General features: G+C 40.0%; 2 protein-coding genes across 3 annotated transcripts; both read left to right on the top strand.

Annotated features, from left to right (window-relative positions):
- The first annotated feature begins 8774 nt into the window (after positions 1-8774).
- On the top strand, positions 8775-11416 carry LOC128744057 (carbohydrate sulfotransferase 11). Its single transcript, XM_053840812.1, has 4 exons — positions 8775-8900; positions 9438-9860; positions 10323-10580; positions 10649-11416. The coding sequence occupies exons 2-4, from the start codon at positions 9519-9521 to the stop codon at positions 11087-11089; spliced, it is 1041 nt and encodes a 346-aa protein (XP_053696787.1). The 5' UTR covers positions 8775-8900; positions 9438-9518; the 3' UTR covers positions 11090-11416.
- Positions 11417-57200: 45784 nt separating this feature from the next.
- Positions 57201-139369, top strand: LOC128744050 (uncharacterized). Of its 2 annotated transcripts, none has more exons than XM_053840803.1 (6): positions 57201-58504; positions 109104-109856; positions 123406-123548; positions 123632-124992; positions 125064-125772; positions 136597-139369. In XM_053840803.1, exons 2-6 carry the CDS (start codon positions 109142-109144, stop codon positions 138172-138174), a joined length of 4506 nt encoding a protein of 1501 aa, XP_053696778.1. In that variant the 5' UTR covers positions 57201-58504; positions 109104-109141; the 3' UTR covers positions 138175-139369. The 2 variants fall into 2 exon arrangements, with proteins under 2 accessions (XP_053696778.1, XP_053696777.1); XM_053840802.1 differs by having other exon boundaries at positions 57201-59134.
- Positions 139370-144179: the final 4810 nt, after the last annotated feature.

Genomic DNA, 144179 nt, shown 5'->3' with positions numbered 1-144179 from the left:
ATCTGTTTCACATTCCGCTTTTTCAACGATTCTGATGGAATACCGATTGGAGAATGAAATCGGTATCAACTTTTCAAAAGGACCCAATTGCAAAATGTAAAACGAACCGAGTGAGAGTCATTTTCTGCTGGACTAGAATGGAGAAAGAAACCCTCACTCGGATTGTTTCCATTTTGCAATCAGGCCCGTTTTGAAAACTGCCGAAATATTCGCTGCATTCAACTGCCAACAAAATCCAACCACCAAGCTGGTTACTGAGGAATCGTTCAAATTAGCGGGGGTCCACGGTACCAGATCAGGAATGGCATTCACATCCTGGATACGCGTCAGAATAGAGAAAGGTACAGGAAAACTTGAGCTGCGGAAAAAAGAACTCACCTTCTAAAAGGTGAACGAACACGAAGTGCACTTGCTCGTCGGCACAAAGAAACGGAATTAGCAATTTCTACAAACAGTGAAAAGCGGGCAGGTGAAAGGAGCACTTGCCGAATCTCTAAACACGGAGAACAGTGAGAACAAGATTAGAAGCGGTGGTAAAACTGGGGAGTCACCAACTTAGGAAGAGATTATGAAAGCAATTAAAGGCGAGGAGCAAGCGGCTTGAATAGCGATTCGATTGCAAACACGATCAAGGTACAAAATTGTTCAATTCTGTCTGTCCTGTCTATTCTGTCCCGTATCCTGTTCTGTAGATTAAGATCGTTAGCGGACACCTTCGTCGGCAAGTATAAAACTGGTTTTCGTGGGAGTCGCTTCACGACGGGTCAGAAGTTTAGCCTGCATCAGTCGCTAGACAAATTCTGAGAGTACTTGCTGACTCATCATCTGTTTGTTGACTTTAAGGTGGCGTACGATTCAATCAAACGGTATGAGCTATGGTAGGTAATACTAGAACATAGATCTCCAACGGAACTAATGAAGTGGATTCGTTTGATACTGAATGGTTCAAAATTACGCGTCAGAATAATGGGTGAGACCTCAACCGCTCGCTTGATGTTGGATGGACTCTAACTTGTGTTCTATATTGCATTGGAAGATACGATACGAAGAGTAAACGTGGAAATTAACGAGACTTTTACCACGACTTCTCATGATTCTAGCGTATCCAATAAGTTACATTTCCTCGCCTACGGCTCAATACAGGACATCAGTTCATGTGCTTCTTGCCAGGCCTCATTTCCGGATTTTTGCTCAGTAGATGCTCATTTAACTACAGCGCCTCGGCGAAACAGAATTCGAAAAACTAGTGTAAGTTATTGTAGAGTTAATCATTACCTAGAATATTGTAGAAGAAAGTATAGTTTTATCACCCCGTTGCGTCGTAAATACTAAAGACGAAACTATAGTTTCTTCAACAATACTCTGGGTAACAATTAACTCTACAATTGCCCTTCACACTATTTTTACGAATTCTATTTTACCGACGCGCTGTAGTCCAATGAGCTTTTACTAAGCAAAAAATCGAAAATGAAGCCTGCATCTTGCTTCTACGGATGTTGTCGATATTATCGAAATCAATCGCAGAGGAGTGGAAGAAGCGAGATTGGGAATTCATTATCAACACTGCCAAAACGAAATACATAGTTGCTGGCAGAGAACATGAGACTCCAAATAGTGTTGGTGCCAAGGTAAAATTGGATGGGGAATGATATGAAACATTGGATGAATTCATATACATATCTTGGTCAAGATAATGACATATGACAACGATATTAGCTGCAAAGTAAACCGACGAATTGCGGCCGCGAATTGAGCTTTCTACGCAATACGTAACCAGCTCAGGTCCCGTAGTTTGTCCTAATACTTCAACTAATCAATACTTGGCGGCAAAATGGAAAATGGATTATTGCACAGACCCAAGAACCTGGAGTTGTATCGAGTATCAACTACAAATATGCTGATATAGTGAAGGTAGCACAATATAAAAAATTAAAGCTGGGCACACGACCAAAATGTCTGGCAAAAAAGTAGCCAAAACTGTTTCTAATAGAGAGCCAGAAAGAGGCATTGGAGGACGGCAGCTTAAGGAGTGAGCTTAATTCGTTCGGCACAGGATCGATAACGAACCGTCACCACTAACGTACATGTAACTACCCATGAAGATTAATGCGCCCGTTTTAAAACTGATTTCTAAGTCACAATGATGTGGAAGGTGCATATTTATTACTATCAAAACGTAGCTAAAGTTTAATCCCAACCGGAAAGGTTAATTTCAGATTTCAGCTTTTTTAAATAGATTCTACGTGGGATTGCTCAATAGTCAAATTCTCCCCGAATGAATGAATTACTTTCGAATTACTCAGGAAAATAAATTACTTTTCTCCACTACATTGCTCTTGTTACCCCTTGCAGATTGGGATCTTCTGCTCTCATTCTCGACAGGTTTATAAATCGATCGAATGTGCTATTACAGCAGTCCCCCGAATAACGCGGTTTCGAATAAGGACGTTTCCATTAAGGACGGTCTCGAGTGATTCCATTAACGCGGTCGAACGTCCTTGTTGGAGTCTACGTAGCATATGGGAATTGACCTAATTGGTTCCAACATGGAATAACTCGTGATCCTGACCTAATAGACGGTTGGTGTCTTCGAAAAAGTTGTTCAGTACATCAACGGGTTTTCATTGGATTATAGTATTGTGGAATTGTCTCACTACGTGGCGCTAGCGTATATGTAATATTTTTGTATAGGCTGTATCTCGCGCTGCAGGCTATCTAGAAAGTTGCGGCCTTCGGGAAGGTTGCTCAAATGACTGCCACCTTCAAGATGTCATGGAAAAAAGCGCAGAACTGACTCACTACGTGGCGCTAGTGTATATGTAATCCTCCTAGGCAGGCTGTATCTCGCGCTGCTGACTATATAGCAAGTTGCAGTCTTCGAGAAGGTTATTCATATGACTGAGACCTTCAAGAAGGGATGGAAAATATTGCAGAATTGTCTCACTACGTTGTGCTAGTGTATATGTAACATTCTTGTACAGGCTGTATCTTGCGCTGTTGACTGTCTGGAAAGTTGCGATCTTCGGGAAGGTTATTCATATGACTGCCACCTTAAAGATGGTATGGAAAATATTGCAGAATTGTCTCACTACGTGGCGCTAGTGTATATGTAACATTCTTAGCCAGGTTGTCTTTTGCTCTGCAGGCTATCTAAAAAGTTGCGGTCTTCGGGAAGGGTATTCATATGACTGAGGCCTTCAAAAAGGGATGGAAAATATTACAGAATTGCCTCACTACGTGGCGCTAGCATATATGTAATCTTCTTTTGAAGGCTGTATCACGCGCTGCTGATTGTGTACCAAGTTGCGGTCTTCGAGAAGGTTATTCAAATGACGGTGGGATTTTTCTGGCCATTTAGGAAGAAGCATTTACGGATAGATGGTAGACTAACCCGATGGATTATTTTTGCAGGGAGTGACCGTTGCAAGAGAAAAAAATTGAGCGTTGTAATTATTTATTTCTTACAGTTTTGTATTTATTCATAACGTAAAACATGGTATAAATGGTTTTTATTTCGGCTTAAGAGCCAATCTGCCAGGCCCGCAGAAGTTGCTCGCAATCAGTCAACAAACCTAACGCTTGATCACGCCGCTGTTCGTTTTGGTCAAGCGTAAAGAAATGTTGTATTTGCTTTACTTCTTTAATTTTTTCTTCGAATTCGTCGTTTTCCGGTATAAGAAATTCGATGCTGTCTTCCATCTGTCCGTCGATCTCCTAAACAATTTCGTCCTCTATTCCCCCTATTAATTCCATCACTTCATTTTCCCAACGTAGAAATTGGAGCTTGAAATCAGATTTTTGGCTCCATTTACTTTAAATTTTCAGTAAGTGCGCAGTGAGTATTCTTCCAAACTTTTCTGGTACTTTCATATATTATGTTACTGTATGTAAATCGATAAATTAGCTTTAGTTATCAATCTTGCTGAACAATTTAAGCGTTGCCCATTTAGCGCTTACATGTATTTTACTTGCACGAACGTATTTTGGGAGATGATAAAAACATACGTAACGTAAGCAAGAAACAGTGGAGAGACGTACAACAAAGTCATCTTGATCCTGAAGTACTGATTACCAGAAGGCAGGGATAATTCGACCTCTTTGATTCAATTTTGATTCATTTGACAATACCATGTCAGCCAAGCAAAATTTGATATGTATGGAACATATGTAGAACTAGTTATCTACAAAATTGCCGAAAAAAAGTTTGCTGTATCTTTTATCTTTATGGTAGCCAAGTGAATGTTCATTTAGTAACCAACGTGGTAGCTGCCGTATAGCATTATGAATACAAAAGATACAGCCTAGCTTTATTCAGCAAAATAGTAAATAATAACTAATTCTACTAATGCCCTATATGTATACACAACTTTTTCAAATTTTGCATTGCTGAGACGGTACTGCCAAATGAATCGAAAACGTGTTAAGGTGATCGAGCCATTGCTGCCAGAAAGAATAAAAGATGAAATAGACTTGGGAGCTTTTTCAATTGTTAGAGTTGTTATCGAAATGGTTTACATCCTTAATGTATCCTATAAAGGTAAGCACGTTATAGTTGGAGAATCAGCATCAGCTGAGCAATGGCCTGATATTCATATGTCTAAAAGATTGACCAAGAAACAAGCGGTTTCAAACGTGAATAGTTTCAGGGATTTTTTCCTTAAAACATGCCGGTAGCACATGCACTGGCGTGCAATTCTACTACATATGTTGGGCTTAGAAAACCTCAAATATTTAAATAGGAATATACGAGTTTCTTCTAAGATAAAGCATGCTGAACATAATAGCACAAACATAAAGGTCAGCATTGATTTGCAATTGTGGAGCCCCACCTCTGGGCACGCCGGTGAGCAGATGCGTTCCATGTAAAAAAATTGTAGGGGCCTAAACTGCCATTTTCAAAAACTGATTAGATCACGATACTATTTCGTGGTTACCGTTGAACCACTATTATCAAACTGGTTCATCTCTACCAGGATGAGTCGAAAAATTTTGGTTTGTTAGGTTTCAACAAAAATTTAAGTACTGTACAAAATTTTTGTATTGAATTTTTAATATATGGAAAAATAAACACTGGTTTTTTTCTTTTTTGTTTAGTTATTGAAGGTCTGATCTTATTATCTTTTTCTTGCCCCCCTACTCAAAAAAATTTCCAGACCAGGAAATAAACTTTTTTACAAATTTGTATAAGCTTTATTAAACTTATTATTAGAATGTGAATTGGTTGCATGGTTTTAACAGATATTTTGTATTCACTGTAGCGCAATATAAAGCCTTCACAAGAAGGTTACATATACACTAGCGCCACGTAGTGAGACAATTCTGCAATAACTTTCTCGAAGGCCGCAACTTGCTAGATAGTCAGCAGCGCGAGATACAGCTTGGCTAAGCGGATTAAATGTACACTAGCGCCACGTAGTGAGACAATTCTGCAATATTTTCCATACAATCTTTAAGGTGGCAGTCATATGAATAACCTTCCCGAAGACCACAACTTTCCAGATAGTCATCAGCGCAAGATACAACCTGTACAAGCATGTGACATATATACTAGCGCCACGTAGTGAGCCAATTCTGCAATATTTTCCATCCCTTCTTGAAAGTCGCAGTACTCGAAGGCCGCAACTTGCTAGATAGTCAGCAGCGCGAGATACAGCCTGCCTACGCGGATTAAATGTACACTAGCGCCACGTAGTGAGACAATTCTGTAATATTTTCCATACCATCTTTAAGGTGGCAGTCATATGAATAACCTTCCCGAAGACCACAACTTTCCAGATAGCCATCAGCGCAAGATACAGCCTGTATAATAATGTTACATATACACTAGCGCCACGTAGTGAGACAATTCTGCAATATTTTCCATACCATCTTTAAGGTGGCAGTCATATGAATAACCTTCTCGAAGACTGCAACTTGCTAGATAGTCAGCAGCGCGAGATACAGCCTACCTAAGAGGATTACATATACACTAGCGCCACGTAGTGAGGCAATTCTGCGCTTTTTTCCATGCCATCTTGAAGGTGGCAGTCATTTGAGCAACCTTCCCGAAAGCCGCAACTTTCTAGATAGCCTGCAGCGCGAGATACAGCCTATACAAAAATATTACATATACGCTAGCGCCACGTAGTGAGACGATTCCGCAATACTATAACCTACTGAAAACCCGTTGATGTACTGAACAACTTTGCCGAAGACACCAACCGTCTATATGGTCAGGATCGCGAGTTATTCCATATTGGAACCAATTAAGTCAATTCCCATATGCTACATAGACTCCATTAACACGGTTTCCATTAACGCGGTCCCTATTAGCGTCCTTATTGGGGGGATTACTGTAATCGTTAAAAGTTTACTAAAAGCTTTGCTGGCTATCAAACGAACAACACTTGCTAATTGATCCTAAATTGCGTTATGAATCATTCAAAGAGTGATCCAGTGAAATGGGAATAACTACCTAAAAACGCAATAATTTGAGGCAAATGAGAGACGAACAACAAAAGTAACCAATTTGCATGTGCTGTCGCAACAGTTGTATGTGATGACTGGTCTTTTTTACTGCAGTGTTACAAAAAAATAAAACATCTATATTACTAGCCCTTGAATATAATTTCTCACTTTCCGAATTACTAAGGTACGATATCCAATAAGTTACATTGCGTCACCTACGGCTCAATACAGGACATCAGTTTTGAATAAATTCTAACAGCACAGAGCATTGATATTCGATACAGTTGATCGAAAGTGGGTTTTACCGTGCGCACTTCTTCCAGGCGTTTTACTTTCAAGACATCAACTTGGCCCACGTTTAAGTTCAATCGAACGAAAGTGTATTTTCGTCTCGTCCTGAAGATAAATGAACTCGAATTCAAGCTTTAGCGTCGAGTACCAAAAAATGTTTATTGTAACCTTACACACTTCTCAGCCAGCATATCAACTTCGTAAATTTGATCGGCTTCAAATATTTCTGCTCTACGAAAAATTAACTTTGGTCCTAGTGGTAGATTGCGTTTCTGGTAGCTGGAACCAATGTTTTCAATTGTTTTCTTTAATGTATATTTAATGTTTCTTGGTCTATTTGTATGTTTCGACGCAGTCGATGTAGTATTTACCCTTTGTTTGCTATTCTTCACTATTCTTTGAGAGAACTCATCACACTCAATTTTTGAAAAGTCTTGAGAGCCAACGCTCGAAATCTTATAAGTAGTAGCCTTTCTTTTTTCCTTGCCATGGTAGATAAGCTTTCTTATGTCGGGTTCTCCCTGGGTCTTCTAGAATTACCAGTCCAGCAGTATTACAACACAAAGGGACGGGAAGTCGATTAGTTTATAGTAGCAGTCCATTCCGTTTGTTTCTATACTTGTGCTGCAAATTAAGTTTATACTTCGGACTCACTAATTGTCGGTTTGCATCATGACCTTGCTGCTGCAATAGAAGACGAAACACTGTTCGTAATCCTACCCATTAATGTAGCAAATTGTTTTGCGTGTAAGTGTGTTACACACACTAACAATATACTTACAGTGAAATGAGATGAAGTTTCTATCAATTTTCCATCATTCATTGTCGTTTACAATCGTAAGTAGAAACAATCACCACCGTTACGTCAAAAAACGATATTTATATAAGATATCTTTGCCTTCTTCAGTTCTATTCAAGAGATTTTAGTAAATTTAGTGCAAATCTACTCTTGGTGAGGATGGGCGTTGCTGCTATTCGTCCACTTCTCGCCAATTTTGTTCTTTTCGTATGCAGAACTGTAAAAAATATATCTGCATTACTATAATATGAAGAAAATCAAATTGACTTCAATATTTACCTTTGATGCGGATAAATTTAAATTGCCATCACGAAACAATTCTGAAGATTTAGTTCCATTTTCGCTCCATCTCTCCTCTGTTGATGCGTACCTGGTTGTGGTTTTGTCCAACTGCACAAGAAAGAAGACGAAATTTTCATATTTTCTGAAAATCAACATTAAATTGTTGGTTTCTTAGCTGTTACATCTCACCTTTTTCATCAAGCAAAAATTAGTTGAGAAATAAAGTCCAGCGGAAAGTTCGTTCGGTCCAGATGCTGTTTAAAGTGCATATACTGGTGTACTGCCACGCACATAATTCTTATTGGATTTCTTTCTTTTAACTTTCACCAAATGTTTGATTGAGACAAACTTTACGTTTCTCGTTGGCTCAGTGTATAAGTTGAAGTTTCGACGCTTCAGCGACCTCTATTTTTCGTGACGTGAGTTATCATAAACATCAAAAACCACAGTTGACTGCTTTCTTCAAACTTTGTTTTCTTTCTTCACGCGCACGAATACAGTTAGTTATTGATTAGTAGCGTTCGAGCGAATTCCTTATTTCATTCCACTACTGGTTGAATCCCTTATTTTAAATACTGATTATAATTAAACATGGTATTTTAACAATTTATCATCTGAAAAAGTTAATAATAAACAATAAGCAGTAAAAAGTAACTCCAAATAACCATACTTAAGCAACGACCTACTGTGCTCATGCGGTCGCCTGCCTGTGGTGCTATCAACAGATGATGACGATGATGGATGATACACGCGATCACACAAACACACACCCGTACGTCGCATTCGATGATGCATCGAAGCATGCTTGCCTGCTGCCTGATGGTCCGATGACAGGAGAGGCAACTTTCAGTCAGCTAGCTTGCTAGCTGTAGCTCTTCCTTAGCTTAGCTTCAGGTTTCAGCGGTTTCAGTTTCAACCGAACTGCAGTCAGTCAGTCATATGCGGATCTTCGAGAAAGTTGGTGGTGATTTCGTTTCTGGCTGCTACCTTTACGAGTGCGAACACTGCTACAGCAATGGATTCGAGAGAAATTTGATAGAACTTTTCGGTTTTCGCACCTCACTGGAACCCCGTGGGTGATGTAAGTTTACTGTTAGAGCGGATTCGGTCCATCTCATGTAGGGAAAGCAAACAAACGATAGAGGAAAACTAAAATTGTACCACTCGATAAACCCGTAGGTACTAAATATAAACATAAACGGGAAGCGTGCTTTTGTTGTGATTAATTGCCGATGAAGCGTGTGAAAGATAATAACCATACCATTATGGATCTTTTTTAAGTGGATTAAGTGTCGTAAAATAAATAGGGAATCACGTTCGTTGCGCGTAGATTAGTTTCTCTTTGAGATTACTGCATATCAGCACTTTGAGTAGCATGTCAATGTATGGAGAATTACTTAGCTTGTTTTGCTAGCAGTTTGCGTTCCAGCGCAATAAACAGGTAGCGAACTGCAAGGTACGTAGTTTTACGTACATTTCTGCCCGCACAGCGAATGCTTGCTAGATATTGACCTTCGGGAGCGCGCTCAGTGATGACGAAACGTGTTACGTAAACTATGCTCGCTTCCTCGTCAGGCGCATAATAAAATGTAAATATTGTTTCTTACCATTATTGTAGACATGTAACAACTGTCGAGCGAGCGTATCTCTTCACGATAACCCATGACACTGAGTCGAGACAGCCGTGTACGCGTGAAAAATGATATCATCCCAACCGGACTCGGTCAGCGTGCTTCTGCTGACGATGGTGGCAATGTGTTTTCTCCTCCGATCGGCAGCCGGATTGCAGCAGAAGCATCATCGGGATGTGCCACCATCGCCGGCGTTGCTGATGACGAACGAAAATACTCTGCTCAACGATGTCCACGAGTACGAACTGACACAGGCGCAGAACTTCCAGCGGCAGGACACGCTGCAGCGAGCTTGTACGCAGCTTAGGGATCAACTGGAGTACAAATCACTGGACGAGTTGAACTCCTTCCAATCGAACCACCTGTTGATCGACGAGGGTCACAAGTTCCTGTACTGCTACGTTCCAAAGGTGATAACGCTGAAATTCAATGATATATAGAGTTATAGTCGGTACTGGGATTGTCTTAATTGTTACTTACCTTCTTTATCGCTACATTCCACCGGCGATTGTGATGTAATTGGAATTGATTCAATTGTTTAAAACCCTGTGAAGAATAGCAAGAATGAAAAATGACAGCTGGAGCAATTAGATTGCTTTGTTCACATTAAAACTACCGGTTTACTACGATTTCAAAATAACGCCACAGCGTTGCAAGCAACGCTATATTCAAATAACTTGCGTCATGGCTTGTTTCGACCTCGATTAATCAGTCCGATTAGACCGACAAATCCGATAGTGTAAGCCATTCTTCAGACAGCTTCGCATTCTTTCACTAATCCGTTTTGATGTTTATCTTCACTAAACCATAACTGAACTAAACCGCATAATTTTTGTTTAATTGCTAATCTCTGCTACTTTATTTCGCAACAGGTGGCCTGCACCAACTGGAAGCGCATTCTCATGATCATGACAAACAAATGGAACGGCTCGGACCCGCTCCAGATCCCGGCTGATACGGCACATTCGAACGGAATGTTCCGCACGTTCAGCTCACTCAACGCAACGGAACGGCAAGCCGTCCTGGCGGACTACAGTCGCTTCGTTCTGGTACGGCACCCATTCGAACGACTGCTGTCCGCCTTCCGCAACAAACTGGAAGGTAACTCCAAGAGTGCAAAATATTTTCAGGTAAGTTCCTTCCTGCTTGGCCCACATTTTAACCTCAAAATTAACACAATTCATCCCCCCCACAAAAGATGCGCGTTGGCAAGCTGATCGTGAAAACGTTCCGACCGAACGCGTCGAACAGTTCGCTGGAGTACGGTCACGACGTAACGTTCCGCGAGTTCATACAGTATCTTCTGCGGCCGGATTTGAGCCGCAATTCTAACCTATCGTTCAACGAGCACTGGGAACCGATCAGCAAGCTGTGTCACCCATGTTTGCTGCAGTACAACATCATCGGCAAGTACGAAACGTTGGTGGACGATTCGGCCCTGGCCCTGCATCTAGCCGGCGTCAGTGACGACATTAATTTTCCCATTGCATACAAAACGTCCGGTACCGGGGAACGGTTGCGGAAGTATTTCAGCGACATTCCGTTGCCGCTCATTCAGAGTCTGTACCGGTTGTACGAGGAAGACTTTCGGTTGTTCGATTATAACCTGGAGGAAATATTGGGCTTCGAGTTGGGATAACGACGGATGGTAGTATGGCAATTGGGGACTGGGAGACTTTCGTGGACAGGTTGTATTATTATGACAGAAAACAGAAATCAAAGATAAGGCTTAGCTTTAAATTAATGGCAATGACTAAAAACAAAACGAAGGCAATCGGTGTATACGCTTTAACACAGGCTCTTTGGAGAGGTGTATTAATGTTCAAAATTCTACGTTAAACTTGTACATGTACAACTATGACTAACATTCGCAACTTATACCATATTTTTAGATGTGATTTACGACTTCTGTTCCGTACTTATTAAAACTATATTTGTTGACGACTCTGTGATGGTAGCTCTTTATCATGAAATAAAATATATATTATAAATTGTGACTGGGCGTATATCCTCATTAAGGGGACATAAACGACTAAAAATTCTGGAAAAATCCGAATCCCTAGTTTCAATTATTCAAATTATTTACAGGCATGTTTTGGAACGGGCTCGAATGGGCCTGTGGTGAGTACCAAAACCTGCATTCATCGACCAATGAGAACAGTTTCAAGCATATAAAATTTGACGTTGCCAGAATGACCATCCAGCGACTGAAAGCTGATGACACAGCAGCAGATTACACCAGAAAGCTTATAGCATCACAGAACAACAGAAGGAACTGGTAAAATATGAATGGGCTGACGACGAATACTGATAATGCACGGGAACAAATTGAATCTCCATAAGGCGAAAAATGATTCATGATTTCTAGTGTATTTTCATGTTATGAATATACACCATGAATACTATTTATGATTTCATACTTTTCTTTGTCGTAATGCAAACTAGGCGTTACTATTTTGCACGCGAAATAGTGAAATCATGAATCGGCACGGTTGCACAAACATTTCCAGCTGCAGTAGCTTGTTGTCATCTCGTACAGGAACTCTAACGTTTTCTATTGGCGCATATGCCGACAAACCTCTTCGTAAAGACTGATTAAGATCCTCTGTCAACCGTTCATCAATGGAGGCATTCCCGTTTGTGCCTTCTCAGCTGCGTTGATGACGTCTGACGCAGGTTCTTCTTTCACTACAGCACTTGCGGTGCATTGCAGCCTCACCGGAGCTGCCGTCCTAAAACAAAAACCATCGATGGTCCAATTTCCATATTCAGAATATCGGATATCATAACGTCTTCTACTTTTATCGTAGTTATTATCACTATAATCGCATCGCATAACTATCGCTGATTTTTCACTTTTTTCACTTATCAGTGACGGAAACCATGTTGAATTAGCCTGGAACTTCAAATAACTATATTTACGTAGACGTATACATATTGCATGTAGAGGTTTTTGGGGCCAGGAAAGGTTTTAGCGATGGTTAGAGACTCCTCTCCCCTTTAAGAGGGGGGGCTTCCATACAAATGAAATACAAATTTTCTCATAACTCGAGAACTAATCAAGCAAATGGAACCAAATTTGGCATGTGAAGGTTTTTGAGGGCAGGGCAAGAATATTTTCTATGGTGAATTAGGATTCCTCCCCACTTTAAGAGGGGGGGCTCCTGTACCAATGAAATACAAATGGAACCAAATTTGGCTTGTAGGTGTTTTAAGAGGCAAGAATTTTTTCTATGATGAATTAGGACCCCTTCCCACTTTAAGAGGGGGAGCTCCCATACAAATGAAATACAAGTTTCCTCATAACTCGAGAACTAATCAAGCAAATGGAACAAAATTTGACATGTGAAGGTTTTTGGAGGCAAGAACTTTTTCTGTGGTGAATTAGGACCCCTCCCCACTTAAGGAGGGGAGCTCTTACTTACTTACTTATTCAGCCGAGAGCCGGGGTGGCACTTGCCGTATCGAGAATCTCTGGGCTACTCGTCGCCAATTCGTTGTGCGTCTCGACACACGCAAGTCGGCTTCAACCTGGGGTGACATTGCGCATCTCGTTTCGATTGATTTTGGTTCGTTTCGACCACGTTAAACAAATGGGCGTCTCCAACCAAAATCACTCGAAACGAGAATCGCAATGTCACCCCTGGTCGAGCCATCGTGCACTTGAAGAGAACGGATTACACTACACAGTCGTCCGGCATCCTTGCGACGTGGCCGGCCCGCCGTAGTCTCCCAACTTTCGCCAGGTGTACGATGGGAATCTCTTCAAGCAGTGCATGTAGCTCGTGATTCATATGTCTCCGGCACTCTCCGCTTTCCATTTGCACTCTGCGAAAAATAGCCCGCAACACCTTTCGTTCAAAAACGGCAAGTGCACGTATGTCTTCCGTAAGTAAAGTCTCAAGTCCGTAGAGGACTACCGGTCTGATTAGCGTTTTGTACATCGTCAGTTTTGTGCGGCGGCGTATGCTCCTTGGTCGAAACGTCTTGCGGAGGGAAAAGTAGGGTTTATTTCCAGCTTCAATGCGTCGTTGGATCTCCTTACTTGTATTATTGTCGGCGGTGACCAGAGATCCCAAATATACGAACTCATCAACCACTTTCAGTTCATCGCCGTCAATAGTCACTGTCCGTGGGAGGCAAACGTTACTTTCTCGGGAGCCTCTTCCTACCACGTATTTGGTTTTCGATGCATTAATTCCTCCTAGCCTCCGTTTTTAGTCTGGCGTAGATTGCCTCCGCCGCACCGTGGGATGAAGCCCAAATCTAGGTGGACAAAAGTAATTGCGCTAAAACCGTTAGTCCTAGGTACATAGTATGTACGGAATAAATTTGTTATTTTAACATCCGCATTTTTTGGTGTATATGACATTAGGGTGACCATCATAGTAAGCGAGTGCAAAATATAAACTTTTTTATGGCTTAAGTTAGCTGAATAAAATGTTCCGCAAAGTTAAAGAACAATAAATTTTAGGTAACTTTGCCAAAGAAATTAAAGTTCTATTTCTTATGGTTGATTGGCTGAAGCTATTTGAAGTTTTTTGGTCGGAATGGACCTAAAAAATCCGTTTGTTCTTTATATCTTCTTTCGTGTTTATTTCTCACAAATCATACCTTCTGAGTACTTTTACACGCATGGAAAACGCACATTTTGTTTGAAGGAATCAAGTTGTTATCTCCTTCGGTTCCGAAGCTACAGGCATTTTTTCAGCTTATGAAAGTGGCTCTGTTTTTTTTCGTGCTGAAAAACCTTTTATTTTAGGGGATGTGAATGCTGTAACTGTGGCCGCCGAAAATATAACAATTATTCTCATTGAAACCGGGCTACTACTGACACGTGGTCTTCAAACATTGAAACTTTTGTACTTGATTGGTTGAAAATTGTTGAAAAATGAGAACTACACTTTAAGTACCTCGAAACAATGGACCCCTCGGTCGTCAAGGCACAAAATATTGATGCATGGCTCCACTGTAGCTGATTCCAAGGCTGATTCTCTGATATTACCGATTGGGATGATGTCAGAAGAGGCACAGGAAGCAATTAACAAGATATATAGGCAAGTTAGAGAAAGACATACACGAAAGTTTTAGAGAGATAACAACTATTGATTTAGTGAGCATGACTACAGTACTCAGATTTGTTAATAGCAAACATTAGAGGTATTCCAGTTTTCAAAAAACTTAAATTGACCTGAGAAGTTATACCGTTATTAATTATACTTGATTAAGATAAATACAATCAATTAGACTTATTTTCGCTTTTTTAATCCATTCTATTTACGAAAAAATTGTGATTTACTAAACTAAAACTGGTAACTAAAACGGTAATTTTTACTTTAATATTCAATACGGTCTAGCAAAAAAGGGCCGACCTGGACCGATGTGATCTCTTTAAATTTCGGAAGCCAATATATTATTAAACATTTATACAAAATTGGATTTGCTGCTTTTGAGCAGTTTTTACGTTATTGACATTTAAAAAACCGTATATTTTTTAGAAAAAATACCTGTAGCTTCGGAACCGAAGGAGATAGCAACTTGATTCCTTCAAACAAAATGTGCGTTTTCCATGCGTGTGAAAGTACTCAGAAGGTATGATTTATGAGAAATAAATACGAAAAACGATATAAAGAAAAAACGGATTTTTTAGGTCCATTCCGACCAAAAAACTTTAAATAGCTTCAGCCAATCAACCATAAGAAATAGAACTTTAATTTCTTTGGTAATGTTACTTAAAATTTATTGTTCTTTAACTTTGCGGAACATTTTATTCAGCTAACTTAATCCATAAAAAAGTGCATATTTTGCACTCGCTTACTATGATGGTCACCCTGTCATATACACCAAAAAATGCGGAAGTTAAAATAACAAATTTACTCCGAGCATATTATATACCTGGGACTAACGGTTTAAGCGCAATTACTTTTGTCCACCTAGATTTGAGTTTCATCTCACGGTGCGCCGTTCCACGGCTGCAAAGAGTAGGAGTTGGCTACTCTTGCTGAAGATCGTTTCTCTCGTTTCGATGCCCGCTCGCCGGATCACACCTTCAATAGCGATATTGAATAACATACAGGACAGTCCATCCCCTTGCCGTAACCCTCTGCTCGATTCGAAAGGACTTGAGAGTGTCCCCGAAACGCGCACATCACTCGTTCCAGAGTAGCTTTGATCAGCCGCGTCAGTTTGTCCGGAAAACCGTACTCGTGCATTATCTGCCATAGCTGTTCGCGTTCAACGGTATCGTATGCTGCTCTGAAAACCAACAAAAAATATGATGCGTGGGCACGTTGTACTCTCGACATTTCTAGAGGATTTGTCAGAGAGTAAAAATATGATCCGTAGTAGCACGGGTCCCCATAAAGCCCGCCTGATACTGCCCTACGAATTCTCTTGCTATTGGGGATAGACGACGCAACAAAATCTGGAAGAGCACCTTATAGGCGGCGATGACCAGCGTAATGCCGCGGTAGTTACAGCAGTCTAGCCGGTCACCCTTTCTGTAGATGGTACAGACTACGCCTTCCATCCACTCCTCCGGTAGTTTCTCTTCTGCCCAAATCCTTGAAATCAGCCAGTAAAGTGCCGTTGCTAGCGGTCCTTGGCCATTTTTATAGAGTTCAGCCGGGAGTCGGTCCTTTCCGGCGGCTCTATTATTCTTCAGCAGACCGATTTCTCGTTGGATCTCTTCAATATCGGCAGCCGGTACGCTGTTGTCGTTTGTAGGTACTCCGAGGTTAACTTCCATTGCGTCTCCTGCTGCTATATCGCCGTTGCTTCCACCTGTCGACCACCTCACGCTCGTTTGTGATTAGATCCCCTCCCTCGTCCCTACACCTATACAAATTAAATACAAATTTCTTCTTAACTCGAGAAATAATCAACCAAATGGAACCAAATTTGGCATGTGGGTGTTTTTGTAGGCAATTTTTTTTTTCTATGGTGAATTGGGACCCCTCCCCTCTTTCGGAGGGGAATTACGACCCCCCGATGAGATCACCTATCTAGGTTTACTTATTTTTCTAGATCTACTGAGCTCTATTACTTTCCTTCAGTTGGGTCACCCCTGCGAAATGGTACTTTCTACGAAAAGATTTTCCGTGAAATTTTATTTCAATTTTACTGTGAGGAAAATTTGTATATTTAAACAGCCATGAAATCCTCAGAAACTTGCAAAACTCGAGATTGTGATAAAGGTCATCCGAGATTCAGGATTTATGTACAGCACAGTTTAATGTGTGGCAATACGAAGTTTGTCGGGTCAGCTAGTTACTAATAAATTTCAATGGCTACTGTGATTCCAAAGACCCGATTTGGCAGTTAGTGTAACGCTTGAAGCGATTATGACGAATATTCACAGAAATACTGGTGTGACAAATTACCGAAGAATCAACCGAGTACCGTACTCGAGGCATACTCGCCATTTCACTCAGTTCTCACTACTCAATTTTCAGCACTCACTTCTCTCTACTCCCCAATTCTTTCACACTCACTTCGTACTACTCACTTCTTCCCATTCCCCTCAGTACCTATTTATTCTTACTTCTCTCTCACTTCTCACATGCTCTCTTCTCACTGTTCGCATCTCATTATTTACTTCTTACTACTCACATCACACTTCTCACTTCTCAGTATTCACTACTCATTACTAACTTTTTACTTCTCACCACTCACTTTTTTCAATTCACTTCCTATTTCTCACATGCTCACTTCTCACTACTTAATTCTCTCCGCTTGCTTCTAACTAAGTGTCTTTATTTTATTTTATTTCGCCTTTGTATCCGAAAATGCCAGCACTTTCGCCTTAACCACACCCATGGGGCTTTGCACAACCACAAAATCGACATGTTATTGAATGTTTACCCATACTTTCTTCATTTCTTCAACTGTTTTGACTACTTTAGAACATTTGAGAAGATTCTGCTTCATAATATGCCACGATTTCTCGATTGGCCGCAGCTCCGGTATATTTAGGAGGTTGAGATCTTTTGGTACGAAATCGACATTATTTGCCTTAAACCACCCCATCACGTCCGTTACGTGATGACATGAAGCCAAATCCAGTCAGTAGATCGTAGGACAGTTGTGGGACTTTCGAAGAGGAAGAAGTCGCTTTTGGATACACTCTTTCAAATACACTTGTCCATGTTTTTGAGCGTATAACTTCCGGGCACTGCGTTTCGCGTGACCGTGTTCTGTTGGTGCCTTCTAAACCATGAACGGACGTAGTCCACCTTCTGCACAAAACTTTGGCTCTGGTTAAGTTTTTTGCCAGATCTCGAACGGAAGAGTTTAAAGCTACGCGTTTGTGATCCTTATAGATAGAACTCGGGATTGCTAACTTTTTACCGACGGAACTATGTTGTAGATTCTTATTTTTGATGGTACGAACGATGGTACGATGGTTCTTTCGACGTCAACGGCTCTAATGCACGGACCGAACGGGAGCAGAGGAATCACGTAACGCTGAGAAGTTCGGCTGAAGCCCGCAAAAGGGAGTTGCCAGCGGACGGCAACTGGATCGTGGCTTTTGTATTCAGGCAAGCAAGGCAATCGAACGTGGCGAAAAGTTCGCACCTCGAGCCGGTTTTTACCCAAGCAACAATTTGAGTTTTATTGCACTCTTATTGCGGTTTTTATGACCAATTTTGGTCACCAGAACCGTCATTAGTGTGTAATAAAACCAGCATTGTTATTTGGGTAGTTTTACATGCGGTTTCCACGTGACGGCAAAAGGTAGTTGAAGATCCCATCGGGTGTGAATCGAGAAGTGTATGCGTGGCCCGGGAAAAGTCCCCGCCACCTAATTATCCAAGAAGTGCCAAGAAAATCGTGTGAACGTGTTTAAACCCGATAGGATTATAATTCCGCCAATCCGTGCCACAATACCCGTCCGTGCAAGTGGGAGATTAATGTGCCAGAAAACCGCGCCGGGATACGCGGTTTTTAGCAGTGTCCTGTGAAGTGCTAAAAAAACCACCCTCCCGCCGTCGATCCTGGTCCGAGCGACCAGGAGCCGCCAAGCGTCCGGGGAAAGTTGCTCTGTTTGCATTCGATCAGTTAGGCAGCCCTCTGGGATATGGTAAGTCTGCAATGCGGTTTACTTTCAGGACATCATATTAGTCTAGGTTCAAGTGATAAACAAATGTCCAATCTGTTGAAATGTGGAAGCTCTGTCGCTTTTTTTTGCAGAAATTCTAGTAGCTGGAGCGTTAAAAATTGTTTCACTGAGAAATATAAGTTCCGAAATGATGACTTCAAAAGGCAAGAATTGTCAAATCCATCTCGAGTGAAAAACTTGAGTATGTTCGGATATAATTCTTTTTAAAAACTCGAAATCTGGAATGGAACTCGAACGACGTTAAAAATCTCGTACAAACACAAAAATTCAGAGTGGTTTGGATCAAAGTTGGCTAAAGTACTAAAAATGCCAAAATCAATAGTGTGTAATGTTCTGAAAGTCCTACGCCTAGGTTTGGAATAGCGGCAAAGAACTTTCATGAAAACCGGAGCTGTAAATCCAAAGCTAGAAGGTACGATGCCAACTATCAAACCACGCGGAATATCCTGGTTCAAGAAGACTGCAGGTCTTATAGTGCCAGTCAACTTCCGAATCGCTACTTGAAGCAGAATTTGGTAGCCAAGAAGCGTGCGAAGCGTTTGTACGGGCAAGTTTTGATAAAATTCAACGAATGTATTTCGATAACCGACGAAACCTACGTGAAAACGTATTTCAACGTACCTTCCCAATCAAAAATTACAATGGCTATGTGCCAGTCAAGTGTAAATTCGTGTTTGTTGATAAATACGCAAAGGAGGCCATGATCTGGCAAGTAATATGTGGCTGTGGACAAACGAATGAGCCTTTCATCAATTTCTCAATAATAACAACAAGTGGATACATGAAAAAATGCTTGAAGAAACGGGTTTTGCCATTCATTCGTAAATATAAATATATATATATATATATATATATATATATATATATATATATATATATATATATATATATATATATATATATATATATATATATATAAATTCTGGCTTGATTTAGCTAGCTGTCACAGTGGTATTCAGCTAAAAATGTCTATTTCGTGCCAAAAGAGATGAACCCTCCAAATTATCTGGAATCTCGACCGATTGAAAAGTTTTGGTCAATTCTCCAAATAATGGCTTCGACATAGCGAGGAGATAGTCAACAGCGCTAAATGAATACGTTCCAAGTGAAAAAATACATGTTGATTCAGTCGCAGCTTCACCTGTGCAGGATATGATAAGTTCTATCAACAAAAAAGTTCAAAATTTTATTAGAGCCGGATGTTTTTTTGCGACACTCCAGTCCCGAATAATAGGTCGTTCAATGCGTCCAGATTAACTTTTAGCCAGGGTTTATTACTAATTTCGTTATGGGTTATAATGATCAGTAGGCATTGCGACCTGCGGCTTTCATAGTGAGATATGATATGACCCGTATGGCACCACCTGGGAACCACTGATTTAAACCATCGTTCCATTTCAGGGGGTTTTGTGGGCTAATATTCGGATATGTCCGACAATATGAACACAACAAACAACCTAGTAACCCTTCGTTTGACCATTATAACATTACACTTCTAGTTGACAGTAATAACGGATAAAGCTTCTAACGAAAATTGATGACGCCAAAACAAAACAAAAAAAATAACATGAAGAAATGAGGTGGTGGCCCAACGTCTGTTCGTCTGTTCGCGGGATGGTGGTGGTTGGTTTCCCACTGGTTGCCCTATTTAATAAACCGGCTGTACTTTGTGATCGCACTCTTACCGCCAGCTTCTGCAATGATGAAAGTCGGAATAGAGAGGGTAAAAAACAGTGTTTTCAACTTTCAATGCACGCCGGAAACAACAGACCTATGACTCGTCGCAGAAGGTACAGGAAAAAAGCAACGATCAAATTGATGATGATCGCTTTCGTCGAAAAGGGTGCCGTTGGGTGGCGAATTACCTTACGATCTGGCCTATCCTTGACATGTTTCTCGTCCTTTTTCATCCTGCTGCTGCTGCTGCTCTCGGTGGAAATCGTTTTGTCGGCTGCTCTTGCTTTGACAATCGTCGTCGCTGACTCAGGGGGTGCCGATGGCAGCAACTCTGCTTCCTCGGCAATCCTTCGAAAAACTCGACGACGAGCAAAACGGTTACAACACCACCCAGCACCACCAAGCTAACGAACGAAGGAGGGATATTAGTGGCTGAGGTTATGCGTGTGGGTGTGCGTGTGTTTAAAGCCTCCCTTGATGCCGGAACCGCTACTAGGTCGGGTGGTGGTCTAGAAAAGTTCAACAAGTAGGCGCCGCTGAATGGCAAGCAGCATCGTGAACGTAGTGGGCCTGGTGATCCTAGGGATAAAGATAAAATGGTGATTAGATTGGGTTTGCTGGAATTCATGTCCTGTACTGAGGCCAACTGCCTTCAGGTTACAGGATATTTTCCATGATTGCAGAAAAAAAAATCTGCGGAAAATTTTAAATTTCTTTCTGTTTTGGATTGTCATATCCTGAATCATTATTTTTCCAGCTTACGCTGCGTCTTACTGAGGGAAGTTATTGCTGAAAAATAAAAATGAAAAAACGCGAGTATCCCAAAAAGTGCTTAGGTTTTGAACACTAGTTTATTACACATCAAATTCTAGAGATATTTGTACCAATAGATTACAATTTTTTCTAAAACTTGAATTATATAGATTCACATTTTTAGAACTAAGGAATTAGCCTTATTATAATAGGCTTATATATAAGCTACGACATGGACATGGAGTTGAACTTGGATTAGGATATGGATATGGACATATCATTTGACAATGAGCTGGACACGGATTGGGACATAGAATTAGACTTGTATATGAACTTGGACATGGATCTGGACTTGGACTTAGACTAGGCCTTGGATAACGATATGGAGTTGGACTTGACCTTGAACAAGAATATGGACATGGTTTATGCCGTTTACGACGAAGAGCTTATCTTAAGAGACCGTTCGTTGACCAAAATAGGAGCTCTTTGTGCGCTAATAGGGTTCGATGTACGTTGATTGGTCATCATCATAGGTAATCTTTCCTCAGAACAATTAAAATTCCGTGCTGTTATCAGTCCCTAACGCCCGTGAAAGCAGGATTTGTAGTGCAAATGCTTTATTTAGACTCTAAAAGTCTAAAGATGTAACCTGCTGTCACTGGAAATGAGAATGTAAAAGTGAGAATACCACCACCACTGAGATAGAATTTCGACCACATCTTTTAGAAAGAACTTCTTAAAGTAGCTCAAGCTACTATGTACGCGTAGCGAGCGACATCATACGGTGTACGAACAAGCTGAAACCTAATTGTTATGGAAAGTAACGAGTATCTGGACCTTCAGCGACGCAAAAAAACATCCACACCGCTGTGCGCAGTCCATTGCTTTCGCAGAGAAAACGGCCCTGCTTGTAAAAAGTCCTTCGTTGATAAATCTGGTAAAAACCATTGCCAGATCAATTTGCCATAGTGTGCCTCCTTCCTAGATGCAAATGGTGCGTAATCTACGTGCTGCTAACGAGCACGATTCCCTGCGAAACGAATTTATTTCAAGCAACACTGAGTATGTTTTATAGTCTTTCAAATCCTCTGTTACACCTCACATAGGTGGAGAGTGGGACCGTTTCATCCGGAGCGTGAAGGAGAACCGCGAAACAATTCAAGCTGGCATCCGGCTTACGTAGTTTTGGAAATCGATATTAATAGATATCGAGAACGTTGCCAACTACCGTCCCCCGACCAATCTTCTCGTCGATGGTGGCGATTCTTTGGCGTTGAAACCCAATCATTTTCTGATGGGCTAATAGTTAGCTAATAGTTTAATAGGAAAGGATTAATAGGGCAGCAACTGACGCGGCTGACCAAAGCTATCCTGGAGTGAGTGATGTGTAACCTGTGTATTTTGGAGGCGCTTTCGAATCACGCAGAGGGTTGCGGCAAGAGGATGGACTATCCTGTATGTTGTTCAATATCGCTATTGAAGGTGTGATCCGGCGAGCGGGCATCGAAACGGAGGAACGATCTCCAGCAAAAGTAGCCAACGCCTAGCCTTCGCAGACAACCTCGACATCATTACTAGAAACTTTAGGACGGTGGAGGTAATCTACGTATTTTAGGTCCAAAAAATCGCCATTTACGAGAAGAGACGATTTTCTTCTTTTGTTCAAAGAAAACGATGACTGAAGCGCATCGAGAGTTCCAAAAAGATTATGGATATGCTGCTCTGAATGAAATAATGGTACTATCGCTTCAAAACCGGTGATTTCGATGTGGACGACCGTCCGAGTGAGGGAAGGTTAAAAACCTTCGAAAACGCGAATTGGAAACACTGCTCGATGAGAATCTATGCCAAGCGCTTGCTTCAGCATTTAGAGTTACTCGCCACATTTATTTGATTTCATTATATATGATAAATTCAAGGGAAGAAATACAGGGACATCATATGGATGGAAAACTGGAGGATGGAGTGAGTAGTCAACCGGAATTTTAAGGAGGAAACTCCGAACGATCCTAATGCTGGACGGAGACTTTTACAATCCCGGAATGCACACAAGTGTTTCTTCTTACGGGTCCGCCTAACCTCTTTTGGTCCTTCTGCAACAGCATTAGTGTGAAATTCATTTGACAATCCAATTTGTATCTACTGTAAGCGGTGATGGTAAAAACTCAAAATCTCAAAACCCATCAAAAATCAAAATCAGCTGTGAATCGTGTCAGCTTGTTCCTATGCAGAAAAAAATCACGCGTGAGTTTTTCTGTTTTTATAACAAGAAGCTCAAAACTCACACATATTGCTTCCCGCTTGATCACATTCTGCTGCTTTGCTTCAATTACTACCCGAAGCTATGCACTTATACATACAAATTTCTTGTTGAACAGCATAGGCATGCTCTCGTGCGACACGTAGCTGTGAGTGAGTGTGAGGGAATGAATCTCTAAATAAATCGCAAAGTTAAACTAAAACGCACATTTAAGTTACATGTTTATCTACTTCTAATTGGCCTTGTTACTTTCTAGCTAAGAAAATGTCGATTCCCGCGAAGGAAAAAAACGTAAATTCCGCCAATATGTTTGCCATCTTAATTCATGAATGTGTGCTGCGTTTTTCACTGCTGATGTTTTCTCTGACGGTAGATTTTCTCTTTTGCTCTCTGGTTCGTTGTATGAAATGCCAGTTGTGAAAGCTATGAAGCAAAATGCTCACAGCTGAATTTGGTTCACATCGCATAGCAACAGAGACATCGCGTTCACCAGCGAGTGAAATTTATATATGAGTTTCGCGCTTGCGGTCAAGGTTGAAATTTCATGTGCTTTAAATCTCGTTGAGTTTTTGCTGCTATGAATTTTACAACACTGGTGACGAACGAGAAACGAGAAATGAGGCATCGGAAGTGAGATATAAGGAATAAGAAGTAAGAAGTAAAAAGCAAGAAGTACGAAATAAGAAGTAATAACTAAGAAGTAAGAGATAGGAATTGAGAAATAATTATTAAGAAGTCATAAATAAGGAGTAAGAAGTAATAAGTAAGAAATATGAAGTAACAAGTAATAATAGCTTTGACGCACATGGAGGTGTACTACTGCAGTCCGAAATCAGTGTCAAGTAAAAGACGTATAGAAAAACGGTCGGGGAGAGTTAACTACAATAATCGTGAGACTAACCTTCAAGCTGCTGGCAAATAAACGGTCGTGATTGCCTGAGAAATAAATTGATTTCATTCAACACTGACTGGTCTATTGTCTTTCAAGCCTCCTGTTACATCTCACATGGGTGGAACGTGGGAGTGTATGATCCGAAGCGTAAAAGAGAATATCGAAGTAATGCAGTCAAGCATACATACGACCCATGAAGTCCTGAAGATCACGTTAATAGATATTGAGAAAATAACCAACTGCTGTCCTCTGATCAACCTTCCCGTCGTTCGTTTCCTAATCGTTTTCCGATGGGATTTTGTGACTTTAATAAGGCGGTAGGGTGGTGCTGTGTGCCCACCGCTATATCTCAGTTGTCCATTTATCAATTAAGTTGATTTTTGGTAGGTAACTAGCTTATATCAGTTACTAACAATAAATTAAAAATCAATTTAATTGGTTAAGGTACAACTGAGATATCGCGATGGGCGTACAGAACCCCCATCGCCTAATTCGGGGGAATGCTGTATATAACTTTTGATTCATGTAAATGTCTAATTTCGTTCCAAATAATCGTCAATCGCGGGAAATGTGCCAGATGTATTGTTTCGGGTGGGCGGTTTGCGGTTTGCGCGGTTTTGTACAATGAATTCGTATAATATAATGAAGTTGGACATCAGTCCAAGTGAAAACTCAAAATATATTGGCGGAAAATGTTGATTTTCTTCTTTCATTCCATGAAAACGGCGATTGAGAGTTCCAGAAAGATTACGGAGATGCTGCTCTAAATGAAACGACGTACCGTGATTGGTTCCGTCGCTTAAAAACCGGCGATTTCGAAGTTGACGACCATTCGGGCAAAGAAAAAAGCTTTTGAAAACGCTGAATCGGTTATATTGCTCGATGTGGATCCGTGTCAAATGCTGGAAGCAATTGCTTTTGCATTTGGAGTTATCCACCAAGACATTTCGCTTCAATTAATACGATGGAGCCGAGCGCTGCGCGAAAAACGACTGCATCCCGAGCTGAGGTACAAAAATTTACTCTACTGCATGACAGCGCTCGGTATCACGTTGCGAAACCCATTAAAACTTACTAGGAAACACTCAATCATGTGAAATTTCATAAATTTGCAATGAAACAACTAACAAATTGCCGGGTTCTGTAAAGAAAAAGAACAGGGCTTTCAAAAGGAGTGAAATTTTTTTTTGGCAGCCATCTTGGATTTGGTCGCCATATTGGATTGTATCAATAAATCGCCCTTTTCGAGCTACCCAACCGATTTTCGTTTTAAGACCACCATTGGAAAGCTGAGACTACAAGAAACATTCATCAAATTAGATGTGTAGCGGCAAGTTATACTTAAGCTTGGACTTGTAATGGGAAGTAGATGAGAATTGAACTTGAAAAGGGACACAACATTAGACTTAAAATTGGATTCTCATTGACTGCAATATTGACTTGGAAAAGAAATTTAAATTTGATTATAATTGGTCGGTGTTAAGTCAGACCGAACCAAGTGACAAAACTCTGATTTCGAGAAAAACGCGTTCAAAGTTCAAGCTGCTCTGTATGGTTTATAGCTATCTCATCGTTCGAAATCATCTCATAACTCTGGCTGTTTGCAACATTTATGTAAGCTGATTAGAGTAAAATGCAGCTCAGAAAATGCTTGATCGTTTGCTGTCATTAACTCATTTTTTTTACATTTTGCGACTTGGTCCGGTCTGATTTAACATCGACCAATTGGAGATGAAGTTGTGCTTGAAATTGGACTTGAAATCGGAGTTGAAAGTGGATTTAAAATGTTACCTGATATGGGCACGAAATAGGACACGATAATAAAATTAAATTTCAATCGATTTACTTTGCTTGCTTTTTCATCAAATTGTATTCAAAATTGGACTCAAAATTGACATGAAATTGGAATTGTGGTTCTTGAAGTGGCAACTCCAGATTTTCAGGTTATACTTCTCATTAAGTTTTGTGGGATAATAGAGAAATCTTTTGTAGGGCGACTGGGCGTTCTTACCGTGACATAAGAATCAACAATCGCCTCGAGGTATTCTTTGCCAATCCCGAGATACAGCATTTTAAAGTAAGCGATACCTCATTTTTATGTAAAACTATAAGCAAAATAACTTTTTTTTTTGAAGCAGTGATTTTCTACGCAATGTAAAACTACTTTGCCATATCGGGAAAGCATTTATACAATATATAGCAAAGTTTTTCTTAACAGTATTGCCAGCTTTTCAGTTTTTCGTTTGATTTATAGCGCTAGATGAGGAAATGTTACTTCAAAAAGGCGTAAAATATACGTTAGTTGTTTGATCATAGCCTTGTAAACTGTTTTTCATCCTGCTAATTGACATAAGATCTTACTTTGTTTGTTTTTTGCGTTTATTGTTGCTAGGAGACTAATATTCCCTTAATTACTGTAACTAATCATGCGGGAAACTGAAAAGTTGGCAACACTGTTTAAAAAACCCTGTTATTCTTATATATAAAAATAGATTTCTGTCTGTCGGGATGTTCCTTATAGAATCAAAAACTACTGAACCAATCGGCGTGAAAATTTGCATGTAGAGGTTTTTGGGGCCAGGAAAGGTTTTAGTGATGGTTAGAGACCCCTCCCCCATTAAGAGGGGGGGGGACTCCCATACAGATGAAACACAAATTTCTGCATAACTCGAGAACTAATCAAGCAAATAGAACAAAATTTGGTATGTAGGTGTTTTTGATGACAAGAATTTATTCTATGGTAAATTGGGACCCCTCCCCTCTTTAGAAGGGGAATCATGACTCCTCTCCCCTTTAAGAGGAGGGCTTCCATACAAATGAAATACAAATTTCCTCATAACTCGAGAACTAATCAAGCAAATGGAACAAAATTTGGCATGTGAAAGTTTTCGAGGGCAAGAATATTTTCTATGGTGAATTAGGACCCCTCCCCACTTTAAGAGTGGGGGCTCCTATACAAACGAAATACAAATTTCCTCATAACTCGAGTACTAATCAAGCAAATGGAACCAAATTTGGCACGTGGGTGGTTTTGGAGACAAAATTTGTTTATATGATGAATTGGGACCCCTACCCACTTTAGGAGGGGGGCTGCTATACAAATGAAATACAAATTTCCTCATAACTCGAGAACTAATCAAGCAAATAGAACCAAATTTGGCATGTGGAGGTTTTTGGAGGCAAAAATATTTTCTATGGTGAATTAGGACCCCTCCCCACTTTAGGAGGGGGGCTCCTATACAAATGAAAAACAAATTTCCTCATAACTCGAGAAGTAATCAAGCAAATGGAACCAAATTTGACATGTAAGTGGTTTTGGAGGCAAGATTTTTTTCTATGGTGAATTGAGACCCCTCTCCTCTTTAGAAAGCGAGTAATGACCCATCTCATCTTTAAGAGGGTGGGCTTCCATACAAATGAAATGCAAATTTCCTCTTATCTCGAGAACTAATCAAGCAAATGGAACCAAATTTGGCATTTGGGAGTTTTAGATGGCAGAATTTTTTTCTATGGGGAATTGCGACCCCTTCCCCTTTTAGGAGGGTGGGCTCCCATACAAATGATATTCGAATTTCCTCATAACTTGAGAACTAATCAAGCAAATGGAACCAAATTTGGCATGTGGGAGATTTTGGAGTCTTGAATTTATTTTATGATAGTTAGAGACCTCTCACCCCTGTGCTAGGGGGATATGGACTCTCATGCAAATAATACAGAAATTTTTGCGAAACTCAAAAACTAATCGAACTCGAGAAATTCGAGACTCTTCCATAAAAAATTAGTCAATAACAAGACCACAAAAACTATCTACAGTAACACTAGATCATTCAGGACGAGACGGTCGCGAGTGTTGGCGGTGACCCGCCGTCGGAAGCGCCGCTCACTGGGGGGCTTGCCAAACTCGTGATTGTGACAAAGATCATCCGAGATTCATGATTTATGTACAACACAGGTTAATTTGTGACAATATGAAGTTTGCCGGGTCTGCTAGTATACTGTATAAATGCTTTTCCGATATGCCAAAGTATTTTTACATTGCGTAGAGAATTACTGCTTCAAAAAAAGTTATTTTGCTCTAAGTTTTACATTAAAAATGAGGAATTGCTTGCGTTAAAATGCTGTATCTCGGGATCGGCAAAGAATACCTCAGGGCGATGTGTGATTCTTATGTAAAAAGATCTGCGGAACACGATGAAGTTGAAATTTTTGAGATAAAATTGTCTTCATTGAGAGAAAAATGAAACTTTAGTTTTCAAATTGAGTTTAAAAATATTTGGCAGCACTGGTGCTCAAAAATAATATCTTTTTCGAATTCCTTGGATGATTTCCTTTGAAAATGTGAAAATAGTGTCTTTCTAAACTTAATATTTCCGGAGATATAAGCAAAAGAAAAAAAGAGGTTTTGACAAAATCGGGTATTTTCCTTAAAAATGGAGGCGCTCCCATTAATCGAGGGAATGTTCGATCCGTACCAAATCTTCGATTTTTACTTTCTGACCGAAAAGGAACAATCTGGCAAAATTTGGTTCAAATCCGTGAAGGTCGATTACACGTTTGAACTTTCTCTCGGTCACTTGGCATGGAATGACCCATGTAATATAGAAAGCTTATATGACCAACACAAGTTTATAAGGTAAAGTAGAAGCGATTGGCATCTTAATTACTGTTTAAAAGTGAGTATTTCGGGAAATATAACAGTGGCACATTTTGCCCCGACTGGGCATTTTACCACCAATTACCGATAATTTATTAAAATACGACATACTTGTTCTCAGGGCGAAAACTTTGAGCCAAATAGAAGAATGTCGATTCGGATCGATTTACGAATTCGATCCAAACTAATCGATCTGTTCGACCTTCCATGCGGGTTGTGCAATTGAAAGTCACTTGTTTTTCTATCTTCTTTTTTTTTTTGAAGACACTTCCCATCACGGGGGTGGCAGCGACTAAGTAGGCTGGCGCGTCGTACGTAACCTGCGGTTGTGCACCGACCGACGCGACGCCGCAGTCTACCGGAATGGTTCGACATTTTTGACAGGTTTCATTCACAGGTTTTTCTTTCACCCGGGACAGATATATTGAGCTGCCTTTCGCCAGCTTCTTGTTTGCCTGTTGTTGTTGCTGCTGATGTTGCCTGCTGTTGAAAGCATATTTGTACCAATTTGCCAACATATCGACAGCGTTATTTATAGAGCCGATGGCCGATGGATGATGGTTTGGGAAACCTAACCGTCAAAATAGTCAGTCCCCTCCGCGGATGTGGCAGAGTTGAAGGTTGTTGTCGTTGTTGGTTGAATTGTTTTAGTTCACCATGTTTTGAACGGAGATTTTGTCGGATCTTCTTCTGCTCTATTTATGCTTCGCAAAATATTATATTTTCAGAATTGCTTTACTGTGTTTTTTTGGGTGTAACCAATAATTATAAATGGAAGAGCAAAATGTTTTGTTTCTGACCCATTTTACACATCTCTAAGTTCAGTGTTTAACAAGTAAAATAAGCTATGTTGAACTGGAAAATAATCCAGTAATACAAAAAGAAAACACGCATATTTTTTGGTCCCCAATTTGGACCAAACCGGCCCCAAAAGCACCGGCTTTGTGCAATTTCGCTATTTAGCGCGTGGAACAGCACTTCAAACGGGGGTTTTTCACCCGCACGCTCGATCTAGAATCGTTTTTTGGCCCAGATCTTTCAATCAGCATTTCCATTCGACACGGGCGTGAGTGACGCACAGTTCCCTGAGTTGTTGGTGCTGCTGCTTAAGAACGACGATGCGCAAAATGCGCTGAACCAGCCACGCACCGTGCGTCTCCATTGCGCCCATCGTGATGGTTGGGTTGATGGTGCGCCCGGCCGCCCATAAAATTATGAATACATAAAATGCCGCCCTGCGCCGCCGCTGCTGGTTGCTGGCGTTTCGCAATTTTACAAGAGAATGTTCAACGAGCATTTTAACGACTTTTATAGCAAGCGTCAAATCTAAATTTAAGACTGATCGTTAGTTAACCGGGGCCAGCCCCGGTACACATCTGGTAAATTTTTGGTGAAAAGTCAAATCCTGATCTCAACCGAACCGAGCGTTCCGGTTGGCCGACCAAATGTCCAAGTCAGGCAGTAGGAAAAGGCCGATGGAACCTTCCATTCAAATGCCATCGCCAAAAGCAAGATCACGATCGATACTTTCTACGGGAATGTTTCCCTTCCCCAATCATTTATTATTATTACATTTTCCGCGGTGACAACTGTAGGAAAAAGATAAATTGCGATACTTACTCATCGTGATGACGGTGGTGAAGCTCGGTGCTACAATGTTGCTGGCATTGGTGCGAAAAGAGCACTCCGCGTGCACTGGACAGACGTGCCATGGCTGTGAATCTGTGTTTGTAGGCGTTTGTGTGCTTGCGTGCGTGCAATGAAGAAGAACCCAAGAAAATCAAGCTGGAATCCTAGTGAAATCTACGTGTGCATTTTTGGAAAAATGGTTAGATGAAATAGTAAAAGGCTGTATGCATTTTCTTTTATCCGCGTGGTGCATTTTGCTGCTGCGGCTGCTGGGTGCTGGTGCTGCTGCTGCTGCTGTAATCCTGATAATTAGCATTCTTTCATTATCCGCTCATACGACCTCTCTTTCTCTCGTGCGCTCTCTTTCTCTATACTTCACTAACGCTCCTCCTTTCACCCCTACGGTTAAGCTAGATAATTAGGCTATGGCATGGCCTAATTGAATCCTTCGTATATTAGCCACAGCAAAAACAGCAAACCGATCAGGATCAGGAACGTTGTCGCGAGATTCCTGGTTTCACTCATCTTGAACTAATTTGTTTTTTTTGTTTCTTTTTGTGCAGACTTTTCTGGGGGCTTGAGCGTGCGTTGAGGTGCGCCTTTTTCTACCGTGCAAAGTTACAACACTAGAAAAACGGAAATCGAAAGATATTAATCACCAAACTGCACTGACTGAAATTGACGATGTGGTAATTGCGTGGTACAATAGAACAATTGAAGCAAAGCTCAACGTTAGTCTAAACTGTAGCAATAAAGTTCGAATCGAAAAAGCTTACATTTATTACGATTCTTTCCCGGAGGGTCGCGCGATGTTTTCCAGCGGACAGTACGATCGATACTGACAGTCGGATGGAAAAAGATAATTTTTTCTAAAAATACCAATATTTTTCCGCTATATAGTGCACGTACCAGAAGAAGTTATATGCTAATGGTTCGGTATATAGCAAAAATGTGTGTTCTTGTTTTTGTTTTTTTTTTTTTCGCTCCGTCGACCAACGGGTGTGGCCTTTCTGCGTTTGTCCGTCCATCCGTCCGTCCGGTGACCGGACCGGAGTTGCGCGTGCTGCATGCTGCGGATTTTAAAAATACCGCCTGGTTTCGATCGAAAATAAACAAATAACATCGATTTTCAAGTAATGCCCAAGGCAAAACAAGGTTGTGCTTTTTTGTCGCACACCGATGGCGATGATGATGGTTCTGTAATGTGTTTTCATAATTCACGGTGCTGGCTGTGAAGTTTCAACCTTTCCTTTCTCTCTGGACTGACAGAATGGACAGTGTCTTTAGCACCCTGAACCATTTATGGGACATAAATCAATCGGCTGAAGGGTTTTCCAATTGGAAGCAATTGAATTTTGGATCAAGTTTAGCGAAACCGATTACGTCTCTTCGGTCAAAATGCGCAGATGTGCTCGCTTTTTGGCCATAAATTCCGAATAATCTGCCGTCCTTTTAGCACGAATTAGGGTCAGCGCTTTTTATGTCCTTTATGATTTATGGATCGGAAACACTTGACCAAGCAAAAAATGATTGAGCGGCAATAAAGTGACCGGAAAAATATAATTTAAGTTTACGGTTTGGATTTCCTGCTACTAAATGGAATGTAGTTTGTCTATTAAAATAGTAGGTATTAAAAACTGCAATTCACATGGATTGAAGTGCTTCAATCTTGGAATTAAATTCAGCCAAAATTAGAGCACTTTAGTTTTCGTTCGAGCTTGGACTCTAAAGCTTTTGTATTAAGTATTATTTAGTTTTCAGATAATTTATGGATTTAATATTGGACATTATTTTGATTTTATGTTACGGGTTGGGAAAGGGATGAAACTTTGGGTTTAAGTCTCCCCAGGGTGAATTTTATTCCACAATTTGAGACTAACATTTTGGCACAGACTTTGCTGAACAAATATCAAATGGACTTGGACTTGGACCTAGATCTGGACCTGACACTGGACCTAGACTTGGACTTAGATTAGGACATGGACCTGGACCAGGACCCGGAACTGAACCTGGATCTGAACTTGAACTTGGATTGGTCCCTGGACAGGGTGGCAACTGGATACAAAAAGCCAAATTCCCTGATTTTTCCAGGTTTTTCCCGGTGTTTAATAAAATTCTAGGTTTCATATTGCGATATAATTTTAACTGAAAATGTGTTTCGATCATTGATATTTGAATTGTTTATCAATCTACGAGGTATTGAGAAAAATTTCCCCACCTACTCTATTTCCCTAGGCGAATTCTTCAATCACTTTCTCTTATTCTGCCGACCAGCAAATTACACTCCTCCCGTGAGTTCATCTGTTCTTTTTCCCGCGCATGTTTATTCGCAAACTCAGGCGCAAGCGGAGTTTTAGTGGTCATTGCGGCTAGCTCTCGAACCCGTCGTGGTGCTTTTCCTGCCAGCCACGCGGAAATGTTCGTATGTTTATTTTCGTTCTTCAAGCCATAAGCCATGCAAAAAAGCAGTTTATTTGAGCTAATTTTTACTTTCGCTTTACCACTGGTGGCTGTTCTACTTTCTGACCAACGCGGCTTATTTCACTTTGCATGGATTGATCGGGATTTACTCTTCCGGGTCCAAGATAGAGCCAAAAATTCGTAACGTGGAAGGTAGGGTCGCTACACCCGCATTTCGGTTACAATTTGTTATAACAGTATGGCAAGTTTATGTACTGCCGTGAGTCAGTGGAATTTCTCCAACATTTTTCTCGAAAACCGAATTTCGCTGCGGTGCCACTGCACTGGCATTTACTTCGATGTTCTGCGAATTGTGTCACATGCCGCAAAATGTCCGTCCTGAAACTTCAAAGTCATTCGATTCGACTTGACTAACGCCAAACAAAACGCGCAAAGTGAGTGCAAACTAAATTTGTTATATCACTTCACTTGCCTCGCAGAATAAGGCCCTTTGCAAAACACTGAGCTAATTATCGATAACCCAATCTATCGCTTGTGCCGTACTTTTATATCTATTTCTAAGTGTTCTTGACTACTCAATGAATCGATCATTGGGGTTGTTTGAAAATTCCCTGCTTTTGTTAAAAATTCCCTGATTATTCCAGGTTTTTCCAGGTAATTTCAAATTCCCTGACAATTCCAGGTTTTCCAGGTTTTTCCAGGTAGTTGCCACCCTGACTGGACCTGGATCTGGACTCAGATTTCGACCTGGACCTGACCTTGGATCTGAACCTCGACTGAGAATTGGACTTGGATTTAGCCCTGAACCCGGACACCATGTTTTCCCTAAAAACAGTTATATCTTATTAATTAATGCAGAAAAAGCAAAATAGCCTTCAGCAAAAATATTCCTCTTTTATATGCAAAATGCTGTCTAGAACATCACATTGAGCTGTCTGTTGAAATAAACATGTTACAAGAAGAAATGTGATTTGAGGGGTCGTTTATAAACAAAGGTCTATTGCTGAAAATGGCTAAAAGGTAGAAGTTTGATATCTTCAAAAAAATACTTGAAATTGGTTTATCTTTAATATTTTGAAACCGAAAAGGTGAAAAAAAATTTACTCAAAAAGTTATTACTTAAATTGTTGTTGAAGTAACACCTAAATATTGGACGACCCCTTCAAAAGACGCATAATTTTTTCAATCAAAAAGTTGTCGAAGACCACATTGAGCTGAGACATGCCGTTTAACCGCAAATATATTTGTCCCGGCCCATAGTGCCGGACCTGGAGCCGGACCTGGACGTTGACCCGGAGCTGGACCAGGACTCGGATCTGAACCTGGACTTGGACTTGAATTTGGACCTGGATTTAGATTAAGACCTGGACCTTGACCCGGAACTGGACCTCGATCTGGACCTGGACTAGGACCTGCACTTGGATTTGGACTTGAACCTGAACCTCGACTTGTACTTGGATCTGGATCTGGACCTGGACTTGAATTTAAGCTTGGACTTTGATTGGAACCAGGACCTGGATATTGACTCAGATTTAGACCAGGATCAGGACCATATCTTAGACCTGGGTGGGGACTTGGATTTGGACCTGGATTTGGCCCTGGACTTGGAGCTGGACCAGGATCGGACCTGGACCTGGACCCGAACATGGACCTGCATCTGGATCGGATGATCTGTATCTGGACCTGGACTAGGACCTGGATCTTGACTCTGATTTGGACCTGGACCTGACCTTGAACCTGGACTTAGACTGGAATTTGGACCTGGATCTGACCCTGAACCCGAAGGTGGAATTAGATCCGACCTGGACCGGGACCTGAACCAGGGTCTGGGTTAGGACTTGGATTTGTACTTGAATCTTAACCTGGACTTGGATCTGAACCTGTACTTGAACTTGTACTTAGGCTTGGGTTAAGACCTGGTCCCGAACATGGACCCAGACCTGGATAGAATCTGTACCTGGACCTGGATTAGGATCTGGATTTCGACTCGAATTTGGACCTGGACCTGGACCTGAACCTGACCTTGAACCTGGACTTAGACTAGAACTTGGATCTGGATCTGACCTTGGACCCGAAGCTTGAATTAGATCGGACCTGGACCTGGATCTTTACCTGGACATGAACCAGGGTCTGGGCTAGGACTTGGACTTGGATTTGTACTTGAACGTTAACCTGGACTTGGATCTGGACCTGGACTTGAACTTGAGGTTGGACTTGGGTTGGGACCTGGACTTGGATCTTGATTTAGACTTAGACATGGACCTGGACCTCGACTAGGACCTGGATTTTAACTCGGATTTGGACCTGGACCTTAACCTGACCTTGAACCTTGACTTAGACTGGGATTTGAACCTGGATCTGACCCTGGACCCGAGACTGGATTTAAATAGGACCTGGACCTGGACCCGGATCGAATATGGGTCTGGATCTTGGCCTGGACCTGAACCAGGGTCTGGGCTAGGACTTGAACTTGGATTTGTAGTTGAACCTTAACCTGAACCTGGACTTGGACTTGAACTTGGACTTAGATTTGGACTTGAACCTGAACCAGGACTTGTACTTGGATCTTGACCTGGACCTGAACCTGGGTCTGGACTAGATTTGTACTTTAACCTTAACCTGCACTTGGATCTGGACCTGGACTTGAACTTGAGCTTGGACTTGGGATGGGACCTGGACCTAGACCTGGAACGGATCTGTACCTGGACCTGGGCTAGGACTTGAACTTAGACTTAGATTTGGATTTAAATATGAACCAGGACTTGTACTTGCATCTTAACCTGGATCTGAATCTGGGTCTGGACTAGGACTTGGACTTGAACCTGCACTAGAACTTGGACTTGGATTGGAACCTGGACTTGGATCTTGACTCGGACTTAGACCTGCACCTAGACCTAAACGTAGACTACGATTTGGACCTGGATCTGGCCCTGGACTCGAAGCTGGACCTGGGCCTGGGCCCGGACATGGATCTGATGAGGTTTGTCATAACCTCTACAGCTCGCGACAAAGTATTTGTCGCTTAAAAATAGTGGTGTCGATAAAGTATCTTTTTTCCATACCTGATTAAAAGTCAGTTTATAATATAATTAAATTTCATTTAAAGTTAATTTTAACCTTGATGTCAAATGTTTCTTGTCTCATTAATTTTATCTTACTTTGCTTGATTCTTAATGTACGATTCGTTTTATTCAAACAAAAAGGTTTATTAAAGATTTGAGTTTCATTTAGCTGTGACTTTTCCGTAATTTGGATCAATTTATTTTAACATATTCCTTCATTTGTTTTACTTTAATTTTGTTCCACTATAGGGTAAGGAACCGTCTTTTGAGTTTCTTGGTAAGAACATCATTTTTTGTTTGTTTGATTATAGTCACTTTAATAGCTTGGGTCATTCGTGACTTCTGCGGGGTTGCGAATTGAACCCAAGTTCTCGGCGTGAGAGGCGTGAATGCTAACCACTACACCGGGATTGACCCTGGAACATAATTTTGAATCACTCCAGGAAATCGCCACCTCGCAACATCACATCACATTTTTGAGCACTGGTTACAGCATTTCTAAAAGTGAAGCACTCAATTTGCACATACCATATTGTAGTGGATTGTATGAGCAATTGCGTCATTTGACAAAATGATCGCAAGCTTATAACAGTGACAATTTGAGACTAGTTTGCAATAGATTAGGACTACTTAAGAGAGCAGCTTGGTGAGTAAAATTCGTTCCGGCTGATTAAAAATAGTTCCAACGCCTAACGTAAAAAATCAGAAGTTTAGCTTAATAGTAGTGACTTTCAGTGATAAAAACTAGAAGAACGAAAGCTAACAAGAAGATTGGTATGCTGCTATCCCCCACTTAGTCAACATATATCGCTTATAAGCTGATCCACTTAAACTGCTTAAAATAGGTTCCCTATCCTACTTACTTTGTTTTACTCTGTTTATTTCCATTATTCCGCATATTATTTTATTCTTTTCATTTTATTACATTGTATTTTATATCATGTTATACACAGTTTTGTTATCTATTTATCTATTCAATTTATTTTATTCTATATTTCATATTGTTCATATAGTTTTACCTTAGTTTATTTTACTTCGTTTATTTTATTTATTCAGTTCAAGATTTTCAGCCGTGAGCCGTTTGTTTTGTTTTATTTTCTTTAAATAAAACATTTTATATTATTTTATTTAATAATTTATTTTCTTTCTTTTTTTTCTTGCTGCACCTTTCGTTTAGTTTCTTCTTTTCCTTTCTATTCGTTTTTTTGCCTTACAATTTCCTTCACTACTTTTCCTTATTTTTGTCCCTTGAATGGAACTTTTGTAGTATATCCCTATTTGCTATTCGTGTCAGGCAAACCAAACACCATTATGCAAATGATTGGCCATTTGCCGCGACACCTTCCCAGTCATTTTATGAAACCAATAACCTTCCCGCGAATAGCATACCAAATCTCACCAGGAGATAATTCCTTTCCTTATCTCTCGTTTCCATCTCCTACCTTTCCTTGCCTTCTTAGCTATGTTTAAATATTTAAATATTTATTATCTCCTTTCCTTGTTTTTGCTTTCCTTTCTTTTTAGTTTATTCCAGTGTCGGTTAATTATTTTATTTTTACAGAAAGGAATTCTTTTTTCTTTTCTGTTCGTCCCTTTAATTCTTTAAGTTTGTTTTCTTTTTCTTCTTTTCCCTTTCCTTTTCTATCTTTCTTCTCTAAACCTTTCCTTTCCTTTCTTTTCTTTGCTTGGCTATTCCTTTCCGTTCGTTCCCTTCCTTTCAGTCGTCCTTTCAACTCTTCTTTTTTCCCTTATTTTCTTCTTTCCTTGCCCTCCTAGGGCTGTCTAACCGATAGTACCGAAACCGGTAATACCGACCAGTTTTTGGATACCGAAATACCGGTTTTAGCAAGGCAAAAAACCGGTATTTCCGGTATGTTCTAACAGCTTAGTTTTTTTAAATTCCTTATTCGAAGAAGAACTAAGTTTTGTGTTAATGCTGACCACTGGTAATGAAGAGGGTTTTTTGGTCAAAAATTGTAGCTCTTAAGCCCGTTTAAGGCACAGTAGAACATCTTTGCTGTATGTTTCATGCAAATCGTGTTTCAATGTATTTTTGAACAACTTGATATTTAAACTACTAATATAATGTATATACTGGACACTACCTTTTATTTAAAAGCCACCAAATTATTCGAACCTTTCAAATTCAAACGAATTTAGTAAACAAGATCAGGACTCGGCAACGCCACTTACAATAGGAAAGCGTAACTCAACAATTAACCAATGAAGCTTCAGTTTCAACTGAAGCAGCGCCGCTTCGTTTCAAAACTGACTTCCATAAGCTTCATTGAAACGGTTTTCCCTTCATCATGACGACCGGTTTTAAAGTTTCATTTAGATTTTTCAATCAAATATTCACTAGAAGGCCAACTTTGAATGCAATTTAATTGAATTTGAGTAATCTATACCTATAAAGAAGGATTTCTGTCTGTCTGTCTGTCTGTCTGTCTGTCTGTCCGTATGTATCTTATAGAATCGAAAACTACTGAACCAATAGGCATGAAAATATGCATGTAGCGGTTTTTTGGGGCCAGGAAAGGTTTTAGTGATGGTTAGAAACCTCTCCCCCCACTAAGAGGGGGGGCTCCCATACAAATGAAACACAAATTTCTGCATAACTCGACAAATAATCAAGCAAATAGAACAAAATTTGGCATGTGGATGTTTTCGGTGACAAGAATTTATTCTATGGTAAATTGAGACCCCTCCCCTCTTCATAAGGGAAATTATAACTCCTCTCCTCTTTAAAAGGGGGGGCTTCCATACAAATTTCTTCATAACTCGAGAACTAATCAAGCAAATGGAACCAAATTTGGCATGCAAAGGTTTTCGAGGGCAAGAATATTTTCTACAGTAAATTAGGACCCCTCCCCACTTTAAGAGGGGGGGCTCCTGTACCAAAGAAACACAATTTTCCTCATAACTCGAGAAGTAATTAAGCAAATGGAACCAAATTTGGCATGTGGGTGTTTTTGGAGACAAAAATTTTTTCTATGATGAATTAGGACCCCTCCCCGTTTTAGGAGGGGGGGATCCTATACACATGAAATACAAATTTCCTCATAACTGAAGAACTAATCAAGCAAATGGAACAAAATTTGGCATGTGAAAGTTTTCGAGGGCAAGAATATTTTCTATGGTGAATAAGGACCCCTCCCCACTTTAAGAGGGAGGGGCTCCTATACAAACGAAATACAAATTTCCTCATAACTCGAGAACTAATCAAGCAGATGGAACCAAATTTGACACGTGGGTGTTTTTGGAGACAAAAATATTTTCTATGGTGAATTACGACCCCTTCCCCTTTTAAGAGGGGAGCTCCCATACAAATGAAATTCAAATTTCCTTATAACTTGAGAACTAATCAAGCAAATGGAACCAAATTTGGCATGTGGGAGATTTTGGAGTCTTGAATTTATTTTACGATAGTTAGAGACCTCTCACCCCTGTGGTAGGGGGATATGGACTCTCATACAAATAAAACAGAAATTTGTGGCAATACGAAGTTTGTCGGGTCAGCTAGTATTTCTTATAATTTAATGCATACTATAATTAACCTACTCAACATCGGCAAATCGTACCAGACTGCCAGTCGTCATCATTTGAAAGAGTCACCAACTTCAGCTGGAGCTTGCTTGAAACGTTCTGTTCAACAAATGAAACGCTTCATGTATGAAACGAAGGTACGAGAAAGTCAATTTCATTTATTCGTTTCGACGATGCCGGGCCATTTTGCGCTTTTTGAGTATTATTGACATCAAAGGATCTCCCAAAAAAGAATTTGGAATATTTTCCAAGGCTTTCGAGTGATATATTGATTAAACAAGCAGTTGAAATTTCCAAGCCGCTATCTGCGAACAGTGGGATTGTGAATAGGGTAGAGAAGTTATCTGTGCACGATGATGAAGAGAATGATGCTATGCAAAGGTTCCGGTTAAGGGATAGAGAAAAAATTCGTGAATAGATTGTAGAAAATCAGGGCATTATCTATGCTGGAAGCTGCAATACCCCGATTTTTGAAAATAGTTAAAAGGTAAATAGTTGAAGGGTTTTCCTGATGCGCTTAAAGCCGTTCGTCAGACTTCGATGAAAGCGGAAGTTTTTTCAATTGTTAGAAGCGTTGGCAACAAAATCTGTTCGCTAAGTCTATATTTTTGGCCTAATATCAAGAATTTTCAGTTTGCCTGAATCTACATTTCTTGCATTAAGCATTTATTCTTCCCCAACATTTTATTTTATTAAATGCTATTTTTCTTTCGTTTCTTCTCCTTTCTTCTTGTTTACTTTTTTGTCCTTTCTTTACTCTTCTTTTCCTCTCTTTACATTTCCTTTCCTTTACTTCCATTTCATTTAAGTTCATTTCATTTTCTTTTTTCTTCTACACTTTTCATTCCTCATTCTAATTCTTTTCTTTTCTGCTGTTTCTTTTCTTCTTTCCTTGCTTTTTTTCTTTCCATTTCTTTTCTTTATTTTCCTCACCGTTTCCATCATTTTTCCTTTCTTTTCCTTTTTTTTTTCTTTTTCTTGCCTTTCTTTTCCTTTCTTTTCCATTCCAATCTCCATCTTTTCCATTCTTTTTTTTAAATTTTGGTTTATTATATTTTACTTGGATTCTTTTACCTTTGCTTTCCCAAGAAAGAAAAGAATCTTTCTTTTCGTTTGCTTTCCATTCTTTTCCTTTTGTTTTTCACTTTTTCCTCCTCGTTTTTATTTCGTTTGCTTCACTTTTCTTTCCTTCACACTAGTTTCTTTCTTTTTTCTTTATATTTCTTTCTTTCGCTCACCGTTCCCTTCATTTTTCCATTATTTTTCTCTTCTTTTCTTTTCTTTTTTTTCCTTACTCTGTTTACATTTGCTTTTCTGTCTTTCTCTCCCCTTTCTCTACTTTCTTTTCCGTTCAATTCTTGTTCTTTTCCTTTCTTTTTATTTAATTCCGTTTTGTTGTATTTTATTTGAATTTTCTTATCTTTGCTTTTCTTCCTATCTAATAGACAACACGCTCAACTAGAGATTGGGAGCTGTGAGTTCGACTCTCACCTTCGCTAAGTCTATATTTTTGGCCTAATACAGTAATGACCCGATTTTGTCACCCCCATGATGAATTTAGGGGTGACAAAAACGGAACAGTGACAAAATCGGGTATTTTTGCAATTTCTATTTTTTTGCAGATAACTTAGAACAAACTACATATATTTCATTCTGATCACTTTTAGGACATTTCGCACTTCCATCTACCTCTCTGTGGACATTTGTCACCTGTTCACAGCAGTCCCCCAGGTATGGAAACACGCGTTTTTTAATTGCGCCGAAATGGTTGATTATAGTGGTTAACTATGTTCATAGAAATTTCATAGCGTAAAAAGCTCTTTCTTTTGGTATGAACGATTCTTTGATTAACCCCCCTAAAAGTAAGATAGAAAATTTATTTTTCAAGCAGTAAGAGATAGAGCAAAACAATGTTCTACAAAATTTTTGAGAAGATGATTGTAAAGAACTTTGTCAAAGAAAGTGACCTTCTAGCTATTATAGTTGTGGAGATAAGAAACAACTTTTGTGAAAACTCCACGATAATCAACACAGTTCTTTTCACAGTGTTTTAACACATTTGACATGTTTCAAAATGATTTTCAAACTAAGCTTTTGATAAATCAAAAACGTGACAAAATCGGGTAAAAAACGTGACAAAATCGGGGGTGACAAAATCGGGGAGTGATAAAATCGGGGAGTGACAAAATCGGGTTACCACTGTAGCAAGAATTTTCAGTTTGCCTGAAACTACATTTCTCGCATTAAGCATTTATTCTTCCCCAACATAAATTAAAATTACTTTATACAATGTTATTCTGTTCCATTTTATTATTTCTTATTTTATTATGTTTTATTCGTGGTCTTTTTATTTAATTTTGTTTATCTCAATTGACTAATCTTCTATCAGTTGGCGCCTTGAAAATAGTTTCGTCTTTCTTGTTAGATTGTTATTGTCTTTCTTGTTGTCTTAATATTATTCATTTTATACTATTTTTTTATTTCTTTTGCCAGGACAAACCCAAAGTGACTAATTCTAACTAGCGTGTTGGGAAGAGTTTCGTCTTTCTCGACTCAATAGATGGTCCTATCTTTTTAAATATTACCCGATCAAATGTAAATAACAAATTGATAACAGAATGAATCCTGCATAACAAGTCCCCTTTGCGTTTTGTTATAAACTTGGTGTTATAAATTGTAACAAAACCCGCTGTAGCCATATCACAAATAAATCAAATCTCGGGTAATTTTTCCAATAGACCTATGTGACAATGAGAGATTCTCTTCGTGTCTCCTCTCTTCCGCTTTTTACGGCTATACTAATGCATTTTAATACATCAGCTTTGCCTGAATCGGTTGCCGGAGTCACTAACTAGCAAAATGTTTCGAAAACTTTTTTTTTTCAATGCAGAGAGGAGACGCGAAGAGAATCTCTCATTGTTACATAGGTCAAAAATTACCCGACAAATTATGATACAATCTTATCTAGTTTATAGCAAGATTTGTCACAAAAACCAAAATTCTGTCCTGCTTTATTACCAAAATGTACCAAAGCATGTTATAAGTATCAAAACGAGATAGAATCTTTTTAAAACATTTTGCGTGTCGCAAGTTTTTCTATCATAAATGTAAGCTTTGATAGAAATATCCAACTGGAGCTATAATTCTGTAACATTTTTGTTAGAATCATTTGATCGGGTATATTTTAATAATTTATTTGGTTTCATACTGTTTTGCTTTTTTTATTTGTTTTTAAGCAAAAGTGGATTTATCTTGTTTCACTTTCATTAATTTATACTACTTCATTTTATTTTTTATCTTATTTAATTTTTTGATACATGTTTTTTTATATATTCCACTATAAATTCAATTTTTTTTCTTGTGTGGACTCATCACTGCGACCAGTATAGCTGATCTATTGTGATATCACCCGATCAGTGACCTGCACTGCATTTCTTTTTGCTATAATCGCTATTGAATGAGCGATATGGGCGGTACAGAGAGCCAGTAGGATCGATGCACTAGCCCCGCAATTGTCCTGTACTCTAGAGGTCGGCTGTGAAAGCTGCGGCTGATAAAGAAGAATCAAGTCTTAAAGTTGTATAAACTCAACACTTTGCTTTCATATTAAATTTTCTTTTCAAGAAAATTTGTTTATTTCACTTTTTTATTCAATTTCATTCTATATTATTTTTCGCAGCTCACGCAATATTATTATTTTTAGCATAGCTTTTTGATATTATTTTGTATCTTTTTGATTCGTTTTATTAAACCTCACTATTAGTAACTATTTATAATTCGGTAATTAAATTTTTTTGACGTTAAATAACAGTTTACTTTACTTGTTTTGGTTTGTTTTATTGTAAGTTTCGTCTAATTTCATGTTATCTGTTTTTGTTTCTTGCCTTATTCACTTTGGTTGAACTTGCTACATTAACTCTTATTCTGCTTTATTATAATACATTGCTCAAATCTCCGGTTTAAGTACGTCATCCTGTTTTTTGTATTATTTTTGTAATAGCTATCGCGAAGCACTAAGAGCATAGCGGAGTTAGAAGAGCTTTTCTTCGAGATTTTTTTCTGGGAAGAGTTGGGCATGATTTTTGTATTATATTTAGCGGTCTTATGTTAAACTGGTAAGACATGATCAGTTTTTTTTTTTCAAGTATATTCGAATCTCGTTTTACGTCCACAATTGGAGGGACATAAAAAGCATCGGTCGGGAAAAAGAGGACGTTAATTGAAATTTTGAACGTAAAACGGGTCAGTCGTAAAAAAGTGAACGTAAAACGAAATCACGTAAAATGAATGGACGTAAAAAGAGATTCTAGTATATCACGATAATACAAAAAAAAAACAATGTTTTCAGTGAAAATATCATAAAAACTAAAGCTCGAAAAATCTACTGGTCATGGCAGAACTCTGTTTTAGAACCGCTACCAAGCTGAGAGAGAGAAGCCAGCTCGGTTACAGATTGATTGTTCTCGTTTTCTTCTTATTATTGCCCCTTTTATGACTATTTAGACTACTGTGATAATCATTTAATGCAACATACCGCATTTTGGACTGTTAATCTGACACTAGAGTGGCTTCTAGTTTAATCAACTTATGAGTTTGACTTCTTTTTCCTTCTTGCCCTTCATTTTCCTTGAGCGAAATCGTGTGCGAGATTCGACTGTGATAATCGTGTAAATCGAGGTAGTCTAAATAGGGGCAAATGTCGCAATATTTTTGACGCAGAAATTTAAATGGTACCATTGAAATCAAGTCAGGCCGCCCGGTCTACAGTGACAGTTCGTACCCGGTTCGCGCTGACAGTTCGGTGCACCAAACAATCCCAGCTGGCTCCTCACTCTCAGCTACCAACTAGGTACGTAATATTGTCTAATTACCTCACACGCTTTTCCCTAATTCCGGCTAAAGGCTACATTAATTAACTGAAAAATCGGATTTGAATATTCCGATTCCTTTTTTTAAACCTTTCTTCTGATATGTATACACATAAACAATTCATGAGATATGCCGTAAACAACTGGAAGGGTTGCTAGGAGATTTCAAGTAGATATGTTTGAATATCGGTTTTCTATGCGTGCCATCGTAGCCTGCTGTGTTATGCTGGCATACAATAATCTAATCGCCATTTTGTGGCATACAAGGGCCAAGACATTCTACTGTTGTGGTGAGCTAGTTTGGTTGATCTGAGGATTAATGGCTGTAAACGCATTTTAAGAATTTGTGGTAACTCCAACCATATATTCCTTAAATATTTTAATCTTTTAATATGCAGGTATTTGAAAAATTCGGAAATTTCAGCATTCCTGGTAGTCTAAATATCTATCACTACGTAACTCCTAATAGTGCATGCTAAAGCAACGGGACAAGCAAGCGCAAACTGCAAACGAAGATTGCTGGCAGCGCTTTCACTTTCCGGTCGAGTAAGTTAAAACAAGATGCTCCAATTCACTTTCGGATTTTCCTTTTTTTTTTCAAACCCCGCTATAAGATCATATTTCGGATGTTAGCTAAAATTAGACGTTGCACTCTGTCCGCGTTTGGTTTGCACGAAAATCAAATCAGGTAAATCGGATGCCAGCCAAAATCAACAATGGCAGTCAATAACCGGGGTGAAATTGTTGTTGTTTCACCAGCTCGTGACATGCAATGGCACAAACCAGGGCCATCGTCGCCGCCCTAGGAAGCGGAAATATGATCGTGAACAGATGCAGCGGACACTTGCCAGCCAGAGAAATTGATTACGTACAACGCGGTGCAACTTTCCACTTTCCGCTTGGCATTAGTATTTATCGCCTTGTAGCACCAATGACAGCGGCCGAGTTCAGGCATTAATTTTCCATTCACAGAGTACGAGTATGATGCACTGCACTGGCATCTGACGATTGATCTTTATTTGCTTCAAGCAGCACGGATTGTTTGGCGTTAAAGTTCAGGTTCATGCAAATAAAGCGTGCTGAAATAAGGCTGAAAAACGCCAAACACAAGCTACTGTGTGGGTCCACTGGAAAAGCAACGCACGAGATTTTGTGTAGATTTTTGCCAAACATCGTTTACTTGCCAGAATTCGAAGAACATAGAGTACCTTCACACAAAACTGATCCACCACTTCCGCACTTCGGGCACAGATGTTGGCTGCAGGGTTTTGGCTTGCAGCAACGGTCTCTAATTTTCACTGGAGCAATCTGCGTTCTCTGGTGAGGTGCGTTAAACCAACCGACCAGCAACAAGCAACAAACAGCAAGTTCGAACGTTCAGTTAACAACTGAAGCGTCTGTTCCGAGCCGGGACTGCAGTAGAAAACCAATATTTATTACATAAACCAGATTCCACGATCAATTTCCACCGAATGCTGAGACGGCAGCGCTTTTCGATATTAAAAATTATAAACGACTTGATATATATTTAGAATGGGTTAAATACACTGTCGCAGAGTTGCGGGAGAGTAATTATATGTTAGGGAAGTAGGAAACTGCAGGTGAGAGAAAGAGATAATCGAATTCCAAATACACTTGCACAGTCGTTCGATCCTGATGCGCCGCGGATTCCGCACGGTGGCACTCAGTACCGGACCAATGTGTAAAATCGGTAAAGAAAGTCAAAAACCTATCTTCACTTTCCCAAACAAACCAAACAAGCACCATGCGACGGTGATAGTGATTTGTCAACTTGAAACTTTTCGTCGCTGCTCAGACTCACCATGGCCTACTGCCACCGTACGTCATCGGAAGCGAAGGTTCCGAAGCGACGATCAACTGTGTCTCGGGAGGAAGATTTTTTATCTTTATTTAATCTTAGCAGCCATGCAGAAAAACCGCGACAACAAAATCGCAACCAAAAACAAAAACAACGTTAATTTTAATTCTTCACTGCAAGCGCAGATGACGTAAACCACCTACGTGGTGTTAGCAAACTCCTACTCAATTATTTATCACACGCTGCGTTAATTCGGAAAAGTCGTAAAACATGGGACGGAAGCCGGACCCCTGCCCTGCTCTTCCTCCTCCTCCCGTTGTTTGACCACACCCGTTTTGACAGGAACGGTTAATCATCAATCCGCTGCGGATCTCAATCTCTAGGCCTTGGCCTTGCATGCTGAGTGTAAGCGGGATCAACTCGGTTCAAATTGATCGAAAGTGACAAATTTAGTGCTGGCCAGTAACTCACGGCGTCTGCTGGCTGGCGCTTAGCTTACTCGGACACGGTATGTAAAACACATTTGCAATCCGATACTGGTTAAGTCGGACGGTCAAAATGATCCAAAGCAAATCCGCCGTTGAACTCCGGCGCTTGCTCCACTCCCCCGACGCGACGGAGGAAGTCTGGTCGTACGTATCACACAGAGCGGACGCATTTTATGTCCAAAATGTACAGCGTTAATTTCGCTAGCAGTCGCATCGTTAGCGGTTGGGAATTTGTCTCAAGTGTTTCCTCTCCGGCCGGCGTACGTACGGTACACGTTTGCGGATGACGACGGAACGCTCTCCGGTCATTTACTATTTATTTTCTGCTCGATCTGAATTGATCGAAAGTTTCGAGCTGGCCTTCGGGGAGTGCGATCCGAAATTTGGTAACTCACCAACACAGGAAAATGTCGATTGACCGGGAGAATTTACATTCCATCCTACTAATAATAATGACGATAAATAAATAGCATGGTGATGCACTCACCACCGAAGACGCTCGGATTAATTGATTTTGCTATTAGGCGGGTCATTTCAAAAGTCATTTTATTTTCAATTAAGCAATGAACGATGACAACTACCTATGCCCACAACGTTTGCTGCAGCACAAAATTTGCAGTGATATTTACGGGTACTGTAATGTGTGGAAACACGAAAAGTGAAAATTAAGAACATACGAAATGACTCTCAGTGAGGTTTCTGGATGTAAAGTTAACGAGCGGACAACCGTTTTACTCGAAGCTTAACCTTACAGTTGATAAGTTCAACAGCGCTTAGGGAAAGCCAGCATTGGCGTAGCTAGGAAATTTCCCTGGGAGGGGCCTAGGGGGTGCCTTTCAAAAACAATTCACTTTGTATACACACTTATATAAGCGTTGTCGTTAGCAGAAGTGGCTCGTGCTGTTTCGAGTAGTCGTCTCCATTCAACTCGATCTTGGACCACTCGTACCCGATTTTCAGCCGTCTCAGTAGTCGCAAATCACTTTCAACCCGGTCGAGCTATCCTGCACGTGGAGCCTCCTTGTTCTTGGTGTCGGTTGGGATGTTGTAGAGAACTATTTTTGTCGCATTGTCGTCCGCTTTCAGTTTTTACTCCGCCAAATATCGTCTGCAGTACTTTCCGCTCGAACACGACAATGGCGCGTATGTATTCCGTGAGCAGCTCGAAAAGTTCCTGCCTAGGAGTTGACTACCCTTGGTAAAAATTGTGCCTCTCGTTTCGATACCCGCTCGTCGGATCAACCCTTCAAGAGCAATGTTGAACAGAATGCAGGATAAACCGTCACCTTGCTTAACCCTCGCTGCGTCTCAAAGGGACTCGAAAGTGTCTCCGAGATGTACTCGATTCTATGTAACTCTGATCAGTAATGTCATTTTATGCGGAAAACCGTGTTCTTGCATTATCTTCCATATAGGTGGTTTCGATCGACTGTATCGTATGCTGCTTTAAAAACAATAGAGATCCGGTTTGTGGGTAGATTGCACTCCCGACATCTGATGTATATGATCTGTCGAATGGTAAAAATATGGTCCTCAGTTGTCCGAGCCCCATAAAGCCTGTCTGGTAATTCCCTACGAACACCCGGTAGCACTCTGTGTAACAATACTTAGGAGAGTACTTTGTAGGCAGCTTTACTAATGTTATGCCTCTTCCAAGCAGCACACATTTGGCACTTTTAGTTGCAGCAACTCATTTATGACTAAAATTGAATATATATCGGTTGCCACAACTTAACAGTTGTTATCCCAGAGATAACACAAGATCGTAATTGAATCGTATGCATGTCAATATTACATTGAAATTGTATAATGATTAGAGTGTGTCAAAACAAAATGAACAATAAATTGTTTTGCAGTCGTACGTGTTCTCATATACAACTCATGACTGTGAATCATAAAGCAGTAAAGATGGTTGTACTATTAAGTTATTTCTTAATCGTATATTCAGGAGTATTAAGTTGTGTGTTATAAAAACCTCTGTATAAAATGCAAGATAGAATTACAAATAATTGTCAAAATTTTCGCACGTATATTGCCTCCACTTTGGTACTTATATGTTCTTATCTGGTGTGAAATATAACTTTAACTTAACTTATATAACTCAGTTGCAATCGAGATATACAAACCAAATTGTTTACTGGGATAACAACTGTACTACCAGGGCTCCTTACATCTATTCCTCCGGTAGCTTCTCCTCCTCCCAAATCTTGTGAATAACACTCGTCTCTATCAATTGTAAGATTCCGGTGTGTAATATCCTAATTACAAAGCTATTAATATTCGTTTGGTTTTTGCACGAGAAAAATAAGGAAGGAATTATTTTAGGGAACATATACACTGAATTTCTCCGGTTTTCAATTTCCAGTTGTGAAAATTTCTGGAGGTGACCCGGTCCCGTAAGCACCCCCTCTAGCTACGCCAATGAAAGCCAGTCACGGACGTTTATTTCAATGAAACTGTTATTCGCAAAGTTTAATTTAATCGTACGAAATGAATTCTCACTTGAATGTAAGTTTCATCTATACTTCAATCAAAAAGCGCTGAAAATGGTTGACGCAGCATTTTATTTGGCTTTTCACTAATTTGAATCACCTCGCATCGAATTTCATTAACGATTTCTAATCGTTTAAATGATTAATCTGCTTGACAAACAAAAGCAACTTCTATTATAACAAAAAAACCTGTTGCTATAATTCCTTTTAGTTATATATATACATTTACTTACAGGGGCGAAGTGGGAGCCAAAGGGCCCACCGGGCCTTTGAGATTAGGGGCCCCAGTCTGCTATATTCTCATGATAGCAAATTAACACAAAAAAACGGCATCTACGCTAGAGACATTAGCGTTATAATGACAGTACATCGAATAATTAAGGACTCTATTTTGTAAGTCATGTCGTGCAACTTGACTCGACTCAGTCACTATCGAATGTCGAGTACGGGGAGAACAGGCAGCATAGCGCCTCGATCCACGATCGAAACAAAACAAACTCACTCGTCATTAGGACCGAGTCACCATCTTTTAGCGTATGCGTCATATTAGCGGTTCACGGTACTTTAGTTTGGACGCAATTTTCTTCAACCCAATCGTCGGTACTTTGAGTTTTAGTTTGTTCAGCCACCACCGCAGATCTTGTTCTATCGACAATATCCATTATATTATCCATATTTGCTGAAGATTGTGCCTGTGTGTTGCTCCGTTCATAACATCCTGTAGCGGCATGCTGAACAGCCCACATTAGAGACCATCACGTTGACAAAGTCCCCTGCAAGGTTGGAATGGCCATGATTTTACGGTCGATGGTATCATACGCAACTTTGAAATCAATGAAATAATTGTTCGTTGAATTCTGTATTCATGGACTTTTTAGAGGATCTACACCGCAGAGTGAATATTTGATTCTATACTGACCGTCCTTCAGCGAATCTGGAAGAGCACTTTCCACATTCTGATGAGTGCCACTGTGCATCTTTGGCGCCAATGCAGCGTTTTCCTCATCTATCACTTATTTATATTTCTGCAGATTTTAAGTTATAGGGTTAATTACATACAAAATTGCAAGTATTAAATAAGCTGATTTTATAAATGATAGGATCTCAACAGTTCAATATATTTGAGTTCAATGTATACTGCGCCTACACGTCAGAACAGAGAAAAAAATCGGGAGACCAGGATTGCTGCTTTTAGAATCCAGAGGATTCTTATTTCAAGTGCAGTCGATTCCCGTACCGAGTTATAGCTATCCCAGGGATTCTTCTAAAAACTGAACTTCTAAAAACGGGGAGCGAGCAGCTGTACGAAACAATTCGCCAAAACTATCGAGGCATTACATTGCTTAATTTTGCCTATAAGGTGCTCTCCCTATCCTGTGTTTTAGACTGAATTCGTTAGCTGAGTTCTTCGTCGGCGAGTATCAAGCTGATTTTCATGAGGGTCGATTCACGATGAATCGGATATTTACCCTGCGTCTAGTAACTGACGAGTTCCGGGAGTACAACTTGCAGATTCATCATGTTTTTATGGATTTCAAGGCGGCATACGATTCAGTAAAACGAAATGACTGTGACAGTTAACGCTAGGACATGGTTTTCCCACAGAACTAGTTACGTTGATTCGTGTGACGCTGGATGAGTAAAAATTATGAGTCAGAATAGCAAATGAGACCTCACGTGCTTTGATTTTGCGGATGACGTCGATATCACCGAAATCAAAAGGATAGCAGCGAAAGAAGCCTTTAGGTAATTTATTGTGAAATTGGGACTTACCATTAACACCGCCAAAACGAAGTACATGGCGCGGAAATCCAAATGGTGTTGGTGTCGAAGAGGAACTGAATATATTTTGGTATGCTCGTGATATGTGACAACGATGTAAGTCGCAAAATAAAACGACTAATTGCAGCTGTGAATTGGCCTTTACGCAGGCATTACATTTTGTAGCTGAAGTCCCGTAGCTTGCAAATTCGCATAAACTGACGCTCTAGAGAACACTAATCCTTTCGGTGGCCCTTTACGGACATGAATCATGGACGCTAAAAGAATCTGATCGACGAATGCTTGGGGTTTTAGTGTAAAATTTAGCAAAATCCAAAATGGAGTGTAGTGCAGACGTATGAACCACGAGCTAGATTAAGAATGCAAATATGCTGTTATAATGAAGATAGTACAGTGTGACAGCCTGCGTTGGGCTGGCCACGTGTCTAGAATGCCCGACGGAAGAGTAGCCGAAATTATTTTAAGCAGAGAATCAAAAAGAAGGCCGTAGACTTCGGAGTAGACATCGCACTGATAGATGTGCGCTATCGAGGATGATGCACGTTCAGCTGGTGTTCGAGGAGTTTGAAGAAAGGTAGCCCAGGATTGAGTACTGGAGGACCATAACTCTTTCGGCGCAGGATCGATAACGAACCGTCGCCACTGAAGTAAACTGAGTATGGAGCGCAAGCCGACAGTTCAATATTTATAAGTAGTCAAATAACTGCGGATGACATACTAATTCTACTTTTAAATACTCAGAATTGAAGCTGGTAATATTTTCGGAGCTTGAACCCCAACAACTCAACTTAAATGATTTCATAAATCATGGAGCCCCAGCAATTGAACATTCGTGAGTCGTAGAAAGATTTTAACTGAAATAAAAATTTTGGAAAAAATCATTTTGTGTAACAACGAAATTTTTACTGGGGCCCACCGGGCATTTGCCCGGTTGCCCGGTGGACCAGTCCGCCCCTGTCCGAAATTCAGGATTTATGTACAACACAGATTAATTTGTGGCAATACGAAATTTGTCGGGTCAGCTAGTAATCAATATTAATAATTAATAATCATCTGGAATCCCCATAACTTGGGCTGGACAGCTAAAATAGAACATGTGCAACAAAGATTTGTCCGTACCTATCGCTCTAAGACACTTACCGTGGCGTCTACCTAATAATCTTCCCCGTTACGAAGACCGTTGTCAGCTTTTAGACTTGGATACGCTAGAGAGTCGTCGGAAGAAACAACAAGCGACTTTTGTAGCCAAGCTTCTAAATAATGAGCTTGACGCCCCGATTTTACTGTCTCGAATTGATTTTAGAGCTTCACGTAGACAGCCTTTTTTACGAGTTGGGAAATCTGCTGAGGACCTTAGAAGATACGGTACTATCAGACGCCTGAGAAAACAACTCAGAGAGTGGGGTCTAGGTATCCCGACCCCCCTAATGGGGCGTGAGGATCCCGACCCACTAAAACCCTACTCGAGTCTCCAGCCTCAATCCCACTTTATCGGTATTACTTCAGGGCTGCTTAACGCACACTCTTAGATAACTACTGGACTATGGTAGTTAGGCTGTTTATTCGCCGTTGATCGGCTTTCCAGCGGTTTTGTAGCTCAAGTACGATCTGGGTAGCAGCCGCATTGACCGCTCCCCAGACGTCCGAGCTGGTACACATCCTTTGGACTAAGTTATCCGGGGTAGTGTCCTGTCCGCTCACTGCCATCATGTTGCTTCTCGCGCCCGCGAAACGAGGGCATATGAAGAAAGCATGTTCTGCAGTTTCCTCAACATCCACGCATTCGGGAAACTTGTGCAGATACTGTCTGAAACAACCATGCCCTGACAGAATCTGTGTCAGGTGGAAGTTGACTTCGCCGTGGCGCCTGTTGACCCACCCGGATAGTTCCGGGATAAGTCGATGTGTCCACCGACCTTTTGTGCAATTAGACCATGCCCGCCACTCTCAAGCCCATGAGACGATAGGTGCTTTCCAGCTTGGCTAGATAGCTTTTGGTACCTAACGCCGATGACCACACCGGTCCGCCATACCTAAGTATAGACTGGAACACGTTGGCTAATAGCCGTCGCTTGCTGCCATATACCGCAGAGCTATTTGACATCATGCGAGACAATGCCATGGAAGCATAGTCGATGCGGCTCCCGAACTTGAGCTTGTCGTCGACCATGACTCCCATAAGTTTTAAGGACCGCGTTGACGAAATAGTGCAGTCCCCGACGCTGATATTTGCTTACTGCTCCGACTTGCGGTTGTTCACCATGATAACCTCCGTTTTATGATGCGCTAGCTCCAGTTTCCTGGATCGCATCCAATCTTCAACAATGCTTATAGAGTGGGCAGCCGTCAACTCAACTTCTCTGATAGATTCACCATAGACTTCCAAGGTGATGTCGTCCGCAAAGCCAACTATCACCACCCCTGCCGGGAACTTTAGCTTCAACAACTCGTCATACATGACGTTCCACAACACCGGGCCCAGTATGGAACCTTGCGGGACCCCTGCGGTGATTGGAACGCACTTCCGACCCTCCTCTGTGTTGAAGCATAGCACACGATTCTGCAAATAATTTTCCAGAATCCTGTACAGCGACACCGGCACTTGGACTTTCCGAAGCGAGTTGGCTATGGAGTCCCAGCTACAACTATTAAACGCATTTCTCACGTCAAGCGTGACAACTGCGCAATAGCGGATACCTGTATCTTGCGCTGGACTGCCACCTCGGCTGTCTTAATGAAAGACAAGATGGCATCCACCGTAGATTTGCCTTTTCGGAAGCCGAATTGGTTCCTTGACAGACCGTTTGTACCCTCCGTGTACTGTACGAGTCTGTTAAGGATAACCCTCTCCAGCACCTTACCGGCAATATCGAGCAGACAGATCGGCCTATATGACGAGGGAACACCCGGAGGTTTTCCCGACTTCGGCAACAGCACGAGGTTCTGTCGCTTCCATCTGTCCGGGAAGTGGCCAGCTTCCAGGCATCTACTCATTACTGCCCCGAATAACTCGGGAGCCTCTAACATAGCCGCTTTAATGGCCATATTCGGGATTCCGTCTGGCCCCGGTGCCTTGCTCACCTTTAGGGATTTAGCGATCTCAATGAGTTCCTCGTTCGTAACCGTCACTTCCTCCCCGACCTCTAATCCGCCGTCGCCCACGTTACTTTGGATGTTCGGTTGGGAGGCCGACCATCCTACGCTATGGTCTGAGATACTGGAACGTCGGCCGTGGCTCATTTACTAGCTTTTATCCCACTCTTAAGCGCTGCGCATGCAGCGACATTCAGCCCTGCCTTCATCCGAACGAGCTCTTTGCATAATTCTCCTCGCACGAAAGCACGCTCCGCGGAGTTCTGCAATTTCATCTGTCCACCAGTAGGCCGGTGACCTGCCATACCTAGGTCAACCTTTCCTAGGCATGGTAGCGTCACATGCTCGCGACAGTACCTCAACCAAATGATCAGCGTTCGGATCGGGAATACCACGATCACCGCACTCTCTTCGGATTGCTTCCACAGATACTTCGGGATCGAAGTATGATGTCTTCCATCCACGGGTGGTTGGAGTGTCGGCTCTACTCGCCGCCTGCCGCCTCGTTATCTGACCGACACCACAGCGGACCGCCTGATGGTCACTGTGAGTGTGGTCATTGTCTACCCTCCAGTCTCCTATCAGACCAGGACTGCCGAAGTCCCGGACCTATCCGATACCCAGTTACCGTTTCCGGCAGGGATGCGGTATGGGTCCGAGATGATTGCAATGTCCGTCAACGACTCAGTAACTACTTGGTACAACAGCTACTGGGCCGCGTAGCAGTGGTTCAAGTTCAGTTGCGTTACCTGCACTACGCCCGTGTTTGAGACGCCGGCGCACCTGCCGGGCACTTCGGGCCTCCTGACAGCTTCGTTCATCGAGTATGCTGACAACTAGATTCCATCGGACCATGTACGGATTTTATGAATCACTGACGTCATGCACTCGCGCCTTCACGCTAGTCGAAGGCTTATTTGACTTCGGAAATGTTAGCTCACGCGCTTTCAGTAAAAGAACAACAAGGTCCAGGATACTGCATTAGACTTAGTTTTAGATTAAATTTTTTATATAAATAATGTCAATTGTCAGATGATTTGACCAATATACAATACAATACAATTTCTAATGAAATGTTTCTACGAATCTAGTGCAATACAGTTGACTGTAAATTTCTGTTGCAAGTTTTTGAGCATTTGGAAAATATTAGGCATTGTTTAGTTTCGTGCAGTAGGTCGATCGTTAGATGCTGCCATTATAATTGCTTGTAACAACTTTCAAACGTTTAGAAGTCAATGTTAAACTATTTTTTGTTTTATTGTTATAAAAAATCAGAGGGGTTGTGTACAAGACACGACCGCATATATAGATGACGCAGGACTACGTAAGTCTCTTTGTAGTGATAGTGGCATGTATTCATGCTTGTAATCAGTCGATTATTCATGTATACATGCTATATGCAACATATATACATGCTACATGCGTTGTATGTAACATTTATCAAAGTAGCAACATTGCATACGTTCAATTCTCAAAAGATTGTGCATTTGAAAACAATTTAACAAAATCAAGAACACAAACTATTGCTTTCCTGCTACCTTACTGAAATTAAAGATTGTTTTCATTATCCGTGGTTTCCCACGTTGAAGGGATTTTACAAATTCAATCCTATTCTATCAACAGCACATCTTTTCACTACACTTCTAATGAAACGGCAAGCATGCGTATTCATATAGAGTCGTATTATAACCGAAAAGTACAGCTGTAGCACATTTTTCCAACACAGATATCAAGTTCGCCGAGGTTTAATCGTCTCGCAGTAAAGAATTTGCGATCTGTTCGGACAACGAACTTGTGTCATTTTTTCTGGCATACTTCCCTAACACAGACATCAAATTGGACTAGGTTTAATCGCGTTCGTAAGAAATCTGTTGGCACTAGGAGGCTTTGTTACTCTCTCTGGCGTACTTCCCAAGCAAGGACATCAAAATGATCTAGGTTGAACCACGATGTTAGAGAAATCTTGTTGAAATGAGGAAACTTTGTCACTTGTTTTGGCTTAATTCCCAAGCATAGATATCAAATTGGTACAGGTTTAGATCATCGTAAAGAATCTTCCAACCAATCACGAAGCGAGAATTCTGATAGAACATAGCTTCATTATTTTCAATTTTTCAATAGTTCAACATCAAGGATCCATACTTTTCTTCATTTGGGTCAATTCTTAGAAGATTTTCCGATCGATTGGTGTAACAATATTGAAAATCGATCGGAAAACCGCTAAGCTATTAGCGCTCAAAACCTTTCATTTTTCGTGACGCTCGCATTTTTCGATTTTGTACGAGTGGAACTGGAATGACATCTTATCTCAAAACTTACCGTAAGACCTAGTCCTACGTCAAAACAATGCGTCCTGGAAATCAGCAGCATTCCAATTTGTGATAGATTTTCACCACAACGAACAACGGCCCTACAGCCTCCAGCGAGCAGAGTTTCAATGGAGACGCACCATCCTCGTTGCTTCAGTGGTCCGATCATATCCTCGCATCGGTACATCGGTACGCTCGGGTCAACCGAAGGATCATAATGTTTATGCTGTGCGAGACACGATCTCAGTCAGTCAGTGGTGGAAAAAAGAGCGCAGAGAGCACATGTATGCATGGGAGGAGAGAAAGAAAGAGCGAGCGATTGGCCAACGGGATCGCTGCTTTGCTTTGCAGCCGCAGCAACAGCAGCACTATAGCTGCTGCTGCGGTGCATCTACTAATGCAATAAACATTAAGTATACATAGCGAGCGTTATAGCGGCGTTCGTTGTATTGGCGAGCGGCCCGTTGCATCACCGCGCACAAATACAACCACCCTCGGAAGGGGCCAATTATTGTTAGAATCTTGAGTCGTTGGAACGGTTCTGCTGCTGCTGTCCCGTGTGCGTGCTCGCTGCTGGTGGTGGTGGTGGTGATGGTGGTAGACCGTGCCGCCGCTCCGCCGCACCGTGATGATCGGTTTTTGTAGCATGCGATGACGGTTGGTTTGGCTTTGCTCTGAGGGTTCGGGTTTAGACGGTGTCAGCAGATTCGTTCGTTCGGCCTACTACTAGTAGCAGCAGGCTGCAGCAGCAGCAGCAGTCAGTCAGTCAGTGTCGCACTGAGAAGGGAATCCGACTATCTATCGGACGTATAGCAGCATAGCATAGCCAGCAGGTTTGCGTGTGTGTGCGGCGCGCACCCGTGCGCCGGTTACTATGATCATCATTGTGCGCCCGCTCGGCCACCCCAAAATCCAGCCAGTATCGGTGCTGATTTCCCCCCGGGTTGTTGTTGGTAGTTCGATCGCTTCTCTCCGGTCGCACAAGTGTTCGGGGTTAGTACTATAGGGTTTTCTTCTTAGTCGTGGAACCGTTCGCCGTTCTGACATTGTGATCTGGTTGGCTGCTAGTTGGCTGCCACTGTTGCGCTGCTGCTGTTACTGCTGTTGCGGCTCATATGGTGATGTGTTTTTTTTTTCTTCTCAAGCGCGCGGGATGAAAATGCGCGCCGTGCGGCGGCTGCGGCTGCGGCATCTCTTCTCTAAGTTGTAGGGCTTAATACTAGATGCTTCGGCGGAAACCAGGCATTTCGTGTTAGAACGCTGACTAATGTGAACGTGCTGAGACTTTCCGTGCGCAGAAGTGTGTTACTGGGTATAGTGTTACCGAGCGCAGCCAATTTGCTGGTGGCCTCAAAGTGTAGTTAGGGGATATCCGCGCGCGTGTTTCAACCATCCACCACCCACCCACCGACCCAACCGACCCGCCGAGTGCTGCGCGTTCCCCCTCGGCACGAAGGCGGCGGCACCCGTATCAAGAAGGGTTCGCATGAATGTGACTTCATTCAGTGTGATCGTCGGTCGGTGGCAACAGCGACGGTGAAGAGTTTTTCCAAAGTTCAACAGTGCTATCGTTCCAGGTTTCGAGTGATTTTTTTTTCGCTGTTAATTCTCTGTAACGATCCAATTACTCTCGACTGCGGTACTGATGGTTGTTGGAGTAAGTGTGTTTGCGGATGAATTGACGCCAGTGTGACGAGTTGATTGAAAACACATTCCCGCGCGCTGAAGAAGAATCTTGATATTGTTCAGTGAAGCGCGCAGTTCGGTTCGGTGGTGAACGCAACGCTCAGCAACGAAAAGGGCGTGACTATCACGCGCGCACACATGTGACGAAGCGGCGGTCAATTGGAATTTTTCGGGGCCCCAGTTGTTAGGTCGAACCCAGTGCAGTGGTTCTGCTCACGGCGAAAAGCAAAGCTACGCGACTTTCGGTGATTCCGGTGAAGCAAAGAAGAAGAAAAAACGACGAAGGGAAAAAGAAGAGCAAAGCAGAGCAAACCGTGTTCGGCGGAGTTCAGTTCCGAGCCAAAGTAAGGAGCGAAAGAGTGAAAGACGGGCACAATTATTCCAATTCTTTGAAGAAAAAGAAGAAAAAAATTAAGGACCATACCACTCAACATCTGGCCCCTTTGTCGTCGTCGTCCTCCTCCTTCAGCTCGTCGGTTTGCGCATCCGATCCGATGGCGATGTGAGTTTTCGAACCCATAAGCGTGTGTTTTGTGTGTTGGTTGGTTTTGTGCGCTATTTTTAGAATGTACTAACTTCAAAAACACTCTTCTGCTTGCTGTGTGTATATGTTTCTCTTGAGCTACTGCTGTTGCCCGTTGCTGCTGTTCAGCTAATACATATATATATTATAAATGTACATTTGTTGTGACCATTCATTATTGCATTAGAGAGACAGACACCCCAACTGATTTGCCTGCTGTTTTGTTACTGCTTAAGTGTGTATCTTGCTGGCCTGTTGGCCCGTACAGCCAGCCAAGCCAGCCAACCAGGCAGGCAGCCAGCGTATTTTGTTTGATTATCTCAGCGACTATGTTATCAGCAACCGCTGGCACGAAGCAGCAAAGGAATCGAGTGGTGTATGGCCCTGTTATTATTATTGCTTCAACTGCTTCGAAACGCGATAGCAGCAGCGTCTCCATCAGCACATTTAAGGCCATCTCTCTTCTTCCTCTGCCCGTCGCGGCGGTCGGTGTCGTCGCTCTTTTCCCCCCGAGCCCGGCCCGAGCGGCGGTCATCGCGCAGCGCTAAGAAATAACTAGCAAGAACTGTGACACCAGACGAAGAACAAATGCTGGAATGAATTGTCATTGTAAGTTAAATTTGAATTTATTATTATGATACCATCTCGGCCGAGCGCGCGCGCACACATTCGCCGACATTCACAGTGACCGACCAACCAGAGTGACTGATGAATGTGTACTTATTGCACATGTATGGAAATGTATAAGTAGACTAGAACTGCATGCTTGTATTTCTTTTTTTTTCTTGTATGTGATGTAGAGGACGCAGAAGAAGCGACTTACCAACGACGACGGTGACGATCGGCGGTGGATCGAATCGAACCGTTGCCAGCGGACGTGCTGGCGGTTCCATCGATGCCATCGCCGTCGCCGCCGTCGGTCGTCGTCTAAACTATGGTTCTAAGTCGTCGCTAACATCTAACACCCGTGACCTGCCTGCACTGGGCCTAAACTAGCAGCTCTTTATCAGTGAACAAAGAAACTCGTTGTGTACGAAATGGAAGGCGAGGATGGTGATGGTGATGATGATGATGATGATGATGATGTGTACTACTTACAACATGCTCCCTCCTGCTTTCTCAAACTCTCTTTAGTAGCGTGGTCATTCGCTGATGGTAGATTAGAAATTGACTAGCAAACAGGATTGGTTGAAGAAAGGAAAAAACGCTTTCGGTGATCTTGCATGGAACAAGCTGGATCTAGATTTAACTCTTTCATACCAACTTTCATTTAAAACTAGGCAGAATATCTATCAAACACAGCATGAGTGTCCTTCATCGTTGTTTACTGTTTATAATAAATTTGAGCCTCTAAATAGGGCGAAACTGCCACTATGACAAAAGTTAGAAGTCCTCTATATTTTTTCTCTCCGTGAGTAATTCTCGCTGAAACGGGGCCACTACTGACACGAGATGTTCAAATGTTGAAACTTCTGCACCTAATTGGTTGAAAATGGTTAAAAAATAAGAATTACACTTTTGGTACCTCGAAATAGTGGACCCCTCGTTCGCCAAGGGGCCTAACAATTAAAAAAAAGTTGATTTTTGAGCAAACCTTGCAAGACCACGAAACAACTAACAAATGGCCTGGTTCTGTAAAGAAGAACAGGACTTTCAAATGGACTAAAAAAAATTTTGGCGGCCATATTGGATTTTATCAAAAAATCGTCGTTTTCACCATGCCCCCAACCGATTTTCATTTTAAAACCACCATTAAGTTTGATGTGCAACGGCATTAACTAAATAAAACAATTAATTTTCTGTAGCAAGACATTCCATTATATGAGCGTTGTAAACCTTGATACAGATAATTAATTGTTTCGTTTATTTAATGCCACTACACATGTAATTTGAAGAATGTTCCTCATAGCATTTTGTCTCGGCTTTCCGATGGTGGTCTTGAAATTAAAATTGGCTGGGAGAATCATGGCGAAAACGGCGATGTTTTGATAAAATCCAACATGGCGGCCAAATCCAATCTCTTCTTTACAAAACCGTGTCGTTTGTAGTTTGTTTCATAGCAAATTTTGGAAATATCACAATAATTATATGAAAACTTGTTGAGCCCAAATCTTACGATCCGGAAAATATAAATGTCTGTTCAGAATTCAGAAAACTGCGGATACATTTCATTGACCAGTGTTTGCGAAGATGTTTAATCTTTGTATTAGTTCTTTGAGTTCTTATATTGCATAATATAGCTCTAAGATGTTATACATAGAAGACTTTTGGCTGTTCTGGCAACATTTATGTAGTCTGATTAGAGTAAATTGTTGCTAAGAACATGCTTGATCGTTTGCTAACATTAACTCACTTTTGAAAATTTTGCAACTTGGTCCGGTCTAATTTAACACCAACCATATGTATGATATTTGGAATTTACATCATACTGTATACGAAACATTGAAAATGGTGCTCAAATCGATACAGTATACACTGCTCTAGAAGTTGCCTTCGACCATATGGGTCAGAACCTGCTTTTAGCCGAGATAGACCATATGGGTGCGGCTCCAAATTTTGTAAACTGGTTAAAATCATACCTCGTTAATCGTCGCCTTTTGTAACCATTCTGGCGTTCCACAAGGAAGCAACCTCGGACCGCTATTACTATATTGGGACTGGGTAGCACTTTGTGAAAACGAGAATAGAAGTGTAACGTTTGAATGAAAGATTTCAAATGGTAATAACCACTAAACTACTGAACGAAACTGAACCATTTATATGTCGTTGGATAGATACTTACTTACTCTACTTTTTCGGCGACAATCCGCTTATCGAATCAATGCCGAATTCAGGAGCCGTCTCCACATTACTCGGTCTTGGGCTGCCACTCTCCAGTCGCCCCTAACACCCGCTGTTCTAGCATCCTCGTCAACAGCGCTCATCCAACGGGTACGGGGTCTGCCTCGAAGTCGTCGGCCTCTGTCGGGTTCTTTGCTAAATATTGTTTTCGCTGGTCTCTCATCCGGCATTCTTGCTACGTGGCCAGCCCACTGTAGCCTGCCGTATTTGAGTCGCTTCACAATATCCGCATCTTTGTACACTTGGTATATTTCATGATTCATGCGCCTGCGCCACACTCCTTCGTCTAATATGCCGCCAAGAATTGATCGCAGGATCTTACGCTCGAAAACGCCAAGAGCTCGTCGGTCGCTCTCTTTCAACGTCCACGCTTCGTGGCCGTAGAGTACCACCGGGAGAATTAGCGTCTTATAGAGCGCGAGTTTTGTACGGAGTTGTAGGCTACGGGACCTCAGCTGGCTACGTAATCCGTAGAAGGCCCTGTTGGCAGCCGCTATCCGCCTTTTTACTTCCCGGCTCACATCGTTGTCACATGACACTAACGTACCAAGGTAAACAAATTCGTCGACCACTTCATAGATTGATTGGATAGTTGGATAGATAAAATGACCGCAAAATGGAGGGCGTAAGAGGGGGGGGGCTCCTATACAAATGAAATTCAAAACTCGAGGGCTAATCAAGCAAATGGAACCAAATTTGGCATGTAGGGGGTTTGGGAGATTAAAGATTCGTATTTTAAAGGTTTGAAAGATCCATATTGCTTACGTGTCCTGAGTTCTCTATGTTGCTGTAGTTGTGAGTCCTTACACTGGAATTTGATCCTCCAGATCGGAAGCAGTACAAGTATACGGTTGCACCCAAGTGTTTGTGATTTCTACCTGGCTTCAGTGCTTCCGCCGCATACAAAACCGCTACAATCTACTCAACTCACAAACAATTGAAACTCTCGACAATAGGAGAAAAATTGATAGACTTTTGTTCATCATGAAAGTTTTAGTGGACGAATTGGATTGTTTTTTTTCCATGTGTGGACTCATTACTGCGACCAGTATAGTTGATCTATTGTAATATCGCCCGGGTGGTTTGCTGTATGACCTGCACTGCATTTCTTTTAGCTATAATCGCTATTGAATGAGCGATATTGCTTATTAAGTTTATTATGCGTGCTTGTGTATATTGGGGTTTACCCTTCCTTCAAAGCTTGATCTGCTTTACCCACATATTCCTCGCTGCCAGTAATATCCCATATTATAGCCGTCCCTGACGAGGACTCGTTCGTACCTCTGACCAGTACACTTAACTATAGGAGAGACATTTGCACTGTCAAGAGGCGTCAGAGGGTAAATATAGAATTCAGCATGAAGGAAGGGTAAATGGAGGGGCCTGAGAATAAACCCACGCTAAAGTCACGACATCGAATGGCTTGATTCTACTAAGATTCGACCCACGACCACTCGCTTGTCAAAGCAGACTCGATAACCTTGCGGCTACGGAGCCCCCCTTGGATTCTTCAAACATCCTCAATCAAATCAACTTTAATGCTACTTTACATGCCCTTCGGGGCGTAGAATTTCTTCTCTCTGACTTTCGCCGTACTCAGGCCAAAATGAGCCAATTAGAACTTTTTTTACTTCCTTCGTTAATTAAACCTGCTACAAAAGCGCTTGGACGGCCTTAAGACTGATTAAAAGATGGAATAGTCTTCAGCTCTTTCGAAGCCTTGGCGATGCTTTTCCGTTTTGGATTAGGAAATTATTGGCCCAGATCCTCATCCGTTTCATGTTCGCGGCTTCGCGCAGTTGCTTACAAAATGGACATTTTAGCCGCCTTTCCGACACGATTTGGATCTATCCGGACATTTATAGTTTCGCTACTGGTACCCGAACACTGTGTTATCAACGCACCTCTAAGCTCCAGTTCTGTCGTGATCTCCTCCAGATCCCTGCACTCGATTACGGTTTCTTGGGAGGGTGCTGTCCCTAGCCCCTTGGCAACAAGCTCCTTAAAGGCTGCGCTCTTGACCGACGAGTTCTTTTGCAGCTCAAAGAGCATTTCTCCGTTTTAGGTCCGTCTTGTCCTCATCACTTCTTCACTCAACTCCTTCAGCTTCGGGGCTTCTCGGACTTTTCGTAGCATCGCTGGGTTCGAAATGTTTGCGTTCACTTCGACAACTAGAGCATTGCCTCTACTCTTCTTTCGCCGAGGCCTGCTCTACTATCTGGCTGATTCCGTTTTGTTTCTTATTATCATTTGTCCTATGGTTGTCAACAGTATCCGTCGTGTGTATTCTTGTCCTTTGATTGTCAATAGTTGTTCGCGTTTTTTTGCTCCTCTGCTTTTCCAGGTGTTTCTCTTTTCCTTCTGTCCGTACGCGGGTTTAGGTTTGCGGGCCCTTTCGGCATCTCCGAACTCCGATACTTTGGCAGTTATTCTCCTCTAGGATCTGACCACTAGGAGTGCTGAAGTAAAACAAATAGCGAGTCTAAATATTAAATGACTCGAGCTTTATGTAATAACCACCCACTTAACTTCAAGTCTAATAACTGGCCAACTTTTTCTTTCCTTCGTTTTCTCACCTTTCTAACAAATTTCTTTTTTTTTATGTTTACCCTTTTGAGTCTTTTCTGTGGTTTTCTGCTTCTCTGTTCCGTTAATTCCTTTTCTATTTTTTTTTATTTGCGTCCGTTCCATAATTCCTCTTATTATCTCCTGCTTTTCCTCCTTTTTTGTCCTTTATCCCGTTTGTCTTCCATTTCCTTTTTTTCTCTCCAATTGTTGCTTTTTTTCTGTTCTCGTTTCTTAATTTTCCTGCTCCCGTATTTTCTCCTATTCTTTTCCACCTTTTTTATCCCATTTTTGCCTTTTCTGTCCAATTTGTCACCATTTTCGTGTTCATTTTCTATGCCGGTTTTTCATCGTTTCACTCATTTTTCTTCTTTTCTCGCCCGTTCTTTCTGTTTTTCTGTCCAGTATGCTTCTTTTGCTGCGTTTTTCCTTTTTTATTCCATTTTCTTCCTTTTTTGTGTTACATTATAGTCATTTTTACAGCTTGGGTTCTGTTCCGTTAATTCCTTTTCCATTTTTTTGCATTCCTCTGTTTCGCTCTTCCTGTTATCATGTCCAACTTTTGCTCCTTTTGTTTTGTTTTTCGTTTTTTCCATTTGTTTTCCGTTTTTATTTTTTATTTTCATTTTCATCTTTTACAGTTCTCGTTTTTTAATTTCCCGCTGCTGTTTTCTTCTTTTATTTTCCTTTTTTTCATCCTGTTTTTTTTTCTTTTTACTTTTTCTCCTTTTCTGTCCAGTTTGTCCAAATTTTCTTCCTTGTTTTTCGCTTTTTGTTTATCATTTTTCCTTCTTTACTCTCATTTCTCTTTTTTCTCTACCGTTCTCTCTTCTACTTTCCAGTCTCCTCAGTTTTGCCTCATTTTCCCTTTTTTTCTCCCATTTAACAGAAGATAACTTATTCTCTTTTTACGTTGCATTTTTCCTCCAATTTTTTTCAGTGTTTCATGCCACTTTTTACTCTTTTTCTATCCTGTTGATTCAGTTTTTGTCAGGTTTACCCCTATATTCTTGCCCCTCTTCTCCTCCCGCTTTCTTATATCCACTTTTTTATTTCTACGTTTCGATTTCCCTTCAATTGCGTCCCGATTTTTTTGGGTCTTCATCTTTATAACAGTTTTCTTCTTTTCTGTCACGATTTACCTTTTTTTCTATTTCGTTTATCCAGTTTTTCCCTCTTTCGCCTTTACATTTTATTTTCAGCAGCAGTAAAAGACGAACTAGCTTTAGATCCATCGGTAATCCGTTTGTGAATATGCTAAGAAATGGTACTTACATTTTAAACAGAAAATGTTTGCGTTTTGGTTTATTAGAAATGAATTTTTAAATTCGGTAAATATTCAGAAAACCCCGAATGTGTTTCGGCTATGACTCAGGAACAACAAGAAATGCTATCATGAAAATTTTATCATTCAAAGATTTGACAAACAAGAAAAAAATATTTAAAAAATTTCTCTGTGACGGAACATAATTTTCCAACTTTTCACTAGAGTTTTCCACCATCACTTCACATTCATTCACATCATTTGTGCTGGATTTGGACAAAACTGGATAGGTTTTTCACTGAACTGCAGTAGCTTTGGACCAATTTCAATTTGATTTGGATGATTTTGGTCGGATTTGGACAAATGTGGATTGAATTTGGACTGATTTGTATCAGATTTGGATTAATTTAGGATTAATGATTAGATTTGAGTTTTTTGTCGGATTCGAATTTATTTGATCGGATTAAATTGGTTTTGGACAAATTTGGATTTCATTTGCACTGACTTGGGTTGGATTCGGACTAATTTGAATCGAATTTAAATCAATTTTGATTTTTAATTTTAACTAATTTGGTCGGATTTGGACAGAACTTGGACTGATTTGAATTGGATTTGGATGATTTTCGGTTAGAATCGAACTAATCTGAATGAAATTTGGACAAATATGCCGATACATCAAATATTTACGAATTTACAAGAGTGTTTGTAGCGACGTGTCAGAGCGATTGAAGAAGGACCGCGGAACTTTCAACGCGTTGTTCTCAAAACCGTGTTTATACAATCGATGAACAGGATTCCTCAGAAAATGGTTAAACCGATTCATTTCAAATTCCTACACAAACTTTCTAATTACATTTTCTTGTAATTTGTTCTCGCCGTTTTTTCTCGCCGATGAACATTTTCTATTTTATGGATCTTTTAAGTGCACAATTTATATTGAAAATCAACACTGATTTTAGTGTTTAATTATTTTTCCAGAATTTCTTTGAAATCGGTTTTGCATTTTAATAAAAATATTTGCTCTAAGATGATTGATTCATAAACTTTCAATATAAGTAATGTCCGATTTAAATTTAAATTTAAAATGTCCGTTGCAATTTTCTTGAAAAATTATTCACTGTAGATCTTCTAATTGTCTTCGTTAATAAATTCATTAAATTTAAAGTTCCCCTTTCCTCTCAAATTTTGCTATAATTTTCAAAATGCCTAACTGACCCATTCCAGCGTTACGGGACACTATCCCTACTAGGCAGATCGGTTCCTGTTTCATTAAATCCCTGGAATTCCAATTGACCAATAATTGTTTATTATTTTACAAGGTATTTGCCAAAAAAAACTGGTTAAACAGGAGGCGACTCACACGGTAACAATGGGTGCTAATTGTGTCCCGTAACGCTGGAATGTGCTCGCTGTATTAGTGTGCAGTTCGTATTTTTCAAAAAACTTCAATAAAAAGTTTGCTACACCTACTGCGCTCTCAAAAATCTAATAATTGATGGAACGATATTCACTCCAAGAAATCGAAGCAACCTGCGGTCGCGAGCGTGCTGGCCGGAAATTTTTTTTTTAAATGACGCAGTGGTTGTTAAAACCCCAAGTATTTAGAAATAGATGTCATATGAAGAAAACAAAATTAACTGGATTTCAGGCAATAATCTTTTATTACCTATTTTGAACTGCAAAGTGTAGATAGATGTTTGGAATTTTATCTTTCGGCTGCAAACTTAGTAAAGTTTACAGATTTTTAACGTGATTGCATAAGCTTAGTGCTGCAAACAAGTAACGAAAGCGATCTCATCTCATTTCATCGCCAGTAATTGAATAGAAACCCGACCGATAGGGATCTTCCATCGAGCTTACACGTAGTAGCACGGCAGCAGCCCGGCAAACGGAACGCGTAACCAGATCGTCTCAGCCAGATCAAACGTGACGCGCGTAGGAAGTTTCTGAAAGTGCGCTTCGGCAGTGCGAAAAAGTCCACCTCGCAACAGCAGAATTGCACCGCAAAAACAAAAGCTGATTCCGCTGTCGATTCGAACGACGACGACGGCAAGATGGGCCCGAGAGAATAGAATATAGCGAGTAGTATACTAAGCTCGTTGGGCACTAGAAGCGAAGCACTCACACACCGCTGCTGAAAGGTTGCTCGAGGCAAGTTCTACACCGCAGCAGCTTCGCGGACAGGGAAGCAGCTGAACCGGCGGAGGGAAAAAAGAAGCGCGCAATGGCAAGTGAAGGTAACGATCGCACGTGTTTCTGCTGCAGCAAAGCGCTTCATCGCTATCGGCTCGCCTGCCTCTCTTGGGCTATTAGAACTTGTGGCGCACTATGGGGCAGAACCCGAAAAAGCTCGGACAAAACCTCAAAATTTTTATTTGAGATATTCTATCAAACTTAATATTCTACGCATAGTAGACACATAATCTATAAGAAATATACATAAATTGTTTTAATAAGTAGTTTTTCAATAGGCATTAAAGAAGGTGAAACACAGTGTAAAAAAAATTTGGAAAATGAAAAAATAAATATCATTTAATCTTTTAGTATCTGGCTACCATGCTGCTAAAAATTCTATACTTTTAAAGGACAATTCACATTAAAGGGATTATAAACTAATAGTTTAGGTGATATTAAGACAGATTTTTTACTAGTAGGCTTTGTTCTGAGGAAGTGTTTTAGAACAAAATATTTGTTATTTTTGTCAATTTTCAATAGTGTGTAAAAAAAGATTTCCACAGATTTCCGCTCTGACACTACCATAAAATCAACATTCAGGGTGTTAACTAGTAATAAGCAAAAAATTAGCTGCTACTAGTTGCGATGTTCGGAGATATTTAAGTTTTCCGAATGCATGTTTTCCGGCATTTTAGGCTACAAATTAGTAAATGCGCGCGCCAGTGCGAAGTTCATTCCTGCTGTACGTTAAATAGTCATGCTTGTGTATGTAAGACATAGCATTTTTATCGTTATGAGATACATCGGAGCCGATAAGGGGAATTCAGGACATTGTAAAGGCGACTACTTAACAGCTTTTTCCCAATTAGCTCTGCTTCAAGTCAAGTTGGCAGTAGAATATGTTCGATTGGACTTTCAGCTCGATTCAACTAGCCTCCATTTTGTTTATTTAGAGTCGAACATGTTGATACGTGTTTGCAGGATAAACAGATTGCTATACTCTGTCAGTTACTCGTTATTTTTTGTGCCTTCTGCCAGGATTTGGCTGAGGCCGATGACAGCCTATCTCGCCACTCATATCCTTTTGCTGCGTATGGCCAAACTAATGAATTAAAAAATTTACATGAATGCACTAAAGCAGATAGTAGGGTAAGTTAACCTATATAGTAAACCTTCTACCTGTAATGGACACTCAGATAAAATTTCGGTATTTATTAGCTTATACTTCTTATTTCTGAGGATATATAACATGAAACAGAACGTACTAAACATAACACACATTTGAGTTGATAAAATTTTAGCTGCATTTCATTATTAATGCTTTAAAATTGACGTTTTCAACAAGTGGGTCCATTATATACAATGCAAAAAATGTCGCCATTACCGGACTCTCTCCATGCAAAATACACTAAAATGCCTATAATGGACCCGGTCGTTATTCTATTGTAAACCGCAAGGGTCCATAAAAGGAAAATGGACATTCCAATCTGTTTTAAAAAATCTGTAAAATATAGATTTGCATCAGAAATTGATATATTTAGGCTTATTCGAAAGTTACTAATTTTGTAAGTACCATTGGTTGGGTAGCGCAACGAGTTCAAAATAATGTATAGAAAGGTCCACAAATGGTTGATTTACCCTATACCAGAATAATAATACTAAATTACTCTTGATATACAGATTGTGATAATTTGTATAGGAGGTCGTCAGACTACCAATTTCGACTACTTAAAAAAATGTGTTTGAGTATTTAAAATATTTATAACTTGATTCCCGTAAGTTCTACAATTTTGGTATGTTCAGTAACTTTACGTAACTTTACAGGACAAACAACTTTTCTGAAGACACAATATTTCTAAAGTCATTATTTAAAAAGTTAGATCTCAACGCCATCTATAGGAATAAAAATGCAACTACTTAAAATTTACAGAAAGATGCGCAATTTTATAACAAACAATGTTGCTGAAGACAAGAAAGCTTTACGAAGCATATGAAAGAAGTTATGAGGTTTTGTCCGAGCGCCGGATCAATCTGCCCCACTGTGTGGCGGTAGCTTCTGCTGTTGTAGTGGCTGCTATGCTTCCCAACCATCACAGCAATCGGCGATGATGGCGAATTGAGCAGGGCATTGAAAAGCCGCAACCGCTGTCGCCAGTGCCCCGCGCCGCCATCGCTCGCTACCACACACACTCCCTACAGTGAGTAAGCAGCAATTGCATGCGAGTGCTCAATAATAAACCGCACGGCATACAACAGCAAACACTACTGACCGAGGTACTAATCGCCATTTTTCCGCGAGACTCGGATGCGATGATGCACTGAGACTAACTAGCTGATTGGTGGGCAATTGTTTTTTTTCTGCTTTTCCTAGTAGAACAACAACTTCCACGTGACGTAACCTAAAGGGGGTAATAATAAAAAGCAACAACTAAAACTAAAATATCATCATCAATGGTGGACGGTAGAAGTAGGAGGAGCGAGCGGAAGGCCGACGCGACGCGACGCGACGGCCGGCTGCTGGGAAATCGTTATCGCCTTCTTTGCACTGCAGCTGGTCGCGGCACCACCGGGCCCCAGTGGTGCACCGTAGATGAAATGCATTAGTAACCGCACTGATGCACTGATCTATCTCTATTCTCGGCAAGTTCTAGGTCGTTTGGTTTACTAGAATGGACGACGACCAGAGAGTAGTGGTGGAAATAAGGTTTTGCTCCGATTAGGGGAAAATGGTAACTAGGGCAAATGTCTTACTTTTTTTTCGGTGGCGCGAAGGCGCAGCAACTGTAACTATGGTAACGCAGTAGTAGTCCATGAGTTTTGTTCGGATGCGTGAAAGGTTCATTTGTAGCAACCATGACATTCACAAAGAGCAATTTTTGATCTCCAACTCCATAAAAACACCAACAAAGTAAATTTTTGATCGATCGTTTTAAACTTAACTCTACAATAGATGAAACTTTGGCTGTATCAAAATAAAACATATTGTGGATTTTCGGTTTTACAGTCAGCTTTATATCGAAAACGGCTTTTTTTTACTGCCTGACGTTTCGGCCTTTGGTTTTGGCCTTTTTCAAAGGAGTTGTGCACTACGGTCAAAAGGTTTAGGTGTGTACATTATTTTAGGACCATATTAATGCATTTAGAGCCGTTGAAATTTGAACTTCCGTTCGTTGGCAATCAACGACTTTTACAAGTAATCAACGACTAGATAAGAAAACGTAACCACATTTCCTTTGAAAAAAGGTAAAACCAAAGGCCGAAACGTCAGGCAGTATAAAAAAGCCGTTTTCGATATAAAACTGACTGTAAAGCCGAAAATCCACAATACAACATACCTCAGTCGATCTTAACAACCAAAATAAATCATTGATAGCAAACCATGAGTTCTGAGAGCTAACTAAGCTTGTTTCCATGAACTTGTTTTAAAAAAATATTCAAATATTTTGAAGTATGGTAAAATTTAATCCTTGGTGGGCCTCCTTGGTATAGCCTTCCAGTTGACCTCGAGGTACGACGCTGGTCTAACAACCCTGTCGTCGTATGTTCGAATCTCTAACAGCTGGTTGTAAAGTCTATAAAGACAGAAGGTCAAGTTTCGAAAACGTAATGTAAGGCCTAGACTTTACTTTGCTTTTTATTTATTATAGCATCTTAAAGTTACAGCCTGCTGTGGTTCAAACTTTCACCAATATCTTGTGTGAATAAGTTATTTATACATAGATGCATTTACAAACATGCAATACATGCAATAAAAAATCAACAGGGGAAGAAGAAACGGGTACGTATCGTACCAACCGTTTCTGATTAACTGTAAATTTGTTTCGTTGGGAGTATCTTTGCTAATAAAGGTTAAGTGATACTCCGGACCCTCGGGAATGAACTTATGGCGTTAACCAAAGTCAGGCTACAATAGGCCAAGGTTATAGCGCCTTATTTCGCTCTCTAAAAATAGATTAATCTCATTAGGCCAAAAAAATTATCCGCGCAAACTAACCGAGTAAAGGCCCAGACACAATGCATACGGATTTTACTACGTTGTGGATATTTGACAGAAAACCCATGAGAAAGCTGTCAAATTGCCGCAACGCACAGTGGTCCAATCAGCGAAATACGTGATCGTGTGATATTGCGCCAAAACGTGAAGTTTTTCGCATATAGTGTCTTTAGGAACATTTCTTGGTATAACAAGCCCTTTCTTGTGAGAGAAATCTTTGGGTGATTAATTCCCTTAAAAGTGAGATACGAAATTTATTTTCTCGTACATTCGAGATACAGGTTTGGTACTTTCGACGAAGTTATAGTAAATATCAATGAAAACAACTTTGTCAAAGACACTATACTTGGATCTCTGCATGGAAATTATCTATGAAGCGTTATTTGTTGGCAAACCTTTCAAAACAGTTTTTAAACCCTGACTTATTCTGGTCAACTTTTACGTGTTTATAGTGTTCTAAGAAGTTGTTTATCTTGCTAAAATCAACATTTTATTAGAATATTATTATACGTGATTTTCTGAAATTTCTGAGATTTTGAGCTTTTTTGATGAAAAATAGTATTACTTGAGCTTAAATATTTTCCAAGCTGGCAAATGGTGGCAGATGAAACAACTCGTACTTAAAAGTACAACGTTGCCTATTTTAGTTTTTGTTTGAATAATGTTAATTGTTAACTGCTTGTCAATTCGTGTTTTCCAATTAAATAGTTATTTAGTTATTCCGAGAAAATTCGGCCTTCTTTGACTGTAGTTGAAATTCGGCCATTTGGATTTCGGCCATTCGTGATTCGACCATTTGTGTTTCGGCCATTCGGTACCAACCCATTATGAGTGTGATCTTTAGAAAAGACACTAATCGAAGGTATTGAACCAAATAGACTTAAGAAGTTAGTTATTTGGAAGCTTTTCTCTTATTAATTGCGTCAAATAATTTTAAGTCTACATTCATTTTCGACTCGAAAATAGACGAAAAAATTGCTGGTAACTCAATTTGTTAGAAAAAGATTGTCAACGTAAACAAAATGGCGTTTATTGCATCCGAAGTACATTTAAATTGTCCTATAAACATGACTGAGATGCATTTTTAAAACAACTATAACTTTTGAGGATACAAACAGATACAGACAATTGACACTCGCTTTTAAAGATGTTTTATTGTACTTTTAAGTAGGAGTTATTTGATCTGCCACCATTTGCCACGTTGGGAAATATTTAAGCTCAAAGTAGTACTATTTTTCATCAAAAATGCTCAAAATCTCCGAAACTGCAGAAAATCGCGTATAATGTTCTACAAAAACGTTGATTTTAGTAAAATAAACAACTTTCTAGAACACTATGAGCACGTAAAAGTTGACCAGAATAAGTGAGGGTCTAAAAACTGTTTTGAAGGGTTTGACCACGAATAACGCTTCATAGGCGATTTCCATGAAGAGATACAAGTATGGTGTCTTTGACAAAGTTGTTTGCATTGATATTTACTACAACTTTGCCGAAAGTACTAGACCTATATCTCGAATATACGAGAAAATAAATTTCGTATCTCACTTTTAAGCGAATTAATCACCCAAAGATTTCTCTCACAAGAAGGGGCTTGTTATACCAATAAAAGTTCCTAAAGACACTATATGCGAAAAACTTCACGTTTCGGCTCTATATCAAACGATCACGTATTTCGCTGATTGGACCACTGTGCAACGTAGTAAAATCCGTATGAATTGTGTCTGGGCTTTAAGAGTTCTTCTCTGCAGGAGTAGCATAGAAAATAAACTCCCATTCGACCCGTCAACGTCTGCAGAAGTGCAAAAACATTCAAATGGGAAGGTAATCGAATATTACTCTCTAATTTTTTATACCTATCGTTCAAGGAGTACAATATAAGTACTAAATGAGTTCACTTATCTTGCGTAATCCAAATGAAAGCTGCTCTCCATACAAATAAAGCTTCTAAGCTGGCCTCCAAATGCGTCGTTCACATACTTGTTGATAGGAATTCATGTAATAAATTATGTCTTCAGACAATTAGTTTCATCCCTTGCATCTTGAGCTGCAGTATTTTTCCGTGATAATTTCCGCAGCATTGCAAACTCCTAAGCAATCCTTCTGCAAACTCCTCCCAGCTCCAAACAAAAATCCGAGCCTCGCGTCCAAAAGGCAAGCCGATCACTCACTCACTTAAAACTTATCCGTTTAACGCTAATCACATTGCAATGCAATTGCCATTTATTTAAGAATTTTCGGAGTGAAAAATTCATGACGCGAAAAAATATATTTCGACCACTCGCGGTCACAGTTTGCTGCGATCCACCGAAAAAACTGGCGAGAATGCCTTTTGAGATCAAACGTGTTTTTTTCTTGCAAAAATGAATAATGAAATTACCGTTCTGATTCAAACTTCGAACACTTAAGCTATGCTGAAACTTTCTTCGAAGAAAAATGTTCGAAAACATCTTTATTCTACTCCCATAAATGGTTTAATAGCATGACAATTTAATTATTTTCGAGTAAAAATTTCATGGTTGATATTCAAGCCCGAATATTTCAGTCTCAGACATCGAACACTTGTATTACTTTCACAAGTATTAATGTTTTTAGTGTCATTTAACTTAAATAAGTGAAATTTCATTCGTTTTCTAAACACTGTCTTTTTAAATCCACCTAACAGTATGATTAAAATTTTTCACACAATAATTAGGTTCAATCCGTACTTATGTAGTCAATTGCTAATATTTTCAAACTCTATGTACTACACCTGAAGCAAGTTAACTTTGTACAGCTCTACAATGCAGATAATTCATTTTCCCGAAGGAAAAACCGGATATTATTCGTGGGTGTTCGAAGTTTGAATCACACCTCAAAACGTGATTCAAACTTCGAACACTTTTTATTTATCTAATATCTTTAAAATAATGCATGAAATATTGTATTTTGACTATGCTTTAGTACATATATATCTTGCACTTACCTAATAACCGGGAAGTGGGAAGGTAAATGTTCTAAAATTGGTAAAATAATGCAAACGAAAAAACCGCTCCTTTTACACGAAACGCTAAGAGTATGCGAACGAAGTAAAAATCTGAGTTCACACTTTTTTCCAGCGCCTGCTGATTTCTTACAAGGGGTCCTACAGTTCAATGTCATACCTTACCGGATAAAGGACATTCTAACGAATACGGTGGTGTACAATAAGCATAATATTTTATCATATTTGCGATACTAATGAGCATTTTATTCTAAAGTGTTCGAAGACTGTTTGTGTTTGAGACTGTTCTAAGTTTGAATCAGAACGGTAATCGCACGATCGTTATCCAAATTACATACAATAATTACCTATGAAGTCTCAAAATATACTAGTGACGCCAATTCGGAAGCAACAAAAAATGTCGAGCTGCATATGGGCATATAAAATGGTATCAAATTATTCAATTATGATATTAATCAAATTGTTACACTAAAGTCGCTTTTTACACGTTTTTTTACGCGACTATTTTTACGCGAATTTTGAAATTTACGCGGTTTTTTTGACGCGAATTTCGGAATTTACGCGGTTTTTTTACGCGATTTTGATTTACGCGGAACGTATCCTTCGCGTAAAAAGCGATTTGAGTGTATTATCACTTGGAGCCTCAAAGTCCTCGTCATCGTCAGCAGCCTAGAGCCGGGGTGGCTCGTGCTATTTCAAGCAGTCGTCTCCACCAATCTCGATCTTGGGCCACTCGTCGCCAATTTCCCAGTCATCTCAAAGGTCGTAAATCACTTTCGACCTGATCGAGCCATCTTGCCCATTGAGCCCATTTGTTCCTGGTACCGGCGATTGAGTTGCTGAAGAAGAGAACTGTTTTGGTCCCACTGTCGTCTGGTATCACTGTGGCCCACTAACTTTCATCAAATGTACGATGGGAATCTCTCCAAGCGGTGCCTGTAGCTCGTGATTCGTATGTCTCTGCCACTCTCCGCTTTCAGTTTGTACTCCGCCAAATATCTTCGGCAGCATCTTTCACTCGAACATGGCAAAGAATTCGTGAGCAGCGTCACGACCACAAGTTTAGTAAAAGGGTGTTGTACATCGTCAGCTTCGTGCGGCGGCGTATGCTTCATGATCGTTAAATTTTGGGAAGGGCAAAGTCCCGATTTCCTTCTTGAATGTGCCACTTGATCTCCTTACTAGTGTTGTTGTCCGCGCTTATCAGCGATCCCAAATACATGAACTTATCTACCACTTCTGGCTCGTCGCCGTCAACGGTTACCGTTTCCTGTGAGCCTCTTGTTTTCATGAATTTGATTTTCGGCGCATTCATTGTAAGCCCAATCCTCCGCTTTCAGCCTGGCGTAGATTGCCTCTCCCATTGCAAAGTTTCTAGCTATGATATCGAAGTCATCTGCAAAACCTAGGAGTTGGCCATCTTTGGTGACCATCCTCACAAGAGCGATGTTGAACAGCATGCAGGATAAACCATCACCTTGTCCCAACCCTCGTTGCGTTTCGAAGGGACTCGAGAGTCTCCCCGATGCACACGAAACACATCACTCGATCCAATATAGCTCTGATCAGTCGTGTTAATTTATCCGAAAAACCATGTTCGTGCCATTATCATCCATAGCTAGTCTCGATCGACTGTATCGTACGCTGCTTGGGAATCCATAAAGAGATGATGCGTGGGCATGTTGCACTCTCGACAATTCTGAAAAATCTGTTGGATGGTAAAAATCTGGTCCGTAGCTGGGTGAGTCCCCATGAAGGCCGCCTGGTAATTCCCTAGGAAACCCTGTGCTATTGGTGACAGCATATGGGGGGCTCCCATACAAATGAAATACAAATTTTCTCATAACTCTAGAACTATTCAAGCAAGTGGACTCAAATTTCGCATGCGGGGGGTTTTGGAGGTAGCATTTCTTTTACGATGGTTTGAGACCCCTCACCCCTGTGGTAGGGGGATAAGGACTCTCATACGATTAAAACAGAAATGTTTGTGTAACTCAAAAAATAATCGAACTCGGGAAATTCTAGACTCGTCCATAAAACATTAGTCAATAACAAGACCAGCAAAAACTATCAATAGTAACACTAGATGATTCAGGGCAAGACGGCCGCAGGCCGCGAGCGTTACTGGTGACCTACCGTCGGAAGCGCCGGTCATTGCGGGGGGCAGCCGCTATCCGCTTTATTTAATCAGGCTAAACAACAGGGGGAGTTGTTTTCTACTTTACCGTAAGGAAAATTTGTATATTAAACCACCCATGAACTCCTCAGAAATTTGCAAAACTCGAGATTGTGACAAAGGTCATCCGAGATTCACGATTTATGTACAACACAGTTTAATTTGTGGCAATATGAAGTTTGTCGGGTCAGCTAGTTGTTAAAAAATTCCCATCCCATCTGCGAGCACACAGGTTGTAGATTTACTTTCACAACTTGCAACGAACCCGCGAATCAACCTAACCATTTTCATTATCGTTCAGAACATTCTCCACTTAAAATACTTAAGCTAATCTCAACCCCAGCCTGCTACTGGTACAGTGGATCTAATCCTACACTAGTAGCGTAGCGTGGCCACGGCCGGCTGATCTTGATAGAAGAATTTTAACAAGTGAAGGTCTCATCTCGCTCGATGCGGAGAGCTGCTGGTTGACCCTCTTTACCACGCTGCCAGTGCAGCAGCAGCACGTAGTTACTAAACTCGTAAGAACGAACAAAATGGTTCTCAAAAAGCTTAGAACGCACCAGCAGCAAACACTCACCGACGGATCGGACGGCGACGACCGCAACCAACCAAGCAACGGCCGCCGCCGCCGCGCCGTCGACTGATGTCACGTGACGACGCACCGCTTCAGCAAGCCTTCGCTGCCGTTGTTGGTGCGTTGATGGCCTACTGCGCGCTATCAACGACGACGGCTGGGTCCGCACGACCCACGGAATCGTATAGTAAGCCTACTGCAGCCAGTCGATTTACTACTTTTTTCCACCATGACCCACTGGCTTTTCTTCTTTTATTCATCGAATTAATCTATTATGGATCACGTTCTGCCGTAGCCCGCATGCTGCCGTCCCGCTCGCCGATCGACCGACCGACCAACCGAGCTGGCTTACAGAGTTGTGGATCTAAAGTGCAGTGGCTAAGCTAAGTGATGTGAGAAAAGTACACACTTAGCCACTGGCAGCACCAACAGCAGCCGCAGCAGCCCCGTGCTAGTCACATTTCAGTTGTCTTTACCATCTCAGACGCAAAGAATTCCTTGACATAGTTCTGATATAGAAAAAAAAGATCATCACATCTAAAACGAAAATATACCTACTAGACATACGCTTGATAGAAGAAAGATGGAGAGAGAGTGAGACACACACTCTTGAAGCAGAGACGAGAGAGAGAGAACCGTCTGACAAGCCGCGGAGAACCGCTGCGCTGCTGCAGCCTGCGTTTATCGATGCTAACGGGAGGAGTTGCGATGCGGTTGAAGTCATAGTACAATCGAAAGATTTGTTATTTATACTGATTGATATATTATGATATGATATGATTGATATAGATATTGATATTTCAAAAACGGCGACCGACAAAATGATAGGAATTATCGCGACCTAACCAGCCTCTCAGCGACGTGCAAACTATTCGAAATAATAGTAAGCTCGGTGATTTTTTCGCGTGCGAAAAGCTCTGGGTGACGGATGCAAGTTACTGTACGCAGAGGATCTAAAATTGTACTTAGCTGTCCGGTCAATTGAAGACTGTCATAATCTTCAAAAGCTGTTGGGTATTTTCGTGAACTGGTGCCGCAAGAATTGGTTGATCGTTAGTACAGCAAAATATCAGATCATGACATTCCACCGCATTGTTAACCCAATTATATTCGAATACAAAATCGATGATCAGTTGCTTAAAAGGGTTACACATGTCAACGATCTTGGAATTATTTTCGATGCCAAGCTTAATTTCAATTTGAATCGTACAAAAAGCATCTCTAAAGCAACTCGGCAGCTCGATTTTAGCTCGAGATTTTTAAGATCCATGCTGTTTAAAGGCTTTATATTGCTCATTAGTACGACCATTAGTGGAAAATGCGTGTTTGATTTGGACTCCCTACCAACCAGCCTGGAATTTGAGAATTGAACGAGTGCAGAAGCGGTTCATCCGTCTAGCGTTACGTGACCTACCCTGGCGTGATCCTTTGAATCTGCCTCCTGAACGGTGGCGACTAATTGGTCTTGACCCCTTAGAACGTCGTTGGAAAATTCAACAAGCTGTGTTTATTGCTAAGTTGCTGAACGTACTAAACGTGCTAAACGTACGCCGGCATAAGCATCCCTTTAAACCTCACGTTCTTAGCTCTCCATGCACTGCAACGACTTTTTGCGAGTGTGTGTTTAGCTAACAGCTACATTCGTCGTTCGTTCTCGTCGTTCGTCGTTGCAGCCCGGTCTGCTGATACCGATTAGTCACGACGGCTAGTACTCCCACCCGTGAGTAGAATCGAGGAAGAAGAAACGATGTGAGGATAAGCTTGCGCGAGTGTGTGGGTAGCAGAACGTCTGCACACAGCACCGGTGGCTGTTTCTTTTACGCCTGATTGTGCGGCGTAAGCGTTGCATGCTACGTTTCTCATACTCTTTCGCATGTGAGTAGGCATGATTGACTTCTCGCTCGATTCGCAACATTGTTTTTAAAGCACAGTTCCTCTACTGCAAACTTCCGGGCGGTATCACAATAGATCAACGATACTGGTCGCAGTGATGAGTCCATACAGGGAAAAAAGGTGATATTTAAAAGGAAACTAGCAGCTAAAGCTAAAATGACTCACTAAACTGATATATGCTAAAATGATCGTGAGGGACCCGTGATTGTGTATTGACTGTATTTATTCTAAGAATAATGCGGTAACAGCATAGTATAACATAGTTTGATCGCCCGTGCCCGCGATTGATCTAGATCAGCTGAAATTGCACAAAGCACCATCAGAATGATATTTGGGAGTCATTCTCAGTGTGCATTTTCTGGCGATCCAATTTTTTGTGATGAGGGAAAGGAATGTTAGTCCTACACTTGCTGCTACTAGAGACCGAGGAATCCTCTGTATAATCCACAACCAGCCACGCATTTTTTGGACTAATGGGCCAGACGGAGTGCAGGCAGCTAGCAGTTCCAATCTCTCCAATCCCAGCGCAGCACTTATTGACGGTATGGATTTTCTAAACCTGCGTCAAGCAAATTTGCAACGGAATCATCTCGGCCGTGTGCTTGACCTGGTCTTTTGTTCTTCGGAAAAGCAGCTGGTTACTGATGTACGCGACGCTCCACTGCTGCCCATTGATCCACACCATCCGCCTTTAGTCTTATCAATGGAAACTGCTGGAACGAGTAACTGTTCTTCGATGGTTGGCAGTGCGAATAGGTCTACTGCATTAAATTACCGTAAAATGAACTCTATTGCTTTCTCGGACTATTTTTTGAATTTTGACTGGCAGACTCTACTAGAATATAATGACGTTGATGATATGGCAGCTTATTTCAGCGACACAATACGCCAGTGGTTGAACGAAAATTTGCCTATCGCTAAAAGGCCTGTTTGCCCTCCATGGTCCAACCCTTGCCTTCGTGAATTGAAACGAGAGCGTAATTTTTAGCAACGCAAACATCGTCTTCGAAAGACTGCACTGAATAAACAAAATTTCAAGCGTTCAAGTTATGCGTATCGACGGTTGAATGCTATATTGTACAAATCGCACGTCATGCGGGTTCAAATTGATCTCCGCAGAAACCCTAAAGGTTTTTGGAACTTTGTCAATTCGAAACGGAAACATTCCGCCATACCTTCTAATGTTTATCTTGATGAAACCGAAGCTAAAATCACTATGGATTCATGCGAGCTGTTTGCGAAATTTTTCGTTTCCGTTTTTGCTGACAAATCCGCATCTGATTCTGAGGCTGTCATCGCTTCTGCTGGTGTTCCTGTTGATTTAGTAGACATAAGAACGTTCGAGATAACTCCAGTTATGATTTTGTCAGCTGCTAAAAAACTCAAACGTTCGTGCTGTCCTGGACCTGATGGTATTCCAGCTGTAGTTTTCGCCCGTTGTGCAGTGGCGCTAGTGGAGCCTTTGTGCCTTATCTTCAATAAATCCTTCGAGCATGGAAAATTTCCGGGTATCTGGAAGGAGTCATTCATGTTTCCTGTGTTTAAAAGTGGCGATCGTTGGAATGTACGGAATTATCGTGGTATTACTAGCCTGCCTGCTGCATCCAAGCTGTTTGAAATAGTAGTGAGTAATTTCATCCTCGCTAAAACAAAATGCTATATCTCTACCGACCAACACGGATTTATGCCTGGTCGATCCGTAAGCACGAAGCTAATGGATTTCACGTCCACCTGTATAACCTACATGGAACAAAAATCACAGATTGACGTCAGTATAAAGATCTGAAAGCCTCGTTCGATCGTATTGACCATAAAATACTGCTGCAGAAAATTTTACGGCTTGGCGCATCTCGGAATTTTACGAAATGGCTCAGTTCCTATTTGTGCGGCAGAATTCCACGTGTATAGCTCGACTCCTGTTTCTCTTCCCAGTTCACCAACTGATCGGGTGTCCCTGACTTTTTATGAACTTATTTACGCTGTAAATACTGTGGTTAATAAACGAAAAATTAAGGAAACTATAAAAATATGATATAAAGATGGCTTTACTTATTAGAACCGCTGTTACAGTATAATTGAAATGTTCTCTATTTAATTTCGAGCTTTTCTTTGAAGTTTTTAATTAGTAATTAATTTGACCTTAACAAAATGAATAATAGAGAAGCACGTTGGAACTTAGTTAAGCAGAAATTTCAATTGAATGCAACCACGGTAGAATATAAGTCTGCAAATGCTACCAATTTTCAACGCAACGCAGCCATCCGTTTGATAGACAATATATCCAACAAGTAACGTCACATTGCCTCCCGGTGACGTTCGGATACAGTACCGGCATGCTCTCCCATGGGGGAGAACTCAAAGCCGCACAGAAAAATCAACTGCCATGCATTTGCTATATTATATCACTTTGCCCTTGTCGCGGGGCAAGAACAACTCGCATGTGTTCGCGATTACCATTACCAGCATTACCAGCCCAGCCAGCAGCAGCCAGCAACAACCGGGTAGCGCGGCTGCAACACGGACTGCAGTTGCAACTGCTGATTTGGCTGATGGATGCAGTTAGTTGCAATGCAAGAAACACCAAACCGAGCTTGCTTAGGTCAGCAAGTACCCGCCGCTCCGTGAGAGCGCTGTGACTATAGTGTCGGTCCGCGGGACGCAGACGGCGGACACGGGCGTCTTTGTGTGTGTTTGCCATGTGAGAGAGTGCCAATAATGACGAATGCAGCCAAACAGCAATAGGCAAGGCTGGTGGTGGCTGGTACCTGCTGCCTAATGAGCAAGATCGAAATATCAAACTGCATGCATGCGAACGGGCCTAGGAACGGATAGGCGTGCATAGGCGGCATGGAGCGAGAATATTCTTGGTCAGGGTCGTAGCCACAGGGCGAAGTTCAGGGGTATGGTTAGGCGAGAGCCTTACCAGCAGCGCGGTGGCAGTACGGTGCGTCACGCAGGGCGTGTGAAATATTTTTGCACTGCAATCGATGCCGGAGATAGGGCCTGCCCGTTTAGCAGAGGTGTGCCCTTTCGCTATTATAGACCCTCATATCATAGATGACTACAATTGTTTATTTTTAAACAAAATGCATATTTAATAATGCCGTTTAAATATACACCATCTTCGAAACCTTCGAATGAATTTGATAAAAAAAAAACTAAAACTACCATCTATCGTACGCATTCCTTTCGTTAATCAAGCTAAGACAATACGAGAAATTGAATTAACATCATCAAGTCAAGTGTCAGCCAGCAAGCAGGCAGAAGATTTCAACTCAAACATTAGAACGAGCCACGCTTGCTGGGACTGACTAAAAGGTCAATTTTCGGGTGAACTGAACACGAAAAAGTAGCAAAAAAGTTGCGCAAAGAAACTATGCTAATTCTGAAAATATCCATGGCTTAAATGTTTTTTTGATGTGTGAAAAAATCTTGTAATAAGAATCATGTCAGTTTCAATTCGAAGGAATCGTAAAATTTGCCTTGGAAAAGGCTGTGAAAACCTAACCTTGATTTTTATTGATTCTCACTTTTTACTTATCACTTCTCAGTACTGACTTTTCATTATTCATACAAACAATGGTGAGTAACCGATGTGGTTCGTCTTCTTATAAGCAAGATGTTGTAAACGCTTTATAGATGATTCAGGGTGAGACGGCCACAGATCGTGAGTCTCCTCCTCACAGAAATTACCATGTAACGAAAATAAATAGTTTGGAATGCTACTGGAAAACTTCCGAATCGATTACTGTCTGAGCTCCAGTTAGTTTTTCCAAGTCCTCGTATTCACCCATTATGCATTTCAAACTAAACTGTTCTTTTGCTGTAGTACCTTTAGTTTACCCTCATGTCTGGTCGGCCTCAAGTCATTTGGCCTCTAGTCTATTTTGTGATTGCGACCACAGATCATCACATCCACTTGACCTTACATCCACCTGAGCTAACGTCTGTTCAACGTGGAGTTTATTCGGCTTTGCTGTCATTATGCCTCGTGTCCGTTCGATTTCGCGTCCATTCAGCAGCGCATCCATTCCCAGCTAGCATTTTTATGTGTATACTAGCTGACCCGACAAACTTCGTATTGTCACAAATTAAACTGTGCTGTATATGAATCTCGGATGACCTTTGTCAAAATCTTGAGTTTTGCAAGTTTCTGATGAGTTCAACCTTAAATGATTCATTTTGGCAGTTACGTAGCTATGAAAGCATCGGTAGTTCAATATACAAATTTTCGATTTTTCCGAGCAGTAAAGTAGAAAACAACTCCCCCCATTGCTTAGGTAGATAAAATAAAGCGGATTGCATTTAAATATTCGTCGTGATTGTATAACATTTTGCCGAATACCATTTTGAGGAAAACCAATTCTCGGTTGACCACAACGCGGAATATGTTATTTCGCGGACTTCGCAGGGGTGATCCTCTCCATACTCGCTGTCGCTCGTTCGCGTCCTACTGAATGAACTGGAGGTCAGTAGACTTAGGAAAACAAATAAACTTAAACAGAGATGATTTCTGCGGCAGGGCCGCAGCAGAGCCTAAACGCCAGCAAACCCAAGCGGTGGAACGGAGCCTTGCGCTTGGTAATGATTAAAAAAATTAGTAAAAATTCTATTTAGTGGACAATCCTTGGCTGTATACAGCACAATTGGCAGATCAGACGCAAATCGCAGATAACTATATACAATGAATTTTCAAAATACGAAAATATTGCTTACTCCAAGAACGTAGTACTTATCGTCAGAGAATAGTTTGGGCTAAATGGATTATGCTGTTAAGGAAGCATCCCGTTAAAATTAAATACAGGGTTGTAGACAAAACAGTTGAACAATGAGTTATGCACAATCGGGGGACTCCCAACTGAATACAGTCCCGCTCTTTATCATTTAAATCGAATGATACCGACACCTTCCGCTTTTGTAAATCTGCACTTGGAAGCTCAGCGTATCTGCTTTATCTAGGCACTAGCTGACCCGACAAACTTCGTATTGCCACAAATTAACCTGTGTTGTACATAAATCATGAATCTCGGATGATCTTTGTCACTTCTCGAGTTTTGCAAGCCCCCCAGTGGGCGGCGCTTCCGACGGCGGGTCACCGGCAACACTCGCGACTGGCTCGTCCTGAATGATCTAGTGTTACTATAGATAGTTTTTGTGGTCTTGTTATTGATTAATGTTTTATGGAAGAGTCTCGAATTTCTCGAGTTGGATTAGTTTTTGAGTTTCGCAAAAATTTCTGTTTTATTTGTATGAGAGTCCATATCCCCCTACCACAGGGGTGAGAGGTCTCTAACTATCATAAAATAAATTCAAGACTCAAAAATCTCCTACATGCTAAATTTGGTTCCATTTGCTTGATTAGTACTCAAATTATAAGGAAATTTGTATTTCATTTGTATGGGAGCCCACCCTCTTAAAAGGGAAAGGGGTCGTAATACACCACAGAAAAAAAATTCTGCCATCTAAAACTCTCACATGCCAAATTTGGTTCCATTTGCTTGATTAGTTCTAAAGTTATGAGCAAATTTGTATTTCGTTTGAATGGGAGCCCCCCCCCTCCTAAAAAGGTAAGAAGTCCTAATTCATCATGGGAAAAATGGTTGCCTCCAAAAACACCCACATGCCAAATATGGTTCCATTTGCTTGATTAGTTCTCGAATTATGAGGAAATTTGTATTTCATTTGTGTAGAAGCCCCCCCTCTTGAAGTGTGGAAGGATCCTAATTCACCGTAGAAAATATTTTTGCCCCCAAAAACCTCCACATGCCGAATTTGGTTCTATTTGCTTGATTAATTCTCGAGTTATGGGGAAATTTGTATTTCATTTGTATTGGAGCCCCCCCTCCTAATGTGGGAAGAGGTCCTAATTCATCACAGAAAAAATTCTTGCCTCCAAAAACACCTACACGCCAAATTTGGTTCCATTTGCTGGATTAGTTCTCGAGTTATGAGGAAATTTGTATTTCGTTTGTATAGGACCCCCCCTCCTAAAGTGGGGAGGGGTCCCAATTCATCATTGAAAAAAAAATTGTCTCCAAAAACACACATATGCCAAATTTGGTTCAATTCGCTTGATTAGTTCTCGAGTTATGAGGAAATTTGTATTTCATTTGTACAGGAGCCACTCCTCTTACAGTGGGGAGGGGTCCTAATTCACCATAGAAAATTTTCTTGCTCTCGAAAACCTTCACATGCCAAATTTGGTTGCATTTGCTTGATTAGTTCTCGAGTTATGAGGAAATTTGTATGGAAGCCCCCCCTCTTAAAGGGGAGAGGAGTTATAATTCCTCTTATAAAGAGGGGAGGGGTCTCAATTCACCATAGAATAAATTCTTGTCACCAAAAAAAACACCCACATGCCAAATGTTGTTCTATTTGCTTGATTAGTTCTCGAGTTAGGAGGAAATTTGTATTTCATTTGTACAGGAGCCCCTCCTCTTAGAGTGGGGAGGGGTCCTAATTCACCGTAGAAAATTTTCCTGCCCTCGAAAACCTTCACATGCCAAATTTGGTTCCATTTGCTTGATTAGTTCTCGAGTTATGAGGAAATTTGTATGGAAGCCCCCCCTCTTAAAGGGGAGAGGAGTTACAATTCCCCTTATAAAGAGGGAGGGGTCTCAATTTACCATAGAATAAATTCTTGTCACCGAAAACACCCACATGCCAAATTTGGTTCTATTTGCTTGATTAGTTCTCGAGTTATGAGGAAATTTGTATTTCATTTGTATAGGAGCCCCCCCTCCTAAAGTGGGGAGAGGTTCTTATTCATCATAGAAAAAATTCTTGCCTCCAAAAACACCTACATGCCAAATTTGGTTCCATTTGCTGGATTAGTTCTCGAGTTATAAGGAAATTTGTATTTCGTTTGTATAGGAGCCCCCCCCCCCACTTAAAGTGGGGAGGAGTCCCAATTCATCATAGAAAAAAATTTTGTCTCCAAAAACACACACATGCCAAATTTGGTTCCATTTGCTTGATTAGTTCTCGAGTTATGAGGAAATTTGTATGGAAACCCCCCCTCTTAAAGGGGAGAGGAGTTATAATTCCCCTTATAAAGAGGGAGGGGTCTCAATTTACCATAGAATAAATTCTTGTCACCGAAAACACCCACATGCCAAATTTGGTTCTATTTGCTTGATTAGTTCTCGAGTTATGAGGAAATTTGTATTTCATTTGTATAGGAGCCCCCCCTCCTAAAGTGGGGAGAGGTTCTTATTCATCATAGAAAAAATTCTTGCCTCCAAAAACACCTACATGCCAAATTTGGTTCCATTTGCTGGATTAGTTCTCGAGTTATAAGGAAATTTGTATTTCGTTTGTATAGGAGCCCCCCCCCCCACTTAAAGTGGGGAGGAGTCCCAATTCATCATAGAAAAAAATTTTGTCTCCAAAAACACACACATGCCAAATTTGGTTCCATTTGCTTGATTAGTTCTCGAGTTATGAGGAAATTTGTATGGAAACCCCCCCTCTTAAAGGGGAGAGGAGTTATAATTCCCCTTATAAAGAGGGAGGGGTCTCAATTTACCATAGAATAAATTCTTGTCACCGAAAACACCCACATGCCAAATTTGGTTCTATTTGCTTGATTAGTTCTCGAGTTATGAGGAAATTTGTATTTCATTTGTATAGGAGCCCCCCCTCCTAAAGTGGGGAGAGGTTCTTATTCATCATAGAAAAAATTCTTGCCTCCAAAAACACCTACATGCCAAATTTGGTTCCATTTGCTGGATTAGTTCTCGAGTTATAAGGAAATTTGTATTTCGTTTGTATAGGAGCCCCCCCCCCACTTAAAGTGGGGAGGAGTCCCAATTCATCATAGAAAAAAATTTTGTCTCCAAAAACACACACATGCCAAATTTGGTTCCATTTGCTTGATTAGTTCTCGAGTTATGAGGAAATTTGTATGGAAACCCCCCCTCTTAAAGGGGAGAGGAGTTATAATTCCCCTTATAAAGAGGGGAGGGGTCTCAAATTACCCTAGAATAAATTCTTGTCACCGAAAACATCCACATGCCAAATTTGGTTCTATTTGCTTGATTAGTTCTCGAGTTATGCAGAAATTTGTGTTTCATTTGTATGGGAGCCCCCCCTCTTAGTGGGGGGAGGGGTCTCTAACCATCACTAAAACCTTTCCTGGCCCCAAAAACCTCTACATACAAATTTTCACGCCGATTGGTTCAGTAGTTTTTGATTCTATAAGGAACACAGGACAGACAGACAGACAGACAGACAGACAGAAATCCTTCTTTATAGGTATAGATAACTTCTTCGGAAGTTTCCTTCTCATAACGAGAATAGAACCCAAATCCCAAAAGGTCGTTGATTTCATTAAGCACGTACCGAATATCACGGCACAGGATTACAACTATCTAGTTCTGAGACGGCCAAACCGCAACCCGCAACCGGTCGTACACGGCCCTTCGAGATGATACAGGGTGTCGATTATCTAGCGAAAATAAAATTCCCTGACTTTTCCAGGTTTTTCCAGGAATATTTCGAAAAAATCCAGAAGCAAAATATCTCGTTAATTTCTATTTTCAAAGTATTTATTTATTTAAATTGGTTGTGTACTCTTTAATTTTGATTTCTTGATGAATACATTTTTCGTTTTTAGTTCAAATTAATCTTTTTATGCGAAATTTCTATGTGCAAAGTGAAAATTAAGCAAACTACTTCGTTCTACTACTTAAAACCTGACGTTCTGCTTTTATTCGATCCACTTGCTACTTCGGGTTTCTATCTCCGAGTCGAGCCGAGTTTCAAACAAATGCCGGTCTGATCTTGGTTCAGTTTGATTAGCCTTCGTTACAATACGACAATACGTTACAATGCGATTTCGGTCTGGAAATCCGGAATTATCTGAATGCAAAATTGGGCAGTTTCAAATAATGGTCTTTTGCTAAATGAAACATAGAAATTTTGCTAAATTGGCCGCTAGAAAACAGAGAAATTATTGTTCAAACAATAGTCCTAACTAATAGACTAAAAAATATGCGCTTGGCGTGTCAACATCCACCAACCTAGTACAGACTTTTCATATAATTTTCCATACAAAATAATTAAATTTTTATGCACAACTTTTGAACTAAATACCCAATCAACATCGAAGAATTTTCAGACAGTAAATAATGAACAATTAGGCTGTGAGCTCTTCCAGTTGAAACCTAAATCGGTCCAGCCATTGTTGAGAAACGTTGTTTGGTTAGGTGGGTCAGAGGTATATTCATGAAGTTCTAAATTTCGAAACTCTTTGAAATATACACACAGCAAATAGGATCCACATGAGTAAAAATAACGTGTTATATTTTATTTCATTTGGACACACGCGGAGACATTGAACAAAAAGGTGCCAGAGACTTGAAATAAATATTGTCCTTGCAGACTATTGCTAAGCACCGGTATATTTTCTTCCAGTGCCAAAAATCCCTGACTTTAAATGAAATTCCCTGACATTCCCTGACTTTTCCAGGTTAAAACGAAATTCCCTGACATTTCCAGGTTTTCCCTGATTTTCCAGGTAATCGACACCCTGTGATACGTGTGCTCCGCGGACTGATCAGGATGGTGGACTTCGGAATAATTTTTTTAAGGACAAAGGTCACTTAGTTTAGTAGTCGTAAGCCTCGTATGTTGATCGGAATGCTATCCGTTTTAAATTTTGTGGTGATTCCTAGAAAATTCCTGGTTTTTGCTGCCGCATATATTACATTTTGTTATGGTTAGGACTGGCCAGGTAACTGCGGCCCGCGGCATTCATGGGGCGATCTGATTTAGCCCGCACCATACCTATGGCTGGACACCACTGATCTAGCTAAATTTCATCAATCATTAAGACTGTCACAGTGACTTTTCAACCCAATGCTTTTGTGGCATACAGAAAAGGGCCTCGCTGCTCAATCTGCACAGGGCCTCCCGGTTCTGGCCCGCAGTGACCGGCGCTTTCATATATATTGCATATATGCATCCTAAAAAATCGTGTTTGATGTGCAAAACTGGCTTTTTCGTACTATTTTGAAGGCGATATAAAAGGTGTCCCACATCAAATTGCACTACAAAAAAATTTTCCATTGGGTATTTTCTCTTGAAAATTTGGATAGAAGTAGTTTAGAGTGTATTGTTTACGTTGTACCATACTACCACAGCCATACTTCACCATACTTCACCGCCCAGCACAAGTTTGGTGTTCCGGAGAAAGTAAGGATGCAGAAACTTTCAAAGTTTGCCAAGAAATACATTATTTGGCAAGCGATCTGCTCATGTGGCAAGCGGAGTGCGCTACCGGGACTGTAAACGGGCAGATCTACCTCAAGGAGTGTCTACAGAGGCGGCTGATTCCTCTGTTGAAGCAACACGAGGGCCCTGCGATCATCTGGTCGAATTTAGCGTCGTGCCATTATTCAAAGGATGTTCTGAAGCGGTACGAAGCCGTGGGGTTACTTTCGTACCCAAGGACAAGGCCCATCGTAAAATATTGGTCTTTTATGAAGCAGGCACTACGGAAGCATTCCAAGGAGGTCAAATCTGAGGAAGACATGAAGAAAAAGTGTGTTTCCGTACAGAATAAGTTGCAGCCAGATGTTGTACAGAACCTTATAAGTGGAGTTAAGCGTAAGGTGCAAGCATACGGTTATGGTATTGAAGTTGAATAAAAAAATACTGCCAAAAGCTTACTAATGGGTTATATTTTATTGCCTGAAAGTTTGAAACGGATCGATCAATCAGGTAATTTTCTACAGCGTTTACGTTATGAGGAATAATTATATGCATATCATCAATATAAGTATTAATATACGATAACACCCGATTAAGCGAGACCTGCTCCGTACTGCTATACAGTTTTGTGCTGAAAATCGTATGTGTGTCAGCTATTACCATTATAAATGATTGAATGTCAACTTGGGCGCATAAGCTTTCACGATTCCGAATTTGTTAGGAGATATTTACGATAATTCTCGTACATTGATGTACGACTTGGTGCTAGCTGGGTTCGTCCTTGTATCCAATTGGTCTTACGTCCATTGCGCCTCGCATCCACTCGATCTCACGTCCATTCGGTCTTGGGTCCATTTGACTTCGCGACCATTTGGTCTTGCGTCTATTTCACCTCGCGTCTACACGGTTTGCGCCCATTCGACACCATGTCCACTCGACTTCACATAGATTCAGCATCGCATCCACTCGTGCTTTCATCTATTCGGTCTCTTATCCATTTTGCCACATGTCCATTCGGTTTCACGTCCATTCAACCTCGCGTCTAGTCGGTCTTGTGTTCATTTGGTCTGGGGTCCATTCGACCGTCCATTGTTTTCGTATCCATCCGGCCTAGCGTCTATTGGGTCGCGCCAGCTTTTCGCGGCGCCTTCTTAGTCTTTGCAGGATTGTATTGTTCAGGTGGCGGTGGGCATTCCTGCAACTTAACGTTGATGGGTCTGCATTGTGTTGGTGGTGGCGGGGCACTGCCAGAAAGGAGTTCCGTTGATCGAACCCCTGCCGAGCTGTCGCCAAACATATAGTTTAGCATAAAGCGCTGCTCGGCGATCTGGCTTGCCGACTTTTGGTCGACCTCCATCAACAGTTCAACGGTCTTTCCTAACACATTGCGACGGCGTATTTGCCGCGCTTGCGTTCTGATTCTGAAACAATCGAAAAAGTCTCTCGTTCGAGCCTTTGGCAGGTCCTTGCCCCTTATGCCCCTTCTCACGGAGCGAAAGTCGATGCCATCTGACTGTGTTCTGGTCAGTGCAAGGCAAGTGCAAGTGCAAGCTAGCCGTTCTTGAATTGGTAGCTCCTGAATTTGGGTCTAATGTTTGCAGTCTCATGGTCAGATATGTGATCCAGAATAACGGCGCAGACGCATCCGTAGTGAGCAGCGAAACGGGATAATCAGCCGTAGTTATGGCTGCGCTGAAAGCATCCGCTGTTTCCCTGTATGTGTACCCCGAGGGTGGTTTTGATGCCAGAGGATCCACGCAAGCTCGGTTGCGTGGCCTCCTTTAAGTGGGATCTTTGTTGCTGATATTCGGCGACATTCGGCGACGATCGTTGCCTCTTGGTAACGACAAGGTCTCGCTGGCCAGGCTGGGCAGAAGGGTGAGTTACTGCGCCTCCGACAACGTCATTGCGATTTGGAGAGTCGCTTGACCGCATCGGTGGAAGTCTCAGGTTGCGGCTTGACTTCAGGTAGCGTCGCCGGATCGGGAAGGTTATCCGCGTAGCTCTCCTCATTCCCTGCTAGCGAGTTCAGGATCAGGGATGATGCCGAATCCTAGTTCTTGCGACATGCTGTCGAGGTTAAAGTCCTCTTCTATCCTGCGCACTTCTCATCTACCTCCATGCGCCACTTCCACATCTACTCCGGTGTTTAGCACCAACTTACAACAGTTTACTGCACCAGGTGCTCTGGTACTATGCAGGCTTCGATCGACCTTGGGAAACTTTATCAGACCCCCCAAGCTTCCATCCCTAGACACGGGTCGTGTTACACCGAGGATTGGGGTCCTCTTCCGCATTGCGCTCAAAATGTAGCATGCTCCTGGACTGCCTGCTACAATGAGAGCAAAAGACCTTTGCAAGATTTGCCGTGGAAGTTACTCGATGTGCAGCTCCGGATGGATCCACCACAAATTTGCCATGGAGTCACCCGGAGCTGCACGCCGGTTTAAAAAAAATAAAAAGTCGTATTATTCATTAATTAATTTACACTGTTAAGAAGGTTGTGATTATTTCACCAATACGTTTTTCTTTTGGAAAATGTAATTATACATCGAGAGAATTTCTTAATTTAGTACGGATATTTTAACGAATTAGGCCATTACAAATTTTTTAACCTTCCGTTACTCGCACTGTTGTATTTTGTAGATTGCACACTTGTAGATTTTTAAATGTCATTTTGTTTTAAAGTAACAGATCGATGTCAAACCAATGCATATTCTTCAAAAAAAACTTAGGCCATTACAAATATTTTATAAAGTTTTTGTCCTTCCGGTGTTCGACCACTGAAGGGGGGGGGCGAAAAAAAACAAAGTGAACTTTTTAATCGAGCAAAATAAACATGGATTTTAAGAATTTTTATTTAAGGTTTAAACGTGAAAACCGAATCTATTCTTGCTTATATTATATACGTTATTATTTTCTATGCAAAAATATACGAAAAAAGACAAAAACGAAGGAAAATTTTTTTGGACGATTTTCGGAAATTCCATTGTTCGAATTTCCATTTCTGTTTCGTGCTAGAAGCGTTAATTCAACTCGGAGACTCATTTTTTGAGTTTTTCAGCCTGTAGAGCCCACAGACAATTGATTTTATAAAAAGAAATTTGACTCATCCTACAAATTATTTTTTTGCCCCCTCCCCCCCCCCATTTTTCAAGCCGATTTCCAAGGGGGGGGGGTGACAAAAACTTTAAATATGATTTGCAATGGCCTAAATATGGGTCCACCCATACCAGCAAAAATAACAAGCGCCGAAAATTATATCGATCATATTTTCCATCCTCAAGCATGTTTATGGCGCAAAAGCAGCGATCTTTGATCTCATCGTTTCCTAAAACATCTAACGGGCAATATCGCATAAACGATACGATCAAGCTAATGACTATTTTGCCTTTCTACTATATAAATATATAGTATAAAGGTATAGAAATCACTTGGAAAACCGGAAATGGAAAGAAGGTCCTGCGGGCCGAATGTTATATACCATTCGACTCAGTTTCGAAAACTGAGCATTTTCTGTGTGTGTATGTGTGTGTGTGTGTGTGTGTGTGTGTGTGTGTGTGTGTGTGTGTGTGTGTGTGTGTGTGTGTGTGTGTGTGTGTGTGTGTGTGTGTATGTGACGCTTTTAATCTCACTCACTTTTCTCGGAGATGGCTGGACCGATTTTAATGTTCTTAGTGTCAAATAAAAGGTCTAGGTATCCCATTGGTTGCTACTGAATTTCATACTGATCGGACTTTTAGTTCAAAAGTTATGTATAAACATACGAAAAATCTGGGACTTCATTATCTCATAGGTCTCTTACCCGATTTGAACAAAATTGATTGCATATGAAAGAGGAGCCTTGCAAACCCTTAACTTCCAAATTTCATAACGATTGGACTTGTAGTTTGAAAGTTACATAAAGAAATGTGAAAAAATAGTATTTAAAACATATTTATGTAACATATAAGCATTAATTTAATGAAAAACGTCACACATTTTATGATTATTTGAAAATTACTGCTGAGATCTATCAAACGAAACCGAGTTATTTAAAATCGGACGCTTCATTCAAAAGTTATTCAAACTTTAACACTTAAGCAGCGTATATTAAACCGTATTTGTAAGATTTGTTTTCGTTAGTGATATTTTAAAGGACAGATGTCTTATGTCATGTATCATGTTTTAATAAATAAATCAAAAAAAGACAAGCACTGGGAATCATATCGATCGTATTTCCCATTCTCAAGCATGTTTATGGCGCAGCTTTGGCACTATTTTTCGACCTCATCTTGTTTTCCTAACCCTCTAGCATTGTAAAAACGATGCGATCAAGCTAATGACTATCTTTTCATGAAAGTACATTCAAAAGAAGCTTAAGTTTTGATTTTCATGCAAAAATAATTATCTAAAGGAGCGCTAGCTAAGAAATAGTTCCATTTCTCGTTTTCATATCTAATGCTCTATTCAGTAATTTTTTTCTAATTCAGATATATTGCAAAATTGAAGCCAAGCAAACCAATAGTAAAATTTTGAGAGCAATCATTTTGTTGTAGATATCCTTTTTCTTCAAAAGCGAAATATAATAATAATTTTTCTGAACTCTTGTTTTTCAAAGATGCTAACTTTTGAATGCATGGTATTAATATCAAAATATCAAAAAAATCTACCATTTGGGTTAAAACCACTCAAAAAAAAAATATCAAATAATCTGCTATGAACACATATTTCATATTGTCAGTTCAAAACAAGTTTCGTATGTGGCTCTGAAACCCGAAAGTTAAGGCCGACCGATTATAAAACTAAATAAGGTGTTCATCAAATAACATAACATAAAACATAAATGACGCTTACAAGTATTTACGCACCCAAGGAAAGAAAATATAATTATTCTACGCAATACGTTGTGAATTTTACTGGCAAATTTTGAGGAATACGGAACGGATATTTAAAAATATAGTCAAGTTAATTATAGATGTTCCTGAGAAATTAAATAATGATTATTGTGGCAGTAGAAAGGCTTGGTCACGCCGCTAGGTGGATTAATTCGGGTTTTCTTTATATGCAAATACCTAACAGGTTACGATTAAAAGCAGTTTTTCGAAACTTGCGTTGAATGAAAAATATGGGAAGTTCTCACACAAACCTCAGATTCAAAAAATTCTCCAAAAAGCTGTATCAATCCCAGTGCTCTGAAATTTTGCAATATAGTTTTTTAGTCTGTCTACTTTCATAGAAAAATAATACTTCATGAAAAACTTCAACTCCATTTTGGGTGTTTTGTCCCAGTATTTTTAACTGTGCAACGGTAGGGTCAGCCGTTTATCTAACGGAGTAACATCTAAAAACAATATTTCTTCTAGAAAACACTGAATATTTGAAACCTCAACGCTTTACTTTTTCGTGTCTGTTTACAGTCACAGTTTACTTTGATCCACTTTTTTACAAAGTAAAAAGTTTTGTAGTCAATTTAGTTTCCAGATTCTATTTTTTTGAATACCCGAGAAAAATTTTTAGTAGGTAATTTCATACAAAATCATCATTTCAATTCAGAATTATTTTAAGTCGTTCATCTTAATTCCAAGTACTTGTTTCGAAAAGCTAATAATTTTTGAGGATGTTACTTTAAAAAGCACAACATCACATTGTTCAAATCGTACAAGAGCTTCATTGCACAGTTACATTGATCTGCAGGAGCTGTACTGAACTAAAACGCATTGAAAACATCTGGATTCATAATTTATAAACCCCCGAAGAGACACTAATTTGCCTGACGCTATAAGTATGCTGAAGAAATTAACGACAACGATGAATGAAGGAACTTTCCGATCACAGACTAAATCGTTGAAGGAAAGGAAGAAAAAACGCAAACTAAAGCCGTTTTGATTATGTTATGTCTTCATCTCTATCTTTGCCGATGGAAAGTCAACATAAAACGAGCCACAAACAACCGAATGATGGATGGTAAAACAACAACAACAAATAACAAATAAAACTTCACCACACAAGAAGGACAAACGCATACAGTCAAACCCTGCCGCCGCATCACAGCACAGCACAGCATGCCATGAAGGAACGATGGAAACACCGAAGAAAGGCAGAGCAACTAAAAGTGCTCACTTGGACGAATTCGAGCTGCCGCCGGCTGGCTTTCTTCATTCCTGCATTTAGTAACATCAACCGTCTTGCAGACTCGAAACCGGAGGAGTATACCCACGAGCACCCCCCTGTGGGTATGTTTCTGTGTGCGTTCGCTGCTATCGCTATCCTTTCAGCCAGCCAAACCAGACAACCGACCACCACCGCAGCACCGGTGCGGTGGTGGGTGGGTGGTTCGATTCGCTGTTCCATCCGCAGCCGTTCGTCCGTCGATCGGTGCAATTAAGATACACGCACCATCATAACGCAACCCCCAGTAGGCTGTGCTGTGCCTGTGATGCGTAGTCGATTTTCACTCTCTTCTGTCTGCCAGCTGCGCTGGCATGGCAATTCTAGATAGGGTTGTCCACACATGTCCATGCCAGCACGGTTCGAAACATTTAGGCAGGCGATAGTGATCGACAGTTAAGTTAGGTTATTCAATTGATCTCAGCATTGTAATGCAGTACGGACCGAACAACGTTTAAAATTCTTTTCCGGGGCAAAAGGGACACCTCTTCTAATGGCGCAATTCATCGTCAGACAAGTAGGCCATTCGGCGGATGATGAGAGTCAATACGATTAACAATAAGCAAAGCACAGTAGCTGCTAGCAGGGCAGGCATAAGGAATAAGAAAAACTACCGCCTGCTGCTCCTGTTGTTGGACGTAGCATTACTTGCTGCTGCTGCTGCTGCTGGCTAGTTCATGATGATGGTGGTGGCGATGATGATGATAATGACGATGATGCCGATGACGGTGATGATGTGCTGATGGTGGTACCAGCAGAACCAGAGACTGTTGACGACAAAGCGACCGGCCGACCGACCGGACGGACGGAAGACGCATCCGAATGCGCATGCTCCTGGTTTATTCATAGCAGACCCCACAGCAGCAGCGGCAGCAACAGCAACAGCACCACCAGAAAGCAGCAGAAGTGGACAGAAACAGAAGCAGCAGTTGCTGGTGAACAACTGACAGAAACTTACCACCAAGTGCAAGTGTGTTTGTGAGAGTGTTTTAACATTTTCCGCCCGACTCTGCGACGACGGCGACGTTGCTGCCAAGAAAATAATCTTCAATTCGTGGAAAATCTGGGTTGAGCAACGCAAATAATTTATAATTAAAAGGAAAAACTGTTGTGTCGGACTTCGCTCCTGCAGTGATGGCCTGCCGATGATTGGTAACGATTCGGTGGTGAAGATATTCTAGCTCTCTAAACCAGTCCACATTTACTGCCCTAGCCTAGCGCAGTATAACCGAGGTTGTTGTTTGGTGCAAAGATCATCATCCGTCGTACCTACTGCTGTTGCTGCTTTTCCTTGCGGAGCCAAGAGACTGGTGGGTGGTGGACTGGTGGTAGTGTTACAAGGACAAGAAGCACTGCTGCACTGCCAAGCAAGCAGCAGCATTGGATTTTGGTGTGTGCTTTACATATTGAAGAGTGTCAATCTGTGCTCGCTGGTAGCAAGTGCCGAAGGTGAAGGAAGGACTTCCCTTACCGTGTGACCTTTAAGTTGGCAAATAACGAATAAATAATTGCATCGTAATCGTCGAATCGTGGCCGAAATGATGGTAGGTATCGTTTCCAGTTGTTGGTTGAATATCGTACAATGAGATTTACTGTGAACTATGTGTGCAAAAGTGCAGAACATCACGGATAGTTATTAATACCGCACTAAAAGTCTCGCAATATCTACATACACTAGTGTGCAACCACACTAGATTGTGGTACGTCAGAGGCAGATATGTTTTTCCGCCTACTAGGCCTCCGTCGTGTCACTGCATTCATTATTATTGGTGCATAAATGCACACCGACACACGCGTAAGCTGGCAGGACGGCCAACTTCGCTCGGCCAAGCGCTTAGCAGATGCTAATCTGTTTTTCTCCCGTCACTTCCTTATTGCCAAATGGACCGACCGACCGACCGACCGACCGCTCTGCCGCACCGTTTGTCGGTAAGGTCGGTCGGTGCAACAGCAACGAAAATTGGAACTCGCATAACGTTCTCCTCTCGGTCGAAGGCAGGCAGGCAGGCAGGCAGAAAAGCGACAAAAACAACAAACATCGGACAGATAAGCGATCTTCATCGGTACTTGTGGCTGATGTGATGTAACAACAGCAGCGTGCCGAATGCTTTCCAACAACGTTCTAGTGCGAGCGGTACGGGACGGGATGGTGATTACTCACTCACTTGCTCACAGCTCGGTTCGATTGCTGGGAAGTACAAGGAAAAATATTACACTGATAATACAGCATAAATCAAGCTATCGGCGATGATCAGCTGGTAGGGCATTATTGCCTCCAACGGAAGATCTGTTGGCAACAGACAAATCATTCGAAGAATCAAGTAAATTAAAAAGCTACAAGTTGATTAATTTCTTTCTGCGCAGTGCGGCAAAGATACATAAGAAATAGTCAAGCTGAAAATATGAAAGCTCAATTCAAAAGAGCATTCTAGACACCTTCAACGTTCTTGAAGAAAAGTTGAGGTCCAAAATTTGAATGGGTTAACCAAGTTAAACTGTGTATGTGGAGAGGCCAATTATTGCTCGACGTGACGCATCCATCAGCAACAGCGGGCCCAATCGGCGTAAAACGAAATATAAAAACAATATGATGAAATCTATTTTGCATTGCAAGCTTCTTAATCATCCATTGAAATTTATTCCCTTTAAAAGTTGGAATCAAATAAGTGGCTGAAACTCAAAAAGCCAGTCTCTTGTAATGCTGTCTGAATACTTTTTTCTGTCGTTTGTCAAAAAAATATTGGCTTATCTGATCACTGATTTCTGATCACTGATTTTGCCACACCTGTAAACTTATCGAAAACTTGTACATTCCAGCAGTCATAGTAGGCTCCGATTTTTTTCTTCTTCTCGTTTATTCTCTGCTAAATCGTTCGTCCTTTTGCATGGTGGCGATAAATATTATGCCTCCCGCAAACAAAAACGTGACTCATAAACAAAATGTTCGCTAAATTTTTTGCATCAGTTTTCGCTGACGTTACTGCCTCTGATAATGCTGCTGAAATTGCTGCTGCGCATTTTTCGGCCGACTTTGTGGATTTGAGCTTATTTACTATTACTATCGATATGGTGAAATGTGATGCCAGGTTTTGCTGAAGACAAATCCATAGTTTTACTATCTGTGTTTTTATCACAGAGGAAAAGGTCTTCTAGATTATAAAACCTAATTAAATTTCAAATCAAATTTTTTATTTGATCTTTGACCGACATTTGTTCTTTATTTAAAAGTTTGTTAATACTTTACATTAACTCAATTTTGCTTAAAAGTGATAAAAGTGACTTTTTTTTGTCATATAGGTATTGTACTTGATTGTATTTGAAAGAAAGTAGTAGGATCGTTTGGGGTGATTTGGACACCTGGGGTAAAATGGACAGGTGCTTTATCTCGGAAAGTAGCAGTTTCTCTGCATTCACATAATTCTCAACTTCTTCCTCATCTTCTTACACTATTATTAACGTAAAAAAATTGGGCTTAACTTTGACAGGTGTTGCCAAATGTAAATGTAAACAAAACAACTGCCTAAAACGACACCAAATGTAATTTTGATGCTCCAGGTTTTAAGGTTTTTCCAGTGATTTAACAAACTGTTCAAATTATTGTGCAGTGCAGTTCTGTTTGGCTACATAAGAGAAACTGTTTGATAGAAAATTATAGCTAGATTGTATAAAAATAAATCCAATTTTTTAAACTCATATTGTTGCATGCTATGTTGGGTGAAACGGATAGTTTGTTTGGGGTGAAATGGTCCAGTTGCTTTTAAACCATTTCTCCGGTCTCATTAATTCTAGATACCGTATAGGTACAAAAAAGATGTACATGTGATGTTAAAACAAGAACCCACCGAAAAGATCATTATAGACTATCAAGAATGGGTTTTGAGTATTTGAGAGTATTTGCAATCCCAGCAATCGCCAAGGGGAACATTCGCAACAAAAGTCAGGGATTTTAATAATCGGGTTTCGATGTGTTTGAGAACTAACTGAACGAAATATTTCTTTGGTCATTTTCCCTCATACTCAGATTCATATTGAAATTTGTGATTTTTGAGGCACTCGGGCTAATCCCTGAATGTCTATGCTTGTGCAAAATGCAATATCACATTCATTTTGTTATCGTAACTATTTTATCCCAATCGATATGTCGAACTGTCATTATATCTTCAGCTTTAGGTTTGACCACCCTCTCTGAGTCACCAGGAACTAATGCAGGAGCACTTGCATGTAACAAATGTCGAATAAGACTTTAAATAAGATCTAGATTCTTCGAAGCAAGGTTTTGTTTACTTGCGAAAAAACCAAAGTGATATTGGTATAACTTATGAACTGGCTCTTCCACTCAGACCACCAAACAAAATTTTGATGCCAAAAAATCATTATTTTAATTTTAACCTATTTTAGCAAAACTAAGCTAGATACAATTGTTAAACTCCGCTGGTAAACAGAAAACAAGTAAATCTCAGTATACGATTCAACTGTTTTGAGTTTTGATGCATAGATTTTGGGATAATGTGTGATTTGTTTAGGGTGTCCAAATTCCCCCAAATCACCCTACTTTTTTGAATCAAATCAGTTCAGGATACATTTCAAATATTCTCTATATTATTCAAGAACGCATACTCTTGACTTTCGTCATTCACCTTTTGCCATTGTTTTTCCGTATTTCATCTTTTATTTTTCGTCGATAGGTTATTTCGTATTTTGGCTTTAATTTTTCATTTGTTTTGATTTGCTAAGTGTACTCCGTCGCTTTTTCCTGTCATCTTCTTGTCGTGGTTTTTTGTTTTAATCTGATTGCAGTCATTTTAACAGCTTGGGCCATTCGTGATTTCCCAACCACTACACCGTGTTGATCCCTCGTTTTTTGTTGCTCTTTTAATGTTCGTTAGTTGTTTTCCGTCACTTTTAACATCTGGTATTCTGTCATCGTCTTTTTGTCTCTTTTCAACAATTTTTCTGTCCTTTTTTATTGCTTTTTGTGGCGTTTTCGGTTTGACGGCGTCGTCAGTAGTGTAATTTTTGGTAGAACTTGTTACGGTTTCAATGACTGTTAATTGTCTCTTCGAAACCTTCAGTCAAAGGCTACATCTATTTATAGTCTTTTCATCGTTTTGTATTTCGTTTTTACACCATTTTTGGCATCTTTTAATCGTATTTTGTCGTCTTTTCGCCCACTTGTCTTCACTTCTCCGTCAAATCTTTTCGCTGGTATTTCACTGTCTGTTTGTCATGTATTTTCCGTCGTTTCATCGTTCTTTCATCGTCTTTTTATCACCTTTTCATTGTCTGTTCGTCATATTATCGTCACTTTTTCGGAACCTTTTCGTCATCTTTTTGTCATCTCTTTGCTACCTTTTATCCGTATTTGTTATCTCATTGTCATTTCTCTGTTGTATTTTTGTTGTCTTCCCGTGGTTCTTTTGCAAACTTTCCACCGTATCTTGGTTTTTTGATATTTTGCAGCCTTTTTTCGATTTTATTGTCATCTTTTTGTCGTCTTTCGTCCTTTTAGTTACCAAGACAACAAAAATGTTGTCTTTTTCTTGTCTATCCGTTGTTATTCATCGTCTTTTTTACGATATATATTGGCCATCTCGTTGTATTTTTTGTATTTTTTCGCCTGTTTGATAGTTTTGAAATGTCTTTTTCCCATTTTTTGTTGTGTTTTTTTGTCGCAGTTTTGGCAATTTTTTCGTCGTCTTTTTATCGTATTTTTGCCACTGTACCATTGACTTTGAAACACATTCTCGTCAACATTCCGCTGTCTTTCGTCGTCTCTTCGTTGTCTTTTCTATGTATTTTAGTCACCTTTTCATCGCTTCATCGGGAAAATTAGCAGTCAATAACTTTTCGTCGGTGAGCCCAATTTCGGAAGCAGTTTTTGGACCCAAAAGCGGGGTTTTGTTTATAGAAATGTAATCACTGCATTCTTCTTGCTAATCTGAACACAGCGAATACATTTTCATGAACAGAATTTTTGTTTCAAACATTTAAATTAGATTTGCGGAATCGATGATGATTAATTCACCTTAAATGTCCAATAGTTTTTATTTATCACGTAAAAAGAGCATATAGAACATTATTATATATAGAACAAGAATTCCTTCTACTTGATTATAAAGAACAAGCTTATTCGCTTTATTTTGAAGTTCTAAAAGCATATTAAGGACTGCCAAAATGTGGTAAAAAATGAACATATTTTGTCATTTTGCCGTATTCCAACCAGGGAAATATTAGTATCACTATCAATGTAAATATCACTACGATCAGAAAGTGAAAGCAGAGAAAGGAAGAATTTCAAGCAAATCTTCCATTTTTAATACACTTCTCGTTAAAGTTAACTATGCTGTTCGCTTCTTTCTCACAGAAAGAAAAAAGTTATGCATTTCGGGATATTATTCACTGCATGTGTTTTTTTGTCACTAAATGAAACTTTCAATCTTTTCCGTAAAGTTTATGAAAATCCGTAGATTTGAACACTTGATCCGTAGGTCCGTAGAAAATTTCTAAATCCGTAGAACTACGGATAAATCCGTAGACCTAGCATCTGTTGATAGTTGCTACCAAAAAGTTAAAACGTTTCTTCTCTGCTGGGCCGGATGGTATTCCAGCGGTGGTATTGAGTCGTTGTGTTGAAGTATTGGCTAACCCGTTAAGCTTAATATTCAACAAATCTTTCGAACAAGTAAAATTTCCTGACATTTGGAAGCAATCGTTTATGTTTCCGGTATATAAATCTGGCGACCGTTATGATGTTAGGAATTATCGCGGGATCACTAGTCCTTCTGCGGCATCTAAATTGTTTGAAATAATTGTAAGTGGTGTAATACTATCCCGCACAAAGAATTACATTTCAACTGTTCAACACGGATTCATGCCTGGTCGATCCGTTTGTACTAATTTACTGGAGTCATCTATACTAATCTGAAAGCGGCTTTTGATAGAATTGACCACGGGACCACTTTTACGGAAACTGTCTCGTTTCGGTGCTTCCCAACAAATGATTGAATGGCTGAACTCATACCTCAGCGGTAGAATACTACGTGTGAAACTCGGACCCAGTATTTCCTCTATGTGTTCCAATAAATCTGGAGTGCCTCAAGGCAGCAGCATGGGGCCTTTGATTTTTCTACTGTTCTATTTTTCTACTACTGGAATCCGGCAGCAATTTGGTATACGCCGATGATTTGAAACTATACGCTGCGATTAGTGATGTAGATGACTGCCGTCGAGTACAAGGTTTACTGAATTTATTTACCGATTGGTGTAGACAGAACTGGCTCATTGTGAGCATACCAAAATGTGAAGTTATTAGTTTCCACCGCATCAAAAACCCTATCTGCTTTAATTACACTATTGACCATATTGAATTACGCAGAGTGGAACGAGTTAGTGACCTGGGTGTATTGCTGGACGCTAAATTAACATTTAATTTACACCGTAAATTGATTGTTTCAAAGGCATCTCGACAGCTTGGGTTTATTTCTAAGACTGGACGAGACTTTTACGATGTCCATTGTTTGAAATCCGTGTATTGCGCGCTAGTACGCCCACTGCTGGAGAACTGTAATTTAGTTTGGTTTCCCAAGCAGATCACTTGGAATCTACGCATCGAACGTGTGCAAAGGAGATTTGTTCGAATGGCTTTGCGACATCTCCCTTGGCGTCATCCCGATAACTTGCCACCGTATGCAAACCGGTGCCGTTTAGTCGACCTAGACACGCCTGACCATAGACGCAAAATGCATCAGGCGATATTTGTGGCTAAACTAATCAATGGTGAAATTGATTCTCCAAAACTGTTGTCCTTGCTGTATTTCCGGGTGGATAATAATAATAGTGGATTTTTGTCACCCGCCCTTGGTAACGCCTGCAGTGAGCATGGCACCAGGTAGATAATAGCGTAAGCTTGTTGCTATGCTATGGTTTGTTACGAATCTCTTAAGCAATTGCACCTTATTGGTGTGCTCAACAAGAATTTATAACTTTTGAAATTGAAATTCTCTCAATATTATTCTAAAATTCGCCAAAATTATGAAATATTTCGAGTTTCCACTATTACTGATACATCTACTCTATTACATATCACAAAGAAAACAGACCATTTATGTCGAAAACTCTGAACGATCCGGTGCAGGTGAAATTAAAATCAAAGTTGAAATTCAACTAGAAATTAGACGTGGAACTGGAGTCAAAATTGGAGCTAGAATTGTTGAAGTCCAATTGGACTTGTAACATACACTCTTAAATAATTCTATCTGTAAATTGGTCGGATTTACTTAAAGCTAGGTTGAAACTGCTCAAAATGCCCTTAAAGTGTACAAACTCAGATTTTGAGTAGTTTTTCAACCAAAAAATTGGCAGTAGGAACTTAAAAGAGCGTTATTTGTCATAGAGAATAATTCAATTATCGGTAGCAAGTAGCCAAAACTGGTTGAAATTTTTACCCAAAGTTTGAGTTTGTACACTTTAAGGGCATTATGAGTAGTTTCAACCTAGCTTAACTAAATCCGACCTATTTACAGGTAGAATCATTTAAGAGTGTAGAACATTAAATTAGACTCGAATTTGGACTTAAAGCTTTGAAGTAAATTGAACTAAAATTAAAGTTAAAATTGGATTTGGAGTAATTTGGAAGTTTTACTAGGAATTAAACATGAAATCAGACTTAGAACAGAATTTGAATTGTTATTTTAAATTGTACTTGAATTTGAATTTGAAATTAAGCTCGAAATTGAAATTGGAATTCAAATTCAAAATGTTCTAAAAATTGTACTGGAAAATTGAACTTAAAATTGGACATAAATTAGATTTAAAATTAGATATGGACACGAGAGACGAAGTTTTACTTGAAAATAGATTGATATTTTTCGTCTTAATCTCTCACATGCTTTACCTCTCTTCTGCTATGTTTTTTTTTCTCGTTTCCATCCTTTGTTCCGTTTTTTCCCATTTATGTACCCCTTTTTTTAAGTTTTTCACTTTTCTTCTTTTTCCTTCTGTCATTCTTCTGTCGTTTTTCTTTCTGTTTGCTTTTCTTTTTTCCTTTTTTTATTTCCAGTTTTCGTCTTTTTCCAACTTGTTCTCGTTTGTTGTCTTCAGCTGTTTTGTTATTCCTCCGCTTTTCTTTCTTTTCTGTCACATTTATTCTGTTTTCGGCTTCCTTTATTCGTTTTGCTCTCCAGTTTTCCATTTTTATCCACCGTTATTTTCTCTCCCGTTTTACCTCTTCCTTTAGTGCATTTTTTTCTGTTCATGTTCTTTTTTCTGTCCCATTTTCTAGTTTTTCGTTCCATTTTTTTCCTTTTACATCCCGTTTAACCTCTCTTTCCCGTTTTCCTCAATACCTCGGTTTATCTCTTTCTCTCTCTTCATTTTTTTACTTTTAGTTTCATTTGCTTTTTATTTTTTTTCTCTCTTTTCCTCTTCTGTTTTCATACCTTTTCTGTCACGTTTATTTCTTCTTATGTGCCGTCTATACTCTATTTCTAAGTTTTCTTCTTTTTTCTCGGTCCCTTTTTTCACGGGGCCTTCTTTCATTTTTCTTGTTTTTATATTTCGTTTCCTTTTTCATTTTGTCCTTTGTCATTTTCTATTTTTCTTTTTCATTTAAGCCCTTTTGTCTGCCGTTTTCATTTTAACTCTCAATTTTCTTCCTTTTCTGTTTTCGTGTTTCTTGTGTTCCCGTATTTTCTTTTTTGCTTTTCCTCCTTTTCTGTCCTTGTGTTTTCTTCTATTCTGTCCATTTTATCCTTATTTTTCTTCTTTTCTCTTCCGTTCTCCCTATTTTTTTGCCCAATCTTTTCTTTTCTGCCTCTTCTCCCTTCTTTCCGCTTTCTTCTTTTCCACTTTGTTACTCCTTTTATGGCCCGGTTTTCTTCCTATTATGTCTTTTTTACTTTGTTTTTCTTTTTTATCCCAATTTTTCTTCCCTTTCTCTCCCGGGCTTTTCTTCTCACGTATTCCTTGGTGCTGTTTTCCATTTTTCCTTCTACTGCCTCATTAATTTGTTTTTCTGTTTTAGATTTTATTTTTTTCCAGTTCTAGTTTCCAGTCGCCTTTTTCTAACCCTTTCTCATTTTTCGACTTCGTCTATTGTATTTTTCCTCTTTCAGATGTCCCGTTTTTTCTGCTACTTATATTCTGTTTTAGTTTCCCTTTTTTCCCTTTTGCTCTGCGGTTTTAATATTTCATCTGCGTACCCGTAAATTAAACGTACCTTTGGTGCGTTTTTTTCCTGTTTTTTTTTCTTATTTTCTGTCCCGATATGCCGTTTTCCGTTTCATCTTTCTTGACCTTCCCGTTTCCCCTTATCACCTAGGTTTTCTTTTTTCTCTATTGTTATTTTTTCTCCACTTTTGGTATCACTTGTTTTTTGTTTCGTTTTCATCCATTTCTGTCACGTGTATTTCTTCTCCTTTTCTCGACCGTTTTCTGCCTGTTTTCCTTTTTGTTTTTTGTCATTTATCGTTCTGTTCTTTTTTGTGGTCCTGATTTTCGTCTTTTTTTCTTTTCAACTAGGGTAAACGCACCATTAGTGGTGGTAGTACTAGTAGTGGTGGAAACTTGAATTATTCCATTATTTTTGCAGATTTTGGTACAAGTTTGATACTTATTGAATAATGCTGTTGCTGGTAGTTCGATTCTTATCAAACTTGTACCAATATCTGCAAAAATAATGGAATAATTCAAGTTTCCACCACTACTGGTACTACCACCACTAATGGTGCGTCTACCCTACCTTTCTATATTTTCGTTTTCGTCTATTCCATTACTCTTCTTATTTTGTCCTTTTTCTCTGAAACGTTCTGTTTTTTTTTTCGTTTTAGCCTTTTTGTCTACCGTTTTCATTTTTTCTGACAATTTTTCTCTTTTTCTGTTCTCGTGTTTCTCCTCTCGTACTTTCTTTTCCATCTCTTCTAATCCTTTTTTATTTCTGTCCATTTTGTGCTTGCTTTCTTAGTCATTTTTTTCGTTTCCTTCATCGTTTTTCTTTCTCTATTCTCTTTTTGGCTCTCTTCCATTCTCCCTATTTTTCTGCTTTTTTGCCTCTTTTTCCCCTCCCGTTTTCTTCTTTTTTTCTTTGTTACTCTTTTCATGTCCCATTTTTCATCTATTATACCAGTTTTACTTTCCTTTCTTTCTTGGATTTTCTGCTTTTTCTCACGTTTTCTATGACGCTCTTTTCCGTTGTTCCTTCTTCTGCCACATTTTTTCAATTTCGTTTTTTGTTCTATTCTTTCCCGTTTTCTGTTTTCGCCTTTCCTTTTTTCCAGTTTCATTTCCGCCTTTTTCTAACTCTTTCTCGACTTCGTCTGTTCTGTTTTCCTCTTTAAGACATCCCATTTTTTCTGCTACTTTTATTCTGTTTTCCTGCTACTGGCTCTCTGTGTTCCTTATGCTCTGCGGTTTCATAATTTTATATGCCGTTTTTTCTCTCGTAAAGAAAACGTTCTGGTGCGTTTTTCCTATTATTTTTCCTTTTTTCTGTCCCAATTTCCCGTTTTTCGTCTTCTTGATCGCTTTTTCCAGTTTTCTTCATCATCCAGGTCTTCTTTTTTCTCTACCACTAGTTTTCTTTTCTCTTTTGATTCCGTTTTCATACTTTTCTGTCACGTTTATTCCGTCTTACCTCTATTGCTCATTTTCCCTCCTTTTCTCGACCGTTTTCTGCCCACTGTTTCCTCTTTACTGTTTTACTCCTATCCCGATTTTAGCTACGTTTCTCCTCTCTTCCTTTTCGTTTTTTAGCATTTAATAAGATATTGTTTTGTCTTTTTTTGCGGTCCCGGTTTTGGCCTTTTTTCCCTTTTTATCTTGTTTTCTATTTTTTCGATTTTCGTTCCGTTCCTCTTCTTATTTTGTCCTTCTGCCACATTCTGTTCTTCTTCACCATTTTAGCCTTTTTATCTGCTGTCAATTCTAAATTTGGATTCGAGCCAGCGTCACGACAGAATGAAAGACTTTGAACGCTAATAGCTCTTCCAATTTAGAACGGATTTTGATGGTTCGCATACCATTCGATTCATAGAAAATGCAGCAATTTTATGGCTTTCTTAAAAAGATTGTTTTCCAATTGCTAAATAGTAAAAATTAACGAAAAACTTCAAGCTAAAATTTGTCCATGCATTTTCCTTGTGTAAGCCTTGCTTCCCAGGTACGGACGAACATTGAAAATACCAAGCTTGTGGCTGGTGGTGCAGCAGAGCCATTATCGTCATTCATTCGCTGCTCAACTTTTGAGCTGATCACTGCAATTTTCCACTTCGATTTAAACCTGGAAAGCTTCGCTTACGATCATGTTTTTTGCTTGCTACAAAGCACAGTAAAGCCCAGGTGCTACATTTCAATATAAAAACTTGACCTTCTGTTCTTATACAACAGACTTCGCAGCCTGGTTTAATAGTTCAGGACAATTGCAGGACTAGTGCAACAATCCTATTGACTTTTACAGCCTCTTCCAGTAAAAATTCGAACGTGCGATGTCTGGTTTGTTAGACCTGTGTTGTACCTCGAGGCCAACCGAGAGGCTCAGGCTTTTTGCTTGCTACAACAAGTGACATATGCACTTATAGACTGGTTAATGTGAATCAATTTTCATAACTTGCCGCAGGAATGCTTAGAATTCAATGGCATCTGAACGACAGGCTTGCTTTTTGATAATTGTCTGCGGATAAACGTACGCTAAATGTGAAAATATTTAAATTGTGGTGAAGCTGTATCAAGCACCGGCTCTTAATAATGACAATAACATATTATTTTGAAGACTTAAATTTTCTCCTAGAATTTTGTTAAGAGCGTGGTGCGTAAGGGAGATTTCTATTCTGAAACGCTCCCATTTTGGCCCTGGTAAAAATATTCGTTTATGGCATCACAAAATAGCTCTCCGACCAAAAATACAAAAACTTTATTAAGCAAGATGATATTATTATGAATTTGTTCCGTCGACTGTAGAATTTAATATTCTCGTTTTAATTGGCTGTCAGTCTATTGATAGTAGAACAGATTTTGAAATCTTCCCAACGTTTCAACTGTGTATTTCAGTCTTCTTCAGGGATTGAATATTGTCTGCTCTTTGTCAGATACTTGACAAAGAGCAGACAGTATTCAATCCCTGAAGAAGACTGAAATACACAGTTGAAACGTTGGAGGCTAACGCAGTTGTACGCCAACTACGCGGTCGCGTCTGGACCACAACCGTACTGTTTTTTCTCTCAATTTTCTTCCTTTTCTGTTCTCATTTTTCCGGCTCTCGTATATTCTTTTTTGCTTTTCCTCCTTTTCTATCACTTTTTTTCTTCTATTCTGTCCATTTTGTCCTTATTTTTTCTCATTTTTCTCGTTTTCTTTATCGAATGGCTGAAATTTAAGAATGACAATACATATTTTGATCCAAAACCAAATAATGTGGTGACTCTTAGAACGCAATAAACAGTGATTATTCGTTCATCAAACATGATTTTAAAAGTATCCAAGAAAGAACGGAGTTATGACTATTTTCTCACAATCTATATTAATTAAAAGTGCCATAATATACATATAACAAAAAATTAATATCGACAGGATTCGCTACAAGCAGCATTTGCTGTTCACTTCGATCACGATGCTAACGACAAACAATTCATAAACAGACAATCATAAATTCACTCCATCATCCGTTTGTTTTGTCATAAAAATTAAAACAAAAATTGATATAATTGTGCCCATTATATTAATCAATAAAATACTCCCTCTTCTACTTCCTCCCGCAGGACGAATGCAAGCAGTACCGGTCCGCCAATCCTGAAATATGGATGCGCCTTCCATGGTCCAACGTGAAGGCGACAAACTGATCGTGCGGCGTGTCGTTAGCGGGGATGAAGTGTTTCTCAACCAGACCAGCTCTTCGCCGTCGTCGTCGGTTTCCACGAGCAAGGACCAATCGTTGGTCGACAGTTTGAAGCTGCTGTCCGGTGAAGAGGACCTCAGCAAGTTCGGTTTAATTCTCGAGGAAAGTGCGGGCAAAGGTGGTGGTGGTGGTGGTGGTGCCGGCAGCAGTGAACAGGGGGACAGTGCCGAACAGCAGCTGCCGCAGTGCAAAATCAAGCGGAACTATTCGTGCAGCAGTTGTACCTATTTCACGCAAAACCCACGAAAGTATTTGACCCACCTGCGCGATGTGCACGGCGAGAAGATCATCATCAACGAGTGCAAACGGTGTCTGTACGCGTCGCGCCACTACCAGAAGCTGGTGCGTCACATGAAGATGGTGCACGGTTCGACGGACGGCATCAAGACACCGTTCAGTTCGCGCAGACGAGGAACATTCCGGAAGGAGTTTTACAAGAAGAACAAGTTCAAAATGAATCCTAACCCGACGGCCAGTGAGTTGTACAATCAAACCAGTGCGGAGTACATTAACCAGTTGATGAAGTCCGGGTTGAGTAAAATTTTCGAAAGTGCCAGCAGTGCGGGGGGAAGTGGTGCCGGCGAGGGAACGCAGGAAGCGCCGATGTTTTATCCAGGTAAATTTGGTTTGAATCATGACTTATTGTATTACCTATGTTTGCATAGTCGATGAGATCAGTTTTATCCTTTTCATTAACCCAAAACCTGTTTACTGCTGAATTTCAATAATTAGCATTGTTAATATATTACTACAAGAGAGATAAGACATCAATCTGATGTGTGTGTGAGATAATCTGTCAGTTTTTGTCATTTCATCTGTATTTTCAACAGTGCAAAGTTGTGATGAATGGAGGAAGAAATGTTGAAAAAACGGCGAAAAAACTTTGTCTCCAAAACGCATGAAAAATTCAACATTTTGTGACGAAATGTAAAATGGTATTTATATATAAAATCTAACAGAAAATTTGATAAGATATGTAAACAACATTGCAATTTGTTTGTTTGAAACTGAGCGTATGGAATATAAAACCTGCAATATTTTGGCCTTGAAACCGTTCGAAATGACGATTTTGAGTTTCCCGACATATTTGAGCCATAATATAAGGTACACCTATTTGAAACGTTTTTTTAAAGTTCGTCTTCAAAATTCTCTAATAAAACTATAAAATAATAATTTTCAAAACTGCTGATGCCATTTACTAGCTTAGTCCAATGACTATCGATGAAAACCTGATTTAATCCACCTGGTGGTAAAAGGAACCTTTGTTATACGGGCTTACTTGGCTATTTGAAATAAAAATCGACACGTCTTCGAAATATAATTCGTCTGTTGGTTAACGATGAGTTGCGCGTTGGTTTATATCACTTAAAATATTCAGAAATTGAATAAGTTTTTAATAACTTTGAACAAAATATTAGCACTTCTAATTTTTTTTCAAGGCCCCCTCCCTCCTCGGAGCAATCTAGCCCCCTCTAGAAAAATAGAATCTATTTTTTTAAACTTAAAGAAACTGTAGTTAGTAAACTAGAAGTAATACAAGCTTGAGAGTTATTTTCATTTGCGTCACTTTATAAGATTCCATACATTAATGTGCATTTAATTTTAATATATGGACAAATGCAAAATGTTTAAAATGTATCCATCGTCGATAGTCGGTGATTCGGGGTCAAAAGGGTATTTTTTAAATTAAAAGTTCTACAGTTCCTAAAAAAGCAAATATAGAAATATATTATATTCAGCAAAGTTGTGTATTTTTACTAATTACACAACTTTGTAATACATAAAACAGTTAAACAACAACTACAAAAAGAGCTTAGGGGGATTAATCGAAGCTTAAACGATAAAGCTTTCAATTTCAAGAAACTCTTTTAAAGGTTCCATAAACCTATAACCAAGTTTTCCTAGTCAAAACTCTAGTGCGCACGTTTTTACGTTATATAATACTAGCTGTAACGCCCGCGCGTCTAATTGAGAGCTTGGAGGAACGCTATGTAACGCTAACGCTATGTAACTCTATGAGGTGCAACTACGTTACTTTTGCTCGTCTTGAATGTAATCTGGTGTGATTGGTTTGAGTCCTTGCTTAATGTGGGCGATTATTACCACGAAAATACATATCGCGCCCCTCGTTTTGGCGACAGACATAAGCCTCTTATATATATGATGATAACAAAGGTTTAAGAATTGGTCGAAACAAGAAATCGATCCGTGGCCCGGAGGGCCGAGTCACATATACCAATCGATCAGGTTCGACGAACTTACCAATGTCTGTGTGTGTGTATTCTCGGAGATGGCCTGTCTGAAGAAACACCCATATGCCAAATTTTGTTCCATTTGCTTGATTAATAGTCGAGTTACAGGAAATTTTGACGTAGGACTACGTCTTACTTTAATAGGGTGGCACGTTGGAGAAGCAAAAATGACCGCGACACGACAAAGTGATAGATTTTGAACGCTTATAGCTCAGCCAATTCTAAATATATTTTTATGGTTTGCATACCATTCGAATCACAAAATATCAGCCTTTTGTATAGTTTTTATTAGAAGATTGTATTTTGTATGTAACTTCTGGAATTTCCACGTAAAGTTGAATAATTTTTCCAATTTCCCTACAGTATTCGTTCAATCGTCGCCATAGTTACCATATGAAATTGTTATTAATAACATACAATCAATTTAAGTGAGAAGTGAGTGATTTTGTGCATCTGATTCTACAATGCCTCAATTGCTTTAAGCAGAATATATGCGTAAATACCGCAAGCGAGTCCGTGAGCAGGCATTATTAACTGGACCAGCAAGAGGCCAGCGTTGACGGTGGCAGAGCACTGTAAATTCTACCATTTGAGAAGAAAAGGAAATCGTAGTGATTCAATGTATTCTGAAGTGGGCAATGCATCGTTAGATGGTGCATCGCACGAAATAGCTGTTTCCTCCAACGTTGAAGTGTTGCGTGAAGTGACCGCTCCGGCGCATGTAGAGGCCAGCGTATCGCCTGACGTAACAGGTGAGTCCTATCGAAGCCGAAAAAATGTAAAAATGTAGGGTACGGGATCAGTCATCAAACATTTTCGGCTCGTTTATGGATATACCATTCCATGCTTTCAACTTGCCGGATAGAATATTATAAAAAATAATGTAGGTTCAAAATATTAATATGTGAAATACTCGCAACCTGTCCTTTATTATCATTGCTCAAATTTGAAAACGACTCCATTGTAAAGGTCTTGCGGGTCAAATCGAGGCCCGCTGTGTTCTCTAAGCATAACGTTCTTCAGCCCGATTGGACACCTATTGAAAAGCGATCTGCAAATATTAAGCTAAGTAGTAGCATTAAGGGCAAACGTATACAATTTCCTTGCCAAGGGAACTGCATCACCGAGAATCCAGGAATTACGGACGGAACTTAGGCGCCTGGAAAACCACAAATTGGTTACTTTAGGTACTGAACTTCTAGAATTTATATCTAACGTAAGCCATTTTGCTGTACTGCTGAGCCTGAATGTACAGAGTCTAAACGCACGCACATTTAGCAGATATTTCAACCGATGCGGTTCTCAGACAGGCAGATATCCTTGCTCTCAGCGAAACATGGATGGACAGTAATGAAGTTATTTCCATATCGACATTAGTGCCAGGAGCTTTTCCTTACCAACCGGTAAGGAGATGACACCAAGTACCTGATTTTAACGGCTAGTAAGTTTCTGATTAGCCAAATCAATTTTTTTAATAATTGTTACTCTGTAGTGTTAATTCACCACTATCTTAACCAGAGACAATGTGATTTCTTCACTTGAACCCGTTAAACAATCCAGTTGAAATATTCGGACAAGCGACATCAACCCGATAATGTTGCCACTGGAAATCAGATGTAAGGAAAAGAATGTCATTTATGATTATACCATACATTACTTTAATTCACAGTGTCAAACAGAAAACTTAAATTATCAGCATTGTCATGATGTCTGATTTCGACCCCACGCTGCTTTAAATAACGGTTTAGCATGTGCCAGATTGCTTATAATTTACACGATGCGAAATTCTGCAATATGTAATGTAATGTAATGCTTTTGTAATGCTAACACTGCTTTTTCTCTACAGCACAAAGTAGCCAATCCAATCGTTTCAGTCAATTTTAAACTTTCAAAATGGTTCTTTTCAGAACCATCATAACTATCAAGGAAGAGTATTATGATTTCCATTAGCAATCAATTTTCTCATAAGTGTTTTAGTAAGGTGTGTCTAGATTGGCAACTAGTGGCATGCAATTGTTCCTAACAGTTGCTGATGTTTCCAAGTAACTATGGCGACGTACCACAAATGTGCAGGTGGCGACAGCAACATTGAGCAAAAACTAGCAACATATCGCATTTCCAACGTAGCCAAAATTGCCCATTCTAAACGCACCTTTATATTAACTTTGCGTAGTCCTACGTTGAATATGCGGTCGTGTCTTATACACAACCCCTCTGATTTTTTATTTTATTAATATGGGAACCCCCTCTATTAGTGGAAGGAGGGATCTCAATCCACCATATAAGAAATTTCTACCTTCAAAAACATTCACATGCCAAATTAAGTTTCTTCTGCATGATTAGTTCCCGAGTTATGCAGAAATTTGTGTTTCATTTGATTGGGAGTCCCCCCATCTAGAGGGGTAGGCGTCTTAAACCATGCTAACAACATTCCTCACATCATACGCAATGTGTATGCCAAGTTTCATCAAAATCCGTCGAGCGATTAGCGAGTCTATACCATACACATGCACAGCATTTCATTTTTATATTTACACTAGCTGAGTGCCCGGTCTTACTCGGGGCTTTATCTCACAGCCACTTGTACATCAGTTATTGTAACCGAAATGCTTATAATGCAAAAATATAGCGCTTGTTCCTCTTTTGGACGTTTCTCTCCATTTGTCAGATCCCCCTCTTTTGTCTACCCGACCACAAATGTGTAGTTTTCTTTACGAAAATCCCTATAAAACCCTATAAAGAAAGAGACCTATTATATATCTTATTTGCACCTTCCGCTAACAATGACCACCCCACCAATAGGTAATGAATAGTTTTGTTATTGTACTTTTCAAAAAAAGTAAAAGGTGCAACCGTATTTCTTCCATGGATACAAAAAACCTGTCATTCCTTTCAACTCACTTCAAGACAAAACATGTTTGTTAACAATGTTTTTAGTTTCACCACCAGAAGCAAGTATGCACAAAATATTACACTCTGGAACATGCCACATAAAGTTGGCCATGGGAAAAACATGGTGTTCTCAGATCAACTCCACACTGTTGGAATGATTGCTCCTGTGACTCAAATAGAGTCGGCCAGCAACACTTAGCACTAATGGTCGAACATATTTAATATGGGTCGTTTTGATTCGGCGCATAATTACACTTGACAAATCTACAGCTGCGAGCATTGCCGTTTAGTGTTTCGTATTTTATTTTTTTTCTATTGTACGGAGAAATTGTTACAGTTATGTGGGCGTTACTTCCCCCTTGCTGTCATCAACCTCCTGTCATCAGCTCTCTCTTTTGTCCCACCGTCACTTACGGAAGAACCGTCCAAACATTTCGGAGTCTTCTCCCTGTTACTCCCCCATCCCCCTTTGGCAACCACCGTGCTACCCACGTAGCACTTGTAACTAATCATAGATATGAAAAAATACAAAAAGGTTGCACAGCGGTTACATTTAGGATACTTGTAACGAGTTAGGTTACATAAAATTAAAAATAGTTACTTTTTAGTTTTCTAGTGACAAAAATCTCAAAAAGTTACCAGGTAGTTACCAAATGACCAAATTGAAAACTTAATTTCGAACTGTCAACAACTTGGTCGTCGCAAAACAGTCACCTTTCAGTTACGAGTTACCAAATAGTTATCAAGTGACACAAATGAAACCTTTTTCCAAACTGTCATCAACTTGCTGGTCGCAAAACAGTTAATTTTCCGTTACGAGCAGTTACTTACTTACTTAGGTGGCTTGCCGTCCTAAGACAAAGCCTGTTGAACAAAATTTCTCCATGTAACTCGGTTGAGGGCTACCGCTCTCCAATTCCTCGGACACCGAGTACTCTCCGCCAGATCTCGCTCCACCTGGTCTAACCATCTTGCTCGCTGCGCTCCTGGTCGTCTTGTTCCTACCGGATTTGAGGCGAACACCATCTTTGCAGGGCAGTTGTCCGGCATTCTTGCAACATGCCCTGCCCATCGCATCCGTCCAGCTTTAGCCACCTTCTGGATACTAGGTTCGCCATAGAGCTGTGCGAGTTCATGGTTCATCCTCCGCCTCCATACTCCGTTCTCCTGTACGCCGCCGAAGATCGTTCTTAGCACTCGTCGTTCGAAAACTCCGAGCACTCGCAGGTCCTCCTCGAGCATTGTCCATGTTTCATGCCCGTAGAGAACAACCGGTCTAATAAGCGTCTTGTACAGGGTGCACTTTGTACGGGGACTTAGTCTGCTCGACCGCAATTGCTTGTGGAGCCCATAGTAAGCACGACTTCCGCTGATAATACGCCTCCGAATCTCACGGCTGGTATCATTGTCCGCCGTTACCAGTGAGCCAAGGTAGACAAATTCATCGACTACCTCAAACTCATCGCCGTCGATCAATATACTACTGCCCAAGCGGTGTCGTTCGGCCTCGGTTCCGCTGGCTAGCATGTACTTTGTTTTAGACGTATTTACCTTTAACCCAATCTTTTCTGCTTCGCGCTTTAGTCTGGTATACTGTTCAGCCACCGCCACAGATGTTCTGCCGATAATATCCATGTCATCGGCAAAGCAGACGAATTGACTAGATTTGTTGAATATCGTGCCCCGCGTGTTGATATCCGCTCGGTTCATAACACCTTGCAGCGCTATGTTGAACTGCAGGCATGAAAGACCATCACCTTGACGAAGCCCTCTGTGTGATTCGAATGAACTTGACAATCCACCCGAAATCCGAACACAGCACTGCGTACCATCCATCGTAGATTTAATCAGTTTGATGAGCTTCCTGGGGAAGCTGTTCTCGTCCATGATTTTCCATAGCTCTTTCCGGTCGATGGTATCATATGCGGCTTTGAAGTCAACGAATAAATGATGCGTGGGAACTCTGTATTCACGGCCCTTTTGGAGGATTTGCCGCAGTGTAAATATTTGATCCGTTGTAGACCGACCTTCGACGAAGCCGGCTTGATAAGTTCCCACAAATCTATTCGCAATTGGTGATAGACGGCGGAAAATGATTTGGGACAGCACTTTATAAGCGGCATTGAGAACGGTGATCGCTCGATAGTTCTCACAGTCCAACTTGTCGCCCTTTTTGTAGATCGGGCAGATAACCCCATCTTTCCACTCCTCCGGTAGCTGTTCCGTATCCCAAATTCTAACAATTAGTCGGTGTAGTTACGAGCAGTTACGAAGTCAAAAAAAGTCGGCTAGTAACATATTCGCAACAACTTGTTCACTGTTCCTTGTAAACACAAAGGATTAAGCAAAAACTAGATCTCAAGAATTTTACTAATGGTAAAGATAAACAATTGGTACATGGGTTGTAATATGCTCTTGTAAATGCGTTTATTTACTTAATTGATGGTACTTGGAATCTTCTCCGCACAGACATTGGTATTAAGTAAACAAATTTTGATTATTCTCAAACGTCAAAACGATCAAGTTACATCGAAACGAAACCGGTAATGAAAATAGGTTACAGTGTAACTTAGAAATGATGACATAAGAAATAAGTGACCACAACAGATTCAATATTGGTTACCGTTACCGATAGCGTAACCAGGTCGAAGGCTAAGGTTACGTGCAACTAGAATGTAACTGAAATGTAACCTTCTATGATTAACACTGCTGGTAAACTGTATTATTCAAACTAAAACTATTCTTTGATATTAAATTAACACTTTCTTTTCACAACAATCACTAAAAACACATTTTCCCAATATCTATGAGCAATGTCTGCTTCATATCATCTCATGCAATATGCCGAAAACGATACAAAACTTCAAGGACGATGGTGTAGTAGTTAAAACCAAAGGCAAAATGGTTATGAATTTTACTAAGTGATAGCGAAAACAATTTATTTTTTATTGATTTCTAGGTGAATGCTTCACTAATTCATTATTGCTAAGAATAAAATTAAAAAATCAAAATTAAAATTAAAATTTTTATATTTGTACATATTTGTTTTACAAAAAATCAATTTTTCAAAGAAGTAAGTAACGAAAAGCTAGATTAAATAAGAGCGCGTGAATTTTTCAAAGCTAGAATCATGCATTTCACCATAAATTTGAAACTGCATTAAAATTTGTGTTGAAATAAGATGCGAAATTTATACACTCTTCTTTATTCAACAGTTAAATTTACTGCTTGACTTTGACAGCCATAGATTGAAATAATAAACCTGCTGCATTGTTTTCGCTATGCAATAAAAGTTTCAAGATAACTAATTTGCCACCAATTGAAAGTCAATTTACAGTTTATGTGTAACTTCAATAGTAACCATTTTGTAACTATACATGTTACATATTGATTATTGAGTAACTGTTAATGTAACCATATTTAGTTACATAAGTTGCGCTATTTCGGTTACACAACTGTTATATTTTAGGTTACTGTAACCGAAGTTTTACATTTAAATTTGTCGCATATCAGCCGCTGCGACTCAATTGTGACAACGTGTGCTACTTGGGTAATTCCCTGATGTCAAGGAACATGCGGGCCAAGTATGATAAAGAACGGTCAAGGCGTTTCGGAGTTATGGCCTCCCTCCTATTAGGGACCTTCCCCCTGCCAGGGAACCTCCCCCCTCGTTTCTGTTAACCTTCCAGTGTTGATTCTCTTATATCAAGGAGCATGTGTGCCAAGTCTGATGAATAACTGCCAGGGCATTTCGAAGTTATGACCTCCCCCGCATGTTACGAAGCCCCCCACTTTATTTCGGAGTTATGGTCCCCCTATTAGTTCGCCTCCCCCTGCCAATTTGCCCCATTTTTCTTTTTATACCGTGACCGAACATAATTGCGATCAACTCCTAATTCCGATCACTTGACCTAAATGGTCAATTTTTAGAGAATTGAGCAAAAGCTGTAATAAATGAGCATGCTCAGTTATTGTGCTATGTGTTTTAGTGTCAGTTGTTAAAAAATGACTGTCTTTAGGGGGGTCAGTCCCGGCGAAGTGGTTAGCATTCACGCCTCTCATGCCTCATGCCTCATGTTCCATGCTCATGGGTTCAAATCCCAACCCCGCAGAAGTCACGAATGACATAAGCAGTTAAAGTGACTATAATCTAACAAAAAAAAACTGGCTTTAGGGCACCATCCACTTCAAATTAAATAAATTAAATTCGACAGGCAGTAGCAAAAAACGCCATCAAAATGTATTTTCTTAGCCGAAGTTCTAAGCGCGCGATCAAATTTGCTAAGATCATAGCAGCGTGGAAACATATTATCTTCTTTGGTTCGGTATTCTACGATAACAAGTAGAAACAAGCATAAATAATCGTTCTATATCAAATTTGGCTGAAAATATGCTGAATTTGCGAAATTTATTGCATTAAAGTGATTGATCGGAACTATAAACATAACTTTTTTTCTTACTTTTAATTCCGATCACTATATCAAAGTTATAAATTCGAAGTAGCTATTTGGATTTTAGGATTACTCGCAACATGATAACATGGTAGAATTATTGAATTTTTTTGACGTAGAACTACGTTTTACGGCAGGGTGTCAAATCAAAATTTGGAGTCAATTCAGTGTCACGAAAGAATGAAAGATTTTGAACGCTAATAGCTCTTCCAATTTAAAACGGATTTTGATCATGAAACATGCAGCATTTGTATGGCTTTCTTGAAAACATTGTTTTCCAATCGCTAAATGGTGAAAATTAACAAAAACTTTCAAGCTACAATGTTTCCAGTTTGTGGCTGCTGCTGCTGCTTCAGGACAAAGAAGGAAAATAAAGTTGCGTGTTTTACTGCTTACTACAAAGCACAGTAAAGCCTAGGTGCTACATTCCGATTTGGAATTTTGACCTTCTGTTTTTATACGATAGACTACGCAGCCAGCTGAAAGAGTACAGGACAATTGTAGGACTAGTGCTACAAATGCTACAATAATTCCTTCAGACTCTTTCAGTCGAGATTCAACCTTGAGGCCAACTGAAAGGATGACTTTTTGCTTTTCTAACGCTGCACAGTGGGACGGCTTCAAAAATATGCGGACATCAGCTTTTGCGTAGAAATTACTAAGTTTTCTGCATTTGTGTCTTCACAAAAGTTTCTTGATTTTTTAAGGACCTTTTTTGTTTTACCAAAAAAAATTGCATGGGTCATGGTGGGTCAATAAATTATACATTTAACTTTTTTATCTAAAGCCAAAAATAAACAAAACACAAGAAAAAGTTGCACAAAATGTTATTTAAGGAGTTTTTGACCAAGAGAACTTCTATCTCTTAAGAAAAAGAAGTTATAGTGCTACAAACTAATGTATCCCCTTAATACCAGTTTTTCTAATTTTTTCTGGTTATTTCGACTTCTACGCAGTTTTGATATTCTACGAAGCTCAACATGCTATAAAAATACATCTTTTTGCTGAAGGGAATGCAGCTCTACCTTTCTTGGTTTTCGGGCTATTCCAGCTTTTGTCTAATTTTCAATCAATTTTTAAGGGGCTTTATTTTAAAACGGCGCATGTATGCGCATCCAATCTCAGTCACTTTACGTACTGCAATGTAGTGTGTTTCATTTCATATGTATGTCACGGTGGATCATGGTGGAACATTTAAGAAAACTGTAAATGAAATTACCAATTTCGCACCATTTTTTGCTTTGAAATCGAAATACGCTAGGCGCAAATGCCAAAAGTATGTCAAAAACAAAAATGCTCGGATGTGAGTGACGCAAATAAGCATCGAAAGCCTTGCCATGTGATTGTTGATTATTTTTAGCAACATTTTTTCTTGCATATTTTGATTCAGAACAAAGAAACCATACAAAATTGGGAGTTTCATTTGCAGTTTTCTCAAAAGTTCCACCGTGATCCACCGTGACATAGATATGAAATGAAACACACTACGTTGCAGTACGTAAAGTGGCTGAGATTGGCTGCGCATATCTGCGCCCTTTTAAAATAGCACCCCTGAAAACTGATTGAAAATTGGACAACAGCTGGAATAGCTCGAAAACCAAGAAAGATAGAGCTGCACTTCTTTCAGCAAAAAGGTGTATTTTCATAGTTTGTTAAGTTTTGCGAAACATCAAAACTGTGTAGAAGTCTAAATAACCAGAAAAAATTAGAAAAACTGGTATTAAGGGGATACATTAGTTTGTAGGACTATAACTTCTTTCCCTTAAGAGGTAGAAGTTCTCTTTCTTCGACAAAAACTCCTTAAATAACATTTTGTACAACTTTTTCTTGGGCTTTGTATATTTTTGGCTTTAAATAAAAAAGTTAAATTGATTATTCATTGACCCACACCCTTAATGCAAATTTTTTTTTGTAAAACAAAAAAGTACTTCAAAAATCAAGAAACTTTTGTGAAGACACAAGTGCAGAAAACTAAGTGTTTCTGCGCAAAAGCTGATGTCCGCCTTTTTTTGAAGCCGTCGCACTGTGCGCTGCAAACAAGCGATAGCGACAGTGCAGTTATGGACTATCTCATTAATTCCTGTTCTCTTATTATTACAATAACATATTATTTTGAGGACTTAAGTTTTCTCCTAGAACTTTGTCAATAGCTGAATGCGTGAGGCAGATTTCTATACTTAAATACCCCGATTTTGGTACTGGTAAAAATATTGGTAAAAATATGGTAAAAAATTTGATATCAAAAATAGCTCAACTACCAACAATACGATACAATTTATAAAGCAAGATAATATTATTATTATGCTGTTCGTTTTTTCTCACTTTACGCTACACATATATCAATATAGTGTAAAAAACTTTCTTTAATATTCGAGTTTTTTTTGCAAAAACCAGCCTGCCAACTACGCGGTCATGTCTGGAACACAGCCTTTCTGATTTGATTTTCACTATTATTTATGATCAAAACCTTATGTAAACGTCGAATGTGACCCAATTTTATTGTAATTGTAACAGTTGAATGAAGATAAAGAACGGGAAAGTTTCATAATCCGCTTGACGAGCTCTCGAGTACACGAATTTTATGAATATTATTCTAACGATAATAATAATCATTAACGCAAGCAGAAGATGAGTGGTAGGGAAATTGTCATCAGACTATATAAACGCAAAACATTTCAGATCCACACAAGATTTCAGATTGGTACAAGTTGACAATAGTTTCATACTTTAACAGCTCATCATGACGTGATCGGAATTAGAATCACCCCTTAAAATTGATGATCGGAATTAGGTGCACTGATACATCATACTTTGATGCATTTTTTGTAACTTTCGGTAAATAATTTAGGCATTTCAATATTTTTATCTGAAACATGATTGAAAATACTTGCTTAAGACACATACCATGGAAATAAATGTCAAAGCTTTATTTATCAGTGAGGACTGAAAGGTGAAGCACCTTTGTGGCCTTAAGTGATCAGAATTAGGTGCTTTCGCGGAAGATTTCCTATTTAGCAGAATCCAGGTATTGACGGATTTGTCGCCAACTCGTCTATGGGGAACTTTGTAACACAAGTTACGCGATTTAGACCATACTCACTCTCTTTCTTTTTTTGGGAAAATATTCTTCTTTAACCCTTCTTGAAGGGCTATTCGCATATTACGTAACACATTTGGGGGACAGGTTTTTATAGTACCGTGTTATTCATTGTAAATCCATAGGAGAAATTCCCCGCGAAGTCCCCAAGGCCATGTAATCGAGCTCCTCGGATTTGAATAGTCAAATTGTTCGTTTCAGGTCAAAAAACCTTAAGTTTGGTGCCGATTGGACCTCCCCTCGATTAATGGGGACACATCCTTTATTAAAGGAAAGACCTCCTTTGGTTAAATCCTCCTTATTTTCTTTTGCTTATTTTCACTGTGGGTGAAGCACACATTTTAAAGCAAAATTTTTTTCAAAACTCTTTAACAATGAACAATTATGGTCCTAATTTGACGCCTTTTTAAAGGATTTTATGAATATTTATGCCGAAAGTGATTGGTTGATCTACATCTGAAGCTCGAAACAAAATATTAAGACGTCTTTTAGAAACAGAGAAGCTAAGCCGAACACCAAAGGATAGATAACGTCTTGCTGAAGCCGTTCTTGATTATGTAGGGTAGCCAACCTATTTTTGATCCCATCAGCAGCTGTACATAATTTAGACACTTCCATTTGATTTTGCTATCCAAATTTATTTACAGTTGCGGATGGGGACCAAAATACGTTGGTTACCCTATCTACGTTCGATTCGCTTTCAGTTGAACGTGTCGCGACGCACGCAAGGTTCAGCTGGTAAATAAAAAATAAAATTCCTCAAAAAAAGGAAATTTTTAATTATGTTTAAATAATTATTTTTTTTACATAATATGTAAGTATCAATAATAAATTTAAATTATGCTTTTTCTATGTTTTCTGATAGAAATCACAGCTATTTTCGGCAAATATTTATCTTACCTCCAATGATGAATCATGGTGACTTTGCCAACCATAAAACACTGTCTGAAATCATGGCCTGAGAAGAAAATATCTATCTATGGCAAACATTGGATAGCAATTTCGCAATTTCCAGCGAATATTTAACAAAAAAAAAATCTTACATACTGCTATTCAAATGATCAACATAGCAACATCATAGCTAAAACATTATAGAAAAGTAAAGTGAAAATTTACGTATGAAAATACCTCAAGTGTGGAGTATGCTCTAAAAGTCTGAACGATTTCGTCACCTTTCTAATGCTGACAAGAAAACGTTGTGCGCGTGATGCGCACAGCATTGGAACAATGTTATCAAACCTTGGGCAATCGTGAATTCCATTTCCAGCGCATTTTGCGCAATCAGATCACCACCATTTAGTGTCTCGTAAAAAAATATTTAATCAGTCAACCGTCTTAAGTACCAGCCAACCAACAACGACGTCAGCTCAAGAGTTACCCCCATCGACAGCCCCTCCCATCGTTTCTAATCGCCTGCTGTCCGCTCTCTAAACTCTAAACTAAAATCAGCGCAATTCTTGTGTTTCTTTCCAGCGAACTTCAAGCACGGTCTAACACTTGGCCCGGACCCGGCGCAGCAGTTATCGCAGCTGAAGGGCTCATCAAACATAAATATCTTTGCTGATAACAGCAGCAGTTCTGGTGCTGGTGATTCCGGCAAACAACAAGTAAACAACGTGAGTCTTTATCGCAGTTTAGCTTTACTTTTAACATTCCTTCCCACTCTTGCTCATTGAGTTTGCTTCTTTCGCACCGGCAGGACGTCTTAGCCATGCTGCAGCACAATTTGGTGGATAAAAGTAAGCAGCTTACGATTACGCCTGCGCTGGGCAGCGCGTCAAGTGCCATCGGCGAAACGATGGCGAAACCAAAGAGGAAAGCTCGCCCCATTCCGGATCTGATTCCGTTGCACAGTATTGGCCGGCTGCATCTGGGCAGTGAAGTCGGCAAAACGTACCACCTGAATCCGGAGGTCACCATCAAGAGCCGTGTGGTGATGACGGGGACGGAGGGCGAAAGCAACAATCCCGCCGACGCGGGAACCTCGCGCGGTAAGTCACCATACGTCGTCGACGACGAAAGTCCCATTAATCTTACGGCCGATCAAAACGGCGATAAGAACCTGCAGCATCAGTGTATTTTCTGTCAAATCATGGTTCGAACAACGGACGATTTGGCGCTGCACTTGCGTACGTTTCACAGCGAGGAACTGTTTGCGTTGCTACTGCAGAAGAAACCGGAGGACAACGGACAACCGGAGATGCAAACGTACACGGCGGAGAGTTTGACTATTGATATTTGGAAGAGGCTATTGGAGAATAATAAGGCGATTCTGGAGGAGCAAGAGGCTCGTGAGAATGAAAGTGACATGCAGTCTGGTCAGTACTCGAATGACGAAGACGATGCGGAGACGGTAGAATCGGCGATCAGTAAGAACGAAACCTACTGTGGAATCGAAACCGCTCCCGGGTACGGAGAAGTTACTAAAAAGATTACGGTAGAAGAAAGTGCCAACCAGTCGTGTATTATGAAGAAAGTCTTCAAATGTCCGCACTGCTCGTTCTGGGCATCGACGGCATCCCGCTTTCACGTGCATATTGTTGGCCATTTAAATAAGAAACCTTTCGAATGTTCCCTGTGCTCGTATCGGTCCAACTGGCGTTGGGACATTACAAAGCACATTCGCTTGAAGACGATCCGTGATCCGAGCCACAAAACGGCTGGCGTTCTGATGAATGACGAAACCGGTCGTCGCAACTATACCAAGTACAATCGATACATTACCCTGATGAAGGTTACCGACAGTAATTACAAGGATAGTTGTTCCTCTTCGGGCGGATCGAGGTCAATGGTCGATCATGGCCATTCGACGGATTCCTATCTGGCTATGTGCGGTAAAGCGAGCGAGAGTCAAACCAATCTGAGCTCACTAGCAAAGATGTATTCCAGTGAAGAGCTGGCACAAGCCTTCAACCTTGCCAACATGAACCAAATGGTTCGCTTCGATCAGGAGATGCTACAGTCTCTGATGGGGATGCCTAAAACCTTGCCAACCGACGCCGAACCGAAACAACTTTCCCCGCAAAAGGTGACCTACAAGTGTAGAAAGTGCAATTTTAAGTAAGTTAATTCAGAAAAATTGTACTTGAGTTGAAATTAATTGGTGTTTTATTATTTTTTCCGTATTTAAGGAATCCATTCCGCGAACTAGTGCTGATCCACGTCAAGTCTACGCATCTGAATGTGGACAAAGCGAACAGCGAAGCGGAGATCGACCTGCTGCCGTGTGACGATCCGGACCAGGAAGCGGTGGACGATGCGGTGGCAAACAGTACGCTCAGTGCACTCTCTCCGCTAAGAACACCACCATCGCCACTATCGGTTGTCAGTCCTCGAAACGATAGCGGTAGTAACATCGGCAGTCTGTCCGGTGCTCCCACCAGTGCTACCATTAGCACCACTCCCAGTGCAGCTTCCGGCGGTAGCTCAACCGCCGGTGGCTTCCACAGTAACAATTATACTACTAACGCTACATTAATTGGTGTCGGATTAAACTATTCTCAAACTGTAGCTAATGACAATCGGTTGGGAACCACTACCTATACTATCAGTAATGCTATCCCTAGTGTCGTGTTCGGTGGCGAGGTGGACAGGACGATACATACCGCTACTAGTACGACTACCAAAACTACCACTACCATTTGCGCTAGCTCGGCATCGGCCAGTACTGTTACTACTGTTACTACTCCTCCCTCTGCTAGTACTAGCACTACCACTACCACTACTACCACAACGGGTGGCGGCAGCGGCGGCAAAGGGGCGTCCAATTCGTGGCGCCCGAGTGCCCCGTATCGGTGCGGGCATTGTCATCAGGTGTCCAATTGGAAGCATGTCATCCAGGTATTTCTTCTTTGTTCGAAATTTAAAAAAAAATACTAGCCTCCAACACGCCCTCTTTCTCTGTGTGTGTGTTCGTCCTATTCTGTTCTGTTCCGTCTTTTGCGTGAGTCTTTTTTCAATCTTTTGCTTACATAGTTTTTCGATAGATCTGATAGATGCATATCCATTAACTCATTCCACCCGTAGTCAACTAGTAGTTTGTGTGATGAAAATAGCGAAGCTGAATACGTGAACTAAAATTTGTTCTAAGACATGGATACAGTAATGTATCAATTTGTTAGCCGACATGGATTATCGGGTGCACACCGATTCTCAGTAAATCCGTTTGGTGTTTTTTTTTTGTTTCAGTAAATTTTGCAGTTCTCTTGGACATTGATTATTTTGAAAGTACATAACTCTGTGAGTAATGTTTTTTAGTCATTCAGAAAAACATTATCTGGAATAAGCTTTTAATAATTTTATTTGCAGTTGTGAAGGAAAAATTCAGAAAATGTTCCAATTCTTGTAAAATTTATTAAATTTTTTTCATATTTACCAATTCATAACCTTTTAGTCTAGAATGCATTACAGCGCCCGGGAAAAAAACTGTTTTTGCTACAAAATTGAGGGTGCGGAAGTCTAATTTTATAAAGAACTAGCTGATTGCCCGATGTTACTCGGGGCCTCTGTCTTTCAACCACCTGTACATCTGTAATTGTAAAGAAAATTCTCTTAGAATTCTGTAAAGAAAGAATAGTTATGTTACTTGCATTATAGTAACAAAACTATTCTTCTTCGTTAGAATGAATCTACACTGTGTCAGCTCCCCCCTTCTGTTGTCTCTCAAGCATCTGTCTTATTTTCAGTAATCCCTATGTAGCGAAAGAAACCTTTTTTTACATTTTTGAACCCTCCCCCTTGTCAATGGCCCTCTTTTCCCCCTTTCAGAAATACACTGTTGTCGTACAGCCACTTGTTTGTTTATTTGTTTATTGTATAATTGCTATTGTTTCAAATGCATGAAAAATGTGACCCCTTTTACTTATTAGGATGCCCCCTCCTACGCTGATTCCTTTATGTCAAGGAACATGTGTACCAGGTTTGATGTAGAACCGTACAGGCGCCCAATCCTCAATTCCCACCCCCCGTTATCTCTTGCTTTTTTGTCTCCCAGCCACTTGTGCAACTGCAATCGGTCTAAATGCTGAAGAAACGCAACCCCTTTCAATTATTTGGACCGCCCCTTGATAGGGACCACTCCCCTTCCCCGTTTTTTAAACCCCCCAGAGCTGATTCCCTTATGTCAAGGAACATGTGTGTCAAATTTGGTGGAAAACGGTCCAGGCGTTCTGGAGTTATGGTGGAACATACAAACTCACGCTCACTTTTATGTATGGTTGGTGTTAAATCAGACCGGACCAAATCGCAAGATCTAAAAAAATGAGTTAATGACAACAAATGATCAAGAAATTTCTACGCTACATTTTACTCTAATCAGACTACATAAATGTTGCAAACAGCCAGAGTTATGAGAACATTTCGAACCATTGATTGAGAACATTTCGAACCGTACAGGGCAGCAAACTTTGAACGCGTTTTTCTCAAAATCAAAGTTTTGTCACTTGGTTCGGTTTGACTTAGCTTCGACCATATATAGATAGATAGATGGCCAATCTAGGTTTTTTCCAAGAGCTACTACAGCATTACTCTCTTTAGGAAAGCTACACGAAATTTCACTAGCCTTTCTACTGCAACAATCATTATTTTTTATTTTCTCAGGAACATCTATTGTTGAGTTGACTCTCTTTTTAAACATCAGTTCCTTAGTCCTCAAAATCCTTATTTAATAGTAAAATTCACAAGAACGTACTGCGTGCAATAATTATATTTTCTTTCATTTAATTAAGTGTCATTTAATTCACTTTATCAAAACCTTCTTTTTTATATTTAAGTGGTTTAAACATGTATGTAAACACAAAAGATCTGAAGATGGCCTTAACTTTTGGAGCTTCAGAGCAACATAAGAAGTTTGTTTTGAATTGACAATATGAAAAATGTGTTCATATAAAATGTGAAATGTTCATATGAAAACTGTGTGTATAAATATCTTGATAGTTTCATCACAGCTTTCTGACCATGCGCTCAAAAATTATCATCTAGCAAAAGCAAGAATTCTGCATAATTACAAAAATATTTATTGTGCAAATATTTCCTTTTTCACGTTTGATTAAAAAGGATATCTAGAACAAAAGGATTGACCTCAAAAATTTTCTATAAGTGATTTAAATGCTTGACTTCAATTATGTAATATATATTAGATGAAAACATAACTGGGTAGAGCATTAGATATAGAAAACGAAACAGAGAAATTGGGCTTTTCCTTAGCTGGCACTTCTTCAGATAATTAGTTTTGCACAAAACTTGAGCTTCTTTTGTATGTATTTTCATGAACTTTATCTCATCGTTTTTACGTTGTTGCCTGTTAGAGGGCTAAGGAAACGGAGATAAAAGAAATAGTGTAAAAGCAGCGCCATAAGCATGCTTGAGGTTGGGAAATTTTATCGTTTTTCAGCGCTTGCCTTTTTCGATAGTCGGTCCCACATGCACAAAATTTGCTTGAAATTTGTATAAATTTATTTGGGAAAATCTACTCATTAACATTTTCAACCCTATACACCACTATTCCTACATGCTTAAATCAACTGCTTTTCTTTGCTTCTGCTTGTCTAGTCCGATTGCGAGTAACAGCAAGTGAATAAAATGACAAATGAAATATTTCTTACTTTTCTTGATATTTCAAAATTGCAAAGTTCCAAAATTGCAAATACATGGACACATATAAGCATACATACATACATACATACATACATACATACACACACACATACACCGATTACAGTCGACCCTTGATATTTTGGCTTTACACGTTTTGAACGGTTTAATATAAGGTACTTTGATGATTAAGTTTGAATAACTTTTGAATAAATCGTCCGATTTTCAACAACTTTTCAAATAATAATAAATTGTAGAATCTTTCTTATTGAATTAATGTTTATATGTAACAAAAATATGTTTTCAACACTTTTTTTACACATTTCTTTATGTAACTTTCAAACCACAACTCCATTCGTCATGAAATTTATAAGTTAAGGTTTTGAAAGGCTACTCTTTCATTTGTAATCAATTTTGTTCAAATCGGTTAAGAAACCTATGAGATAATGAAGTCCCATGTTTTTCGTATTTTTATACATTACTTTTGAACTACTATCGGACTACTAAAAGTTCGATCAAAATGAAATTCAATAGCGAACAATGGGACAACTAGACCTTTATTTTGCCACTAAGATCATCAAAATCGGTCCAGCCATCTCTGATAAAAGTGAGTGAGAAGAAAAGCGTTCCACACACACACACACACACACACACACACACACACACACACACACACACACACACACACACACACACACACACACACACACACACACACACACACACACACACACACACACACACACACACACACACACACACACACACACACACACACACACACACACACACACACACACACACACACACACACACACACACACACACACACACACACACACACACACACACACACACACACACACACACACACACACACACACACACACACACACACACACACACACACACACACACACACACACACACACACACACACACACACACACACACACACACACACACACACACACACACACACACACACACACACACACACACACACACACACACACAGAAAAATCTTTCGCTGCCAAAGAAATTCTTTTAGCGTCATTTCTTGATACTGAAGGTACTTTTGATAATGCATCTTTCCTATCAATGAAGAATGCCATGAGAAATCGTGGCTTCAATGTAAGTATAATCGATTGGGTGCTATCAAATGCTATCAAACAGAGAAATATCAGCTAATCTTGGAGACACAGAAGTTAAAATAATAGCGGTCAAAGGCTGTCCTCAAGGAGATGTCCTATCCCCTCTTTTGTGGTCTCTAGTAGTTGATGATCTTCTCGTTAAACTGAAGCATAAAGGATTTGAAACTATCTGATTTGCGGATGATATTGTTATCATAGTCCGCGGAAACTACGATACTATCATCTCTGATAGAATGCAAAGCGCATTAAACTTCACATTATCATGGTGCAAAATCGAGGGATTGAGCATAAATCCTACGAAAACAACAATTGTGCCATTTACTAAAAGACGCAAAGTGTCTTTCACTGATTTAAAACTAGGAGACGTTAAGTTGTCTCTATCTACAGATGTCAAGTAAGTAGATAAACAACTTTGTTGGAACACGCATATCGATCAACAAACAAGTAAAGCAATAAATGCTTTTTGGGTTTGTAAAAGAATCTTCGGTAAAAAATGGGGTCTTAAACCAAATATGATTTACTGGATATTCTCAGCAATAGTTAAACCCAGAATCACTTATGCATCGTTTATCTAATGGCCGAAAACAAAACAAAAAAATCAAATTAAGTTGAACAAGTTACAAAGGCTTGCTATCATCTCCATAACAGGAGCTATGAGTAGCACTCCCTCTAAAGCCTTAGAAGCTCTACTCAATCTTCTTCCTCTACAACAATTCATCTAATTGGATGCTATGAAAAGTGCGTTGAGGCTCAAGCGATCCATGAGGTTCCTCGATGGTGACCTTGACCCGTTAGACACTTAAATATTCTCAAAGAGTTTTCCATAAATCCCGTAACATTAATGAACGAAGACCATATGCCTAAGCGTAACTACTTCGATCACAAATTTCGAGTTCTTAATTTTACGCGCTCTGACTGGAATGCCAGAGAACCTAACTTTCGCTCAGGATCACTGGTGTTCTACACAGACGGATCAAGACAAAATAACATGGCATGTGCTGGTATAACTGGCCCAGGGATTAACGTTTCAGTTTCAATGGAAAAACATCCAACTTTATTCAAGCAGAAATATATGCAATACTAGAGTGTGTATTGATCTGCATAAAAAGAAACTACAAAAATGCAAATATCTGTATTTGCTCGGATAGTCAAGCAGCATTGAATGCTTTAAAATCAAAAACTCACACTTCTAAACTCGTGTGGGAATGCATAAAACTGTTGGAAAAACTTTCCTGTCGCAATATGGTCAACCTCTATTGGGTTCCTGGTCACTGCGGAATCAAAGGGAACGAAACCGCTGATCAATTGGCAAAGAAGGGATCATCTATGCAGTTCATAGGACCCGAACCCTTTTTTGGACTATCTTCATGTGCCCTTAAAATGGAACTTAGGAATTGGGAAAAACTAAAGGTACAGTCTAACTGGAATATTACCCGGCAATCGAAACGTTTTATAGAGCCAAATGCTCTTCAATCACAAAAACTATTAAACCTTTCAAAATCCGACTTGAGCACATACAGCGGTTTGATAACAGGACATTGTCCTTGTAAGTACCACCTGAAACTCATCGGTAAACCTAATGAAGCTAACTGCCGCTTTTGTAATCATGAGATTGAAAGCTCCGAACATTTGTTGTGCGACTGTGTTGCACTATATCATAAACGACATAGATATCTTGATAAGGGGCTGACTCAGCCCTGCGATATTTGGAATGCTGCTCCTAATCAGGTGATAAATTTCAAACGAAATGCATCACCTGATTGGGATAAATGCCGACAGTAGTTGAGGTGGCTCATCAAACTTTGATAGCTCACTGATACGACATGGCATAAATTAAAAGAGGACACACCACAATAGATCAAAATAATGGTCGCGGTGGTAAGTCCCCAACACGGAAAAAAGCTCAATTCCTAAATCTAACGAAGAGTGTGTCTGAAGAAAAACTCAATACTTTTTCAATTTTGGTTTCTGTCTTCAGACAAAATTTAGACTTTGAACATGAAATCGTCATCGTCAGACAGATGTTATTTCCGCTGAATTCTTTGCAGAACTCACCTCATTGAATTTAACTATTAAATCGCCGTCGCAAAACGTTGATAAGTTTAATGTTGAAGAATTGTAGCGACAATGGGTCTATTGTAATCTATCTGATCGCCAACTAAAATATTGACGGTGTGAAAACTTTTTCGAACGCAGCTATAATCAGAGATTATAACCGGATTTGAACCCACAACACCCGCCAGGGCGTGTGGCTCACTGGTACTCGTGTACCTTTGAACCATAGAGGTGTTGGACAAAAGGAGACTGCGCATCCCCTCTTATTAATGTGGCGACGTATTTGGTTTTTGGGTTATTTTTAGACACACAAATAACACACAGTTGGCGGAGGAAGAGGCACAATTTGTGTGTCTAAAAATAACCCAAAAACCAGCTCCTAGCACCTGATCTCCAAGAAGTCAAACGAGAAATTGGGCTGCTGAACACCAATAAAGCCGCTGGGAAGGACCGCCTACCGGCAGAGCTTTATAAACATGGCGGAGAAACGCTAGCAAAGGCTCTACACTGGATAATTTCGAGGATTTGGGAGGAGGAAAAGTCGGAGGGGCTGATATAATTCAGAGAACATGAGAAAGCGGTACAAAACTATGATTTCCATAGTTTTCAGATTTAAAAACGGTTGCCTTCATGGTAACTTTTCTCAGATGTTCCACAGTGTTCCGCCCTAAGTTGTACATGATGGGATACAGCATAAATTGATTCACAAAAAATAGGGGAGATTAGCTGCTCATAGCTACTCTCCTCCGAGTTACACCCCCTTAAAGATTACTCGTAAAAACTAAATAACCAGTGATAGCTGCTAAAGGGAAAAAGATAGAGCTCTATCTAAGCCAGCCTAATAATACCTCGTAATACCTCGAAGCCAACGAAAGGCGAAACATACAAACATACAAAGAGCTACAGCTTTACTCTCTTTAGGAGCGTTATACGAAATTTCACTACAAATAAGGCCATTGCAAATCATATTTAAAGTTTTTGTCGCCCCCCCCCCCCCTTGGAAATTGGCTTGAAAAATTCGGGGGGCAAAAAAATAATTTGTAGGATATGAGTCAAATTTCTTTTTATAAAATCAGTTGTCTGTGGGCTCTACAGTCTGAAAAACTCGAAAAATGAGTCTCCGAGTTGAATTAACGCTTCTAGCACGAAACAGAAATGGAAATTCGAACAATGGAATTTCCGAAAATCGTCCAAAAAAATTTTCCTTCGTTTTTGTCTTTTTTCGTATATTTTTGCATAGAAAATAATAACGTATGTATTATAAGCAAGAATATATTCGGTTTTCACGTTTAAACCTTAAATAAAAATTCTTAAAATCCATGTTTTTTTTGCTCGATTAAAAAATTCACTTTGTTTTTTTCGCCCCCTCCCCCCTTCAGTGGCCGAACACCGGAAGGACAAAAACTTTATGTTTTCTCCACAGAACTAGCTAAATGGAACCATTAAATTGCCGGCCCAAACGTGGATAATGTTTAATGTTGGAGGCTCGTGGCGACAATGCGTGCATTGTATTCTGTCTGAACGCCAACTAAACCATTGACGAGTTTTCTTGAAATTTTTAACTGCTCTCGCTGCGCTGGCAGTCCCGCACGGCAGTTTTCTCGGACCTTCAACATTCTTTATCTATTTTAACGATGTCAACTTCCAACTTCATGATTCTCGTGTACTGAGGATTTAATTCCGACGAGTGGGAAGTCAGCTTATTTTCTAGAAGAGATGACTTCTTCCGTCCTTGCGTTAAAGACCTAAGAATACTGCTCTAACGGGTGGCAACTAAAATTTTGGATTTTTTTTCTCAAGCTGTCAAAAAAAAGACAAAGATACATGAAGATCTGATTTACCGAAATTAAAGATACATTATCCATTGTTGGAAAAAAAGAAGTGTACATTTAAAAACGGTCCGTAATCGGCTGTTCGGCGACGCTTTCGTTTGACGTCGAAATAGGAGCGTTGTACGGCCGTCATGTCACCTTTGCGAATGCATCTCTTTTGGGTTTTTGGGTAAAAATCAGATCGAATGGGTATTCAGGAACGATTGCATTTTTTGGCGTAAGGCGATTGTCCATCTGCATGATAGTTTCGTAGAAACGGGATCAAAATTTTCTTCAAACATTCGTCTAGTGCATCTTAATTGATAGTCAAACCAGAGAGCTTGTTGTTAAAGAAACGAGAAAGAGAACGATGTCCTTCTGCGTCCATAATTTTGGCTGGTCTTCCACTACCTTGCTTGCGAATAATTGTTAGACATCTTAGGATATGGTAAACAGTCGCAGCCGCAACATATTTGCTTTTTAAATGTTGTACCGTATACTTTTTGCCGAGATTTCTGTTGCAGTTCGTAGAAGTGTACAACGCTTATTCCTTCAAAATCATTTTATGACAATTCATAGATAAGTGGGCGAGAAGCCGCTTTCTGAACCGTTGTTCGTTTTCAAGCAGGGGCGGACTGACACACCGGGGATTTCTGTCTGTCTGTCCCTATGTTCCTTATAGAATCGAAAACTACTGAACCGATCGGCGTGAAAATTTGCATATAGGGGTTTTGGGGCCAGAGAAGGTTCTTATGATGGTTAGAGACCACTCCCCCACTAAGAGGGGGGGGGGGGTCACCCATACAAATGAAACACAAATTTCGCATAACTCGAGAACTAATCAAGCAAATGGAACCAAATTTAACATGTGGGTGCTTTTGTAGGCAATTTTTTTTCTATGGTGAATTGAGACTCCTCCCCTCTTTAGGAGGGGAATAATGACCCCTCTCCCTTTTAAGAGGGGGGCTTCCATACAAATGAAATACAAATTTCCTCATAACTCGAGAACTAATCAAGCAAATTGAACAAAATTTGACATGTGGGTGTTTTTAGAGACAAGAATTTTTTCTATGATGAATTGAAACCTCTCCCCACTTTAGGAGGGAGGGGGGCTCCTATACAAATGAAATACAAATTTCCTCATAACTCGAGAACTAATTAATTTAATGGAACCATATTAGGCATGTGGGTGTTTTTGGAGGCATGAATTTTTTCAATGATAAATTAGGATCCCTTACCTTTTTAGCAGGGAGGGCTCCCATACAAATGAAATACAAATTTCCTCATAACTCGAGAAGTAATCAAGCAAATGGAACCAAATTTGGCATGGGGGGGTTTTGGAGGCAGGAATTTTTTTAATGATGGTTTGAGACTCCTCACACTTGTGGTAGGGGGATAAGAACTCTCATACAAATAAAACAGAAATTTTTGCGTAACTCAAAAGCTAAGAGTTTACACGCACAATTTTTCCATTGATTTCCACAAGCCGCGAATGATACCATCGACCGTAAAAAGCTATAGAAAATCGTCGACGAAAACGACTTTTCCGTAAAACTGATCAAACTGATGACAGCTAGGTTGAATGGTAAGCAGTGCTGTGTGCAGATATCGGGTGGATTGCCGTGTTCATTCGAATCCCGAAGGGGGCTTTGTCAGTCAATGATATCTTATGATGATATTCAGCATAGTGCACCAATATAGTTCAGCATAGTTCCACCAATATGATGTATTTCGCTGCCGATGACAAAGATATTGTCGGCAGAACATCTGTGGCGGTGGCTAAACAAACTAAGATTGTTAGACATTTGCTGTCATGAGAATATTGCGAAATGGGACCTCTAATCTGAACGACCCGGTGGGTCGTACGGCTCCCAGTGCGCCCCTGTTTTCAAGAGCCGTCCATTTGAACGCTATTTGAATGAATTGGTTCATTTAAACGTCACGTAAGCCATAAATAAAGTTTACATGCTAAAAAGCAAAGCCTTGGTGGGTATAAACGTCTTCAATAGGACTTGACCCTTCTCTGTCGACAGATTTCGCAGCCGATTGTAAGAGTACAGGACAATTACGGGGCTAGTACAACGATCCTACTAGCTTGTTAGACCAGCATCGTACCTCGGAAGCTAACTGGGCGGTAGTTTATGTGTACTTCTGGACGAATTTTGCTTATTTAGCATATGAAAATCATATGCAATTTCAAATCAAAACGTTGTAAAGACAAGAGGTAGAATGTTTCTTTTTTAGTATGATTCGGAGTACATTTTTGGGTGATTGAAAAATGTCTTACTATAGTAATCAGTAAGTAACCAACTGCCTGCGTAACCTTTGTAGCCTTTTGGTTTGCAAGTCACAATTAAAAATAGAATTCAGTAAGTTTTCAATACGCCATTTTTACCTTTTGTCGGAGTATGATATCCAGTATTTAAATGCGACTGGATATTTTCATCTTTTGCTTGCTGCAGCCGATTCACAAATAGGCTAGGATTTACAAACAATCGAAAGGTATCTTTATTGACACTCACATCGTTATGCACTAAGAACAAATCGACTTTTTCAGCAAAAAACTTTAGCGAATGAAGTTCCAAAACGTTATGAACTGTCCCTCCGTATCGAGATGAAAATCCTGGGCTGCTATGATTGTATGCAATATTATTGGCTTCACTAGATGTCGTTATCACAGGGTACTGTTTTTTGGCAATTCGAACTTACGGAACAACCGGAGATATGGTTTTTTCATTAGAAATTTTATTTATACGTAATATTTAAATAAATTTCTTGATTGACTCAGCTTCAATATATTATAACAAGTAGTCAAGGAGAAGGTTATGTTGCTTCAAACAAATGCACCCAGTTTCGTTATATTTTCAAACTTTTTAAAATTTGCACTCATTAAAAATGGAAAGCATACGGGATTAGTGGTGAAATTTGCTGGTAGATTTTTGTTTGTTCTATGTTTGCAAGCACCTTGGATTAGTGTTTATTAATTATATATTTGCGTCGTAATCCAGAGCCGATCCACCTTCTAACTCGACTCTCTTGATTTATCCTTCCAGAGACACTGCCGTTTAAAGCATAACGGCAACGTGCTAATCGAGATGGTCTCCACCGCCAAACCGTCGCAAAACGTAACTGATACACGCAATTTGAAGAAAGTGCGAAAGCCATTTCAATCATTCGACTCAGTTTCACAGGATATCCCCGTTCAGCCGGTCACGCTGCACCCGATAGCGATCGTCCCCGAGGTTAGTCTCATCGTCCAGGAGGTACCACTTGTGCAGCCAGCAGCATTGCAGCCAACATCACCCCAACCGCCGCCACCTCTCATATTCTCCCCGGGGCTCGCCAGCGGAGGCCAATTCATCAACAGTACCGTTGCAGTCACGCCTGCATCCACACCACCCACCCCGGCACAGTCCGTCCACATGACATTCATCAACCTGACGGAGGAATCTTCCATGGAACCACCGGCGCAGCTTCAACCGACGCCATTTCTAATCGACAGCACCCCGTCCAGTGATACCACCACCGAGGAGCACGATGAGCCTCCTCCACGCACAAAACGATACCAGTGTGAGGCCTGTCCGTACGTAACCAACAGCAAGACGCAGTTTGCCTATCACAAATCCTTCCATCGACCACGTGGCGATCCCTACAAATGCGATATCTGCTCTTACAACGTAACCAAAAAGCATCTGTTGATTCAACATCAGAAAACTCATAACGAGAAAAGTCACTCAACGGCAAAGTCTACTACTGAGCGAAGCGGAAACGGTGAACTGTCACTCGTCATGGGCAATGAAACAAAATCGAGTGGCCTAACACCGGCCGACATACTAGATCTGACAAAAAAGATGACAGCCGAAGTGAGCATTACACCGGCCTCCAGCGGCAGCAGCGACAACGGGAAGAGGCATTCCAACAAAAGCAAAAAGATGATCGTTTTCTTCTGTCAGAACTGTCCGGCCCGTTACCTGGACGAAAGCGAGATCGTCATTCACCAGAACAGACACGCCCAAAAGGAGAAATATCAGTGTGATCTGTGCTCTTTTTCCACGTGCGACGAATCCAGTACAGCCACCCACAGGAATGTCCATTCGAGCAACTACAACCGGACGACCGCCGAACTGCGAAGTTTGCATTCCGAAAGTGAACGCCACGCACAACCGAACTTAATTCAAGTCGGTGAACCGGAACTTGTTTGGGTAGTTGAAAGTGATTATAACTTACTGAAAATGCCACCTGCCGTAGAATCTGAACCGGAACCGGAACCAGAAACGATCACAGCACGTCCTCGGAGATCGGCGCGTACACGGCACAGTGCCGCATTGGAACCACCAATCACGGAGCTGACCAAGCAACCGAAGGTGTACAGCTGCGAGCACTGCGACTACACCGACAGCTCGGAGTGTTCCTTCAAGGATCACGTTCGGGTACATTTTTCCGCCATCCTTTTTCCGAAGGCGGAAAAACGAGCCAAACTTTGCGAGCCCGGTGAACCCTTCAAGCTGATCGCAACCTCCGTCGATAAACCGGAGGAGAGCTTCGAGTTGAATTACGATACGGATGACGGTTCGGTGCAGAGTGATGCCAGCGATTGCAACAGTACCGACAGGATAATCATTGAAATCTAAACTCTAAACGACAAACGATGCAATAATTTTTCTACAAATCACACACACATACACACAGAAAAAAGAACACAGACACACAGAGTAAACTACCGACCAGTGCACGTAACGACACCTGAGTTAAGTATAAATTAATGTTAGCTGTTAGTTTTCCTTGTATAAAGCAACAAAGAGTGAAGGTTCTTCGTAGTTTGCCATTCAACCAAAATCGGAACAATGAGAAAATCTCAGTCAAGTACAAATTGAACATTGATTGCCCTTTGAAAACTGTAGCTATTTAGGCAAAAGAAAAGTGAAACAAAGTAACAAACAAACAAACAAACAAAGTAAGAAACAAACACACCAGCGGTTCATTAGCTTCCCAACGATTTTATTTTATTTCTAAGTAACACGAACCCATTTTGTATAGGTTAAGGTTAGCACACTTATTTTAGTGGCCGAACAACAAATAGACAGTGAGGAGGGCTTTTTAATCTATGTATGATGTAAATCGGGCAGCAGCAGCTTTCGCAGAGAATCCACAACACTCGGAACGGAAAAGTGTTGTTGTACACTGTAGCTTTATGAATATGGAAATGTAATATTTATCGTTTGCCGCACAAGTATACTGATACATTACATACATTACATAGTATGCTTCAGCGGGGTACATCCGATGCACACAACACATGCCCACACTACCTACCTATTCTATTATTATAGATGTTATTTTTTGTTTCGTTTTTGTTTTAACAGCCACCTTCATCAAGGTGTTGATTAGTATTATTATTCGATGTTTAGTAGAGCAATGCTCTTTCTAGAGAAAACGGAAAATCTATAAATAAAAGAAAAACTAACAAAAAGAGAGGGTCTTTTGAGGGAGAAAAAAAAAATCACGACAAATTCCATTTTATTACCAGTAACCGTTAGGACCACTCACAATCGGAGCCAAAGTGTGTAAAAAGCAAAATTGTTTTAATCGTATGTAACTTGATTTTAGGACGAAGCAAATGGTAGGAATAGTTTCTTGTGTCATATATTATGTAGAGCAATTGGGCCAAATCCGAATTCGTTAGTCTACTGACTGTAGGTCGCACATTCGTCAGACACACACACGCAGAATTGATTGTCATTTGTAATATTTATGTATATATTAAATGTAGATGTACAATTTGTTGTTGAATTTGATTTTATAGGAACATGGCGTTTAATAAAGAATATGGTTATTTATAAAAATTGAACTTACTTTTATTTACGTTCGGCATTCCTTCTATTCTGTATATCCTTGGTACTTGGTAATCTTACGGCCGGAATCTTCGTGCCATAACCCCCGTGGCTTCACGACTTTCGCCTGGTTAATCACGTGGATTTTCCCAAGAAGTGCTTGTCACTCGTGTTTTGCGCGCCAGCACCAGCTCTCCCTAATTTTTATACATTTGTTAACCTGCCGTCAAACTCCGACAGAAAACTTATTCACTTTTTCTAATTAATTTCACATTAATTACGCTATTACTATATATAGTTTCCTTGTGTCTGACTGTAACGCTAGATCCAAGCAAACTGTTAAATAAATCTTTTTCTGGACTCCAACACACGTTGTGAAGGTAACAACGATTTCGGCAGTGGGTGGGTGGGCGAAATCGGCAATTTGATGGGAAGCCTCACAATGCGATACTGATTTCAACAAGTCCTACAGAGGAACAAAAGAATTTGGTTTTAAAACAATATTTGAAGCAAACGTCAATCGTTTGAGATTGATGAAGCATTCTTAACGTGTGACTTGGCACGTGGTAATAAGGATAACCTACGAGCCATAATTGATTATCAGAAGCCAAAATAGCCAAAATAGCGCATTTACTCAATATAAAGTGCGAAAACGCATATCCCGTTGAGTATTTTTATTCCTACATTTACCTACTTCTTCTGGAGTTTCTTACGAGAATGGTAGCTAAAACCCTTTCCGAGTCAGGTGTGGTATGATATCTAAATCACACAGTAGTAATGTAACGTGTTTTCTTAAACAGTCATAAAACATTAGACAAGGACACATTCAAAGTTTGATGATAAAAAAACAACCAGAATTACCTACAAATTAAATAATAAGAAAATTTATCCAATTTCCAGGTTCCGTATTCTACTAAGACACTCCAAAAACTTCAGCCCGAATTAATCAAAATATGGTTTATGTGGAATTTGTTGTTCCATGATTTTGACGTTAAGTTAATCTACGCACGCGACCTGAAATATCTCAATATAAAGTAACATAAATATTGAACTCCACAAATTCAGGTTCTTTAAAAATTTAGTAGAAGTAGCCTTAGACAGTTTCCGTAAAATATTTCAAAAGTATTCTAATTTTTTCAAGGAACTGGGTTGCAAAAAAGCCGTCGAAATCTCCAATATCCAAAGATTTTGTATTGCATTGGTTCGATTACAAACAAATAGCTAATCTGAGAGTTTGTCCGATTGACTAAAACGAAAGATGTTTCTGTAGTATTTATGCAGTAGTATAAATTAATACGATAAAAACCTAGATTTGTGTTTTTTTTTCGTTGTAGTTGTACACTTCGGAAAAGGTGATTGTAGAAATACATTGTATTGATTTTACAAGATCGCCAAAATTTCGCAAAAATGCAATTAAAAATAGGGTATTTGTACCTATATGAACCGTTGTTCGCGGAATTCATTCTTTTCATGTCTCTATATAGAATTTCAATACGTATGTCAGATTTTCTGCGGTATCCCAACGTGTACAACATGGCCCGACTATGACAACATTTTAACATTTTTTGTCTTCACGTAAATGCCTATAACTTTTTTTATTTTTCAAGCAATCAGTTCAAAACTTTCCGGAAATATACCTTATTCTTAGACCTTTGCAACGATGTATTTAGATTTCCAAATTCCTTTTGAAACGAAAGTTATGGGCGAATTCCAAAACGTGGCCCAACCACGACGACACTCCCCTCTTTCCCTCGATCAGCACGTTCTTTACAATTGGAAAATTTTTGCCCTTTTATCTAAGCCCCATTTGCTTCGTTTGTAGGTTACACGTGTTTTAATTACTGGAAGGTTGCCAATTTTAAAGTTGTTTCACTAATAAATTTTACGTGCTATAGAATTGTAAACCATATTACATTTTCAAAGGTTTTGGTATCGTGGCTAGCCACGACGGGTCAACCTAGTTTCAAATATTTTCACACCTATCCACGGCTCGCGAAACAACAACAGACAAATTTCAGATATACCTACTCAAGGAGTAATTGTCCTCTTGAAAATGTACAAACCGATGAACCGATTCCCATCAAAGTCGGCCCAAAGCTAGGTAGCCCATACGTCACTCAAGATGGATCCGTTGTGTGAATGTTAAAATAAGCCTCACGAGTGAAAGTGCTTTCATCGGTCCAAAGAATATTTTCCAAAAAAATATGGACATCTTTTCGGACCAACAGCTGGCAAAAACTCATCCTCCGCGATTTCCCGCTCACCAACAGCTCTTGAACTTGCGTGATGTGGTGTGGAAGCATCCTACGGGTGTGCAATATCCTCCAAACTGTCTAGTGGGATAGCTCTAGCTTATGTAAGTACGTCTAGAATACTAGGCTTAGTATCCACTGCACAGTGGTCCAGCAGCGAAAATTAAGTGGAAAGTTTTTTGTGGTTCAAAATAGCTCCCCACAATGTTCAGCAAAGTTGTACAACTCTAAAAAACAATCAATGCGAAATCAACGACTAAGTTCCAGTTTGGCTTGTAAACACATAACACATAATAACTTTTTAGAAAAAAGAGATAGAAGGATAATTCTTTCTATAAAGTTGTAGCTAAAGATCATACAAGTAACTTTGCCAAAGACATAGTAGGCGTATTTTTAGGCGTTTCTAACTTACAGGGTGTTTTATAAAAAGACCTCTCAAAAATCACTTTTTCGCTGATTACTTCAAATGCAATGATTTTATTGTATCATAATGTTTTACAAAGTTGGTTATCTTATCAAAAGACATATTTTTGTAGAACATTGTAGGTTGAAAACTCATACGTATAACGAGTTATAACGTTTTTCCTGTGTTTTTTTAGTCTTTTTTGGAATAGAATATCTCAAAAAGGGGCAAACGAAAAAAATCAAACTTGGCCGTTTCTGAAAGCTTAGAGTTTTATCTCAAATATATGTGAAAATAAAAAACTGGTTTTTTCTATAACTCGAGTAATTTCAGTTTAATTATTTCATGTTTGACCATTTTCTACTATGCAGTATTTTCCAATATCTTCTTGAAGACGATTAAAGTCAACATGTCAATAGCAAAAAGGAAATTTGTCGTACCATGACACAATTCGAACTCCGGATAAGTTAAGCGATCTAGTTTTTCGACCATGTGCTAGTTTTCGAACCACTGCTAAAATATTCATTATATAAGTTTTTATAACGGTAGTTTTTACAATTGTTTATTGTCAAGATATATGGGCTTCGCCCATCATCCAATCCCTACATAAATATAAAAATTATAATACCAAATACAAAATAATATAAAATGCAGAGGTTTTAGTGTACATGTAATTGACCTCTCAGAAATAGTCAGAAAGTCTTTTCTTAGTAGTATCAGTCGACATGTTTAAGTTTAGTATGTTTCTAAAATTGTTCATTAACTGCATACAGCGGCAGGCTGGTTCATTGCGCGCGTAGTTAGTTCGACGGTGGTTTAGAGTGAAGGGCCTTGGTCTCCACAGAACTACTGTACTCTGGTTAGCAGTTATCCTGGATTTCAAATAATCACTGTCGTATCGTCCTCTCTGCAAATGGAGCTCAGCACCAGCTGTTTTTGATAAATATCTATCTTACAATTTTCATTATTTTACAAATAGTCATGGAAATCTTCACTTGGATATATGCACATGAAATTAAATTTTATATTGATATTTCTGATTCTAGTCTAAAGTAATCTTTTAAATTCCTTTAGTGTCAGAAAGCTGAGAAGTCTTAAAATTGATGTCTTATACGTATTCAGGAACAGGAACATGACTATAATCGTAGTAAAAAAGGAGGAACGTTTTCAAGCAAATCCTATTAGAATCCTGGAGTTTTTCGTCAAAAGATTTGAGGGTACCGTTACTGTTATTTTAAATTAGTATCTAAAATGTTCGTGAAAGTAATTCGGTAGTTTAGGAGATTCTTTCCCATTTAATTCTATATTAGCTATATCGCCAATTGTTCATAAAATGCTAGTACACGGCGCAGATATTATTAAGGCTACGGCACTACCCATAGGGTTATTAAGCGAAGAAGTACAGGAAACGCGAAATAAATACATTCGTAAGTTCAGGGAATTTCACGCCAGAAAATTTAACCGGATTGCCAATTTGGAGGATGCATTCAAACGCCTCCTGCTGTCGTCCGATCCAGTCATTGCAATACAAAATCGTACGTATTGTACACGTACTCTGGAGCTTCCACCAAGCGCAAACCAATTAATAATATAATAAATTATTATATTGCTAACAATAATAAAATATTTCGAAAACAAAACATTTTTTGAATCTCTCAAATAAATGACGATATTCTAATATAAGGTGGTTGAAGTTTGCGAAAAGGATCTAAAGGTTTTTTTCTCTTTTACCTCTTTGCCTGTTTTGATTTACTTACCTGCGATTAAAAAATGACATAACTAAAATAACAGTTAACAATATTACGTATGAAATAGCCAATATTTTTTTTGGTGGATTGGTAGATGGTAGATTGAGCATATTTGCAAAATAATGAAAATTGAAAAATAGATATTTATCAAAAACAGCTGGTGCTGATAGAAAACTGATGTCATATTCGGAGTTCGAAGGCTATTTTACGTGACAATCAGAAGAAATTGTGTCAAGGTACGATAAATTTCTTTTTTACTATTGACATATTGACTTTAATCGTCTTCAAGAAGATATTGAAAAGTACTGCATAGTAGAAAATGGTCAAACATGAAATAATTAAACTGAAATTACTCGAGTTAGAGAAAAAACCAGTTTTTTATTTTCACATATGTTTGAGATA

This window comes from Sabethes cyaneus, chromosome 3 (genome assembly GCF_943734655.1).
Source record: "Sabethes cyaneus chromosome 3, idSabCyanKW18_F2, whole genome shotgun sequence".
Lineage (NCBI taxonomy): Eukaryota > Metazoa > Arthropoda > Insecta > Diptera > Culicidae > Sabethes > Sabethes cyaneus.
Note: the sequence above shows the minus strand (reverse complement) of the source record. Positions and strands in the feature narration are given on the sequence as shown.

Bases quoted from the DNA above. Each gene is read 5' to 3' on its own strand.
- LOC128744057 (XM_053840812.1), top strand. From the start codon at position 9,519: ATGATATCATCCCAACCGGACTCGGTCAGCGTGCTTCTGCTGACGATG. The intron at 9,861-10,322 runs GTGATAACGCTG...ATTTCGCAACAG, and splicing joins TGTACTGCTACGTTCCAAAG to GTGGCCTGCACCAACTGGAA. The intron at 10,581-10,648 runs GTAAGTTCCTTC...CCCCCACAAAAG, and splicing joins AGAGTGCAAAATATTTTCAG to ATGCGCGTTGGCAAGCTGAT.
- LOC128744050 (XM_053840803.1), top strand. From the start codon at position 109,142: ATGGATGCGCCTTCCATGGTCCAACGTGAAGGCGACAAACTGATCGTG. The intron at 123,549-123,631 runs GTGAGTCTTTAT...TCGCACCGGCAG, and splicing joins GCAAACAACAAGTAAACAAC to GACGTCTTAGCCATGCTGCA. The intron at 124,993-125,063 runs GTAAGTTAATTC...TCCGTATTTAAG, and splicing joins TGTAGAAAGTGCAATTTTAA to GAATCCATTCCGCGAACTAG.